Source organism: Ranitomeya imitator, chromosome 1, assembly GCF_032444005.1.
Source record: "Ranitomeya imitator isolate aRanImi1 chromosome 1, aRanImi1.pri, whole genome shotgun sequence".
Classification (NCBI taxonomy): Eukaryota; Metazoa; Chordata; class Amphibia; order Anura; family Dendrobatidae; genus Ranitomeya; species Ranitomeya imitator.
In genome coordinates, this window is record NC_091282.1 from 1,056,625,792 (window position 1) to 1,056,769,970 (window position 144,179).

General features: G+C 43.7%; 1 protein-coding gene across 2 annotated transcripts; it reads left to right on the forward strand.

Moving 5' to 3' along the window:
* Nucleotides 1-28,120: 28,120 nt before the first annotated feature.
* On the forward strand, nt 28,121-73,472 carry TMEM144 (transmembrane protein 144). Of its 2 annotated transcripts, XM_069744131.1 has the most exons (12): nt 28,121-28,232; nt 28,992-29,164; nt 31,909-32,031; nt 34,838-34,937; nt 45,262-45,342; nt 47,700-47,781; nt 51,857-51,930; nt 54,619-54,737; nt 55,749-55,868; nt 66,175-66,272; nt 69,900-69,953; nt 72,963-73,472. In XM_069744131.1, exons 2-12 carry the CDS (start codon nt 29,023-29,025, stop codon nt 73,044-73,046), a joined length of 1,077 nt encoding a protein of 358 aa, XP_069600232.1. In that variant the 5' UTR covers nt 28,121-28,232; nt 28,992-29,022; the 3' UTR covers nt 73,047-73,472. The 2 variants fall into 2 exon arrangements, with proteins under 2 accessions (XP_069600232.1, XP_069600233.1); XM_069744132.1 differs by lacking the exon at nt 31,909-32,031.
* Nucleotides 73,473-144,179: the final 70,707 nt, after the last annotated feature.

Below are 144,179 nucleotides of genomic sequence, written 5' to 3' on the forward strand. Positions count from 1 at the left end.
TGGCACCTCTTGCCTCTGGAATGTTATGCCTAGCTCTGCAACTTTCCAGAATCTCAGTTCAATTTTCATCTATGAATCCCCATTCACTTTCCCCTTAGGGGACGAAAGCAAGGCAGGCTCCTCCACACTTTTCTCATGCAGTAGGCCTCGGACTTTACAGGACAAACCACTGAAATGCGTTGCTGCCATCCTCATGCTGCTCACTTTCCATTCAAGTCCTATGGCCCCAAACTCCTGCTGCTATGACTCTTATTTACTTTAATCAACACTATCTCCAGCTCTATCTAAAACCAACAAATACTCTCCCTTATATTTTCATTTGCCCCTCCTTAATTGGGGCTGCTCCTATCTGTAATAACTATTACCTTACTATACATGACTAATTCCTGATTCTACTGTACCCTCCACTGCACTTCCTAATCCTAACTACAGTATATCTAACGCTTAACTTGAGTCCTATTCCTTATACTGTGTCTATGTTTCATGCAATTCAGTATTATAATATAATTAAAACCAGTAGCATAGCTACCGGGGGGGCAGAGGGGGCCATCGCCTCAGGCCCCATGCTCTGTGGGGGCCCACCCGGAGCTATGCTTCTGTAACTGTATCGGCATGTGCAACACGCCGATACAGTTACACTCTGCAGCAGAGCAGGGAGAATCGATCTCTCTGCCCTACCGCTCCGACCGCTATGGGGCCCCTGAGCAGGTCGGTGGGCCCGGTGCCAGCAGTGGGCCCCCGACCTGTCATCGCAGGTTCACCTGTATCGTCTACATGCCGATACAGATGACCACATTGATGCGAGAAGGAGCACTACGCTCCTTCTCCCATCATCCCCCTGTCAGCGTCTGACGTCACCGATGCCGACACTGACAGGGGTCGCGATGACGTCTTTACCCGGCGCCCGCAGTCTGGAGATGTGCTTGCACTCAGAGCAGCGGAGGAACCAGGAAGAAGAGAGGTGGGTATTTATTTTTTATGGTGACTGCCTTATACTACAGAGTCTGCCTATGGGGAGCTGCCTTATACTACAGGGTCTGCCAATAGGATGCTGCCTTATACCAGAGGGTCTGCCTATGGGGGGCTTCCTTATATTACAGAGTCTTCCATACAGAGTCGGACATAAGCGACCAAGAAGGCGGAGCAGGAGGGGGAGACACAGGTGCCCCCAGTCTAAGACCAAGGAGGGGACCTCTTCAGGATTGGACAGTGGGCCGCAAGAGAACTACGAGGAAGAACAATCGGAGGTTCTAATGCAGGATAATGCACGGGGGAATGAGCAGGGTAAGTTGCAGATTGTCAACTTGTCAACATACTCTTTGTCACCGGGAGAGATTTCTTTACTCTCCAAGGGATTGTCTTTCTCCCCTACCAACTCACTTAACAAATTTGAACTGACTAAAGATCTGTACCTTTTTTGTAGGCAGCTCATGTTTAAATTGCTCTATCACAAACCATCAGTTATTGACACCATGCCAGATGAGGACAGACAAATATTCCGGGATTTGTTGGAACTCCTTGATGAGAATGAGGGGGAAGAGGGTAAGTCACGTAGATTCATGGGGCGTATTCCGTCCCAGGCCTCGCCACCGTTTTCCCTATTCCCGGTAATACAAATCTTTTTTGAAACTGTGAGCAGGGACATTTACAATCTTAAAATAAAGAAGATGGGTACTAAAAATCTTACCCGGGAGGAGGCACATTCTTTTAAGAATCTTAAAAAACAAGATTCATTCATTATCAAGGAGGCCGACAAAGGGGGCAATATTGTGATCTGGCCCAAGGATATGTATGTGACTGAGGCCAAAAGACAATTACTAAATACCTCTCATTATCAGGTCTTACCCTCGGATCCTACGGATGTCTTTAAGAAACATCTTGATGGACTTGTCTTAACTGCATATGGCTTGGGAATCATTAACAAAAGAGAGAAAGACTTTCTGAGTATTGAGATGCCCAGAATACCTACATACTACATGCTTCCCAAGGTGCACAAAAGTCTGGGGAACCCCCCAGGTTGTTCGAGAGGCCTTGCATATGTCTAGATTTTTTCCTGCAGCCCCTGGTCTTCACCTTGGGGTCGTACATCCGGGACTCTATGCATTTGATAGAGAGGATTGGTAGCTTGGATACTCCAAGGGATACTCTGATCGTCACACTTGACGTAGAGTCCCTGTACACCAGCATTGACCACAGGCTTGGACTGGAGGCCGTTGCGTACTTTTTGAATAAGAAGTCAAGTAGGGACAGGGACCATGACCGCTTTGTATTGGATTTGCTTAAAATGGTTCTGGAGAAGAATTATTTTACTTTTGATCGTGTCTTTTATAGACAGGCGTCTGGCACCGCTATGGGTGCCAGGTGCGCACCATCGTACGCAAACCTTTACATGGGGTGGTGGGAGGAGACACATGTGTATGAGCTTCAACAGTACCGGGAGCACGTGCTGGAATGGCACAGATTCATCGATGATGTTCTCTTTTTTTGGGTTGGGACCCTGGATATGTGTAATGACTTTATTGATCTGCTCAACAGGAACCCGTGGAACATCAGACTTACATCTAAGGTATCCCCCACCAGGGTGGACTTCCTGGATCTAAACATCATCATGAAGGACAACCGCATCACCACGAACCTACACAGGAAGGAGACGGCTACCAACAGCTTACTTCACTACGACAGTGCACACCCGATTCATCTTCGCAACAGTATACCCAAAGGACAGTTCCTGAGGGTCAAAAGGAACTGTTCGGCTGAGGATGACTTTCGGGTAGAATCAAAGAAACTTACAGACAGATTTCAAGCCAGGGGGTATCCACGTAAAGTGATCTCACGAGCGTTCCAACACTCTCGGCAGTGTGAGCGGGATGACATACTTAAACCAAGACAGAAGAAGAGTGCATGGACAATAGATCTGATTACTGTGTACCATAACCAATGGGGGAATGTGCATGGGATCCTTAAGAAAAACTGGAACATTTTACTAACAGAACCCAAACTCCACCCTTGGTTGGCCCCCACACCGAGAATGGTGGCCATAAGGTCGCAGAACCTCAAGGATGAGTTGGTATCCAGCCACTTTAAACGAGCACCCGCTAAGAGCAGTAGTTGTGGCCGTATTTTTGGCTCTTACCCGTGTGGGGGCTGTAACGTGTGTAGCTTCATGATATCTGACACGGGTCTAACACTCCCACATATTCCAAAAATGATTGAACCACCAGCGTATTTCAATTGCCGCACCAGGAATTTGGTGTATGCCCTGGTGTGTGGGTGCCCCAAATTATACGTGGGGTACACGACACAGGAGTTAAGACGCCGGGTGCAACAACACCTGTCTAGCATCAACACTGCTAAGAGGGACCGGGAGAAGGGAAAACAACTCTCATCGGTGGCAGGACATTTTATGCAGATACATGGTGGCTTGGTGGGGAGTTTAAGGGTTATGGGGTTGGAGGGGGTGAAGTTGGATATTCGGGGTGGTAACATTGTGTTGGATCTACTTAGGAGGGAATCCAAGTGGATTTACAACCTTAATAGCCGGGCTCCTGTAGGGATCAACGAGGAATTACTATTCACCGGTTTTTATAAGCAAGTCTAGCTCCGGTAGCACAAATTTTGGACTGGCTTTGTCCAGTCCTATGGATGTGGTATCCATTGGGATTGTCCTTATTGGACAACTACATATTGGTTGTATATCCAGTTTGATGGTTTTTTGAGTCTCCACCGCATTTTGGGCCGCTTTCCCTCCCTTCCCCCTCCTCCCTCTCTCCCTGCCCTCCCCCCTTACCCCCCCTTCCCCCTTTTTGGGGTTAGCCATCTTTATTATATTATACACACTCCCCCCCACTGGTTAGTGGGGTGTGGGTGTTAGGTGTACCATCTTCTATGCATTTTGTGTCTAACCCAGCTTTTCGAGTGGGTAATACCCTCCCTACTGTCCTATGTCTCTTTGGGGCTGTCACCTTCATACTTTCGGATCCGTGCTCAACAAATCCCCCTTTTTTTTTTTCTTTTTTTTTTTACTATTCTACAGATATGCTTCTCACGATTATTTGTAGACATATGCCTATACCCTAAGATCTGAGATTGTGTAGGTTTTATATGCATATTCCTTATAATTACTTTTTGTTTATTTGTCCGTACCTCGCGATCTGAGGTCGTGTGTGTAGAAATTCGGGTGCTTGCCCATGAGGTCTCACACATCATGGAGTCATGAGCAGCGTATGTGATATGAATGTGGTACCAGACTGTCTGTATTATGCATGACCCTGTACATTCACAGCACATATTTTCTCGTGCGCTTTTCCTACAACAATCAGTGCAACCAGTGCGAGTGCGCACATGATGGATAACCACCACATATAAAATGGGTATTGGTCCTCATCGCGGATGTTCTGACACCCCCCTCCCCCCTTTTTTTTGCTTCAATCTGGGTGCGCATATATGGGTATAGCAATGGATTTTCACTGCTTGTACTCATGGGCCCACACGTTTACCCTACGTCAAATCTTAAGTCAAGTAGGGCTAGTACTTTTGGAGGTACGTAGCACACGGGAGCTGACAGGCTGGCACACTTGTCATCAAGTATAGTTATTTACTGGCTTCCTGTGTACGGCGATCTGGGCGTAAGCACGTTAATACGACAATGGAATCTCACTTCTGGTACTTATAGATTGGTACATGGACCCTGGGTTCACTGTAAAGTAACCGGCGCCGGTGTTCCTGAATGATATGTGGTATATGGGAGCGATTAGGCTCGTGCGCGTGCGCACAAGCGTCGCTCCATACGCTTCCTCTACCGCGCATGCCTGGGCGTCCCTCTCGTGGTATCCCGAGCGCGCCCGCACTTAGACTTTAATAAACACCTATGTGTGGGACCAGTGCGCGTGCGCACCGCGGATCCCATGCTAAGTCTGGACCAATTGATGTTTTCATTCATGAATGATCTATGACACAGGGGAGCCGATAGGCTGACACCTCTGGTCGTTGGGAGGATTGTCGTGCGCAGGTCCGGAACTACTCACCCGCCATCCTGCATCTTAGAGTCACTGGAAAATCGCCAGCAGCCACACAGGTGATATGGATTTCTTTCATCATATCTCACGCATAAAAGGCTCGCTTGGGAGTCACCCTCACTACCTTCCCCTGACGAAGACGCTCTAGCAGCGTCGATACGCGTGGGGCCCCTATCCTCTCCACCCCCCCCTTTTTTTGGATTCTCCTTATCCTAGCTCCATGGTCTGGACCCTCCAGCTTTATTTGGGTGCACTTGCTACTGTATGCTGACCGCATCCATATTTGTCTTTAGGGTGCGCCTACTAATCCCTTTGACATCAATGAGGCATTGACTGATCAGTAGCGGGCTATGCTGCACCGTGCTGGGTAAAGTATTGTATGAGGTGCCGGGACTGGGGCAGGTTGTTAGCGGGCTATACCAGTGATTTGTCTGGCTATGCACCTGCTTATTTTTATTTTTTCCAGGACAAGTATTGTGTATGTGCCACAGGCCCGCTAGGTAATTAGGAGATATTTATTACATTTAGGACCTAATTGATACTTGCTCATGGGGACTTTTGCAGTAGGCAGCACAAGAGATTAAAATTACGTTGTGTCATTCTGCCGATTTGCTTATATGTCCTTTACATGATTTGTACATCTGTTATGTAACATAGTAACATAGTTAGTAAGGCCGAAAAAAGACATTTGTCCATCCAGTTCAGCCTATATTCCATCATAATAAATCCCCAGATCTACGTCCTTCTACAGAACCTAATAATTGTATGATACAATATTGTTCTGCTCCAGGAAGACATCCAGGCCTCTCTTGAACCCCTCGACTGAGTTCGCCATCACCACCTCCTCAGGCAAGCAATTCCAGATTCTCACTGCCCTAACAGTAAAGAATCCTCTTCTATGTTGGTGGAAAAACCTTCTCTCCTCCAGACGCAAAGAATGCCCCCTTGTGCCCGTCACCTTCCTTGGTATAAACAGATCCTCAGCGAGATATTTGCATTGTCCCCTTATATACTTATACATGGTTATTAGATCGCCCCTCAGTCGTCTTTTTTCTAGACTAAATAATCCTAATTTCGCTAATCTATCTGGGTATTGTAGTTCTCCCATCCCCTTTATTAATTTTGTTGCCCTCCTTTGTACTCTCTCTAGTTCCATTATATCCTTCCTGAGCACCGGTGCCCAAAACTGGACACAGTACTCCATGTGCGGTCTAACTAGGGATTTGTACAGAGGCAGTATAATGCTCTCATCATGTGTATCCAGACCTCTTTTAATGCACCCCATGATCCTGTTTGCCTTGGCAGCTGCTGCCTGGCACTGGCTGCTCCAGGTAAGTTTATCATTAACTAGGATCCCCAAGTCCTTCTCCCTGTCAGATTTACCCAGTGGTTTCCCGTTCAGTGTGTAATGGTGATATTGATTCCCTCTTCCCATGTGTATAACCTTACATTTATTATTGTTAAACCTCATCTGCCACCTTTCAGCCCAAGTTTCCAACTTATCCAGATCCATCTGTAGCAGAATACTATCTTCTCTTGTATTAACTGCTTTACATAGTTTTGTATCATCTGCAAATATCGATATTTTACTGTGTAAACCTTCTACCAGATCATTAATGAATATGTTGAAGAGAACAGGTCCCAATACTGACCCCTGCGGTACCCCACTGGTCACAGCGACCCAGTTAGAGACTATACCATTTATAACCACCCTCTGCTTTCTATCACTAAGCCAGTTACTAACCCATTTACACACATTTTCCCCCAGACCAAGCATTCTCATTTTGTGTACCAACCTCTTGTGCAGCACGGTATCAAACGCTTTGGAAAAATCGAGATATACCATGTCCAATGACTCATCGTGGTCCAGTCTATAGCTTACCTCTTCATAAAAACTGATTAGATTGGTTTGACAGGAGCGATTTCTCATAAACCCATGCTGATATGGAGTTAAACAGTTATTCTCATTGAGATAATCCAGAATAACATCCCTCAGAAACCCTTCAAATATTTTACCAACAATAGAGGTTAGACTTACTGGCCTATAATTTCCAGGTTCACTTTTAGAGCCCTTTTTGAATATTGGCACCACATTTGCTATGCGCCAGTCCTGCGGAACAGACCCTGTCGCTGTAGAGTCACTAAAAATAAGAAATAATGGTTTATCTATTACATTACTTAGTTCTCTTAGTACTCGTGGGTGTATGCCATCCGGACCCGGAGATTTATCTATTTTAATCTTATTTAGCCGGTTTCGCACCTCTTCTTGGGTTAGATTGGTGACCCTTAATATAGGGTTTTCATTGTTTCTTGGGATTTCACCTAGCATTTCATTTTCCACCGTGAATACCGTGGAGAAGAAGGTGTTTAATATGTTAGCTTTTTCCTCGTCATCTACAACCATTCTTTCCTCACTATTTTTTAAGGGGCCTACATTTTCAGTTTTTATTCTTTTACTATTGATATAGTTGAAGAACAGTTTGGGATTAGTTTTACTCTCCTTAGCAATGTGCTTCTCTGTTTCCTTTTTGGCAGCTTTAATTAGTTTTTTAGATAAAGTATTTTTCTCCCTATAGTTTTTTAGAGCTTCAATGGTGCCATCCTGCTTTAGTAGTGCAAATGCTTTCTTTTTACTGTTAATTGCCTGTCTTACTTCTTTGTTTAGCCACATTGGGTTTTTCCTATTTCTAGTCCTTTTATTCCCACAAGGTATAAACCGCTTACACTGCCTATTTAGGATGTTCTTAAACATTTCCCATTTATTATCTGTATTCTCATTTCTGAGGATATTGTCCCAGTCTACCAGATTAAGGGCATCTCTAAGCTGTTCAAACTTTGCCTTCCTAAAGTTCAATGTTTTTGTGACTCCCTGACAAGTCCCCCTAGTGAAAGACAGGTGAAACTGCACAATATTGTGGTCGCTATTTCCTAAATGCCCAACCACCTGCAGATTTGTTATTCTGTCAGGTCTATTAGATAGTATTAGGTCTAAAAGTGCTGCTCCTCTGGTTGGATTCTGCACCAATTGTGAAAGATAATTTTTCTTGGTTATTAGCAGAAACCTGTTGCCTTTATGGGTTTCACAGGTTTCTGTTTCCCAGTTAATATCCGGGTAGTTAAAGTCCCCCATAACCAGGACCTCATTATGGGTTGCAGCTTCATCTATCTGCTTTAGAAGTAGACTTTCCATGCTTTCTGTTATATTTGGGGGTTTGTAACAGACCCCAATGAGAATTTTGTTACCATTTTTCCCTCCATGAATTTCAACCCATATGGACTCGACATCCTCATTCCCTTCGCTAATATCCTCCCTTAAAGTGGACTTTAGACAAGACTTTACATAGAGACAAACCCCTCCTCCTCTCCGATTTTTACGATCCTTTCTAAACAGACTGTAACCCTGTAAGTTAACTGCCCAGTCATAGCTTTCATCTAACCATGTCTCGGTTATTCCCACTATGTCAAAGTTACCTGTAGATATTTCTGCTTCTAGTTCTTCCATCTTGTTTGTCAGGCTTCTGGCGTTTGCGAGCATGCAGTTTAGAGGATTTTGTTTTGTTCCAATCTCCTCACTGTGGATTGTTTTAGAAATGTTCTTACCTCCCTTCTGAGTATGTTTTCCTGGGTCGTCTTTGTTCGAGTCTAATGTTTTTCTTCCCGTCCCCTCTTCTTCTAGTTTAACGCCCTCCTGATGAGTGTAGCGAGTCTTCTGGCGAATGTGTGTTTCCCAGGTTTGTTGAGGTGTAGTCCGTCTCTGGCGAGGAGTCCATCATACCAGTAATTCACACCGTGGTCCAGGAATCCAAATCCTTGTTGTCTGCACCATCGTCTTAGCCAGTTGTTTGCATCAAGGATCCTGTTCCATCTCCTGGTGCCATGCCCGTCTACTGGAAGGATAGAAGAAAAAACTACCTGTGCATCCAGTTCCTTTACTTTCTTCCCCAACTCTTCAAAGTCCTTGCAGATCGTCGGTAGGTCCTTCCTTGCCGTGTCATTGGTGCCAACATGTATCAGAAGAAATGGGTGGACGTCCTTGGAGCTGAAGAGCTTTGGTATCCTATCGGTCACATCCTTGATCATCGCACCTGGAAGGCAGCATACTTCTCTTGCAGTTATGTCCGGTCTGCAGATGGCTGCTTCGGTGCCTCTCAGTAGTGAGTCTCCCACCACCACCACTCTTCGTTGCTTCTTGGCTGTACTTTTTGCTGTCACTTGTTGCTGTGTGCCCTTTTCTTTTTTGCTTGCTGGTATTGCTTCATTCTTAGGTGTGCCATCTTCATCCTCTACAAAGATTTGATATCGGTTCTTCAGTTGTGTGGTTGGTGATTTCTCCATGGTCTTCTTGCTTCTTTTGGTCACATGCTTCCACTCATCTGCTTTTGGAGGTTCTCTGACACTTTTTTCACCTTCTGTGACCAGTAGAGATGCTTCTGTTCTGTCTAGAAAGTCTTCATTCTCTTTGATGAGTTTCAAAGTTGCTATTCTTTCTTCCAGACCCCGCACCTTTTCTTCTAAAAGGGCCACTAGTCTACACTTCTGACAGGTGAAATTGGATTCTTCTTCTGGTCGATCTGTGAACATGTAGCACATGCTGCAGCTCACCATGTAGGTTGTCACATCTGCCATGTTGCTCCTAGATCCTGCTGACTTGCTGTGTGTTTTCCTTCTTGTGTAATCTACTCAGCCAAGCTCTCTTGCAATAATGTCCTACAGGCAAAAATTCGCCCGCCGTAAGGCGCGCGGTTTGGTGATGCTTTCGAAGCAGCTGGTCCCGGCTGTACCCAACGATCTTCTAGCTTAGGGAGACTTCGCTTCTCCCAGAAGGCACCTGGAATATGCAAATTAGCCTCCTGAAGCTTGAATCCCTGGTTTGGTGATGCTTTCGAAGCAGCTGGTCCCGGCTGTACCCAACGATCTTCTAGCTTAGGGAGACTTCGCTTCTCCCAGAAGGCACCTGGAATATGCAAATTAGCCTCCTGAAGCTTGAATCCCTGCTTGAATACTATTGTATGGATCCTCGTTACTGTATGGGGGGAGATGTGGGTAGGTCCGTCTAGTTTTTAAATGGTTTTAAATGTTTGTTTCTCCCTGCTTTGCCTTTGTTTATGGTGAGGTGTTATACATAATAAAATTTATTGCATTGAGTTGATCCCACTGTGTGCATATTCCTTTTTTCTTTTGTGTTCTGCTTAGTACTTTTATATGCACGTGGTTGATCTCCTGAGTATATTCTCTGTGCGGTGCCCGCCTCTCTGTGTTCTTTAAAGAGTCTGCCTATGGGGTGCAGCCTTATACTACAGGGTCTGCCTGTGGGGTGCTGCCTTATACCAGAGGGTCTGCCTATGGGGGGCTTCCTTATACTAGAGAGTCTGCCTATGGGGTGCTGTCTTACACTACAGGGTCAGCCTATGGGGGTGCATTATACTATATGGGGAGTGCATTATACTATATTGAGGACTATCTGGTGCATTATACTATATGGAGGCTATCTCGGGGGCCATCATACAGTGTGGAGATTACAGTGAAGGGGACATCATACAGTGTTGGAGATATCAGTTTGTGGGCTACTAAGGAGTCAGTGTACTGTGTGGGTGGTACTATTCAGTGAGGGGCATTATACTATGTATAAGAGAGCATCATACTGTGTATAGGGGAGCTATACAGGGGGAGACTCGAGACATTATTAAATGTAAAGTGGGCACTTATTGTTATAGGGGAACTCAGGTTACTGTGACTATCAAAGTGGCACATAGGGCATCATTACTTTCTAGGGGGCAAAATATGGGCACTGTTTTCTAGGGCACTTGCACCCGGCATTACTATATTATAGAGGGTTGCTTTAGAATTTAGAAGGCACAGAGAACCACACAATAGATGCAGTAATAGGGTCACATACGGCAGCAGCGGCTCAGGATTGGGATATCAGCAGGATGAGGAGTTTGTGCAGGTTGGGAATAGATGGTGATGGGGCTGGAATATGAGAAGTGAAATGTGTCTTTGTTGTATTCTCTGCAGCCGAGTCCTGGCTGGAAGAAGTTGTCATTCCATCAGAAAGAATGTCAGCATTAGTCACTATCTGTAACTCTGCTGTAATCTCTTATATGTTCTGTAGGGCTGGTATTTACCACTGACCATATGGCGGTAATATCCATGTTGGTCTTTGTATAGAGATTATTTTCAGCAACAGTGCGGTCATCTGCTGAGGTCCTCCTCCACTATTAGGGCGCGTCACCGAGTTGTAATCAAGGTTACCTGTTAGGGGCCCACTGAGAAGTTTCGCCCCCCTGAACCAAAACCTTAGCTACGTCTCTGATTAAAACACATTTGAGTCACCATCATCAAAATACACATGAGCCATCACAACATTAATATATTTATAGTGGCTCTAGGTGTGAATGAGGCAGGGAGCTCCAAGTGTGTGCGTCTTACCCTGCCATCAGCTATCCACGACCCCCTGATGCAAAAATTATTTGAATATCTGAATGAGAAAATATTTGACAGGTCATTTAACTGCTTGTGTGAAGAAAAAATGTAAATGGTCAGGATGGGAAGAATGGGGCTAAATGGTCTGATATTGCACTGGTTAAGAATGTTTTTTTTCATTTATGCAGCTGGCAAAGACATATGAAAATTTCACATCTGTATGTCTTTTGGGATGGAAGCACTGGGTTGAGACAGATAACTTGGAAGGACACTTGACCTGCTGAATACTAAGTAAAATGATTCATTCAACACCCACAATGCTAAGCAGTGCAACAAAATCCAGAGATGAGTCTGCAACTCTGTGACCTTAGGTTGCTCGGAAAGTCAGAATATACCACAGCAACACTAAATAAATAAACCTGGAAACAGCTGGACACAAATGTTATAAAAATTAAGGTACCTTCACACTGAACGATATTGCTAGCGATCCGTGACGTTGCAGCGTCCTGGATAGTGATATCGTTCAGTGTGACAGCGACCAATGATCAGGCCCCTGCTGTGATGTCGTTGGTCACTGCAGAAAGTCCAGGACTTTATTTCGTCGCTGGATCTCCCTGCAGACATCGCTGAATCGGCGTGTATGACGCTGATCCAGCGATGTCTTCACTGGTAACCAGGGTAAACATCGGGTTACTAAGTGCAGGGCCGCGCTTAGTAACCCGATGTTTACCCTGGTTACCATCGTAAAAGTAAAAAAAAAAAACACTACATACTTACCTTCCGTGTCTGTCCCCAGCGCTCTGCTTCCTGCACTGGCTGTGAGCGCCGGCCAGCCGGAAAGCAGAGCGGTGACGTCACCGCTCTACTTTCCAGCCGCTGTGCTCACAGTCAGTGCAGGAAGCAGAGCGCTGGGGACAGACACGGAAGGTAAGTATGTAGTGTTTTTTTTTTTTACTTTTACGATGGTAACCAGGGTAAACATCGGGTTACTAAGCGCGGCCCTGCACTTAGTAATCCGATGTTTACCCTGGTTACCAGGGACCTCAGGATCGTTGGTCGCTGGAGAGCTGTCTGTGTGACAGCTCTCCAGCGACCAAACAGCGATGCTGCAGCGATCGACATCGTTGTCGGTATCGCTGCAGCGTCGCTGAGTGTGAAGGTACCTTTACTTTCTCCAGGAAATAAAACTGTACAATGGTAAAGATTGCAATATACTAATAAAAGGCTGCTACAGTAACAACACGTCACATGAGCATGAGGAAAATCATTGCGATGATGTTACAATGGGCAAAACTCCCACTGGGGTCAGCTGAGGACACCACATCAGTGCATATACAAAGAGTGGTGGTGACCATGGTATATCTACACTGTGGGAACTGTCACACAAATAATAAGGTGACTATATTGCAAACAAAAACAACTATTGTTCAGTCATGGCCATTTCCCCCAAAAACAATATTGTCAAATTAAAAACTGTATATCAATATGAACGACTGGTTGTACATGAATTACCTTATTGTAACATGAAAAAGATCTAGATTTGTTCAAAAAAAATAAAGTCATCATGGGATGTGAAATGCAGATCTCACATTTACATTCTGCTGAACGAGCACACAAAGTCACAAGACCTGCCTTATGTCTCAATGACCTACTCGAAACCTAAACAAATACGGCAGCTCTTCCTTTCTTCTGCACTTCTGCAACTTTAGCCTCTAGATCCCATCCATATTTCATATTTCATTTGTTTATTATAAGATTGTCCAAGGTAAAATGGTTAATAGACAAAAAAAAATCAGAGGTATGATCACCAGCTGTAGAATAAGGCAACTACAATGCAGCATGTAGTGAGAGTACAGCATGAAATTGTGGAATGGCAATGGGGACCTCTGCTGGTCCATTGGTGGCTTAGTTTCAGATACAACGCGCATTATTGTTTTATACACAAGTTTACTAAGTACACTGAGAATATCAGGGCGTTAAATTGTAATATGCATTATACATGTAACGGCAATTTACATTAGCTCCATCAGGGGTTTTCTAACTTTAAAAATTAGGAGTTTTGATGTCAATCCTTTTAAATAATTATTTTCTTAATAAAGCATAGTATACTTCGGTAACCCCAGGGACTTTACATGCGCAACAACCTGGTAAAGCATGCAACTAACGCATTATCTGCTATCCTAGCAAACTGTGGCATCAGTGTGCTTGCAGGCTTTTTTGTTTTTTGCAGACCCATTTGCTTGGATGTGCAAGTTTAGTCCACAAGTGTGACCAAATAGATCATGTCTGATTTTTTTTATGCTGACCATTGGTCACAAAAATAGCCCCATAGTGTATAATGTGCCAATGTGCTATCAAAGAAAAACACTAACCGCTCATATATGACAAACAATGATGTCTGAATGAGCCCTAACACCAAAGCGACCGGCCTCTACTCCCCATACAGAGCATAGTCCCCACACTGAGAAGAGGAAGGATCATCTCATCTGACTGAGCCCCTAGTAGCAACACAGGATTTTTATATCTAATATATAATTGCCTAGAATACTACTTCCTGCAATTTGTGCCAACTTCCTGTCTGGAGCTAATGTCCGGAGCTAATGTCCGGAGCTAATGTCCGGAGCTAATGTCCGGAGCTAATGTCCGGAGATAAGTGACGTCAACAGTGTCCAGTGTCTGATTGGTTGCCGCCTGCTGCGAGCGACCAATCAGAAACGTGCCGTACTGTGACACACTCCGCCCGCCATTGTGGTGTGATTTTTGAATTTTTACCTCACAGCAAGTTTCTACTGCGTGGAGGCGGGCCCAGTGACGTTGCTCTTCAAGCTCCTGCCGAATTTCGTCAAAAAAATGATAATACCATTTACCAAAACTATATATATTTAGTTGTGAAGTGGTTCAGTGACATTTTCACACCAATTTTGAACTTTTGTTTGGTGTTTTCTCCATATACTGCCTATTATTCACTGACTGTTATACTGAGAGACTGCCGTTTATTAACCTCTTCTTTGCCACATTGGGTATATTGCTCTATTATTTGCCACATAAGGACATTGTCCATTATTGCCCAGCAATTTCTTAAATAACAAGAATTGTCAAGAGCTGGTAAGTGCAGCCATTTTTTGTTCTTTGTTACTATTATTTATTAACTAGATGGCAGCCCGATTCTAAAGAATCGGGAGTCTAGAATCCATATATACTTTATTTATTCAAATGTAAGAATAATACAATTAATAAATAATAGTAAGAAAGAACAAAAAATGGCTGCACTCACCAGCTCTTGACAATTCTTGTTATTTAAGGTACAGTTACACAGGATCCATGTACATGCTTATGAGGGGAGGGATGAAAGACATCAGACGACAACTTTGCGTGTTGTGGCAAATGCCACAACAACGGTTCTTTGCTTAAGAACAATAATGTAAATAATAAATAATATGTATCAATAACTATGTATATTGGTATGTTCTATGACATTTTAAAATATTTCATTATTATGTGGAAAGGCTCTTAGTACCCATACTGGTGCATACTTGTGTGCCCATCAGGTATTAAATAGGCAGTTTATATTGCAGAGAAATTGCTGGGCAATAATGGACAATGTCCTTATGTGGCAAATAATAGAGCAATATACCAATGTGGCAAAGAAGAGGTTAATAAACGGCAGTCTCTCAGTATAACAGTCAGTGAATAATAGGCAGTATATGGAGAAAACACCAAACAAAAGTTCAAAATTGGTGTGAAAATGTCACTGAACCACTTCATAACTAAATATATATAGTTTTGGTAAATGGCATTATCATTTTTTTGACGAAATTCGGCAGGAGCTTAAAGAGCAACGTCACTGGGCCCGCCTCCACGCAGTAGAAACTTGCTGTGAGGTAAAAATTCAAAAATCACACCAAAATGGCGGGCGGAGTGTGTCACAGTACGGCACGTTTCTGATTGGTCGCTCGCAGCAGGCGGCAACCAATCAGACACTGGACACTGTTGACGTCACTTATCTCCGGACATTAGCTCCGGACATTAGCTCCGGACATTAGCTCCGGACAGGAAGTTGGCACAAATTGCAGGAAGTAGTATTCTAGGCAATTATATATTAGACTAGATGGCAGCCCGATTCTAAAGAATCGGGAGTCTAGAATCCATATATATTTTATTTATTCAAATGTAAGAATAATACAATTAATAAATAATAGTAAGAAAGAACAAAAATAATAGGCAGTATATGGAGAAAACACCAAACAAAAGTTAAAAATTGGTGTGAAAATGTCACTGAACCACTTCACAACTAAATATATATAGTTTTGGTAAATGGTATTATCATTTTTTTGACTAAATTCGGCAGGAGCTTGAAGAGCAACGTCACTGGGCCCGCCTCCACGCAGTAGAAACTTGCTGTGAGGTAAAAATTCAAAAATCACACCAAAATGGCGGGCGGAGTGTGTCACAGTACGGCACGTTTCTGATTGGTCGCTCGCAGCAGGCGGCAACCAATCAGACACTGGACACTGTTAACGTCACTTATCTCCGGACATTAGCTCCGGACATTAGCTCCGGACAAAGCCACGGAAGTTGGCACAAATTGCAGGAAGTAGTATTCTAGGCAATTATATATTAGATTGTATTATTCTTACATTTGAATAAATAAAGTATATATGGATTCTAGACTCCCGATTCTTTAGAATCGGGCTGCCATCTAGTTATATATAAGCCTTTAACCCTTTAACGACCGCTGATACGCATTAAATCAGCAGCCATTAAGGGTCCTTATTCTCTCATTGCTGTTTTAAAATGGCAATCAGGAATAAGGCTGTAGCGACCGCCAGATTCGTAAAATCTCTGAAATCTCGGCTACCCAGGGGAACCCTGGAGAACATGATCAAGGCCAGGTTTTCCGGTCCCCGATCACGTGATCGCCGTTATTCAGAAAATAACGGTGATCACGAAAAAAAGTGTGCCTGCTGTTACAATGATTTCTCTCTCTTCTGACATGACATACATGTCTGAGGAGAGAGAAATAGTGCCCCCCCCTGATACCTCGGTCATGCCTGGGCACTCCTGATCCGTCCCCTGGCCCTCCACGTTATCTTCCTGAGAACAAATGGCAGGCATATGCGCAGTGCGCCCTCCGAGATCTGCTGTCCAGTACCCGGCAACAATAGGGAATTTTTCACCCTATCATAGTGATCGAAAGAAAAAAAATGGTAAAGCAAATCCTCCTTTGTCATCACCTTAGTTAGATAAAAATTATAAAATAAAAAAAGTAATTTTTTCCATTCAATGCAGTTGGGGTTGGAGTTAGAATTGGGTTTTTTCAAAAGTAAATAAAAAAATATGATGACGATGTGACAGCTAGTGTTGAGCACAAGTGCTCGCTACTCGAATTTGCATCAGGTGCTGGGGCATGTACAGTGTATCGTGGATCCCCATATGCTTTTTTGGGGTGTTTAACAGTTGCAAAATATACAGGGTGGGACTCAAGCATGTCTCTCGAGCACCCGCGATACTCGGTGCATACTCGAGCACCCGATACAATCTGTAGTAGCGAGCACTTGCGCTCAAGACTAGTGACAACATATTCAGTATGACGACCTAATGTTATCAAATTACGTGTCGTACCTGTGGGTTCAAAATTCTCACTATACCCCTAGATAAAATCATTGAGGGATGGTGTTTCCAAAATGACATCACCTGTGAGAAGTTTCCACTGTTTAGACACATCAGAAAATCTCCAAACGCAACATGGCATCTGCTAATCATTCCATCAAATTTTACATTCAAAAAGTCAAATGGCGATCCTTCCCTTCCAAGCACTGCAGTGCGCACAAACAGTAGTTTTCTCACTCATACTGTATGTGGTATCGACTTCCTTGGAAGTAATAATTGTACAACAAATTGTTGTGGTCCATGTTCTCCTGTTACCCTTGTGAAAACAAAAAAGTCTGGGTCTATAGTAAATATTTTGTGAAAAAAAAAATTAAAGGTTCATTTTTTTCCTTCCATATTGCTTCAGTTCCTGTGAAGGAACTAAAGAGTTAATAGACTTCTTGAATGTGGTTTTGAGCGTTTTTTTTTTTGATCAGTGGTTTTCGAGCGCTTTTGGGTACTTTTTCATATACGCCCCTTTTTAACCCTTCTAACTTCCTAACAGCAAAATATCGTTTCCAAAATTGTGCTGATGTACAGCAGACATTTGGGAAATGTTATTTATGAACTATTTTGTGTCTAATTTCAGGGCATAAAAATTAAAAGTTAGAAAATTGCAAAATGTTCTACATTTTTGCAAAATTTCTGTTTTTTTTCATAAATAAATGCAAGTCATTTCAAATAAATCTTACCACTATTATAAAGTACAATATGTCCTGAAAAAACAATCTCAGAATAAGTGGGATACGTTGAGGCGTTCTAGAGTTATAACCTCATAAAGTGACACTGGTCAGAATTATAAAATTTGGCTTGGTCATTAAGGGGTTACATCAGTCTGTAGTGACGGGCAAACCCGAACTGTAAAGTTTGGGGTCTGTACTGGACAGTTTGTTAAAAAAATAAAAAACAAAAAAAAGACGCGGGGTCCCCTCTATTTTTGATAACCAGCCAAGGTAAAGCAGACAGCTGGGGGCTGGTATGCTCAGGCTGGGAAGGTCCATGGATATTTGGCCCTCTCCAGCCTAAAAATTGCAGAATGTACAGTAGCTGCCCCAGAAAAGACTCACCCATTAAATGCGCTAGTTCTGGTACTTTGCCAGGCTCTTCTCACTTTCCCTAGTGCACTGGCAAGAAGGGTAATATTTCGGGATTGATGTCAGTAGTGTAATGTCTGCTAACATCAAGCCCAGTGGCTAGTAATGGAGTGGCGTCTATAAGACACCCCCATTACTAACCCCATAGTCAAAAGCAATAAACACACACAATGTCCTTTAATTATGAAAAGCACTCCTTGACCCTCTTTTACCCATTTATTACCTTTAAAAAATAAAATAATCCAAAGGGGTCTGCTGTTAATCCATCCCATGTCGATCCCCGACTCTGCTACATCTGGATGCAGTGCTGAGCGGGGACATCAGTAATGTGACTCCTCAGAGTGGCTGCCGGAACACTATGACAGTGGCATGTGAATCCGCCTGCTGCGAAAAACACTGGCGTCATTAAGCTTATTGCAAGAGAAAACAAGACCCTGGTAAATTTCTTCCACAAGTGCACTAATGAACAGGAGATACTCTCAATGCCCACTGACAAAAGCATGAACAGTCGATAATTTTGAGGGTAGGTTAATTTTAACATTGATAGAATGTCAAAAATAATATCCAGAAAATCACATCGTATAAATTATATAAACTTATTTGCATTTTGCAGTAAACCCCCCCCCCCCCCCAACGGTGGTGGTGCCAATATTCATTCTAAGGGATGCTATGCTGGAGTATCTGAAGAGGAATAACCTCATGACCCAATATCAACATGGGTTTAGAATAAAGAGAAAAAAATGCAATCGCACAGCCGCTATACGCTAGACCCTTACTGCTCCAGGGGCAGAAAAATGCACTATTAAAGCCTTTTGTCAGAAAACAAACTAAACAAAAAAACCGCTAAAAAGATTATACCTTGGTGCTGCTTAAGAAAAACAGATCCAACATGATACATAAGAAGAGACTGAAAGCGCACTCACCGGTATATGAACAATCAAAGCGGTTTATTCACATGAGATCATGCGGTGCAAGGAGGGTATGTGAATACAAAAAAGGATGACAGCTGTTTCGTGCTATGTGAGCACTTCAACAGATCCAAATGGGTTTACTAGGGACCATTCTTTTCAGACTAAACTGATCAGTTTCTAATAAGAGGTAAGTTCGGGACTGGACCAAGGACACGCAGTGGACGTGGTGTATATGGACTTTTCAAAAGCTTTTGATACGATACGACACACAAGGTTGATACATAAAATGAGAATAATGGGGATAGGGGAAAATATGTATAAGTGGGTTAAGAGCTGGCTCAGGGATAGGAAACAAAGGGTGGTTATTAATGGAGCACACTTGGACTGGGTCGCGGTTAGCAGTGGGGTACCACAGAGGTCAGTATTGGGCCTTCTTTTTAACATATTTATTAATGACCTTGTAGGGGGCATACAGAGTAGAATTTCAATATTTGCAGATGACACTAAACTCTGCAGGGTAATCAATACAGAGGAGGACAATTTTATATTACAGGATGATTTATGTAAACTAGAAGCTTGGGCTGATAAATGGCAAATGAGCTTTACTGGGATAAATGTAAGGTCATGCACTTGGGTAGAAGTAATAAGATGTATAACTATGTGCTTAATGGTAAAACTCTGGGCAAAACCGTCAATGAAAAAGACCTGGGTGTATGGGTGGATGACAAACTCCTATTCAGTGGCCAGTGTTAGGCAGCTGCTACAAAGGCAAATAAAATAATGGGATGCATTAAAAGAGGCATAGATTCTCATGATAAGAGCATCATTTTACCTCTATACAAGTCAATAGTGCGACCACACTTAGAATACTGTGCACAGTTCTGGTCTCCAGTGTACAAGAAAGTACTAGTACTAGAACTAGAGCGGGTGCAGAGAAGAGCGACCAAGGTTATTAGAGGACTGTGGGGTCTGCAATACCAAGACAGGGACTAGATTCTTTACTAGACTATTGAACTCTCTGCCGTATGATGTTGTAATGAGCGATTCATTACTAAAATTTAAGAGGGGGACTGGATGCCTTTCTTGAACAGTACAATGTTACAAGTTATATACACTAGATTCCTTGATAGGGCATTGATCCAGGGAACTAGTCTGATTGCCGTTTGTGGATTTTTTCCCCCAATGTGGAGCTTACTGTTTGCCACATATTTTTTTTTTGCCTTCCTCTGGATCAACATGTTAAGGCATTTTAGGTTAGGATTTGGGTAGAACTAGATTGACTTAAATTCTTCTTTCAACCTTAAAAACTATGTTACTATGTTACTAAGTATTTGATTTATCTGGCAAGCAAGACTTAATACTTGGTGGCAAACCCTTGTTGGCAAGCACAGCAGTCAGATGTTTTTTGTAGTTGATGATGAGGTTTGCGCACATCAGGAGAAATTTTGGTCCACTCCTCTTTGCAGATCATTTCTAAATCATTAAGAGTCTAAGGCTGTTGCTTGGCAATTCGGAGCTTCAACTCCCTCCATAAGTTTTCTATGGGATTAAAGGGAACCTGTCACCCCCAAAATCGAAGATGAGCTAAGCCCACTAGCATCAGGGGCTTATCTACAGCATTCTGTAATGCTGTAGATAAGCCCCCGATGTATCCTGAAAGATGAGAAAAAGAGGTTATATTATACTCACCTGGGGGGGGCGGTCCGATCCGATGGGTGTTGCGGTCCGGTCCGGGGCCTCCCATCTTCATAGGATGGCGTCCTCTTCTTGCCTTTACGCTGCGGCGCAGGCCTACTTTGTCTGCCCTGTTGAGGGCAGAGCAAAGTACTGCAATGTGCAGGCGCCGGGCCTCTCTGACCTTTCCCGATGCCTGCGCACTGCAGTACTTTGCTCTGCCCTCAACAGCATTGCAGAATGCTGTAGATAAGACACTTATGCCGGTGGGCTTAGCTCATCTTCGATTTTGGGGGTGACAGGTTCCCTTTAAATAGAAAAATATCTACTAACAGATTATTTTTAACTCCTTAGTAACCAAGCCATTTTTTACCTTAATGTAGATAAGCCCCCGATGTATCCTGAAAGGTGAGAAAAAGAGGTTAGATTATACACACCTGGGTGGGCGGTCCGATCCGATGGATGTCGCGGTCCGGTCCGGGGCCTCCTATCTTTATAGGATGAGGTCCTCTACTTGTCTTCACGCTGCAGCTCCGACGCAGGCATACTTTGTCTGCTCTGTTGAGGGCAGAACAAAGTACTGCAGTGCGCAAGTGTCGGGCCTCTCTGACCTTTCCCCGGCGCATGTGCACTGCAGTACTTTGCTCTGCCCTCAACAGGGCAGACAAAGTACGCCTGCGCCAGAGCCGCAGCGTGAATACAAGAAGCGGATGTCATCATAAGAAGATGGGAGGCCCCGGACCGGACCGTGACACCCATCGGACCGGACCGCAGCTCCAGAGTCACACAACCCTATCCAAACTTTCTCCAAGGATCCGCAGCTTCACTACCACTCAGACTCTCCTTCGAATAGTCCCAACCACCCAGCAACTGCCAAAAACTCCTGAGCTCCAACTTTGGCCTCTCGACGCTGCCCTCTACTGGCCAGATCATATATTACATCTATGCTAGATATCTCAGTGCACATAGACTGCCATAGTTTTCGACAGTGTATAACAGGGGTGGGGGAATCACTGAACCGTGTTACGAGGAGAACAGGGAGGGGAGTGACAGGTGAATACCTGACTTTTCGCTAGAGCCTCTGATGGTGCGGCTAGACTTAGCTCCAGATGGACACCAGGTGCTAGTCCAGGACAGACCTCGGACACATGGCAGCTGACCCCATAGGGGCAGGCAGATGGAACGGCCAAGACTGGATGTACTTGATAAGTACAGGCAAGCACGACAAATACTGGGAAAAATGGCAGGTGTAGACAGGCATGGCTGGTGTACAAACTGGCATGACAGGAGCAGGCTGGTATGGCTGATATACAGGCAGGCTGGTGCACGTGGGCACAGCTGATGTACGGGCATGGCTGATATACAGGCAGGCAGGTGCTGGTGGGCACAGCTGCAGACAGGTAAACTGGTGGGTATTGGGGATCTGACAAATAGCAAGTGTGCAAACAACTGACTTTACACGTTGCTCAGGCAACACGGGGTCACTTTAGGATGGCATGCTGTCTTTTTAAGAGGGCGGGAGAATGCTCGCTCTAAGCACCATGCTTAGGGAACTGCGAGCTATGCGCTGACCCCAGGAAGCAGCAGCAGGAGAAGGTAGTGCAAGATGGGGGCTGCGATGTTGAGTAAATCGGAGTCCCTGTCGGGGGAAGAAGGAAGCATGCAGGGATGCCAGTGCTACAGTAGCCCCCCTTTATGCCCCCCTTCTTCAGGCCTGCAAGAAATCTCTCCAAGATTACAAAGGCATGGATGTTCTCCCTGGTCTCCCACAACCTCTCCTCAGGACCAAAAGTTTATGATGGCTAGCACTCAACTGAGGTGAGGGTGACGGTGCTAGTGAAAGGAACCAAATATATGAGCTCCTACGGAAATTACATGGTAGGTCCCTATTCCCATCTATATGTTTCTTTATACCTTAACATGTATCCAGTGAACAGTTACACTTATTTCATTTTCCACCAGGACATAACCTGTCGTCAGTACCATACTTGTAAAACCCTGAACTAAAACTTAACTCTGCGTATTAGGTGGGCCACTCTTTTTTGCCTTATGTTTTCACTTAGAAATGAATGTGATCCATTTAGATGATAAGACTCTAGGGGCTACTTTCTGCCCTATATATGAATCTTTAATACATCCTTGTTTTGAGCTGCATGCACTATTCTATGTACATCCATCCGTGTCAAAGATGGAATCCCCCTTTTTTTGATCCCCTTGTTTTATGTACAACCCTTGGTAATAATTCACCACAATTTAGCACACTTCGCGACTTAGTCTCACAGAGTCATTTCTCTGTACATGATTATCATCCATACCCTTTAGTTTCCATCTTGTATATAGTGTACATAATATGTTTTCATTGTCTTTTGTAAATATTATATTGTAAATAGTTGTATCTTTATGTTTTTTGCAGCGACGTTGTGACCAAGGCTATGTATTGGCCGAAACGTCAAAATTTACCAGTCGCTTCACCTCATAACCACTATAAATAAACTTCCACTTGCAAGCATACCTTTCTCTTGTACGTGTGCAGTGATCTTTATATTGAGTCTCCTCCGGACCAAACCTCTTCCAATCAACCAGAAAAAAGTATTTCCTCTTACCTTCTTATTGGCTAGAATATTTTCTACTTTGACATCTTCCGTGCTGACAGAAGAAGGAGTGGTACCTGGGTTCTTGAAGAAGGGACTGAAGACGATAGGCTTGAGGAGAGACATGTGACATGAATTGGGGATTTGCAGAGAGGTCAGGAGATTGAGCTTATAAGCTACAGTATTAATCTGTTTGAGAACCTCAAATGGGCAAATGAAGCGAGGACCCAATTTACACGAGGGTATCTTGAGACTGACATATTTTGCGAAAAGAGAAACCTTATAATTAGGGAGAAAGGCAGGTCCAGACGTCTCTTGTCCGCATGTCTATCCGTCCATTCAGAAGATTTCATTAAAGAGATCTTGGTGTCCTCTCAGACCTTATAGAAGCCCTTTAGGAGATTTTCAGCTGCAAGAGTATTGGAGGCATGGGCGGATATATCGCCTGTTCAACCTGTGCAACCGCACAGGGGCCCAGAGCGGGAGGGGGCCCCCAACGGGCATACAAAGCAGTGAATGTGAGTGACAGCCGGCGATAGTATTACTGCTAACAGGAGAAGCAGGGGGGCCCGCTCTGCTGCACGCATGTGATATGACAGTTAAACGGGCCCCCCTCCTCACCTGCATATACTATGCTGCTGTCCAGCCGGCTGTCACTGCTGTGGTCTGCGGTGAGGTGACGGGTAGCAGACGCTGGACCAGGAAGAGAGGAGTCACTGAAGCTTGCTCAGGACCTGTGATGAGGTCACAGGAGGGGAGGAGTCAGGACTCACATCAGGGGCCTCCATTGTATTGCAGGACTCTGCTGTGCTGTCATGGTGCTAGACGGTAAGCTTATGTGTAATGTCAGGAGTTGTTTACAGTGTGGATGTTGCAGAGTCGTGTGTGTGTACGAGGTGTATAGAGAGGAGCCGTGTGTGTATCAGGTGTACAGAGTGGAGCCATGTGTGTGTATGAGGTGTACGGAGCGGAGCAGTGTGTGTGTATGAGTTGTACGGAGCAGAGCCGTGTGTGTGTATGAGGTGTACGGAGCGGACCCGTGTGTGTGTATGAGGTGTACGGAGCAGAGCCGTGTGTGTGTATGAGGTGTATGGAGCAGAGCTGTGTGTGTGTATGAGGTGTACGGAGCAGAGCCATGTGTGTGTATGAGGTGTGCGGAGCGGAACCGTGTGTGTGTATGAGGTTTACGGAGCGGAGCCGTGTGTGTGTATGAGGTTTACGGAGCGGAGCCGTGTGTGTGTGTATGAGGTGTACGGAGTGGAGCCGCGTGTGTGTATGAGGTGTGCGGAGCGGAACCGTGTGTGTGAATGAGGTGTACGGAGCAGAGCCGTGTGTGTGTATGAGGTGTACGGAGCGGAGCCGTGTGTGTGTATGAGGTGTGCGGAGCAGAGCCGTGTGTGCGTATGAGTGTACAGAGCGGAGCTGTGTGTGTGTGTATGAGGTGTACGGAGGGGAGCCGTGTGTGTGTATGAGGTGTACGGAGGGAAGCCGTGTGTGTGTATGAGTTGTACTCATTGTGGGAACTTAGTCTTTAAACTGCCGTCACACTATCAGTATTTGGTCAGTATTTTACATCAGTATTTGTAAGCCAAAACCAGGAGTGGGTGATAAATGCAGAAGTGGTGCATATGTTTCTATTATACTTTTCCTCTAATTGTTCCACTCCTGGTTTTGGCTTACAAATACTGATGTAAAATACTGACCAAATACTGATAGTGTGACGGCAGCCTTAGGCTGCATTCACACAACTGGGTGACACATATGAGTGACCAGTCTGAGTTCTGTCCAATTTTTTCCCTTTGGCAGTACTCTGTCCCATAGTGTGGAATGGATGTATTTACACATCTGTTAAACTCATGGATCCGAGAGTGAGATCCTGTGACTCAGAGCAGGTCCTATTCTCATCTGATTTGCGGACCAAACTTGGCCATTAAAGTCTATAGAGACCCGTAAGAAACAGGTGCAAATTGGAAGTCTTCATATTTTCTTCCTTTTTGCATCTGTGTCTCACTGAGTTGTTACTTAATGATAAACGTGAAGAAAAACGTCACCACCCAAAGGGTTTTTTATTGGCTTGGAAGCGAGCACGTCTTCAGTGGTAAAGAACGCAAGAGAAAAAAAAAAGCAGAAGCTACTAGGATGACACCTGAGAAAAAATTGGTCCTTTTCTCTCGAATTGCTATTATAAATAGGGGGCGTGAGCAGTTAAGGTGCCTAGGGCAGCATGAGCGCCAAATACGGCCCTGGTTGCATTTGTAACCTCTGTGGTCACCTGTCATTATTAGTTGCCCAATGACCTACATCACCACCTTATCTTTACAGCTATAAAGCTCCCCATACATATTAGACTAATGTCATCTGCATCCACTGATATCGACGGCTCGTCCCACACTCTAATGTGTATGAGAGCACCGGCCAACTGATTGTCGTGGGAGATATTGATGCTGTATGTCTGATTTCAGACTACTGATCAATATTTTCCAAGAAATAATCAGCTGGCAGAGATGTCTGTCTGCAGTTTTCTAAATAAAACACGGGAGAGCTCAGCCAAGTGAGTGCTCCAATGTATGAAATAGACGGCTGAGATGGCTGTTGTCCAAATTACCAGCCACAGCATCGTTCACCTGACAGCCATCTAATGTGTATGGCCGGCTTAAGTGATTTTCTGTTATTATACTACTGAACCGGTCTATACAGAAGCATAGAAATCATGAGGCCACATAGCAAAAATCCTAATTTTGGTATGAACCCTCCACAGTATGACATTTCCAAGGCCCTCCACATAGCATGATGCTCCCTACACCATATGGTGACCTCCCCAAAGTATAATGCCCCCATAGTTCCCCCACACACATTATAATACCCCCACAGATCCCAAATCAATACAATGCCCCTACATGACCCCCAGAGTATGATGCCACCCACAACCTCATACACACACTATGATGGCTCCCACAACTCACCCCACCACACAGTATGATTGCTCCCACAGCCCCTCACCCCATACACACAGTTATACTGACCTCCATCGTTCCCCATACTGTATGATATCTTCAGTTTCCCTTAAGTACTGACTGACAAATCATTGCGCCAGCTGTGCTGGTAATCACATACAAGCTAAATGGAGGAGCAGGGAGAGATGCAATGCAATCTACATTCCTCAGGATGCAGACACCATTGGAATCAAGATGCTGGGAGAGTGGGGAGGATGCATAAAGAGGTCACATGGGAGGGTAGGGAGGATGGCCAAAGAGGTCACATGGGAGGGTGGGGAGGATGGCCAAAGAGGTCACATGGGAGGGTGGGGAGGATGGCCAAAGAGGTCACATGGGAGGGTAGGGAGGATGCCTGAAAAGGTGACATGGGAGGGTGGGGAGGATGCATAAAGAGGTCACATGGGAGGGTGGAGAGGATGGCCAAAGAGGTCACATGGGAGGGTGGGGAGGATGGCCAAAGAGGTCACATGGGAGGGTAGGGAGGATGCCTGAAAAGGTGACATGGGAGGGTGGAGAGGATGCCTGAAAAGGTGACATGGGAGGGTGGGGAGGATGGCCAAAGAGGTCACATGGGAGGGTAGGGAGGATGCCTGAAAAGGTGACATGGGAGGGTGGAGAGGATGGCCAAAGAGGTCACATGGGAGGGTGGGGAGGATGCATAAAGAGGTCACATGGGAGGGTGGAGAGGATGGCCAAAGAGGTCACATGGGAGGGTGGGGAGGATGCCTGAAGAGGTCACATGGGAGGGTGGGGAGGATGCCTGAAGAGATCACATGGGAGGGTGGGGAGGATGCCCAAAGAGGTCACATGGGAGGGTGGGGAGGATGCCTGAAGAGGTCACATGGGAGGGTAGTAAGGATGCCCGAAAAGGTCACATGGGAGGGTGGAGAGAATGGCCAAAGAGATCACATGGGAGGGTGGGGAGGATGCACAAAGAGGTCACATGGGAGGATGGGGAGGATGCCTGAATAGATCACATGGGAGGGTGGGGAAGATGCCTGAAGAGATCACATGGGAGGATGGGGAGGATGCCCAAAGAGGTCACATGGGAGGATGGGGAGGATGCCTGAAGAGATCACATGGGAGGATGGGGAGGATGCCCAAAGAGGTCACATGGGAGGATGGGGAGGATGCACAAAGAGGTCACATGGGAGGGTGGGGAAGATGCCCAAAAAGGTCACATGGGAGGGTAGTAAGGATGCCCGAAAAGGTCACATGGGAGGGTGGAGAGAATGCCCATAGATGTCACATGGGAGGGTAGAGTGGATGCCCAAAGATGGAGGGTGTGTTATATGGTATTCGATGGGAATGTAAACGTGTGATTGGTGATGATGTGGAGTCTTTCCAAGAGTAGGTGATGGGACTGTGCAAGGTTGGAGGGTTGCAGGCAGAGCTGGGGTGGAGCCAGTATGGGGCCCTGAAATTCCTGGTGGCAGCCCCGTCTGCTGCTAATAGATGTACACCGCTACATCCTTTATAACACACCGAGAGGATTATCTCCAGTTCCATCATATACTGTAGTTTGAGTTTTAAAAAACCAAATACCGAAGGCAAAATACATTTCTCCAATGTTTAAAGAATTGATCTTATTACTTAAATTGTGACCTACGTGCAATTATGTGTTCTTTACTTCTGAGCTATTTACATTGGTAGAAGCTTTATGTAGAAAGAGATTAGTAAATAAAGCAGAGCAGCCCCCTCCTGTGTGCCGCCCACCAGCACTGGCTCACAGACCACGCCCACACACCACGCCCACCCGCGCTGCTCCCCGGCTTGGAGGTGAGCGGACACAATACAGAGCCGGACTTCTCGATCACGTGATCAGGAAGAAAGTCACCTGACACGTTTCAGCGCCGTCCGGGAGTGCGCGGCGGAGCTGGTGAGTGGGCGGCTGTGTTATTTCTCTGCACGGTGCGGGGCGCTGCTATGTGCGGTGACATTAGGTGCGGGTCAGTGCGAGTGCCCAGACAGTGAGCGCTCATATACCTGCAATACAGCGTTATTCGTATAACTACAACTCCCATGGTTCTTGCACATCCGGCAGTTCTACTGTTAACACTGCTAACTTGATAAATGAAATGTGACTGTTGTTAAGCTCTCCTATTCCCTTAAAGGGGTCCTCCTCTGAAGCAATGATCACAGTATAGGTTATACCTTTATGGTGTGGCGGGGGGCAGACCGCTGGGACAAGCACTGCCTGCCAGAACTGGACACGTTCTTCCCTGTTAGAATGGACCGTCCGTGCACCAGTTCAGTGCCGCTACCACCGCGCCATTCATTCCATATGGCGGAGTGGTATGTATAACATGTATCCCGGGCATCTATACATGAGGACCTCTTCAGTAACTAGTCACAACATACATGTAGGTAATGGATAGTGATCCGATGCCATACGTCACCCATCGGCTGTAGTAGCTGCTGAAAAGCTCATGATGGATGTTAGATGCCATTATAGTCTATGCGTTACCGATGGCGCTGTTGTGTTTTCCTGGCACATGTGGTAAGTGTAACTAGAACACCGGACGTTTTAGGGTTGATATCTGCGTAACCATCACCTAATCGTGATTATGAAGATTGGCAGCGTAACTTTTTTTTAGACTTTCTATTGAAAGGTAATTTTTATTATTTTATTTTGTAGGTTGAGAGAGAGATCCTGTAACAACGGAGTCATGGAGGACTGGCTACCGGACAGTAACCATACTGACAGCAGTAACCGTTCTCATTTAGCCCTCGGCTTCACATCCTCCGTCATATCTGTTGTTTTATATGGGTCTAACTTTGTCCCTGTAAAGAAGTTTGACACTGGCGATGGTAAGGAATCCTGGTGTACGCTTCACCATGTTTTATGTGTATTTTGGGTGAATGTTGTGTTACATGTCCCGTGTACTGACATACACTGCACAAAAAAATAAAGGGAACGCTAAAATCCCACATTCTAGTATCACTGAATGAAATATTCCAGTGGCAAATCTTTATTCATTACATAGTGGAATGCGTTGAGAACAATAAAACCTAAAAATTATCAACGTAAATCACAACTAATATCCCATGGAGATCTCAATTTGTAATGATGCTCAAAATCAAAGTGGAAAATCAAATTACAGGCTGGTCCAGATTTTAGACACAGCTGACTGTGAACAACCAACATCTTTTGTAACATTGCGTGATGATCTACCCTCTTATAAGAGTTTGATGATCCTCTCCTTTGTTTCAATTGACATCTCTGGTCTTGGAGCCATGATTCATGTCAGTCCACTTGGTCCAACAGCTCTCCCAGGTGTGATCGCTCCTTTTTAGATGCAGACTAACGAGCAGATCTAATTTGATGCAGGTGTTGTTTTTGGGTATGAAAATTTACAGGGTGATTCCATAATTTTTTCCTCAGAATTGAGAGACTCCATAATTTTTCCCCTATTCTTGGTTAAAAAAAAATAACCATTACTGACCACCACATTTTTCGTCCTTGATTTTTTTTTTTTTTTAAGTGTTTCTTAAAGCCAGAAAGTTGCCATTTGAAATGACATTAGTTTTGTGCCATGTCTGTGATCTGCTTTTTTTTCTACAAAATTAAACAACTGAATGAACGTCCTCCAAGGCCAGTGATTCCATAATTGTTTCCAGGGGTTGTATATTCAGCAATCTATGTAACTCAGTCTGAGAGAACATTGTCTGCAGCCTTGGAAACGCTCCTCTCATACAGTTCATTGTTTCCATAGCCTTTTATTCGTTTCCCTAGAGGACAGCTGTCATGTTGTGACTGGAATTGCAAATGGTCTCCTATACTGTTCCTCAGGCTAGGGGTCCCTAGCAATCCCTATATTACCCCTGATGTTGGGGAGCATCACTAATCTGTTATATGTATGGGGAGAACACAAACAAGACAGACAGGGCAAAACAGAAGCACAGTCACACAGCACTTTCACAGGGAAAGACACTAAGGCACAAAAGTGTAGAGCCCGTGAGGCAACAAAGTAACGTAAAGATACCAAGGAAAAAGGAAAGGCTTCACCAAACACCACTCACAACAGCTTTGGAATAACCACCTGTTAACCAGGATGTGTCCACCTCTCCAAACCAGACTAGACTATAGCTGGCGTTACCTGCATAGCAAAGCCAGCATATTTAGGTGAGCAGACATGACTTGTTTTCCCACAGCTTGTGGCTAAAGGAGAATAACAACCTTAGCCCAGCAAAGATTTAACTCTTGCCAACCTTTCCAGGAGCTGCAGCTCTGAGTCGTTGCCGGACTCACCCTGCTTTGAGCATAGGCATCAATGCAGTTAGAAGGAAGAGTGTAAGAATCTGTGGGTTGCACAGACACTGATGCCGCCATGACAGGTGGTGATACTTGCTACAACCTCCTTGTGACACCAGCATAGCGGTCTTTCACCTGCATTTGGCTGGTATGCTCTTTCCTGTACAGGGGGCCACCATAAGAAATGTATAACTTGCGGTATAGGATTTATTTCTTTGGAGCCCTGTTATGGACGGATGCCATCACTTTTACTCATATACCTGAAGAGTCTAGTAACATAGTAACATAGTTAGTAAGGCCGAAAAAAGACATTTGTCCATCCAGTTCAGCCTATATTCCATCATAATAAATCCCCAGATCTACGTCCTTCTACAGAACCTAATAATTGTATGATACAATATTGTTCTGCTCCAGGAAGACATCCAGGCCTCTCTTGAACCCCTCGACTGAGTTCGCCATCACCACCTCCTCAGGCAAGCAATTCCAGATTCTCACTGCCCTAACAGTAAAGAATCCTCTTCTATGTTGGTGGAAAAACCTTCTCTCCTCCAGACGCAAAGAATGCCCCCTTGTGCCCGTCACCTTCCTTGGTATAAACGGATCCTCAGCTAGATATTTGTATTGTCCCCTTATATACTTATACATGGTTATTAGATCGCCCCTCAGTCGTCTTTTTTCTAGACTAAATAATCCTAATTTCGCTAATCTATCTGGGTATTGTAGTTCTCCCATCCCCTTTATTAATTTTGTTGCCCTCCTTTGTACTCTCTCTAGTTCCATTATATCCTTCCTGAGCACCGGTGCCCAAAACTGGACACAGTACTCCATGTGCGGTCTAACTAGGGATTTGTACAGAGGCAGTATAATGCTCTCATCATGTGTATCCAGACCTCTTTTAATGCACCCCATGATCCTGTTTGCCTTGGCAGCTGCTGCCTGGCACTGGCTGCTCCAGGTAAGTTTATCATTAACTAGGATCCCCAAGTCCTTCTCCCTGTCAGATTTACCCAGTGGTTTCCCGTTCAGTGTGTAATGGTGATATTGATTCCTTCTTCCCATGTGTATAACCTTATATTTATCATTGTTAAACCTCATCTGCCACCTTTCAGCCCAAGTTTCCAACTTATCCAGATCCACCTGTAGCAGAATACTATCTTCTCTTGTAGTAGAATACTATCTTCTAGTAGTAGAAACCGCAGTGTGCGCTGAGCCTAAATTGTGCGGAAATCTTACAGAAGCATGCACACTTTTCAGATGATGGCTTTCACTTACTGTCAGTGAATCTGTTTTCTGTCTTCAGGCATGTTCTTCCAGTGGATTCTCTGCGCGTCAATATGGATAGTGGCTTTAGTGGTCAATTTAATTCTTCATTGCCCCAGGTTCTGGCCTCTCGCTATGGTTGGAGGCTGTGTTTGGGCTACAGGTAAAAAAAAAAAAAAAAGCGCATTTTGTTTTCATTCCAGTTTTGCTGTTTTTGCTACTTTTTGACCCAAATATTCATTACCTGCCACACGTTGTCCGTGTGCAGTCCGTGTGCCGTGCAGGAGACAGCGCTACTGTAAGCGCTGTCCCCCCCACTGGTGCTGAAGCCGCGATTCATATCTTCCCTGCAGCAGCGTTTGCTGTAGAGAAGATATGAATAATCGTGTTTAAAATAAATATCCATGTGTAAACCCCCCTCCCACCCCTTGTGCGCCCCCCCGCTGTTATTAAAATACTCACCCGGCTCCCTCGCTGGCTGGCGCTGCTTCCTGTCCTGGCCGCACCTTCTACTGTATGAGCAGTCACGTGGGGCCGCCCATTACAATCATGAATATGCTGCTCCACCTCCCATAGGGGTGGAGCCGCATATTCATTACTGTAAATGAGCGGCCCCACGTGACCGCTCATACAGTAGAAGGTGCGGCCAGGACAGGAAGCAGCGCCAGCCAGCGAGGGAGCCAGGTGAGTATTTTAATGACAGCGGGGGGCGCACAGGGGGTGGGAGGGGTCTCGGGCACATGGATATTTATTTTAATCACAATTATTCATATCTTCTCTACAGCAAACGCTGCTGCAGGGAAGATATGAATCGCGGCTTCAGCACCAGATGCAGGGGACAGCGCTAAACTTTAGCGCTGTCTCCTGCACGGTGCGTGTGGTACCCAGTGGGCACATGGGCGGCACACGTGTGCCACACTGATGTGCCACAGAAATGCACCGGCACACGGACACGGATAATTTCGGTACCGATTTTTCCGGTACCGGAATTATCTGGACGTGTGAGACTGCCCTTACATACGGCTTCAGAGTCTTATTTTGTCAAAGGGAATCTGTCAGCCGGTTTTGTAATCTGAGAGCAGAAAGATGCAGGAGCTGAGACCCTGATTCCTGCAATGTACCATTTACTGGTCTTTATGCTGTTTTCTCTGCTTCAGTTCTCAGTTTGCTGAGTTCTGTGTGACTCCACCCACATAACTGATTGGCAGCTTTCTGGTTACACTGCATAGGCAGAAAACTGCTAAACAGTGTAGGGGGCAGGGTTACACAGATTAGGAGGACTACATGTCACAAGAAACCTAGTCCTGTAGTGATGATTTCCTGCTGATTGTGTGTAAATGACACATCACTGGAATCAGACTCTCTGCCCCTACGTCATGCTGTTTTCAGATTACATAGCAAAAACCTGATGACAGATTCCCTCTATATGTGTCTTTAGCCTTTACATTTTCTTCATGCGAGCACGGAGAAAACATATAGTCACCACCTGAGACACCAGAAAGCTTTTGTATGTTAGTCTAGTGTTCGAGCAATTGTTCTTACTAAAGTACAATGATCTCGCAACGTTCCATAATGTTACTCAAGGAAACGAGACAAAACCACTCCTGTCTGTCTGTGTTGTCACCGCTGAGTGAGGCAGATGACACTGTACATTGTGGCCTCAGGACGCACCCAGGACATTCAGTATTGTGTTGTGTGCTCTGAATAAGAGGCCGCATCTCTGCTGTGTCTTCAAGGCCATTCTAGAGACAGAATAATAACTGTTTTATATACTTTTATTAAAAGCCCATGTTGGAAATGCTGATCATATGAGGGGCGTACTTCAGGGACAATCATGGGGACACAGAAACAATAGGGGGTCCCTGTAATGGCAGTACGATGCTCTCCGCCTGCCTGGGGAGCCCTGTATAAGGGATTAGTGCACCCGTCATTTATCGTTTTAACAAAAATAAACTTTACATTTTTGTGTTAAATGTATTTTTTAAATTGATTTTATTACAAAAGAAAAAAAAAAAAAAAATCTTGTGATTTTTCACACCGGCCACTGAGGCTAAATTAGACTCGTGATAGAGGTACCATTCCTATATGGTGCCTTATCAGTGTGTAATTGAAATGCTAAACAGCCATCTGTCTCATGAACACATGTAAAATGCTAATGAAAGGCCAATTTTCCCAAATAGTTTTGTGGTGTTTTTTGTGTCTTTCTGGGAACTGACTGAATAGCCTTTATCTAGTAATACATTACAGATAATACATACAGAGATTGTCAGGTCGTTGTGTGATGCACGCCGAGGGTGTGGCGGTCTGACTGATGTAATAGTGTAGGCGTGATAGTATGTTAGCCAGCATGGCGCACTACAAGTAACCATGTGACTGCCCCCATCATGGATGATGGGTGTGTGACTGCTCATCAGGATGTTGCTTCCTTGCCATTGCAATCATCTACGCAGCATTATGGCTCTGAGGTTCCTGCTAGGCCTGACCTTGCATAATGAGTTTCTAAGCTGTGGATCAGGGGTGGGGAACCTCAGGGCCATTTACGGCCCTTTGATGACCTTTTATCAGACCCCCCAGCAGATTCTCAGGGACCACATTCTTGGGCAGGCAGCTGTATTTTGATTGCCACCAGCTCATTAATTTCTTCTTGCTCTGTTAGCACACACACAGGGTTCACTACTGAACACTGAAGGGCATGCAATGAAAGATTACGTCCTGACACCAGTGCCAGAGTCAGGATGCACTTTGTGGGCGGAGTTTGTACAGCCCCCGAAGGATGGTATAAATATCCAAATGGCCCTTGGTAGAAAAAATATCCCCCACCCCTGCTGTAGATGGATGATAGATTAGGTCCCGCAGGGGGCACCATCACTGACTTTCACTAGGCACACTTATGAGAGGGCTATTGGTTGTAGAAAACCATCTAAAATCAGATATTTGTGCCACTCTGTAATTTAGTTTTTTCGTTCCAGGTAATATTACTGTCGTTCCAATTGTAAAGACAATAGGACTTGGATTAGGACTTCTTCTTTGGGCTTCTACAAACCTTCTTACTGGCTGGGCAAGCTCAAGGTACTGAGTGCATATATATACAATATATTATTGCTCATATTGACGAGTCTGAGATCTTTATTGCCTAAAAAAGATGTGTTCTTGTATGGAATCTTTTTTTCTTTATTCAAAATCTATTGTAAAAATCAACTTTAAAAGCTCAAAAATGGAAATATATGTGGACTGAACACATCAATAGTTCTGAGTTTGTTAATAACTGTTAGAACTAATGCCCAACAAGTGCCTCCTTTTCTGCAATCGGTTTGGCACTTTAGTGCAGTTTAGTGGGTAAGCGGTTACCCACCAAAATTGCAAATAGGGGATATTCGAGATGTAGGTAACACAGTGGCGCTTATATCTGAGGTTCTAACTAGCAGCAAATAAAGGCAAATACCACAATTTGTCTAGTTGGGGATATAAAGAATCTGTATAATTCACTCTTCACAAGAGCTGATAAGGGGGCAGTTAGGGATCGTAGCAATAATATAGACAACGTGCAGTTTAATATAAAACTAGGCAAAGGACACACAGAACGGTACAACTACAGACTATACCACAAAAAATCTGACCGCATATAACTACTAGGGATTAGCACTTAGCGGACTAATATATAAAGTGCATAGTGATTAGCAGCAAGGAAAGTAAAAGTCCAGCATCAGGAGGCAATATTCGTCTGCAATTGATATATAAGTGGCAGTGTACCTTGTAGGGTCAGCCCAGATCTTGAAGCAATGGCTTTCCTGTGTGTAGAAAGCTGTATCCTCGTGGTGTCAGTCCAGATTCCGAGGCAATGATAAACCTGCATGCTAAAAGCGTAGTTAGGCTAGTTTCACATTGCGTTAGGGTGATCCGTTTAACGGATCCGTTACTTAGCGGCACTAACGCAATGTAGACTTACATTATCGTAACGCATCCTAACTTTGTGATGATGCATTACTTTGTGACGCACCCTCGGACGCGGTTTACAGCGTTTTCGGGTACGTTAGGTCTAATGCACAGCAAACCGACACGTTCGCTGTGCATAGACCTCTATTGCTAACGCATGCCAACGCAATGGTACCATGCGTTAGCGCGATTGTAGCAAAAAAGCGATTTTGGGCATCAGCCTTAGTGCATCCGTTAAACGGATGGCACTAACGCGATGTGAACCTAGCCTTAATGAGCCGTGCCACGGCCGGTGGCACACGCTCTGTGCTAGTCTTCCGAGGGAACAGCTGATAGACGCTGAAGGCAGAGGAGAGCACTCGTGATGTCACACTGTCGTGCTGGTGTGAATTGCTTCATGGATCAGGCGTCATCCTACGCTTTTTGGAAAATGACAGGTGATTTTGACCCCTAATTACATATATTTACGTTAGAAACCATTGTCATCAAAAGTGGACAACTTCTTTAACCCCTTAGCGACCGCCGATACGCCTTTTAACGGCGGCCGCTAAGGGTACTTAAACCACAGCGCCGTTAATTAACGGCGCTATGGAAAAAGTAAATAGCGCCCCCCCAGAGTCGGATTTTCTCCGGGGTCTCGGCTGCCGGGGGTAGCCGAGACCCCAGAGAACATGATTCGGGGGGTTTTGTACCGACCCCGCTTTTGCGATCGCCGGTAATTAACCGTTTACTGGCGATCGCAAAAAAAAAAAAAGCGATTTCTTTTTAATCTCTCTGTCCTCCGATGTGATCGCACATCAGAGGACAGAGAAAAGGGGTCCCTGATCGCCCCCCCGATACTCACCTATCTCCCCCGGTGCTCCTCGTGGCTCCCGGTGGGCGCCGCCATCTTCAAAATGGCGGGCGCATGCGTAGTGCGCCCAACGGCCGGCCCCGGGTGAATCTTTGGGGTCTCGGCTACCTGGGGTAGCCGAGACCCCAAAGAGCATGATCGGGGTCGGTTTTACCGACCCCTATTTTGCGATCGCCGGTAATTAACTGTTTACCGGCGACCGCAAAAAAAAAAAAAAAGGAAAGTGTAATTCTCTGTCCTCTGATGTGATCGCACATCAGAGGACAGAGAAATAGGGGGATTCGGGGACCCTATCATACTTACCGGTGTCCCTGGGTCCTCCTGCGGCTCCTCCTGGCCGCTGGCGTCTTCTGGGGAAAAGAAAACGGCGGGCGCATGCGCAGTGCGCCCGCCATCTGTCTCCATCTGCCGGCCGGCAGGAGAAGAGCGGCTAGGGTTAGGGCTAGGGTTAGGGCTAGGGTTAGGGCTAAATTTAGGGTTAGGGTTGGGGCTAAATTTAGGGTTAGGGTTGGCGCTAAATTTAGGGTTAGGCTTCTTTCACACTTACGTCGGTACAGGGCCGTCGCAATGCATCGGCCCAACATACCGATGCACGTTGTGAAAATTGTGCACAACGTGGGCAGCGGATGTAGTTTTTCAATGCATCCGCTGCCCAATCTATGTCCTGGGGAGGAGGGGCGGAGTTACGGCCACGCATGCACGGTCAGAAATGGCGGATTGGACGTACAAAAAAACGTTACATTGAACGTTTTTTTGTGCTGACGGTCCGCCAAAACACTGATCCAGTGCACGACGGACGCGACGTGTGGCCATCCGTCACGATCCGTCGGCAATACAAGTCTATGGGCAAAAAACGCATCCTGCGGGCACATTTGCAGGATCCGTTTCTTGTCCAAAACGACGGATTGCGACGGATGCCAAACGACGCAAGTGTGAAAGTAGCCTTCGGGTTGGGGCTAAAGTTAGGGTTAGGGTTGGGGCTAAAGTTAGGGCTAGGGTTGGGGCTAAAGTTAGGGTTAGAGTTGGGATTAGGGTTGGTATTTGGATTAGGGTTGGCATTAGGGTTACGCTTGGGATTAGGGTTAGGTTTGAGATTAGGGTTGAGATTAGGATTAGGGGTGTGTTGGATTTAGGGTTTTGATTAGGGTTATGGTTAGGGTTGACATTAGGGTTGTTTTGGGGTAAGGGTTGTGATTATCGTTAGGGTTAGTGATTAGGATTATGGATCGGGTTGGGATTAGGGTTAGCGGTGTGTTGGGGTTAGGATTGGAGCTAGAATTGGGGGGTTTCCACTGTTTAATTACATCAGGGGGTCTCCAAACACGACAGCCAATTTTGCGCTCAAAAAGTCAAATGGTGCTCCCTCCCTTCTGACCTCTGCCATGCGCCCAAACAGTGGGTTACCCCCACATATGGGGCATCAGCGTACTCAGGATAAATTAAACAACAACTTTAGTGGTCCAATTTCTCCTGTTACCCTTGTGAAAATAAAAACTTGGGGGCTACAATATCTTTTTTTTTTCACGACTCTGCATTCTAAACTTCTGTGAAGCACTTGGGCATTCAAAGTTCTCACCACACATCTAGATAAGTTCCTTGGGGGGTCTAGTTTCCAAAATGGGGTCACTTGTGGGGGGTTACTACTGTTTAGGTACATCAGGGGCTCTGCAATCGCAACATAATGCCCACAGACCATTCTATCAAAGTCTGCATTCCAAAACGGCGCTCCTTCCCTTCCGAGCTCTGCCGTACGCCCAAACAGTGGTTTACCCCCACATATTGGGTATCGACGTACTCAGGAGAAATTGCACAACAACTTTTGTGGTCTAATTTCTCCTGTTACCCTTGTGAAAATAAAAATTTGGGGGCAAAAAGATCATTTTTGTAGAAAAAATTCAATTTTTTTTTATTTTTTTTATTTTCACGGCTCTACGTTATTAACTTCTGTGAAGCACATGGGGGTTCAAAGTGCTCACCACACATTTAGATAAGTTCCTTAGGGGTCTAGTTTCCAAAATGGTGTCACTTGTGGGGAGTTTCCACTGTTTAGGCACATCAGGGGCTCTCTAAACGTGACATGGCGTCCGATCTCAATTCCCGCCAATTCTGCATTGAAAAAGTCAAACGGCGCTCCTTCACTTCCAAGTTCTGCGGTGCGCCCAAAAAGTGGTTTACCCCCACACATGGGGTATTGGCGTGTTCAGGAGAAATTGCATAACAAAATTTATGATTACTTTTCTGTTTTTACACATGTGAAAATAAAAAAAAATGGTTCTGAATTAAGATGTTTGCAAAAAAAAGTTAAATGTTCATTTTTTCCTTCCACATTGTTTCAGTTCCTGTGAAGCACGTAAAGGGTTAATAAACTTCTTGAATGTGGTTTTGAGAACCTTGAGGGGTGTAGTTTTTAGAATGGTGTCACACTTCATTATTTTCTATCATATAGACCCCTCAAAATGACTTCAAATGTGATGTGGTCCCTAAAAAAAAAATGGTGTTGTAAAAATGAGAAATTGCTGGTCAACTTTTAACCCTTATAACTCCCTAACAAAAAAAAAATTTGTTTCCAAAATTGTGCTGATGTAAAGTAGACATGTGGGAAATGTTATTTATTAACTATTTTTCGTGACATATCTCTCTGATTTAAGGGCATAAAAATACAAAGTTTGAAAATTGCAAAATGTAAAAAATTTTCGCCATATTTCCGTTTTTTTTTCATAAATAATCGCAAGTAGTATCGAAGAAATGTTACCACTAACATGAAGTACAATATGTCACGAAAAAACAATCTCAGAATCAGCGGAATCCGTTGAAGCGTTCCTGAGTTATAACCTCATAAAGTGACAGTGGTCAGAATTGTAAAAATTGGCCCGGTCATTAAGTACCAAATTGGCTCTGTCACTAAGGGGTTAAACAATAGTAAATGCCAAAATCGCTGTTCATGTGCATTCTGCCTCCCAACACCCCCCACAAAAAAATTAAAACCATCAACAGTAACCAAAAAGTAGGGCTGTGGAGACGATAAGCCATAACCTCCTGACTCCTCAATTTCCACAATTCCGACTCCACACCACTGCCTCATTACTGAGCATGTGCATAAAGTGCAGCACAGATTCATCTCTTCTAAAAGCCCAGATCCTTAGATCAGGAACAGAACAGACATTTCATAACTTTCCCAAATTCTTATGAAAAAAATTCTAGCACATCCTGCACTGAACTCTTGTACCCAGATTATTATACATTTTAGGAGTCGGTCCATTATATACTGTTTGCACCAAAATGGACTCCGAATCAGCAAGTCCGACTCCACTTCACTGTCAAAAAGTCACATGGAAATTGTCTCTACTTTGCAAAAAAACAAGACGTTATGCAGCCTCGTCAGAAGAAAAAAAAAATATATAGAAGGCTAAAAGCTCTTAGAAGACAGTGATACAAAAAAAATAAATAAGAGAAAAAGATAATTCAACTCCATGGAAATTCTTCTCTTTATTGGTGCAGATTGGAAACACAGTAATCAGCTGGACTTTGCTTTTCCCATTTTTTTCCCCAAAGTTCCTGTATTCTGCAAAAGCAGTAAAACAAAGAAAATAAAGATTACAATAATCATTCCATGACCACAAAATAAGGATAAAAGTTTTTTCTTCAAGGTGAACCTCACAATATTTACTCCTATCAAAGTTTGTATTCTCTAAAAATATATTGCAATCATCATATTTTAGAGCACTGTGTACTTACAATTTTTAATTTTACCCTTTCTACCCAGATACTACTTTGCTTTTCTCTGCTCTATGTAGAAACAGGAAGTCTCTCTTTCCTGCATGAGTCATCCTCCTCTCCAACTCCTGACCCAGCTGCTCTGCTCCTCCCCCTGGCAGACACTTTTACAGTTACTCATGACTCATGCAGGAAAAATGGACCTCCTGTTTCTACATGGCACTTAGGATTCAGCTAGTATGTTTTAATCACGTTCTGTCATAGGACTAATGGAAAAGAAAATAATTAACTGGGTAGAAAGGCAAAAAGAGCAATTGCAAGTACATAGTGCTATGTAATATGGTGACTGCAGTATATTAAGACTGTAAATTAAATGTTAAAAATCATGTCATTGAAAGGACTTGTTACCATGAAAATGTATTTTCATCTATTAGCACCATGTTATAGAGCAGTAAGAGCTGAGCAGTCTGAATTACAGGTTTGAGAAACAATATTCAGTATAACCTGTGTTTTCCTCATTTAATCCTGTGCTCTTTCTCAGTTTATTGGTCCAGTGGGCGGTCCTATGAGTGACTGAGAGATTTCTTTGTATAAGTGTACCTAGAGAGGGAGCTGTCAGTCACTGATAGGACCGCCCACTGGACCGAAAATCCCAGAAAGAGCAAAGATTAAATGAGGAAACCGCAGATTATACTAAATCTTTTCTCTCAAAACTATATATCAATGCACTCAGCTCCGCCTGCTCGATAACATGCTGCCTGCAGATTGGACAGCATTTTCAGTGTGACATGTTCTCTTTAACCCCTTTCTGACATGGGACGTACTATCCCGTCGAGGTGGGGTGGGCCCCCATGACCACGGACGGGATAGTACGTCCAGCGCGATCGGCGGCGCTCACGGGGGGAGCGCCACCGATCGCGGCCGGGTGTCAGCTGTTTATCGCAGCTGACATCCGGCACTATGTGCCAGGAGCGGTCACGGACCGCCCCCGGCACATTAACCCCTGGCACACCGCGATCAAAGATGATCGCGATGTGCCGGCGGTGCAGGGAAGCTTCCCGCAGGGAGGGGGCTCCCTGCGGGCTTCCCTGAGCCCCCCGCAGCAACGCGATGTGATCGCGTTGCTGCGAGGGTCTCACCTCCCTCCCTGCTTCCTCCAGCCCCGGATCCAAGATGGCCGCGGATCCGGGTCCTGCAGGGAGGGAGGTGGCTTCACAGAGCCTGCTCAGAGCAGGCACTGTGAAGGCTGCAGCGCTGCATGTCAGATCAGTGACATGTACAGTGCAGTGCAGATGTACAGTGGGACAATGTAAAAAAGTAAAAAAAAAAATTTCAAAATGTGTAAAAAAAAAAATAAAAAAAAATATTCCTAAATAATGAAAAAAAAAAAAAAATATTATTCCCCTAAATACATTTCTTTATCTAAATAAAAAAAAAAAAAAAACAATAAAAGTACACATATTTAGTATCGCCGCGTCCGTAACGGCCCAACCTATAAAACTGTCCCACTAGTTAACCCCTTCAGTAAACACCGTAAGAAAGAAAAAAAAAAAAAAAAAAACGAGGCAAAAAACAACGCTTTATTATCATACCGCCGAACAAAAAGTGGAATAACACGCGATCAAAAAGACAGATATAAATAACCATGATACCGCTGAAAGCGTCATCTTGTCCCGCAAAAAACGAGCCGCGATACAGCATAATCAGCAAAAAAAAAAAAAAGTTATAGTCCTGAGACTAAAGCGATGCAAAAATAATTATTTTTTCTATAAAATAGTTTTTATCGTATAAAAGCGCCAAAACATAAAAAAATGATATAAATGAGGTGTCGCTGTAATCGTACTGACCCGAAGAATAAAACTGCTTTATCAATTTTACCAAATGCGGAACGGTATAAACGCCTCCCCCAAAAGAAATTCATGAATAGCTGGTTTTTGGTCATTCTGCCTCGCAAAAATCGGAATAAAAAGTGATCAAAAAATGTAACGTGCCCGAAAATGTTACCAATAAAAACGTCAACTCGTCCCGCAAAAAACAAGACCTCACATGACTCTGTGAACCAAAATATGGAAAAATTATAGCTCTCAAAATGTGGTAACGCAAAAAATATTTTTTGCAATAAAAAGCGTCTTTCAGTGTGTGACGGCTGCCAATCATAAAAATCCGCTAAAAAACCCGCTATAAAAGTAAATCAAACCCCCCCTTCATCACCCCCTTAGTTAGGGAAAAATTAAAAAAATGTATTTATTTCCATTTTTCCATTAGGGTTTGGGCTAGGGTTTGGGCTAGGGTTTGGGCTAGGGTTAGGGCTAGGGTTAGGGCTAGGGTTAGGGCTATGGTTAGGGCTAGGGTTAAGGCTACAGTTAGGGTTGGGGCTAAAGTTAGGGCTAGGGTTAGGGCTACAGTTTGGGTTGGGGCTAAAGTTTGGGTTGGGGCTAGGGTTAAGGCTACAGTTAGGGTTGGGGCTAAAGTTACGGTTAGGGTTTAGATTACATTTACAGTTGGGAATAGGGTTGGGATTAGGGTTAGGTGTGTGTCAGGGTTAGAGGTGTGGTTAGGGTTACTGTTGGGATTAGGGTTAGGAGTGTGTTTGGATTAGGGTTTCAGTTATAGTTTAGGCACATCAGGGGCTCTCCAAACGCGACATGGCGTCCGATCTCAATTCCAGCCAATTCTGCGTTGAAAAAGTAAAACAGTGCTCCTTCCCTTCCGAGCTCTCCCGTGTGCCCAAACAGGGGTTTACCCCAACATATGGGGTATCAGCGTACTCAGGACAAATAGGACAACAACTTTTGGGGTCCAATTTCTCCTGTTACCCTTGGGAAAATACAAAACTGGGGGCTAAAAAATAATTTTTGTGGGAAAAAAAAAAGATTTTTTTATTTTCACGGCTCTGCGTTATAAACTGTAGTGAAACACTTGGGGGTTCAAAGTTCTCACAACATATCTAGATAAGTTCCATGGGGGTCTAGTTTCCAATATGGGGTCACTTGTGGGGGATTTCTACCGTTTAGGTACATTAGGGGTTCTGCAAACGCAATGTGACGCCTGCAGACCATTCCATCTAAGTCTGCATTCCAAATGGCACTCCTTCCCTTCCAAGCCCTCCCATGCGCCCAAACGGTGGTTCACCCCAACATATGGGGTATCAGCGTACTCAGGACAAATTGGACAACAACTTTTGGGGTCCAATTTCTCCTGTTACCCTTGGGAAAATACAAAACTGGGGGCTAAAAAATAATTTTTGTGGGAAAAAATTTTTGTTTTATTTTTACGGCTCTCCATTATAAACTTCTGTGAAGCCCTTGGTGGGTCAAAGTGCTCACCACACATCCAGATAAGTTCCTTAGGGGGTCTACTTTCCAAAATGGTGTCACTTGTGGGGGGTTTCAATGTTTAGGCACATCAGTGGCTCTCCAAAGGCAACATGGCGTCCCATCTCAATTCCTGTCAATTTTGCATTGAAAAGTCAAACGGCGCTCCTTCCCTTCCGAGCTCTCCCATGCGCCCAAACAGTGGTTTACCTCCACATATGGGGTATCAGCGTACTCAGGACAAATTGTACAACAACTTTTGGGGTCCAATTTCTTCTCTTACCGTTGGGAAAATAAAAAATTGGGGGCGGAAAGTTAATTTTTGTGAAAAAATATGATTTTTTTATTTTTACGGTTCTACATTATAAACTTCTGTGAAGCACTTGGTGGGTCAAAGTGCTCACCACACATCTAGATAAGTTCCTTAAGGGGTCTACTTTCCAAAATGGTGTCACTTGTGGGGGGTTTCAATGTTTAGGCACATCAGGGGCTCTCCAAACGAAACATGGCGTCCCATCTCAATTCCAGTCAATTTTGCATTGAAAAGTCAAATGGCGCTCCTTCGCTTCCGAGCTCTGCCATGCGCCCAAACAGTGGTTTACCCCCACGTGTGGGGTATTGTCGTGCTCAGGACAAATTGTACAACAATGTTTGGGGTCTATTTTCTCCTGTTACCCTTGGTAAAATTAAACAAATTGGAGCTGAATTAAATTTTTTGTGAAAAAAAGTTAAATGTTCATTTTTATTTAAACATTCAAAAAATTCCTGTGAAGCACCAGAAGGGTTAATAAACTTCTTGAATATGGTTTTGAGCACCTTGAGGGGTGCAGTTTTTAGAATGGTGTCACACTTGGGTATTTTCTATCATATAGACCCCTCAAAATGACTTCAAATGAGATGTGGTCCCTAAAATAAAATGGTGTTGTAGAAATGAGAAATTGCTGGTCAACTTTTAACCCTTATAACTCCCTAACAAAAAAAAATTTTGGTTCCAAAATTGTGCTGATGTAAAGTAGACATGTGGGAAATGTTACTTATTAAGTATTTTGTGTGACATATCTCTGTGATTTAATTGCATAAAAATTCAAAGTTGGAAAATTGCGAAATTTTCATAATTTTCACCAAATTTCCATTTTTTTCACAAATAAACGCAGGTACTATCAAAGAATTTTTACCATTGTCATGAAGTACAATATGTCACGAGAAAACAGTGTCAGAATCTCTGGGATCCGTTGAAGCATTCCAGAGTTATAACCTCACAAAGGGACAGTGGTCAGAATTGTAAAAATTGGCCCGGTCATTAACGTGCAAACCATCCTTGGGGGTAAAGGGGTTAAGGCTAATAGAAAGTAAATAGGAGACAATAAGCTTGTACTCGCATCCACAACAACTCAGCCGTTCTCCTGAGGCGCAGGCAGACAGGTGCTTTAAGGCCATAAAACCGTGTGTAGACCACAATTCCCAGGATGCACGTCTCCCGAGACATTGACACTGTCCTGACACTGGGCCAGTTAGGAACTGCTTCATGCTGCTGGAGCCTTACAATGCCGGTGCTAATGACAGGACTTTATATTCACAGGTTTGGACTGTTTGGAATAAATCCAGAAGAGGTGGAAAGGCCGTACTTGAATTATGCAGGAGCCGGTCTCTCGGCATTGAGGTATCGTCTGTTGTTTTTGTCTTTATGTTGGTGATTTATTTGTGTGTGTGCAATGTGACTGTGATTCTCTCTGGGTATTGGTAAGTAAAAATGCCACAATGGCTATGTTACGTTAACGTGAATGTTTCACTTGAATACAATTTTATACATTTCTTTTATATTGTTTTTCCCATTCAGTGCATTGTTTAATATATCTATTTAAATTGATTTATAGCTTCATCTCTGTTTTGTTTTTAATGGTGATCTCCAAAACCCTGGAGCCATCACTAGAAAAACTGAAATCAACACGAAATTTGGGCTTAAAATTAAGATGATACAAAGTGACCTGTGTGATCTATGCTATTGCCAATAAGTATTTACAAGGGAATATCACGCATGCCTAAGAGTGCTATGTATGACGTCAGGATATTTTCCAGCCCATTATTAAATCTGCCTCTGATGATGATAAGCTATTCATTTTACCATGCATCAGTGGCGTAATACCCAAGTGCATAGGCCCCAATTCATTACGACTGATGTACACCCAATCTCAATGAAGGGGCGTGATGGAGTAAGAAGCACACACCACTTCATGATTCAAGCATCAAAATGATGTGACTTTTTAAGGTGCAGTCAGACTGTCTTATAAATCGGACCAAGATCCTAACACCATGCATGGACTGGCCATCGGCTCTCCCTAGAGTGTGACAGCTGCATAGCAATACATCAACCTGCCATGCTTGAGTCGGTAGAGCTCTGCTGTGCACTGTCCGTGCACTGCGTTCTGATCTTGTTCCCATTTATACGGCTGTTTGCCTGCCAACTTAAGGTGATTTACAACACCTTAATGAATCGAGGCAGTAAAGTTTAGAAATAAATTCTTCAGGTAGCATCTGCCATGCCAATGATATCCTCTACCCCTCTGTAAAGATCTAGATCTAGGCTAACCAGCCTGCTGCACTCTACCTGTTGTCAATTTTTCTATCTGTGTATATTTCACGAGCCAACAACCTACTTCATGCCAGTTGTTGTAAAACTACAACTCTCAGCAGCTGTAAGGTCATCCCCTGGAATTGTAGTTTCACAGGATAGTACCATATACATATAGAGGGAGAAATGTGTTTGTCATGGCAAGAAGTATAAAGGATGCTGTGCCTTAGGCTGCAAGTCTGCAGTCATTGTATGTGACTGCAGATTTGTGAATCCTCACATCACGTGCACTGCATCTTGTGATGATTCTCCGCTGCCTTTAGTTGTGACTTTAGTCATTTGACCCCACGTATGTGATTTGTGTACTGCTGACCACATTCCAACAAGACGTGTCCTGCATCAGTCATTACACTTGCGTTGAGCAAGGCCCCACACGTCTAGTTGGCACGTGACCGCTTGTGTGTAAATCGCCTACTTGCGGTCATGCGCCCTCTGGCACTGCAGAATCCTGCCATGTATGGATTCACAATGCTGCAGTCACATGGAATGAATGCAGATTTATAGCCTGAGGTCGGACAACCCCTTTAAAGCGATCCATTGCTATGGTATATGAACCTAGATTCCTTTTATCTGATGTGCCATCCAGTGCTCCAATTTTTGCCGAATATGCTTGTATTCCACAGAATTGCACGTGCTAACGAGGCAGAAGTAATCCTCCTGTGTCTCTCCCACACATTTATCCTGTGGCCATGATTGACAGCCTGTAAACAACACATGGACCGTAATGTCCATACACGCCCAGAGAGGACTAGTCTGGGGTAACATACGCCTGCTGGGCTAGTCCTGCCTCATTAGCTTTGGGATGCTGGGGCTCAAGACAACTCCAGTTCTCAAGCAAGTCACACGCTTAAAAATATTTGTTCTACTTGGCTGCGACTTGCTGTAATCTCGCTGTATTGACCTCTATAGCAAGTGTGTCTCAGGCAATGGTAAATCCAGCTTTATTTGGAATCATTTGTAACTCTGTGTCACAGTCGCTGGAGGTTACAGGTCGCAATATAGGAAATCATTAGAGGTGATCTCGCAATTCCATCTCAAATGGCGCATGACACACCATGTAGCCCTGTCCTAAAAGTGCAGTCTTCAAAGTCTGCGGCATTCATACCTAAAAAGCCTTACACATCCATACCACTACAGTAGTGCAGGGGGGGATTCACTTTAATATTAGATGGACAGATGATGTGGGCAAAATATCTATCCATGACTTCACAATTCTACTGATCTGATGTGCCAGGAGCGCCATGGGTTAAAGAGGTGTGCACACATTATACCTTAAATTCTAGGAAGTCGGTAAAATAATGATCCCTCTACAGATACAAATTGTGGCTATTTAGAAGTGTGAAACGTGTTTGACTGTTTTAATTGCAACATTTGTATTTGCTTTTTAGTGCAATTATTTTTCTGTTTGTGAAAACTGAAGTAAAAAGTGTTACCCCAGAATCAGAAACCACCCCACTTCTAAGGATTAGCGTACGTATTCTATAACCACTCTCCTGTTACAGCCCTTTGTCGTAGAATCGTTTTAGCAAAAAATGGAGATCTTTATAATATTTCTTTATCACTTTCTAGGAAAGTTTACAGCTGCTGAGAACTTTGGTCTTTTCTAGTGCCCATAGACATTATTTGTATGAAGTGATGATGGGCACATGCACTATCGCTCCATTCACTGTCTGTTGGACTGACACTGAAAGCCTGATGACGCGCTCCAGTGTCTTTGGTGGCACGTGCCAGTGTCTCTGGTGGCGCGCTTCAGTGTCTCTAGTGGCGCCCTCCAGTGTCTCTGGTGGCGCCCTCCAGTGTCTCTGGTGGCGCCCTCCAGTGTCTCTGGTGGCGCCCTCCAGTGTCTCTGGTGGCGCCCTCCAGTGTCTCTGGCGGCGCCCTCCAGTGTCTCTGGTGGCGCCCTCCAGTGTCTCTGGTGGAGCGCTCCAGTGTCTCTGGCGGCGCCCTCCAGTGTCTCTGGCGGAGCGCTCCAGTGTCTCTGGCGGCGCCCTCCAGTGTCTCTGGCGGCGCCCTCCAGTGTCTCTGGCGGCGCCCTCCAGTGTCTCTGGCGGCGCCCTCCAGTGTCTCTGGCGGCGCGCTCCGCTGTTTCTGTCAGTTAAAGATCAGTAGTGCATATGTACTACCACTGCTTTATTCACATGGGGGTCACAGGGCCCTCATGGATCATGGGATACTTGATGAGTTTTGATGCTGCATATTTTCTCTGTACCAAAAATTTAGTGTTTTACAGTTCCATCAAAGTGGATGAGCTTTCTAGTAGTCATATAACCATTTTTTAACGAAATATAAACTGACCTGCGATGCGTGTTTGAAATGCCCAACATGTCTGTTTCTCTTTTGGGCACTTTGAGTTTTATGTGTGGATTTTCCCCATAGAATTGCATTAGATGCAGAAAATCTGCAAGTAGTTTCCGCATGTAATCAGCAAACGTCTGTATCGATAACGTTTTGTCAAATCCCAATAACAGAAAGTATCAAAACCAAAGTAATTTTATTTAAAACATGACTTGCCTAAAAGGGGCAAAAATTGCAGTGATAAAAACGTTTGTAAAATCCGCAGGTAAACTAATTTACGAAATTAGTTCAGAGATGCTGAAGAAAAGCTGCAACATCAAATGCTCATCGTAGGAACAAAGGCTTGGTGACTTTTATCACCTATTCTGCAGATCAATATCCGATTTGTGGGGATCCAACTTTTGCCTTCTACGTAGATCAGAAAGTTGCTGTACTTTGGCAAGTGCTGTAGCCTCTTCATTCTTTGTCTTATGCCATCCACTTGCACACAGTTTACTTAGCAGCGGTGCTACAGGGTATTGCAGCATTCTCCCCTTAAAGTGAATGCGTCAGTACCCTGCACCATCGAACACACTGTAGATATGGAAGTGGCTGCGGTGACTACAGGTTGCTGACCAGTAGGGATGTTGGGAGTCCGATCCCAACCAAACGATATTGACGGCATATCCTAATGATATGCCATCAGCGTTCTACATCTGGAAATTGACTTTAATGTACTTTTGGGTTTCAGTTTTCCAAGTCTCTGACACTGAAATAAACATTCTTGCTCAAACCTAGAGTCTTTAAAACCTCCTACTCCACAACTGGGGGTTTGCTACAATGTACTAGCGCTATCATTGGGGTGACCACCAGAGACCCGATCTATGCTGCTGTGAATACTGTGCAGAAAATTGCCAAATTGTGAGGAATTTAAATAGAAAATTAAATAGAACATATTGTAGAAAGTTCCCTACAATATACTATTTCATATAGTAACATAGTAACATAGTTAGTAAGGCCGAAAAAAGACATTTGTCCATCCAGTTCAGCCTATATTCCATCATAATAAATCCCCAGATCTACGTCCTTCTACAGAACCTAATTGTATGATACAATATTGTTCTGCTCCAGGAAGACATCCAGGCCTCTCTTGAACCCCTCGACTGAGTTCGCCATCACCACCTCCTCAGGCAAGCAATTCCAGATTCTCACTGCCCTAACAGTAAAGAATCCTCTTCTATGTTGGTGGAAAAACTTTCTCTCCTCCAGACGCAAAGAATGCCCCCTTGTGCCCGTCACCTTCCTTGGTATAAACAGATCCTCAGCGAGATATTTGTATTGTCCCCTTATATACTTATACATGGTTATTAGATCGCCCCTCAGTCGTCTTTTTTCTAGACTAAATAATCCTAATTTCGCTAATCTATCTGGGTATTGTAGTTCTCCCATCCCCTTTATTAATTTTGTTGCCCTCCTTTGTACTCTCTCTAGTTCCATTATATCCTTCCTGAGCACCGGTGCCCAAAACTGGACACAGTACTCCATGTGCGGTCTAACTAGGGATTTGTACAGAGGCAGTATAATGCTCTCATCATGTGCATCCAGACCTCTTTTAATGCACCCCATGATCCTGTTTGCCTTGGCAGCTGCTGCCTGGCACTGGCTGCTCCAGGTAAGTTTATCATTAACTAGGATCCCCAAGTCCTTCTCACTGTCAGATTTACCCAGTGGTTTCCCGTTCAGTGTGTAATGGTGACATTGATTCCTTCTTCCCATGTGTATAACCTTACATTTATCATTGTTAAACCTCATCTGCCACCTTTCAGCCCAAGTTTCCAACTTATCCAGATCCATCTGTAGCAGAATACTATCTTCTCTTGTATTAACTGCTTTACATAGTTTTGTATCATCTGCAAATATCGATATTTTACTGTGTAAACCTTCTACCAGATCATTAATGAATATGTTGAAGAGAACAGGTCCCAATACTGACCCCTGCGGTACCCCACTGGTCACAGCGACCCAGTTAGAGACTATACCATTTATAACCACCCTCTGCTTTCTATCACTAAGCCAGTTACTAACCCATTTACACACATTTTCCCCCAGACCAAGCATTCTCATTTTGTGTACCAACCTCTTGTGCGGCACGGTATCGAACGCTTTGGAAAAATCGAGATATACCACGTCCAATGACTCACCGTGGTCCAGCCTATAGCTTACCTCTTCATAAAAACTGATTAGATTGGTTTGACAGGAGCGATTTCTCATAAACCCATGCTGATATGGAGTTAAACAGTTATTCTCATTGAGATAATCCAGAATAACATCCCTCAGAAACCCTTCAAATATTTTACCAACAATAGAGGTTAGACTTACTGGCCTATAATTTCCAGGTTCACTTTTAGAGCCCTTTTTGAATATTGGCACCACATTTGCTATGCGCCAATCCTGCGGAACAGACCCTGTCGCTATAGAGTCACTAAATATCAGAAATAATGGTTTATCTATTACATTACTTAGTTCTCTTAGTACTCGTGGGTGTATGCCATCCGGACCCGGAGATTTATCTATTTTAATCTTTTTTTAGCCGGTTTCGCACCTCTTCTTGGGTTAGATTGGTGACCCTTAATATAGGGTTTTCATTGTTTCTTGGGATTTCACCTAGCATTTCATTTTCCACCGTGAATACCGTGGAGAAGAAGGTGTTTAATATGTTAGCTTTTTCCTCGTCATCTACAACCATTCTTTCCTCACTATTTTTTAAGGGGCCTACATTTTCAGTTTTTATTCTTTTACTATTGATATAGTTGAAGAACAGTTTGGGATTAGTTTTACTCTCCTTAGCAATGTGCTTCTCTGTTTCCTTTTTGGCAGCTTTAACCCTGCTGTTCTGTTCGGTCTGGGGAGACCTATTTTGAACTTTGGTATTTTTTGGGGTGTTCAAGATGCGGTTCTGAAACTTGTGGTTGATTGACTTAAATGAGGATGGGTCGGTCGGCCACGGGTTTCAGAGCCGCATCTTGAATATTTTAAAGAATATTGAAGTTCAAAGTCGGTCATTTTTGACCAACAGAACAGCAGGGTTAATTAGTTTTTTAGATAAAGTATTTTTCTCCCTATAGTTTTTTAGAGCTTCAATGGTGCCATTTTTATAAGACTAATCTAGTGTATGTATGTATTGATGATGCTATAAACATTCATTTTGTAAATCATCAAGAAATATATATTTCCCTTTTTTTTCTTATCTTTTTTTTTTCTAATTCTGCAGATTAACACTCAGGAAGACGCTGTTACAGATTCATCATGGGTGGACCAATTATCACCTTTACAAAGGCGAATAATGTAAGCAGAGCGTGTTCATTAAAAAAGCAAATCAGCAGCATATTCAGATGTACAATAGCTGAGCTGTGAAGAGATGGCCGCCTCCGATCGTTGTCTGTCTGACCCCACATTTTAATCATCCAGTTATCTGCTCCCAATGACTGCTCGGCATATTGTTACTGACAGTCCCAATATCAGATGGTACACATCCCGCGTCTCAGAAATATAAAGCGTACTGATCAGCAGGTCGCCGGGGTTGATTACACATGCAGTTTTTGCGGTAGTTTTTCTTTTTTTGGTTATAATAATAATAATTTTATTTATATAGCGCCAACATATTCCGCAGCACTTTACAAATGGTTCTATATTGCTTTTAAAGTTGATGCCATTTTTCAGAACAATTTTTCTTATAAGTGCCCTTAGCAGTAAAAATTCTCTTACCCTGTCCAGGTCCTGGGCTTCATCTCGATGGCTGCTCCCGGTGTCTGTTCTTGTCTGCAGCGCTGAGTTCACATCAACAAAGTCTGAGTGTCTTGTGCCGTCTACATTGGCAGAGTAATTAAATGACGTTTTCTGCAGCACTGCAGGCAACATCAGGCACCGGGAGCAGCCACGGAGACTCAGCGCTAGACCCAGGCAGGGGAAGTAAAGCGCAATTTATTTATTTACAGTATTTTTTTTTTATCTACTAAAGAAACCGTATAGGACAAAAAGAAAAACAAACCAACCAAAAGTCCAAAATAGAAAATTAATGCTTTATTGAATAATGCTAACAGAATTAAAAACAATAATGGGAGCCAAAAGGACAATGTATGTAATGACAATTTCAATTGTAAGGCCGCACATCCGTTTAAAAACTGAATGTATACGTAGATTAGATAAAAATGCGATTCTTAATGTACAATGCCTACAAGTAGTATTCAACCCCCTGCAGATTTAGCAGGTTTAATAAGATGCAAATAAGTTAGAGCCTTCAAACTTCAAACAAGAGCAGGATTTATTAACAGATGCATAAATCTTACAAACCAAAAAGTTTTGTTGCTCAGTTAAATTTTTATAAATTTTAAACATAAAAGTGTGGGTCAATTATTATTCAACCGCTAGGTTTAATATTTTGTGGAATAACCTTTGTTTGCAGTTACAGCTAATAATCGTCTTTTATAAGACCTGATCAGGCCGGCACAGGTCTCTGGAGTTATCTTGGCCCACTCCTCCATGCAGATCTTCTCCAAGTTATCTAGGTTCTTTGGGTGTCTCATGTGGACTTTAATCTTGAGCTCCTTCCACAAGTTTTCCATTGGTTAAGGTCAGGAGACTGACTAGGCCACTGCAACACCTTGATTTTTTGCCTCTTGAACCAGGCCTTGGTTTTCTTGGCTGTGTGCTTTGGGTCGTTGTCTTGTTGGAAGATGAAATGACGACCCATCTTAAGATCCTTGATGGAGGAGCGGAGGTTCTTGGCCAAAATCTCCAGGTAGGCCGTGCTATCCATCTTCCCATGGATGCGGACCAGATGGCCAGGCCCCTTGGCTGAGAAACAGCCCCACAGCATGATGCTGCCACCACCATGCTTGACTGTAGGGATGGTATTCTTGGGGTCGTATGCAGTGCCATCCAGTCTCCAAACGTCACGTGTGTGGTTGGCACCAAAGATCTCGATCTTGGTCTTATCAGACCAGAGAACCTTGAACCAGTCAGTCTCCGAGTCCTCCAAGTGATCATGAGCAAACTGTAGACGAGCCTTGACATGACGCTTTGAAAGTAAAGGTACCTTACGGGCTCGTCTGGAACGGAGACCATTGCGGTGGAGTACGTTACTTATGGTATTGATTGAAACCAATGTCCCCACTGCCATGAGATCTTCCCGGAGCTCCTTCCTTGTTGTCCTTGGGTTAGCCTTGACTCTTCGGACAAGCCTGGCCTCGGCACGGGAGGAAACTTTCAAAGGCTGTCCAGGCCGTGGAAGGCTAACAGTAGTTCCATAAGCCTTCCACTTCCGGATGATGCTCCCAACAGTGGAGACAGGTAGGCCCAACTCCTTGGAAAGGGTTTTGTACCCCTTGCCAGCCCTGTGACCCTCCACGATCTTGTCTCTGATGGCCTTGGAATGCTCCTTTGTCTTTCCCATGTTGACCATGTATGAGTGCTGTTCACAAGTTTGGGGAGGGTCTTAAATAGTCAGAAAGGGCTGGAAAAAGAGATAATTAATCCAAACATGTGAAGGTCATTGTTCTTTGTGCCTGAACTGCTTCTTAATACTTTAGGGGAACCAAACAGAATTCTGGTGGGTTGAGGGGTTGAATAATAAATGACCCTCTGAAAAGACTTTTCACAATTTAAAAAAAAAATAAACAAATAACATTCTTTTTTGCTGCAGTGCATTTCACACTTCCAGGCTGATCTACAGTCCAAATGTCACAATGCCAAGTTAATTCCAAATGTGTAAACCTGCTAAATCTGCAGGGGGTTGAATACTACTTGTAGGCACTGTATATAAAACAAGTGCAAAATAAAAAAATACATTAGTGAAAATCATGTAGTGTTTGTACATAGTGTACTGTTACATAGGTAGTGCAAAAAATATTTACAGGAGTAGTGCAGTCCCTCTCACGCCAGGATGGCATGTTGCTTTTATGGGGGGGTGGGCTCCAAGTATTTTTTACTTTAACAGAGGACTATTTTTCCTTTTGTCCTTTCTGCCTATAACAGAGGATCATTAATGGCGGTAGGAGCGGGAGTTCTCTATGGATCCAGCTTTGTTCCAGTTCTTTACATCAAAGACCACAGTAAGAACAATGAAAGCATATATGCTGGATCAAGTCAGTTTGGTAAGAGAAATGTAAATCAGAATTTCTATATGTTTAGAGTAAGCCAATTTGCCATGCCACTGTAGGGGGATTTTCCTGGTGGTTTTTAATAAATCCCTCTACCTGAAAGAAGTAAAAAAAAAGAAATAAAATAATGAACTTAGTAACTTCCATATATTTTTCTGTGGTTTTGCTGTAAAAAAAAAACAGTGACCCCATAATTCACATATATTTAGGGTTGTACAACATTTAAGTATGGCACATGCCCCTCCATTAGTTTCCCCCTTTTGATGAACAGAGCATTGTGCAGACAGGGAATGGACTGTACAAAATAAACGAGCTGTAGTTCCCAGAGCAGGTCGTCTGTGCCCAGCTTGTAATGTTTAGTGGCCAGTGCTAAGACTTTTGTCTATGCTGAACTTTGCTTAATGGCCAGTGTGAACAAGCCCCTACACGTTGCATGTATGCCAACCTATGCTCCAGTTCATTTCTTTTGGTTTTGCTCTATATTCTTGCACTCAGTGCTCGTAAGGGCATGGCCTCCCTTTCTTTGACCTGGGCATAACCTTTATATAGCTTCCTATTGCTAGCTCTCCATAGTTGGGGCCCTGGTCTTGCTTGGCCCTTATTCACATAAAGGTAATTTTTGGCACATGGTGAGGTTTTAATACTAAAGGTTAGGACCGTCCCGATTGAGAACACCTTGTCCATGATGTGATGGTATTTAGGCTTTTTTTTTTAAATCAAAAACAGTGTTTACTAAGTATGCTTATTATTTATATGCACTATTGTTTTTTACTTATTTACAGCAGAGTATATGTTCATTCTGTTTCTATCTTAGGTTTCATCATTTTATGGGTGGTAGTAAATTGCTGTGGACCTTTTACTTGTTAACGGCTTCCATACTTGATGACCGTTGCACTTGCTTCTTGAGAAACATTAACACTAGTTTTGCTTTCATTTGTTGAATTTAAAATGGAAATATTGGGAAGTGGCTAAAGTAAGCTGTAAAGTAAGGGTTCTTTCTTTCAGATCTTGATTATGTGTTTGCCCACTTCAGTGGGATATTCCTCACCAGCACTGTATACTTCCTTATTTACTGTGCTGTAATGAAGAACCATCCCAAAGTCTATCCAGAAGCGATACTGCCTGGTAAGTTTGCTCAAGGACACAAGTCTGCATGTAGTCCATTAGTCATTATTCTCAAGGACCATTACTACCCAGCATGTACTTTGAATAAATATTAGTCTTTTGTGCTAATTAAAAATTCAAATTATTAATGACCACCCATCTCGTTAAACATTGGGCTTGATGCGCAAGTAAGAGACAAAGAATGTGAATCAGTAATAGGGGGTGAACTGATACCTGGACCCCCCAGGCAGAAGTCAGGGAAGGCTTATTGCAGTCACTGCTTTCATGATTGTTTTCTACACATAGTTCTATGGCATATCGCATGATCGCTATGTACTGACTAGAGAATGAGCTTCTTGTGTGTTAGGTTCCCTAGGGTGACATCACGGAGACTTCATTCCCTTACAACTGGGGCTAACATGTAATAAGCAACTAGAAGGGAGCAATATAAAAAATGCATTAAAAAATTAACAAAATATGAAGGTAGACTGTTATGAAAGGTAATTCAGTACCACAATGGACATAGAGGTCAGTGCACATACAGTGACCTGGCAATAACCCAAAAAACAAGAACGAGGTTTGAGACGTGGGAACTCTGTTGACCGCAATCCCTAATCCTAACCAACCACACTAGAGGCAGCCGTGGATTGCGCCTAACGCTGCCTATGCAACTCGGTACGGCCTGAGAAACTGGCTAGCCTGAAGATAGAAAATAAGCCTACCTTGCCTCAGAGAAATACCCCAAAGGAAAAGGCAGCCCCCACATATAATGACTGTGAGTTAAGATGAAAAGACAAACGTAGAGATGAAATAGACTTAGCAAAGTGAGGCCCAACTTTCTGAACAGAGCGAGGATAGGAAAGGTAACTTTGCGGTCAACACAAAACCCTACAAAAACCACGCAAAGGGGGCAAAAAGACCCTCCGTACCGAACTAACGGCACGGAGGTACACCCTCTGCGTCCCAGAGCTTCCAGCAAGCAGAAAAAACAAATAGACAAGCTGGAGAGAAAAAAAACAGCAAACAAATAGCAAAGAGGAACTTAGCTATGCAGAGCAGCAGGCCACAGGAACGATCCAGGAGGACACAGGTCCAATACTAGAACATTGACTGGAAGCCAGGATCAAAGCACTAGGTGGAGTTAAATAGGGTAGCACCTAACGACTTCACCATATCACCTGAGGAAGGAAACTCAGAAGCCGCAGTACCACTTTCCTCCACCAACGGAAGCTCACAGAGAGAATCAGCCGAAGTACCACCTGTGACCACAAGAGGGAGCTCTGCCACAGAATTCACAACAGTACCCCCCCCCCTTGAGGAGGGGTCACCGAACCCTCACCAGAGCTCCCAGGACGACCAGGATGAGCCATATGAAAGGCACGAACAAGATCGGGAGCATGGACATCAGAGGCAAAGACCCAGGAATTATCTTCCTGAGCATAACCCTTCCACTTAACCAGATACTGGAGTTTCCGTCTAGAAACACGAGAATCCAAAATCTTCTCCACAATATACTCCAACTCCCCCTCCACCAAAACTGGGGCAGGAGGATCAACAGATGGAATCACGGGTGCCACGTATCTCCGCAACAATGACCTATGGAATACGTTATGTATGGAAAAAGAATCTGGAAGGGTCAGACGAAAAGACACAGGATTAAGAACCTCAGAAATCCTATACGGACCAATAAAACGAGGTTTAAACTTAGGAGAGGAAACCTTCATAGGAATATGACGAGAAGATAACCAAACCAAGTCCCCAACCCGAAGTCGGGGGCCCACACAGCGTCTGCGATTAGCGAAACGTTGAGCCTTCTCCTGGGACAAGGTCAAATTGTCCACCACATGAGTCCAAATCTGCTGCAACCTGTCCACCACAGTATCCACAACAGGACAGTCCGAAGACTCAACCTGCCCTGAAGAGAAACGAGGATGGAACCCAGAGTTGCAGAAAAATGGTGAAACCAAGGTAGCCGAGCTGGCCCGATTATTAAGGGCGAACTCAGCCAAAGGCAAAAAGGACACCCAGTCATCCTGATCAGCAGAAACAAAGCATCTCAGATATGTTTCCAAGGTCTGATTGGTTCGTTCGGTCTGGCCATTAGTCTGAGGATGGAAAGCCGAGGAAAAAGACAAGTCAATGCCCATCCTACCACAAAAGGCTCGCCAAAACCTCGAAACAAACTGGGAACCTCTGTCAGAAACGATATTCTCTGGAATGCCATGTAAACAAACCACATGCTGGAAAAACAATGGCACCAAATCAGAGGAGGAAGGCAATTTAGACAAGGGTACCAAATGGACCATCTTAGAGAAGCGATCACAGACCACCCAAATGACTGACATCTTTTGAGAGACGGGAAGATCTGAAATAAAATCCATAGAGATATGTGTCCAAGGTCTCTTCGGGACCGGCAAGGGCAAAAGCAACCCACTGGCACGAGAACAGCAGGGCTTAGCCCGAGCACAAATCCCACAGGACTGCACAAAAGTACGCACATCCCGCGACAGAGATGGCCACCAAAAGGATCTAGCCACTAACTCTCTGGTACCAAAGATTCCAGGATGACCAGCCAACACCGAACAATGAACCTCAGAGATAACTTTATTCGTCCACCTATCAGGGACAAACAGTTTCTCCACTGGGCAACGATCAGGTTTATCAGCCTGAAATTTTTGCAGCACCCGCCGCAAATCAGGGGAGATAGCAGACACAATTACTCCCTCTTTGAGGATACCCACCGGCTCAGATACACCCGGAGAGTCGGGCACAAAACTCCTAGACAGAGCATCCGCCTTCACATTTTTAGAGCCCGGAAGATATGAAATCACAAAGTCAAAACGGGCAAAAAACAACGACCAACGAGCTTGTCTAGGATTCAAGCGCTTGGCGGATTCGAGAGAAGTCAAGTTCTTATGATCAGTCAAGACCACCACGCGATGCTTAGCTCCTTCAAGCCAATGACGCCACTCCTCGAATGCCCACTTCATGGCCAGCAACTCTCGATTGCCCACATCATAATTTCGCTCAGCAGGCGAAAACTTCCTGGAAAAGAAGGCGCATGGTTTCATCACCGAGCAATCAGAACTTCTCTGCGACAAAACGGCCCCTGCTCCAATCTCAGAAGCATCAACCTCGACCTGGAACGGAAGCGAAACATCTGGTTGACACAACACAGGGGCAGAAGAAAAACGACGCTTCAAGTCTTGAAAAGCTTCCACAGCAGCAGAAGACCAATTGACCACATCAGCACCTTTCTTGGTCAAATCGGTCAATGGTTTAGCAATACTAGAAAAATTACAGATGAAGCGACGATAAAAATTAGCAAAGCCCAGGAACTTTTGCAGACTTTTCAGAGATGTCGGCTGAGTCCAATTATGGATGGCTTGGACCTTAACAGGGTCCATCTCGATAGTAGAAGGGGAAAAGATGAACCCCAAAAATGAAACCTTCTGGACACCAAAGAGACTTTGATCCCTTCACAAACAAAGAATTAGCACGCAGGACCTGAAACACCGTTCTGACCTGCTTCACATGAGACTCCCAATCATCCGAGAAGATCAAAATGTCATCCAAGTACACAATCAAGAATTTATCCAGGTACTCTCGGAAGATGTCATGCATAAAGGACTGAAACACTGATGGAGCATTGGCAAGTCCGAATGGCATTACTAGATGCTCAAAATGGCCCTCGGGCGTATTAAATGCAGTTTTCCACTCATCGCCTCGCTTAATACGCACAAGATTATACGCACCACGAAGATCTATCTTGGTGAACCAACTAGCCCCCTTAATGCGAGCAAACAAATCAGATAATAATGGCAAAGGGTACTGAAATTTAACAGTAATCTTATTTAGAAGGCGATAATCTATACAAGGTCTCAGTGAACCATCCTTCTTGGCTACAAAAAAGAACCCTGCTCCTAATGGCGACGATGACGGGCGAATATGCCCCTTCTCCAAAGACTCCTTCACATAACTCCGCATAGCGGCATGCTCAGGCACAGATAAATTAAACAGTCGAACTTTTGGGAATTTACTACCAGGAATCAAATCGATAGCACAATCACAATCCCTATGCGGAGGTAGGGTATCGGACTTGGGCTCATCAAATATATCCCGGTAATCAGAAGAGAACTCAGGAACCTCAGAAGGGGTGGATGACAAAATAGTCAGAAATGGGACATCACCATGTACCCCCTGACAACCCCAGCTGGACACAGACATGGATTTCCAATCTAATACTGGATTATGGACTTGTAGCCATGGCAACCCCAACACGACCACATCATGCAAATTATGCCACACCAGAAAGCGAATAACCTCCTGATGTGCAGGAGCCATGCACATGGTCAGCTGGGTCCAGTACTGAGGCTTATTCTTGGCCAAAGGTGTAGCATCAATTCCTCTCAATGGAATAGGACACTGCAAGGGCTCCAAGAAAAACCCACAACGCCTAGCATACTCCAAGTCCATCAAATTCAGAGCAGCACCTGAGTCCACAAATGCCATGACAGAATACGATGACAAAGAGCAGATCAAGGTAACGGACAGAAGAAATTTTGACTGTACCATACCAATGGTGGCAGACCTAGCGAACCGCTTAGTGCGCTTAGGACAATCAGAGATAGCATGAGTGGAATCACCACAGTAGAAACACAGCCCATTCAGACGTCTATGTTCTTGCCGTGCAACTCTGGTCCAAGTCCTATCGCACTGCATAGGCTCAGATTTAAGCTCAGGTAATACCGCCAAATGGTGCACAGATTTACGCTCGCGCAAGCGTCGACCGATCTGAATGGCCAAAGACATAGACTCATTCAGACCAGCAGGCATAGGAAATCCCACCATGACATCCTTAAGGGCTTCAGAGAGACCTCTTCTGAAAATAGCTGCGAGCGCACCTTCATTCCACTGAGTGAGTACAGACCACTTTCTAAATTTCTGACAATATACCTCTATCTCATCCTGACCCTGACACAGAGCCAGCAAATTCTTCTCTGCCTGATCCACTGAATTAGGCTCATCGTACAGTAATCCGAGCGCCAGAAAAAACGCATCAACATTACTCAATGCAGGATCCCCTGGCGCAAGGGAAAATGCCCAGTCCTGAGGATCGCCACGCAAAAAAGAAATAACAATTCTCACTTGTTGAACTGGATCACCAGAGGAGCGAGGTTTCAAGGCCAGAAACAGTTTGCAATTATTTTTGAAATTCACAAACTTCGCTCTATCACCATAAAACAAATCAGGAATAGGAATTCTTGGTTCTAACATAGGCTTCTGAACCACCAAATCTTGAATCTTTTGTACATTTATAACGAGATTATCCAATGAAGATCACAGACCCTGAATATCCATGTCCACACCTGTGTCCTGAACTACCCAAATGTCTAGGGGAAAAAAAAGGCAAAACACAGTGCAAAGAAAAAAAAATGGTCTCAGAACTTCTTTTTTCCCTCTATTGAGAATCATTAGTACTTTAGGGCTTCCAGTACTGTTATGAAAGGTAATTCAGTACCACAATGGACATAGAGGTCAGTGCACATACAGTGACCTGGCAATAACCCAAAAAACAAGAACGAGCTCTGAGACGTGGGAACTCTGTTGACTGCAATCCCTAATCCTAACCAACCACACTAGAGGCAGCCGTGGGTTGCGCCTAACGCTGCCTATGCAACTCGGCACGGCCTGAGAAACTGGCTAGCCTGAAGATAGAAAATAAGCCTACCTTGCCTCAGAGAAATACCCCAAAGGAAAAGGCAGCCCCCACATATAATGACTGTGAGTTAAGATGAAAAGACAAACGTAGAGATGAAATAGACTTAGCAAAGTGAGGCCCAACTTTCTGAACAGAGCGAGGATAGGAAAGGTAACTTTGCGGTCAACACAAAACCCTACAAAAACCACGCAAAGGGGGCAAAAAGACCCTCCGTACCGAACTAACGGCACGGAGGTACACCCTCTGCGTCCCAGAGCTTCCAGCAAGCAGAAAAAACAAATAGACAAGCTGGAGAGAAAAAAAACAGCAAACAAATAGCAAAGAGGAACTTAGCTATGCAGAGCAGCAGGCCACAGGAACGATCCAGGAGGACACAGGTCCAATACTAGAACATTGACTGGAAGCCAGGATCAAAGCACTAGGTGGAGTTAAATAGGGTAGCACCTAACGACTTCACCATATCACCTGAGGAAGGAAACTCAGAAGCCGCAGTACCACTTTCCTCCACCAACGGAAGCTCACAGAGAGAATCAGCCGAAGTACCACCTGTGACCACAAGAGGGAGCTCTGCCACAGAATTCACAACAGTAGACATTCCAGCTCCTAAAACAATGTCTTTATTCTTCCAAAAGTTACAACCTAACAGACGGCAGTGTCTTCTTTACATGTGGATAGGCACACCAGGCACTGGCGGCCAAGCTGCGACAAAGCTGTGACAAAGATCCACACTAGGATCGAAACGTGTCGCTTGGCCGCCAGTGCCTGGTGTGCCTATCCACATATAAAGAGGACACTGCCGTCTGTTAGGTTTTAACTTTTGGAAGAATAAAGACATTGTTTTAGGAGCTGGAATGTCTACCTTCATATTTTGCTGATCCACGTCAGATCCTGATGGAGTTCTGTGCACCTGGGGCAGTCGGTGAGCTGGCTAGGGCGTCAAGCCCAAATTCTTTTTTTTATACATTAAAAATGTTACATTTTCCCTAAAATTCTGAAAATTGGGGCATATCATTATCTGAAAAGGCAACATACCCCTTACTGGGCCGTATGTTCCCAGTTTCCCCAGCACCTTGACACCAAACACTGTTATGAATGTGAGGTCTCCTATTTCTAAGAGAAGTGTGCATGTGTCTGTGTACTTATATTATACAATGGGTGAAACAAGTATTGAACACATCACCAATTTTTTAAGTGAATATATTTCTAAAGGTCCTATTGACATGAAATTCTCACCAGATGTCAGTAACAACCCATCCAATCCTCAGAAGCAAAGAAATCAAAGCATAGATGGCCATAAATTAATTTATGTTTAATAAGGAGACGTGACACAGGGAAAAAGTATTGGAACACATGAAGAAAGAGAGGTGTATGAACCATGGAAAGTCATGGCACCAGCTAAAATCTATCAGTAAGTAGAAAGCAATCCTGCCACTTGGTGAAAAATATCAGCTGGTTTAACTGATGGCCTATAAAAAGGTATCTTTTTACCAATGTGCTACACAACAAACATCTCATGTTGGATAAAACCAATGAGCTGTCTCAAGACCTTTGCAACATTCTTGATACAGAACATACTGATGGCATTAGTTACAGAAGAATTCTAAACTACTGATGGTTCCAGTGAGCACTGTTGGGGCCATAGACTGGCACCATAAACTGGCATGACCTGATGCTCCCAGCAAGAAACTACACAGAGGAGTAAATGATTATCAGAAGAGTTATCCAATATCCAAGGAACACCTGTGGAGAGCTACACAAAGACCTGGAATAAGTAGATACAATTGTTTCAAAGAAAACTATAAGTAACTAGATGGTGGCCCGATTCTAACACATCGGGTATTCTAGAATATGCATGTCCACGTAGTATATTGCCCAGTCACGTGGTATATTGCCCAGCCACGTGGTATATTGCCCAGCCACGTGGTATATTGCCCAGCCACGTAGTATATTGCCCAGCCACGTAGTATTTTGCCCAGTCACGTAGTACGTATATTGCCCAGCCACGTAGTATATTGCCCAGCCCGCATAGTATATTGCCAAGTCACGTAGTATATTGCCGAGTCACGTAGTATATTGCCGAGTCACGTAGTATATTGCCCAGCCACGTAGTATATTGCCCAGTCACATAGTATATAGCAGAGCCACGTAGAATATTGCCCAAGCACGTAGTATATTGCCCAGCAGAGAGCCACGTAGTATAGAGACTTAAAAAAAAATAAACATACTCACCTTCCGAAGGGCCGTTGGAAGTCCTGCTATACTTACCATCCGCCGCCTTTCCCGCTACTCGCCACGCTCCCTGGACCGCTCCATTGCAAGTGGCAGCTTCCGGTGGTCCCAGGGCTGGTGTGAGCAGGACCTATGATGACGTCGCGGTCACATGATCGTGACATCACGGCAGGTCCTTGTCGCACACCAACCCTGGGACGGGACCGGAAGCTGCCGCTTGCAATGGAGCGGTCCCGGGAGCGTGGCGAGGAGCAGGAAAGGCGGCGGAGGGCGAGTATAGCAGGTTTTTTTTTTTTATTATTATTTTTAACATGACCTATTTTTACTATTGATGCTGCCTATGCAGCATCAATAGTAAATAGTTGGGGACACACAGGGTTAATAGCAGCGGTAACGGCTCACCGCTGCCATTAACCCTGTGTGAGCGGTGAGTGGAGGGGATTACGGAGCGGGCGCCGGGCAGTGAGTGCAGAGGAGTAGGGGAGGGACTAATCGGACTGTGCCCGTCGCTGATTGGTCGCGGCAGCCATGACAGGCAGCTGCCGAGACAAATCAGCGAACGAATAACCGTGACAGAAGGACAGACAGACGGAAGTGACCCTTAGACAATTATATATATACTAGATTGTGGCCCGATTCTAACGCATCGGGTATTCTAGAATATGCATGTCACCGTAGTATATGGACAATGATGATTCCAGAATTCGCGGCAGACTGTGCCCGTCGCTGATTGGTCGAGGCAACCTTTATGACATCATCGTCGCCATGGCAACCATTATGACATCTACGTGGATACTGTGCCCGTCGCTGATTGGTCGAGGCGAATTCGCAGCAGACTGTGCCCGTCGCTGATTGGTCGAGGCAACCTTTATGACATCATCGTCGCCATGCTGTGCCCGTCGCTGAATGGTCGAGGCCTGGCGGCCTCGACCAATCAGAGACGCGGGATTTCCAGGACAGACAGACAGACAGAAAAACCCTTAGACAATTATATATATAGATAGATGCGCTCAACTTTTATGGCCTGTATTCACACTCGCCACGCTAGACTCCATTGCTGGAAAAAAGCATGTTCAAGTGCATTTATAGTTTGCTCAACAACATTTAGATAAGACTGTGAAATAGTGGGAGAATATGGCCTGGACAGATGAGACCAAAATTGAACTCTTTGGATGCCATAATGCATACCATGTTTGGAGGCCAAAAGGGACTGCATATCATCCCAAAAACACCATACCAACAGTGAAGTTTGGAGGTGAGAACACCATGGTGTGTGGCTGTTTTTCCGGATACAGAACAGTCAAACTTCATATAATTAAAGGAAGGATGAATGGTCAAATGTATTGAGACATTCATGATAAAAATTTGCTGCCACCTGCCAAGATGATGGAAATGAAATGAGGGTGGACAATAATCTCAAACACACAGCCAAGGAAACTCCAGTTGGTTTCAGAAAAAGAAAATAAAGCTGCTGGAATGGTCCAGCCAATCACCTGACCTGAATCCAGTAGAAAATTTATTGCAGGAACTAAAGCTCGCAGTTCATAAAAGAAGCCTACGGAACTGTCAGGATTTGAAGAGTGTTTGTATGGAAGATTGGGCCAAAGTCACACCTGAGCAATGCATGTGGCTAGTTTCTCCATGCAGGAGGTGTCTGGAAGCTGTCATCACCAACAGAGGCATTTGTACAAAGAGTGAATTACATTTCCGTACACATGTTCAATACTTTTTCCCTGTGTTATTTCTCATTATTGCACAACTTAGTTTTTGATTTCTATAGTTTGATTTATTTGCCTGTGTATATTGGATGGATTGCTAAAACATCTGGTGAGAATTTCATATCAATAGCACCTTTAGAAATATTTTTCCTTAGAAAATTGTTAACATGTTCAACACTTATTTCACCCATTAAATGTGGATGCATTATAGATTCAGTATAGTTACATATATATCTTTATAATATATCTAGTGTAAATATTTTTGGGGAGTGTGTGAGGGGCCTTTGGTTTTTCAGATAAAAATATGCTTAGCAGGCTGATAACTGCTCTTTTAAAAACTTATTTTCAAGTAAGTTTAAACTGTTAAAATAAAGCACGATGTAACATAAACGAAGACATAAAACATTATTTAGATTATGTCAATTGTAATTTCCAAGCCCAAAATGCTTGCCTTTCCTTGCCTATTGGGAGTGGACTGCTCTTCTTATGAACTGGTTACAATTCAAATGGAAAATTGTATTTATATCTTCTTTTATATAGTTTATACTTATATATTTTTAATGTCATATGCAATGCAAGATATCATTTTGAGCATTGCGTGAAAATCCTTTACGTATTGCACCTGTGTATGAACTTAATTAGATTCTTTATATTAAAGGATTTATTTCTGGCATCCTCTGGGCAATCGCCACATGCTCCTGGTTCCTGGCTAATAACTATCTAAGTGCTGTGGTCAGCTTCCCCATAATAACAGCGGTCAGTAGTTTCTCGATAAATATAAAGATATTGGGTAAATCACAATGTAGAAGTGTATGTCTGGTAAATGTCATCCGCCAATTACACAGCAAGATCTGACCTTTATGTCTTATTGGCAGGGTATTTGAGTTATATTTAGTTACCTTTATGAAATTGCAGTATTTTTTTTCATGAGGAGAAGTAATTTATTTGTCACTACTTTTAATGATGCAAGTTTTATCAAAGCTTTTCCAGTAGATCTTAAAATTTCATTAGATTAAAGGCTGCAATGGCCAGGTTGTAGATTATTGCGTTCTTGGCTGTCTAAAGGTACCATTACACTAAACGATTTACCAACGATCACGACCAGCGATACGACCTGGTCGTGATCGTTGGTAAGTCGTTGTATGGTCGCTGGGGAGCTGTCACACAGACAGCTCTCCCAGCGACCAACGATGCCGAAGTTCCCGGGTAACAAGGGTAACCAGGGTAAACATCGGGTTACTAAGTGCAGGGTCGCTCTTAGTAACCCGATATTTACCCTGGTTACCATTGTAAAAGTTTAAAAAAAAAACAGACATCGGAATGTGAGTATGTACTGTTTTTTTTTTTAACTTTTACAATGGTAACCAGGCTAAATATCGGGTTACTAAGTGCGGCCCTGCGCTTAGTAACCCGATATTTACCCTGGTTGCCAGTGAACACATCGCTGGATCGGCGTGACACACGCCAATTCAGCAATGACAGCGGGTGATCAGCAACCAAAAAAAGGTCCTGATCATTCCCAGCGACCAACGATCTCCCAGCAGGGGCCTGATCGTTGGTCGCTGTCACGCATAACGATTTCGTTAACGATATCGTTGCTACGTCACAAAAAGCAATGATATCGATAACGAAATCGTTATGTGTGAAGGTACCTTAACCCCTTATATCCCACCATGGAACGCAGCTGTGTCATCTAAACAGTTAGACTTGTGTATTATGCACGAGAATAGCAGGAGTGCTGTTGTACACTACTTCTGGGACTAATAGGTGTTGAGAAAGAAGACTACCTATTGCCAATCCAGAATTCCACTTTTTATTTAGCAAAACAATACGCAGCCCCAGATTGGTGATTTTTCTAAATATACAGTAGTTTAGTAACAAACAAAACCTCTCAGAAGTTACCCTAATGTCCCTCTGAAAGGGCCTGACTTTTTTAGCAAAGTTGGGCCTGAGATTCCAGCTTGTTAGATTCTTCTATGACCCCTCCAGCAACATCTCACTCTTTGAATTAACCAAGCACTGTTGTATACTTTTCTTAAAGTTGTTCACTACTTGGACAACTTCTTGTCATACTCCTCACTTGGTACAATTAAATAATATAACTTATACTCCCCTCCCATACTGGCACTGTTCCCGCAGTGTCGGCACTCGCTCTCCCCTGGTGTCCTGTGCAGTGTTGTGACATGTGATGTCGGTGCCCAATCAGCGCTGGTGTCAGTCTCCGCCTTCGGACAAATCGAACATGAAGAGGAAGTCCCCAGGATCAGCTGCAGCCCAGACTTCCTCTTCATGATCAGCTTATCTGAAGGCGGGGCAGTGACGCCAGCGCTGATTGAGTGCCGGTGTGACTTGTCACTACACCGCACGAGAGCCACGGGGAGAGCGAGTGACAGCACAGGAGGCGAGTATAGACTTTATCATTTTATCGAGGCCAAACATTTTGATCAAGAAGGGGTTGTCCTAGTTAAGTGGACAATCCCTTTAATATGTTACTGTATGGTAACATCTTTACAGCAGTTACTCCTCCGTAACGGCTTAAAGGGGCTGTCCACTACCTGGGCAACCCTTTTATAAATCAAGGCAACAAGCTTCCCAGGGCTCACGTGACATTGTTAGGTTAGCCCTGGAACTAATCAGCCGCTACTATTAGGCTTCTGCACTCTCAATACTTCCATTTGTCTGAGGTTCGGACAAAGAAAGTGAGCGCATAGCAGTCTAATAGTAGCAGCAGATTGACTGCAAGGCTCAAGTGACATAACAATGTCATTCAAGCATGGGAGACCCAGTTCCAACCTTACTGGAACTTCTCCAGTACAGGAGGTGAGTGTACTATTTTATTTAATTATGAGTTGTCCAGGTAATGGTCACCCTCTTTAATAAAGTATGTGGCTAGGCTGGGTTAGCGTGATCTCCTTCTTTGACTGCAGGAGCGGCTGTGAAGGGTTGGGGGATCCCGCTCTGCATGCTAGGATCCCACAGCCCGGATGTTGGGAGGACATTCATTTCTGAGCTATTTTATTAATAGATTACCATATATACTCGAGTATAAGCTGACCTGAGTATAAGCCGAGACCCCTAATTTTGCCACAAAAAACTGGGAAAACTTAATGACTCGAGTATAAGTCTAGAGTGGAATATGCAGCAGCTACCGGTAAATGTCCAAAAATAAAAATAGATACCAATAAAAGTAATATTGAGACATCAGTAGGTTAAGTGTTTTTGAATATCCATATTGAATCAGGAGCCCCATACTCCATACAGTGCATGATGGACCCCATATAATGCTCCATACAAACTACGCCACATATAATGCTCCATACAGTTTATGATGGGCCCCATAAGATGCTCCATATTAAAATACGCCTGATATAATGCTGCACAAATGCTGATTATAGCCCCAAAAGATGCTCCATAGACACATTTGCCCCCATATAATGCTGCACAAATGCTGATTATGGCCCCATAAGATGCTCCATAGAGATATTTGCCCCCATATAATGTTGCACATGGCCCCATAAGATGCTCCATAGAGATATTTGCCCCATATGCTGTTGATGCGATAAAAAAATAAAAAAAATCACATACTCACCTCTCGTCGCGCAGGCCCCCGGCACTTGCTATATTTATCTGTCCCATGTTCCACCATCAGCGCCGCTGTGTCTTCCGCATTCTCTGCACTGACTGTTTAAGCAGAGGGCGGTGCACACACTAATCGCGTCATTGCGCTCTGTGACCTGAGCGTCACTGCAGAGGACGTGGAAGATGGAGCGGCACCAATGGTGGAACGTGGGACGGGTGAATATGCCCCCGTTATACTCACCTGCTCCTGGCGCGGTCCCTGCAGGTCCCTGGTTCTCGGTGCGCCGTCAGCTTCTTCCTGTATTGAGCGGTCACATGGTACCGCTCATTACAGTAATGAATATGCGGCTCCACCCCGATGGGAGTGGAGTTGGGTCCATATTCATTACTGTAATGAGCGGTACCATGTGACCACTCAATATAGGAAGAAGCTTCCAGCGCCCCGAGAACCAGGGACCGTGCCAGGAGCAGGTGAGTATTATTAGACAGCTGCCGCACCCCCTCCCCTGCCTACCCCTGGTAATGACTCAAGTATAAGCCGAGAGGGGCAATTTCAGCCTAAAAAATGGGCTGAAATTCTCGGCTTATACTCGAGTATATACGGTACTTATTTGCATGAATCTAATCTGGGTCTGCCGACTGTTTTATTAAATAAAAGGGGTATTCCCAGACTGGTGATGGGTCCTATTTAAGACCACTATTCGGGGGGGGAAATGACATGAGGACTTTGCATATTTTGTTTTTCTGAGTGATTTAGCATTTGTCTGAGCAGCTTTTATGATTTCTTCTATGATGTTACCACAGGGCCCTGGGATGATTGCTGCACTTTGGGGAGTTCTAGCGTTTAAAGAAATTAGGGTAAGTCCATTAGTTTTAACTCCTTCACTATTTTTACTATAGATCAAGATGTGCAGTTTTGCATATAAAGGATGTTCTTTGTACAGTATAGGCTGGACATTTTCTGTACATTTCTAGGTCAGGTCATCACTTTGCAGGACATCTTCAGTCATTGATTTGGAACATCCATTGTTGCCTTACATGTGATGCAGGCGCTGTTTACAGGAACGGGTTCTCAGGCTAGATTAGTCCTATGGCACATGCCGTAGAAGACTGTGCCCGCGAGGTGGGGTTAATGAGTGGAAATATTTACCTGTAATTCCGCAACGTATAGTAAGCCCCTACATGCGGGCGTGAAAGTGATCACAGCCTGGACAAACCTGCAACAGAATGCCCAAAGTGCAGATTTAAATGATTGCAGTACATGAATCTCACCAACTTGTTTGCTTCTGTAATTGCTTCTGCCGGTGAAATCCACAGCAATTCTATCCGACTTTACACCTGGGGAACGTTCACATGTACAATTATTCCCAAGAAGATTCACATCAAAATTTGCATGTGTTACAGTTGCATTTGCAGCAAGTTTTGCTGTGGATTTTTCCTTATGGGTTGCAAAAAGTGAAATCTATGTTTAAAATCTTCAACATAATTTGACATGTTGCTGATTTTAGTCTGAACCCTGGGGTCAATTTCCCTGCAGATTTCTTTAGATGACATTTGTAGTGGATATGCCACGGGACATCTGTGCTGTATCTTTCACTCATGAACATTCCCTGAGAGTTGTTATTTTATAAAAGGAGGACCTGAGTTATTACACATAACAATATACAATTTTATTCATGCAAAAAATATTTTTGTATTCACAATATGCCTGAATTCTATAAAAATTTTATATGGGTACATAAGGTTTTTGATCCACAAAGGTGAAGAAGCGACATCCACACGAAACGCGCCGTGGGGTACGTGGCCGCAGTCTTGGCAGGATACCTTACACAATGGGTAATTAACCACATTATTTTCTAATGTTCTCTTTATGCACAGCGCACACCAGAAATCTATATATGTCTTGTGATAATAGATGGACAGTTTATGTGCCATATTTGAACACAGAATATTATACTGTATACAGTAATTAGAATTATCAATCTATCATGTTATCTGATAAATAATGCTTTCACTAGAATAAGCTGGTATGTTGCAACGTAATTATGGAATCCATAGCCTCCGGCCACTGCTTTCCTTTTACCTTTGTGGATCAAAGACCTTATGTACCCTTATAAAATGTTATAGAATTTATGCGTATTGTGAATACAAAAATATTTTTTGCATTAATAAAATTGTATATTGTTACGCATAATGACTCAGGTCCTTCTTTTGTAAAAAATTCAGTATGTGTCAACATTTTGATGGGTACATTGACAATTTTGGAACTGGTACTTTATATCTCATGTCCTGGAAGTTACAGTACAGTTTTCAGAGCTCCTATCATGCACCTGTGGGGTCCCCATTATCAGAGCTCCTATCATGCACCTGTGGGGTCCCCATTATCAGAGCTCCTATCATGCACCTGTGGGGTCCCCATTATCAGAGCTCCTATCGTGCACCTGTGGGGTCCCCATTATCAGAGCTCCTATCATGCACCTGTGGGGTCCCCATTATCAGAGCTCCTATCGTGCACCTATGGGGTCCCCATTATCAGAGCTCCTATCGTGCACCTGTGGGGTCCCCATTATCAGAGCTCCTATCGTGCACCTGTGGGGTCCCCATTATCAGAGCTCCTATCGTGCACCTGTGGGGTCCTCATTATCAGAGCTCCTATCTTGCACCTGTGGGGTCCCCATTATCAGAGCTTCTATCGTGCACCTGTGGGGTCCCCATTATCAGAGCTCCTATCGTGCACCTGTGGGGTCCCCATTATCAGAGCTCCTATCGTGCACCTGTGGGGTCCCCATTATCAGAGCTCCTATCGTGCACCTGTGGGGTCCCCATTATCAGAGCTCCTATCGTGCACCTGTGGGGTCCCCATTATCAGAGCTCCTATCGTGCACCTGTGGGGTCCCCATTATCAGAGCTCCTATCGTGCACCTGTGGGGTCCCCATTATCAGAGCTCCTATCGTGCACCTGTGGGGTCCCCATTATCAGAGCTCCTATCGTGCACCTGTGGGGTCCCCATTATCAGAGCTCCTATCGTGCACCTGTGGGGTTCCCATTATCAGAGCTCCTATCGTGCACCTGTGGGGTCCTCATTATCAGAGCTCCTATCTTGCACCTGTGGGGTCCCCATTATCAGAGCTTCTATCGTGCACCTGTGGGGTTCCCATTATCAGAGCTCCTATCGTGCACCTGTGGGGTCCCCATTATCAGAGCTCCTATCGTGCACCTGTGGGGTCCCCATTATCAGAGCTCCTATCGTGCACCTGTGGGGTCCCCATTATCAGAGCTCCTATCGTGCACCTGTGGGGTCCTCATTATCAGAGCTCCTATCGTGCACCTGTGGGGTCCTCATTATCAGAGCTCCTATCGTGCACCTGTGGGGTCCCCATTATCAGAGCTCCTATCATGCACCTGTGGGGTCCCCATGATCAAAGATCCTATCGTGCACCTGTGGGGTCCCCATTATCAGAGCTCCTATCATGCACCTGTGGGGTCCCCATTATCAGAGCTTCTATCATGCACCTGTGGGGTCCCCATTATTAGAGCTCCTATCATGCACCTGTGGGGTCCCCATTATCAGAGCTCCTATCATGCACCTGTGGGGTCCCCATTATCAGGACTGATTCTTATCCAATTAACCCCGCTATTTCATGTTGGCAAGCAGAGATCTTGAAAATCGTTGAGAACCGATATAGATCGATGTTGCAACATACTTCTATATTTTAATTATGCTGGAAATGAGCAATACTCTTACATTGAGGACCTATAATTAGTCCTTTAATACTGCTTAAACCTCATCTAACAAGTTTTATGTAATATATTTATAGATTAAATGAAAGTTACTTTTGTCATTAATTTTTGTTTTTTATTTGTAGGGAATGAAAAACTATTTGTTGCTGATACTGGCATTCTGTATTGTATTATCAGGGTCTCTCCTGACAGCTTTTTCTAAGACCTGATTTGGCCACTAGGTGGTGCTGCTCGAGTGTCTTTGTCATATCTACACTCCGTCCTTACAGAATCGTGATTTGGGGAACACTGCAACATGTCTATTTTTATGTCAGTTTTTTTTCTATGATGTTACAATTTAGATGATACTGTTCTTATTTTTACTACTGTATATTACATGTAATCATTTCATGGAATTCCTATGAAATTTTTGTGCTGCTTTATTTCCCTAGTATGTGGAGTCAAAACATGTCTGCGTTTACAGGACTTTTATATGGGTCACATTCACACACACATCTGAAAATGCAATTATTAAAATCAATGGGGGATCACGTCCACTTAGAAATGACATTGCTCCACTGAACCCTTTTTTATGGTTTTACTTGGATGCAGTCAATGGCTGATGATTAAATACCTCTGTAAATTATTATTAGCAATACTGACTTCGAGTCATTTCTTATCACACTGGAAATCTTGAATAGTGGAATCTGATAAAAGTATTGACTGTCTCGCCTGCTGCTTAGAATATCTCCTTACAGAGAACCTACAAATGTATCTTTATGATTAGTTAATTTGTTTTGTATCAAAATGCATTCTAAGAGATGGGATCTGGGGGCCCTCGTAATACCCGGAGGGAGTACGATGTATGTGCCATTGTCCTTATTACCTCCGAACATTCATGAAAAAAAGGGACAACTACTGCGGTGCAATGTGCTATTCACGATAAGCTGTTATTTATTTGTCCGGTTTGTATGTTGGACAATCCAAAATAATATTGTGGTACCGTCTTAGCCAGAAAAATCGATGTAAATACTTATGTCCCAAAAAATTGAGAAAAGTATTCAAGGAGTAATACCTTTATTGGCTAACCAGAGAAATTACATTTGCAAGCTTTCAGATCTCAAAAGACCCCTTCATCAGGCTTTATTACAAGTGAATTACTGAGAAAAGATGGCAACATTTAACTAGGAATTACACAAGGACATGAGGTGATGGTTGCTAGAGATAGGCCAAGGAGATCAAATTAAGGTTTTTGTTATACATGCAGATGAGGTGGAAGTGTTCTATTAGGGTATGTTCCCACGGTCAGGAATGGCTCAGTATTTGCTTAGGATTTGACGCAGGTGAAATCTGCATCTAAGGTCCCTGGCAGGCCACTTTTGTTTTTTACATGCGTTTTTTCTGCATGCGTTTTTTCATTGCACGTGGTTTATTTTTTTGATCACTTGAAATAAAGCTAATTGAAAGTTGGCTTCTGGGAAGGAAAATAAAAAAGTGATTTCCTGATTGCAGGGTATGTTCCCACGGTCAGTAAACACTGCAGTTTGGACGCTGCGTACATCCGCAGCGTCCAGCACGCAGCGGGCAGATGTTACAGCATAGTGGATGGGATTTCAAGATATCCCATGCCCACTATGTGTGCACCAATGCCCATGGCTCACCCGCAGAGACGGACATGCGGTGTGTTTTTCCAGACAGCAGGATGTCAATTTATGTAGTGGAGACGCTCAGTCTCCGCTGCGTAAATTACCCTATGCTATACAAACAAAGAAACGGGTATCACTCCAATGATGCACACCACATATAAAAATAAGAAACAAGATATTGAAAAAACACAAGATTTTATTGAAACACCACATAAAACATAATTAAATACAACAAGCACAAAGCCCTGTCCATAACAATAAATGCAAGGTACAATAATATGTATAAAGCACAATAAATGTACAAACCTGCAATGCTGTAACCCTGCCTATACCCCAGATAAAGTAAGGACTATATATGGTCAGCTGAAAATACCAAGCTGGCCAGGGAATGTACACCCTGCACCACCCTATACGTAGCCCTACTTGGGAGGGCGATACGCGTGGGGCTGCTTTGTCCCTAGTCCTGCTGGCGTGCCGGTTTACCCCTGGACTGTTCCTGGCCAACCTTCTGCCTTGGGTAATCTTTATCCCAGCATTTGCTGGGGACGCTATTTGGCGGTCCTTTCTCTGCTGTTAACATGTTATTTTGGGACTATTTTCATAGCCCAGTGAGTCTGGGTAAGACACCTATAAGTGTCCCATGAGCCGCATAGGTTACTGTTTATATTCAGGCACCTTTTTGGGTCAGGTACCCATCGCTACGTATAGGGTGGTGCAGGGTGTACATTCTCTGGCCAGCTTGGTATTTTCAGCTGACCATATATAGTCCTTACTTTATCTGGGGTATAGGCAGGGTTACAGCATTGCAGGTTTGTACATTTATTGTGCTTTATACATATTATTGTACCTTGCATTTATTGTTATGGACAGGGCTTTGTGCTTGTTGTTTTTAATTATGTTTTATGTGGTATTTCAATAAAATCTTGTGTTTTTTCAATATCTTGTTTCTTATTTTTTATATGTGGTGTGCATCATTGGAGTGATACCTGTTTCTTTGGTTGTATTACATAGTTGTTTATCACTCACTTGCGCCCCGTATCATATTTTCATATTGTTGGTATACCATATGTACATCTGTGTGGTGCGCCTTGGTTTTTGCTCAATTACCCATATGCTTTCATTAGATGCGGTAAAACCGCATTATCTTCCTAGTCACATGCGTATTAAGTGCGGGAACGCAGCTCTTTCTACCCATGTGTACTAATTTACATAATGGAGAATCTTGTGACACAGCTGGACGTACCCAACGTAGAAAGTAGAGGAAAGCAGAGAGAGGTCTCTTTAAAAAAAAAAAATGGCGTTTGGTCCATATATATATATATACGGCTCTGTCAAAAATTAAGAGACCACTGCAAAATGTTCAGTTTGTCTAATTTTCTCTTTCCCCCATGATGGCACCACGGAGAGAGAGAGAGAGGGATCCACCCTCAGGGACAGGAAACCTACATGTGAAAAAGGTGGTACCTCTCTCCCACATCAGTTCGGTTTCCTGTCCCTGACGGGAAACCTGCAGCATACCTGATCGTCGTGGGATGCCAGGGGTCCATCTGGCCGATCTAGCAACTGGTCCGATCTGGCCCTGCCTCAGACCCTGGTGGTTTCTTCCCTCCCCGAAGGCCACGATTCTGAGGTCGGCGGGGTCCGTGCGTGGGCAGAGGGAAAGGCAGTGAAGCATGATCCAGTCTGCCTCTCCCTTAGAGACTACTATGGCCGGTAATGGGTGGCGGCGGTCACCTGGCACTATGCCGCCGGTCCACCTGTGGCCAGGAGAGGATGGTGGCGGCGTCTACCTACAAGGAAGCACCGCGACTAACGGGGCATCAGCGGCTGCTCCCGGCGCTTCCGACGCTCCCTCCTGAAAGCCGGACGCCACGAAAGTGAGCCACGCACACGCGCGCATCGGCTGCAAAGCATCTCTGGGAAATCCAGAGTGCTCAGGCGCGGGGGGTGTTTCCGGGGTAGCACGCTGCATTACTGGGTAATTGGTGTTGCAGCGCGCCGCCCGCATGGAGGCGATTAACGGTGAAACCAGCCATAGCCGCTACGTGCACTGCTAGAGCCCTGATGGTGTGGCTAGACCACCTAGAGTCACAATAAAAGGAGGAATGGGAGGACAAAAGATTTAAGGGGAAAGACTTCATGTTCAACAAACCCGACAACAAAAAAACAACCCCAATGAAGGTGTTCCCCAGGTGGGAGGGAGGTTAACCTACTTTCTTCCAGCCTGGGAAAAAATATCGGGGAGCGTATGGATATTAAACATAATAAGAACAGGGCTAAAGCTGAAATTCCACACTGTCCCATCCCATCACTTTGTAATATCCCCGCAAAGGAAAGTAGAGGCCGAACAGCTAGCCCTCCAGAAAGAAATAGTCTTTTAACAAAGAATGTCCTGCAGGAAGTCCCACGTGGAGAAAGGCACGGGGTTTTAGGCTATGTGCACACGTTGCGGATTCTCTGCGGAGCCGGAGCGTTTTTTGAGGTGCAGAAACGCTGCAGATCCGCAATTGATTTACAGTACAATGTAAATCAATGAGAAAAAAAAATGATGTCCACACTTTGCGGAAAATCCGCTGCGGAAACGCTGCGGTTTAAAAGAAGTAGCATGTCACTTCTTTTTTGTGAATCTGCAGCGTTTTTCTGCCCATTCCATTATATAAAACCGCAGGGGTAAAAAACGGAGCAAATCCACAAGAAAACCGCAGCAAAAACGCACAATAAATGCTGCGGAACCGCACAAAAAGCGCGACAAATCCGCAGGCAAGTTTTCTGCTAGGAGAGGCAGAATCCGCACCAGAAATTCCTAAGCCTAATCCGCAACGTGTGCTCATAGCCTTACTCCCCTCTGTTTCTCCGGACAAAACCGGATGGAACTTACAGGACAATCATAAATTTGAAAAAACTGAACAAATTCTTGGTGACGGAAAGTTTCAAAATGGAGACAATAAAAACGTGTGAGAACACTTTATCCGTCTTGTTTTATGACTGTCATTGATTTAAAGGACACATATTACCATGTGCCCATCCATTTACATCACCAGAGATTCCTCAGGGTGGCGGTAATGATGCAAGGGGAGGTAAAACTTTACCAATTCAGAGCCCTCCCCTTTGGCCTAGCCATAGCCCCGAGGGTTTTTACGAAACTAATGGCAGAGGTCATGGCTCATATAAGAGAGCAAAATATACTAATAGTTCCATATCTGAACAACCTCCTGGTAATTGGCGAGTCCTCTCTCCATTGCAGTCAACAGTTGGACAAAGTGATGACATCCCTGACAAATCTAGGTTGGATGTTGAACCTAGCAAAGTCCATAATCACCCTAACCCAAGTACAATGGTACTTTTTGGATAACTAGAGACTCAATCAGCACAACTGAGGGGATCCTTGGTCATCACCTTGCGCAAAGCAATGTCCATACTAGGATCAATGACAGCCTTTATTCCAATGGTCCAATTGGCCCAAAGTCATACCAGGGATCTTCAATGGGAGATACTAGAAGCAGAGTCTCGCTTAAAGGGAGATATAGAAAAACACTTAAAAATCTCAAAAACGATACATTCCCTAGCTTAGTAGGTGGATCCGGGCAACCTAGCAAGGGGCGTCCCTTGGGTATGGCCAATATCTATAACACTGACCACAGACGCGAGTCCCTGGGGCTGGGGGGCTCATCTAGACAATCCGATTGCTCAAGGTCCTTGGTCGGAAGAGCAAAAACTCGTCTCCTCAAATATGAAAGAACTCCTGGTGGTGAAATGTGCTGTCAACCACTTTCTAGACTCCCTCCAATCCCATCACGTAAGAGTGCTCTCAGACAACAAGGTGGTGGTAGCATATTTGAATCACCAGGGGGTCAGCAGGTCTCGAGCATTGATGGAAGTAACGAGATCCATCCTGCTGTCAGCAGAGTCCAATCTAGCCTCATTATCGGCTGTTCATATCAGGGGCACGGAAAATCTAAGATTTTCTAAGCCGAACACAGCTGAGGCAAGGGGAGAGGGAATTGAACCAGGGGGTTTTCAACCATATAGTACAGCTTTGGGGCCTCCCGGGGATAGACTTGTTCTCACACAGTCTAAACCGGAAAACTCGCACCTTCTGTTCAATCGACCCGTGGGGGAGCCCAGTGACTCTAGACGCCTTTTCAATTCCCTGGGATTTTCATCTAGCCTATGCCTTTCCCCCAATAGCGTTAATTCCCTTAGTGTTGAGGAAGATTTGGGAGGACAGAGCAAGGGTAATTATGATAGCCCCTTTTTGGAAGAAAAAGCATGGTTTTCGTGGCTACGGATAATGCCCATAACAGACCCTTGGGTTCTTCCAGACATTCCGAACCTTCTGTCTCAGGGGCCGGTGAATCATCCGCAAGTAAAAAACTTACATATGACGGCCTGGAATTTGAAAGGGAGCTTTTGATTAAGAAGGGATTCTCTTCAAACCTAGTTTCTACTCTTCTTTCAAGTAGGAAACCTGTGACTACTAGACGTAAGGGAAGGTTTGGAGGAGATTTTTGTCAGTCTCGGGTGCAAGTTTAGCCAGGGAGATTCCAATCAAAGAAGTGCTAGAGTTCCTTCAGAAAGGGTTGGAAAAGAGGTTAACAACAAGTACACTTAAAGTTCAAGTAGCAGCATTAGGTGCCCTTTACAACTGCGTCTTAGCGGGAAATCGCTGGGAAATGAGGTTTATTAAAGCCTCAAGTAGATCTAGACCCATTTTCCACCGCACTACACCCCCTGGGATCTAAACTTGGTACACTGCATTGACCAAAGCACCCTTCGAGCCTTTGTCACAAGCCTCTCTAAAAATCGTATCCCTCAAAACCTCTCTTCTCGTAGCACTAACATCAGCTCGCAGAATTAGTGTTATACAGGCTTTATCAGCATACCTGCCTCTAACCCAGATCCTAGATGACAGATTGGTCCCTAAGACCAACCCATCCTATCTTCCTAAAGTGGCGTCACGTTTCCATAGATCACAGGAAATCTCTTTGCCCTCTTTCTGTCCCAACCCCAGAAATAAAAAGGAAGAACTCCTACACACACTAGATGTTAAAAGATGCTTAACTCAATACCTGCCAGCCACGAGGAAGTGTAGGAGGGATAGGTCACTGTGTGCTTTTAGGGTCCAAAGAAGGGACATAAAGCATCAAAAGCCATACTGGCGAGATGGATAAGAGACGCTATCCTCCTTTCGTATTCCTCGTGTAACAAAGCCATTCCAGAAGGGTTTAAGCTCATTCGACCAGATCGGTGGTGACCTCCTGGGCAGAGAGAGCTGGAGCCTCAATTGAACAGATATGTAGAGCAGCTACTTGGTCGTCTCCCTCTACATTCTTTAATCATTAGCGGCTAGACTTGACCTCTTCTTCAGACCTCAACTTTGGCAGAAGGGTTCTGGAGGCAGTGGTCCCCCCATAATGTACATTTTATGAAATTCTCTCCGTGGTGCCGTCATGGGGCGAGAAAATTGTAGTTACTTACCGATAACGGTATTTCTCTGATCCCATGACTGCACCTGTACATTCCCTCCCTTCACGTGTGGGTGTGCACACTAGGATTAATTATTAATATTTAGTCACGTGGTGCCTCTTATAAGCTTTAAAATTTAAAATATTTTTGTTTCGTTTAACCATTTAAGTTACATCTGAAGTTCTGTTAAGGCTCTGTAAACCAACTGATGTGGGAGAGAGGTACCGCCTTTTTCACCTGTAGGTTTCCTGTCCCTGAGGGCGGATCACTCGCTCTCCGTGGTGCCGTCATGGGATCAGAGAAATACCGTTATTGGTAAGTAACTACGATTTTCTCTTTATAGGTATATTTTTGAGTAAAATGTAAATTGTTCTTTTATTCTATAAACTGACAACATGTCTCCGAAGTTCCAAACAATACATTTTGTATCTATTTTCTGAAAATGAGAAATGGTCAAAATAACAAAAAAAAAATGCATTTCTTGCAGACCTCAAATAATGCAACAAAAAAAAGTTAATAATCATTTATAAACAACGGTACTAATGTTTTAACTCGGGAAGAATTCAGAAATCAATATTTTGTGGAATAGCCATGGTTTTTAATCACATTTTTCATGCATCTCGGCATGCTTTCCACCAGTCTTTCACACTGCTTTTGGGTGACCTTATGCCACTCCTGGTACAAAAATGTAAGCAGTTCTTCTTTGTTTGATGGCTTGTGACTGTCTATCATCCTCTTACTTACATTCCAGAGGTTTTCAATGGGGTTCAGGTCTGGAGATTGGGCTGGCCATGACAGAAATTTGATGCGGTGGTCCTTCATCTACACCTTGATTGACCTAGCTGTGTGGCATGACGCTTTGTCCTGCTGGAAACAAAAACAGTCCTTAGAGTTGGGGAACATTGCCTGAGCAGAAGGAATCACCTGTTTATCCAGGATAACATTGTATGCGACTTGATTCATACGTCCTTCACAAAGAACAACCTACCCAATTCCAGCCTTGCTGAAGCATCCCCATCAACACCTTGTTGTCTGTTGGTTAGACGGGCACCTGGAGAGGCGTACAAGCCACAGTGTCTTGCACCCACTGTGAAATTTTGTGGAGGATCGGTGATGATCCTTCCCTGAACTTTCATTTACTGGCACACTGCCTTTGCATCCCCTTATAGAAACTAAGCCACTCCCCAACTTGGAAAGTTCTGCCTCTCATCTGTTAAGTTTCTCCGTGCCTAAAACCCACTTTTAAGGTGCTATGTGTAGAAATAATCGCGTGTTATGCACATCCTTTGTGATTAGCAATATTGTTTCACTGTGTAATCAATAGGCAATAAAAAAAGAGCAATGCCACATACAGAAAATACATGAAAACATAAATTACAAGCTTCAGAGGGTGTTCACTAGAGAAAGACATGGACCTCACATCCAAAAATCATACCTCCTTTAGGCATTAGAAAAAAATCCCATGCAGGACTGACGTAGTCCAGCAAGTCTGACGTCCACTGAATCCAGGGGCGAATTATAATGAGGTCAATCTGGTCAAGCCCAGTGGTGTGGGGGGGCCCTGGGCTAGCTCTCAGATTGACCGCTGCCATCATGGCATTACTGCCCTGACTGGCGTATTGGCCCGGTGGGCAGAGGGGGCCCGCATCGGGCCCCGTCTCATCTGCTCATCAGGCCCCTACTTGCGCTGCGGCAGTTTAACGCTATTGACGTGCGGGCCCGCGCCTGCACGTCAATAGTTAAGTCGCCAGCCAATCGGAGGCTGGCAGCTGATGTCAGCCGCAGCGCGCACGTCGCCGGCGTCTGATGTCATTGTCAGTTGCTTGCGAGTGCGCGCTTTAGCTGCGAGGAGGGAGCTTCGCCGAAGGAGTCTGGTTAGGTGAGAAGAACTCGTTTTTTTTTTTTTCTATTGAGAGCGGCAATCCGGGGGACCTGGGCCAGAATGCTGGAAACTGGGGGCAGAGATGCTGGACACATTGGGGGCAGAGATGCTGGACACATTGGACACTGGGGGCAGAGATGTTGAACACAGATGGGGCAAATATGCTGGACACAGATGGGGCAGAGATGCTGGGCATTGGGGGCAGAGATGCTGGACATTGGGGGCAGAGATGCTGGACACTGGGGGCAGAGATGCTGGACACTGGGGGCAGGACTTGAGACAGATAGGGCAGGATTGGAGACATGGGCAGAATGTAGATAAGGGGCATGATTGGAGACACGGGGCAGAATGAAAGACATGGGGCAGGATTGGAGACATCGTGCAGGATCATGGGGCAGGATGGATACGATGGAGACCTATGGGGCAGAATAGGGAGATCATATGGGGCAGGATCGATACTCATGAGGGCAGGATGCCAGAACATATGGCTGGAGCCAGGAATGAGATACACGGGGCCTGGATGGGGGGTATTATTATTACCATAGGGGCTAATTAAGGGATATTATTACTGCAGTGATGTATTTTATTTTTTGAGTATACTGTTTTATATGGGGGGCGGTCCTGTTACTGTGCAGAGTGACACTATGTCGCCTTTTTTTCTTCATGTGGTGTAATGTAGAAGTTGTGAAAAATTAAGTAATGTGTTCTGTGAGCGGAGCTCAAGATAACTGAGTTATTTCCTGCAGAGACGAGTCCTGGCTGGATGAAGTGATGGTGGTATGCGCTGGTTGTATGATGAAGGATTTTACCTAGAGACGTCACTGGTGAGTCAGTGTGTTACATATACACTGACACTATACTCTGTATACTATATACAGAGGTCCTGTGTATAATGTCACCGGTGATCACTGTATTACCTCTACACAGATACTGCATGCTAAGTACAGATCTCCTGTGTATAATGGCACTTATTTTTTTATTACTGATCAGTATTATAGTATTCAGTCACTATATGGTGGTAATATGTGGTCTGGTCATGGTGTTGCGGTATTTGTCTCTTGTATGTGCTATTTGGTCACTTTGTGGTGGTAATATATGGTCTGGTCATGGTGCGGTGGTATCTGTTCTTTGTATGTGATATTATTCGGTCAATATGTGGTCTGGTCATGGTGTTGGATTTGTTCCTTGTATGTGATATTATTGATTGATCATTTAAAAAATTTAAAAATATACCTAAATTGTATTGCATAATTTAACAAATATTTAATAGGTTACAATAAAGTAGGGCCCGGCCAAAAGTGTCTACCGTGTTATGGTGGCAGCTTGAAAAATCTTTTGGCCAAACCAAAAGCTGCCGGTTATATGTGTGATCTGGTGATGGGAACTGTTAATGTGTGATAGGTGAGAAGTGGAGTTTAACTCGGCAACTATTTTTCTGGTATATTCTAGTTCAGGTATATATGATGACCCCGTCACATGACCGGGGGCCCAGAGTCTGAACAGGCCAGTACCCTGGCTACCCTTAATCCACCCCAGACTGAATCCGACATACGAAGCCTATGGAGCCTCATTCTGACGTTTCATAGGCTTTAGCAACAGCCACTTCTGGGTCATGCTGCACTGTATGAGACCGGTGACTCTACCACATTGCCGCTTGTCAAACGTACCAGGTGTCACTGCGCTGTGTACTGCTACTGTGGCGGTGGATGGCGCACGGCACCTCACCTTTAGGCTGCCGTCACACTAGCAGTATTTGGTCAGTATTTTACATCAGTACTTGTAAGCCAAAACCAGGAGTGGGTGATAAATGCAGAAGTTGTGCATATGTTTCTATTATACTTTTCCTCTAATTGTTCCACTCCTGGTTTTGGCTTACAAATACTGATGTAAAATACTGACCAAATACTGCTAGTGTGACGGCAACCTTAGACTGAAGTTAGGGACCCACTGAGTGGATCGCTTTGACATTGTAGTGTGCGTCATACAGTCTATCAGAAGGTTAAACTTAAGAACCTTTTTTTTTAAACATTTTTGACTAGTGGCATTATATTAACATGATTTTTGAATGTCCATGTCTTTCGCTACAGCTACACTGTGCAGAATTATTAGACAAGTTGTGTTTTGATCACATGATACTTTTTATACATGTTGTCCTACTCCAAGCTGTTCAGGCTTGAGAGCCAATTACCAATTACATAAATCAGGTGATGCGCATCTCTGTAATGAGGAGGGGTGTTGTCTAAAGACATCAAGACCCTATATACGGTGTGCTTAATAATTAGGTAACTTCCTTTCATTTGGCAAAATGGGTCAGAAGAGAGATTTGATGGGCTCTGAAAAGTCCAAAATTGTGAGATGTCTTGCAGAGGGATGCAGCAGTCTTGGAATTGCCAAATGTTTGAAGCATGATCACCAAACAATCAAGCATTTCATGGCAAATAGCCAACAGGGTCTCAAGAAGCGTGTTGGGCAAAAAAGGCGCAAAATAACTGCCTATGAATTGAGGTAAATCAAGCGTGAAACTGCCAAGATGCTATTTGCCACCAGTTTTGCCATATTTCAGAGCTGCAACGTTACTGGAGTAACAAAAAGCACAAGATGTGTGATACTCAGGGACATGGCCAAGGTAAGGAATGCTGAAAAAACGACCACCTTTGAACAAGAAACATAAGATAAAATGTCAAGACTGGGCCAAGAAATATCTTAAGACTGACTTTTCAAAGGTTTTATGGACTGATGAAATGAGAGTGACTCTTGATGGGCCAGATGGATGGGCCACAGACTGGATCAGTAAAGGGCAGAGATCCACACCGACTCAGACACCAGCAAGGTGGAGGTGGGGTACTGGTATGGGCTGGCATCATCAAAGATGAACTTTTGGGACCTTTCGGGTTGAGGATGGAGTAAAGCTCAACTCCCAGACCTACTGCCAGTTTCTGGAAGACAACTTGTTAAAGCAGTGGTACAGGAGGAAGTTGGTATCGTTCAAGAAAAACATGATTTTCATGCAGGACAATGGTCCATCACATGCCTCCAACTACTCCACAGCATGGCTGGCCAGTAAAGGTCTCAAAGAAGGAAAAATAATGACATGGCCCCATTTTTCACTTGATCTGAACCCCATAGAGAACCTGTGGTCCCTCATAAAATGTGAGATCTACAGGGAGGGAAAAGAGTCCACCTCTCGGAACAGTGTCTGGGAGGCTGTGGTGGCTGCTCCACGCAATGTTGATCGTAAACAGATCAAACTACTGAAAGAATCTATGGATGGAAGGCTGTTGAGTGTCATAAAGAAAGTTAATTTTGGGGGTTTTATTTTTGCATATCAGAAATGTTTATTTCTAAATTTTGTGCAGTGATATTGGTTTACCTGGTGAAAATAAACAAGTGAGATGGGAATATATTTGGTTTTAATTAAGTTGCCTAATAATTCTGCACAGTAAGGCTGCCGTCACACTAGCAGTATTTGGTCAGTGTTTTACATCAGTATTTGTAAGCCAAAACCAGGAGTGGAACAATTAGAGGAAAAGTATAATAGAAACATATGCACCACTTCTGCATTTATCACCCACTCCTGGTTTTGGCTGAGAAATACTGATGTAAAATACTGACCAAATACTGCTAGTGTGACGGCAGACTAATAGTTACCTGCACAAACAGATATCCTCCTAAGATGGCCAAATCTAAAAAAAAAAAAAAACACTCCAACTTCCAAAAATATTAAGCTTTGATATTTATGAGTCTTTTGGGTTGATTGAGAACATAGTTGTTGATCAATAATAAAAATAATCCTCTAAAGTACAACTTGCCTAATAATTCTGCACACAGTGTATATCATTGTCCAAATGATTAACCCCTTAATCCCATATGACGTACTATCCCGTCCAGGTGACCTGGGACTTAATTCCCATGGACGGGATAGTACGTCATATGCGATCGGCCGCGCTCACGGGGGGAGCGCGGCCGATCGCGGCCGGGTGTCAGCTGCCTATCGCAGCTGACATCCGGCACTATGTGCCAGGAGCGGTCACGGACCGCTCCCGGCACATTAACCCCCGGCACACCGCGATCAAAGATGATCGCGGTGTGCCGGCGGTGCAGGGAAGCATCGCGCAGGGAGAGGGCTCCCTGCGGGCTTTCCTGAGACGATCGGTACACGGTGATGTGCTCACCGTGTACCGAGCGTCTTCTCCCTGCAGTCCCTGGATCCAAAATGGCCGCCGGGCTGCATCCGGGTCCTGCAGGGAGCACTTCCGGGTCAGGATCAGGCTGCAGCTGCAGCTCTAATCCTGCCCGGCTGTATGTCAGATCACCGATCTAACAGAGTGCTGTGCACACTGTCAGATCGGTGATCTGTGATGTCCCCCCCTGGGACAAAGTGAAAAAGTAAAAAAAAAAATTTCCACACTTGTAAAAAAAAAAATAAAAAAAAAATTCCTAAATAAAGCAGAAAAAAAAAAATATTATTCCCATAAATACATTTCTTTACATAAAAAAAAACAAAAAAACAATAAAAGTACACATATTTAGTATCGCCGCGTCCGTAACGACCCGACCTATAAAACTGGCCCACTAGTTAACCCCTTCAGTGAACACCGTAAGAAAAAAAAAAAAAAAACGAGCCAAAAAACAACGCTTTATTATCATAACGCTGAACAAAGAGTGGAATAACACGCGATCAAAAAGACGGATATAAATAACCATGTTACCTCTGAAAACGTCATCTTGTCCCGCAAAAAACGAGCCGCCATATAGCATCATAACCAAAAAAATAAAAAAGTTATAGTCCTCTGAATAAAGCGATGCCAAAATAATTATTTTTTCTATAAAATAGCTTTTATCGTATAAAAGCGCCAAAACATAAAAAAAATGATATAAATGAGGTGTCGCTGTAATCGTACTGACCCGAAGAATAAAACTGCTTCATCAATTTTACCAAACGCGGAACGGTATAAACGCCTCCCCCAAAAGAAATTCATGAATAGCTGGTTTTTGGTCATTCTGCCTCACAAAAAAATCGGAATAAAAAGCGATCAAAAACTGTCACGTGTCCGAAAATGTAACCGATAAAAACGTCAACTCGTCCCGCAAAAAACAAGACCTCACATGACTCTGTGGACCAAAATATGGAAAAATTATAGGTCTCAAAATGTGGAGACGCAAAAACTTTTTTGCTATAAAAAGCGTCTTTTAGTGTGTGACGGCTGCCAATCATAAAAATCCGCTAAAAAACTCGCTATAAAAGTAAATCAAACCCCCCTTCATCACCCCCTTAGTTAGGCTAGGTTCACATTGCGTTAATGGGTTAACGCTAACGGACAGCGTTGCACGGCGAAAATGTCACAATTAACGCCGTGCAACGGGTCCGTTAGCACAACCATTGACAGCAATGTGATTTTCAGGTGTAGCGCATCGCTAGAGCGTGCCATTTTCGGCTCGCGCTAGCAAGGTGCCATTCTTTTGTGGCGCGCCTCAGACGCTGCTTGCAGCGTCCGCGGCGCGCCCGAGGTCCGATCCCCGATCTTCCAGAGCGGGGACGTTAACGCGACCACTAAACACGACACCTAAAAAGACATTGTGTTAGCGCAATCCGCTAGTGCTAAACGGATTTCCCTAACGCAATGTGAACCTAGCCTTAGGGAAAAATAATAAAATTAAAAAAAATGTATTTATTTCCATTTTCCGGTTAGGGTTAGGGTTAGGGCTAGGGTTGGGGCTAGGGTTAGGGTTTGGATTACATTTACGGTTGGGATTAGGGTTGGGATTAGAATTAGGGGTGTGTCTGGGTTAGGTGTGTGGTTAGGGTTACAGTTGGGATTAGGGTTAGTGGTGCGTTTGGATTAGGGTTTCATTTATAATTGGGGGGTTTCCACTGTTTAGACACATCAGGGGCTCTCCAAACGCGACATGGCGTCCGATCTCAATTCCAGCCAATTCTGCATTGAAAAAGTAAAACAGTGCTCCTTCACTTCCGAGCTCTCCCGTGCGCCCAAACAGGGGTTTACCCCAACATATGGGGTATCAGCGTACTCGAGACAAATTGGACAACAACTTTTTGGGTCCAAGTTCTCTTGTTATCCTTGGGAAAATAAAAATTTGGGGGGCTAAAAATCATTTTTGTGGGAAAAAAAAGGATTTTTATTTTCACGGCTCTGCGTTGTAAACTGTAGTGAAACACTTGGGGGTTCAAAGTTTTCACAACACATCTAGATAAGTTCCATGGGAGGTCTAGTTTCCAATATGGGGTCACTTGTGGGTGGTTTCTACTGTTTGGGTACATCAGGGGCTCTGCAAATGCAACGTGACGCCTGCAGACCAATCCATCTAAGTCTGCATTCCAAATGGCGCTCCTTCCCTTCCGAGCTCTGCCATGAGCCCAAACAGTGGTTCCCCCCCACATATGGGGTATCAGCGTACTCAGGACAAATTGAACAACAACTTTTGGGGTCCAATTTATTCTGTTACCCTTGTAAAAATACAAAGCTGGGGGCTAAAAAATCATTTTTGTGAAAAAAAAAAGAATTTTTATTTTCACGGGTCTGCGTTATAAACTGTAGTGAAACACTTAGGGGTTCAAAGTTCTCACAACACATCTAGATAAGTTCCATGGGAGGTCTAGTTTCTAATATGGGGTCACTTGTGGGGGGTTTGTACTGTTTGGGTACATCAGGGGCTCTGCAAATGCAACGTGACTCCTGCAGACCAATCCATCTAAGTCTGCATTCCAAATGGCGCTCCTTCCCTTCCGAGCTCTGCCATGCGCCCAAACAGTGGTTCCCCCCCACATATGGGGTATCAGCGTACTCAGGACAAATTGGACAACAACTTTTGGGGTCCAATTTATTATGTTACCCTTGTGAAAATACAAAACTGGGGGCTAAAAAATTTTTGCGAAAAAAAAATAAATTTATTTTAACAGCTCTGCGTTATAAACTGTAGTGAAACACTTGGGGGTTCAAAGCTCTCAAAACACATCTAGATAAGTTCCTTAGAGGGTCTAGTTTCCAAAATGGTGTCACTTGTGGGGGTTTTTAATGTTTAGGCACATCAGGGGCTCTCCAAACCAACATGGCGTCCCATCTTAATTCCAGTCAATTTTGCATTGAAAAGTCAAATGGCGCTCCTTCCCTTCCGAGCTCTGCTATGCACCCAAAAAGTGGTTTACCCCCACATATGGGGTATCGTCGCACTCAGGACAAATTGCACAACAATTTTTGTGGTCTAATTTCTTCTCTTACCCTTGGGAAAATAAAAAATTGGGGGCGAAAAGATCATTTTTGTGAAAAAATAAGATTTTTTATTTTTACGGCTCTGCATTATAAACTTCTGTGAAGCACTTGTTGGGTCAAAGTGCTCACCACACATCTAGATAAGTTCCTTAAGGGGTCTACTTTTCAAAATGGTGTCACTTGTGAGGGGTTCCAATGTTTAGGCACATCAGGGGCTCTCCAAACGCAACATGGCGTCCCATCTCAATTCCAGTCAATTTTGCATTGAAAAGTCAAATGGCGCTCCTTTCCTTCCGAGCTCTGCCATGCGCCCAAACAGTGGTTTACCCCCACATATGGGGTATCGTCGCACTCAGGACAAATTGCACAACAACTTTTGTGGTCTAATTTCTTCTCTTACCCTTGGGAAAATAAAAAATTGGTGGCGAAAAGATTATTTTTGTGAAAAAATATGATTTTTTATTTTTACGGCTCTGCATTATAAACTTCTGTGAAGCACTTGTTGGGTCAAAGTGCTCACCACACCTCTAGATAAGTTCCTTAAGGGGTCTACTTTCCAAAATGGTGTCACTTGTGGGGATTTCAATGTTTAGGCACATCAGGGGCTCTCCAAACGCAACATGGCATCCCATCTCAATTCCAGTCAATTTTGCATTGAAAAGTAAAATGGCGCTCCTTCCCTTCCGAGCTCTGCCATACGCCCAAACAATGGTTTACACCCATATACGGGGTATCAGCGTACTCAGGACAAATTGGCCAACAATTTTTGAGGTTCAATTTCTTCTCTTACTCTTGGGAAAATAAAAAATTGGGGGCGAAAAGATCATTTTTGTGAAAAAATATGATTTTTTATTTTTACGGCTCTGCATTATAAACTTCTGTGAAGCAATTGGTGGGTCAAAGTGGTCACCACACATCTAGATAAGTTCCTTAGGGTGTCTACTTTCCAAAATGGTGTCACTTGTGGGGGGTTTCAATGTTTAGGCACATCAGTGGCTCTCCAAACGCAACATGGTGTCCCATCTCAATTCCTGTCAATTTTGCATTTAAAAGTCAAATGGCGCTCCTTCCCTTCCGAGCTCTGCCATGCGCCCAAACAGTGGTTTACCCCCACATATGGGGTATCAGCGTACTCAGTACAGATTGTACAACAATGTTTGGCATCCATTTTATCCTGTTACCCTTGGTAAAATAAAACAAATTGGAGCTGAAATAAATTTTGTGTGAAAAAAAGTTAAATATTCATTTTTATTTAAACATTCCAAAAATTCCTGTGAAACCCCTGAAGGGTTAATAAACTTCTTGAATGTGGTTTTGAGCACCTTGAGGGGTGCAGTTTTTAGAATGGTGTCACACTTGGGTATTTTCTATCATATAGACCCCTCAAAATGACATCAAATGAGATGTGGTCCCTAAAAAAAAATGGTGTTGTAAAAATGAGAAATTGCTGGTCAACTTTGAACCCTTATAACTCCCTAACAAAAAAAAATTTTGGTTCCAAAATTGTGCTGATGTAAAGGAGACATGTGGGAAATGTTACTTATTAAGTATTTTGCGTGACATATCTCTGTGATTTAAGGGCATAAAAATTTAAAGTTGGAAAATTGCGAAATTTTCAAAATTTTCGCCAAATTTCCGTTTTTTTCACAAATAAACGCAAGTTATATCGAATAAATGTTACTACTAAAATGAAGTACAATATGTCACGAGAAAACAATGTCAGAATCGCCAAGATCCGTTGAAGCGTTCCAGAGTTATAACCTCATAAAGGGACAGTGGTCAGAATTGTAAAAATTGGCCCGGTCATTAACGTGCAAACCACCCTCGGGGCTTAAGGGGTTAATTCATGCTGTGCCTAACTCCCATTTTATCATACGTGTTTAGATAAATATCTGTGAAATGCATCTTGTAAATTGATGACTAACTCGTCATTTACTGGGGAGGCGGATACATGTAATTATAATTGCTATGTCTATACCTTGTCTAATCCCTACTCCACACCCTCCTCTCGGAGATGGATGTCACTTAGTAGCACAACATAACTATCAAAACTAAACATAAAATGCAAATAAAAGTGTCTCTGCCAATTTAAACTGAAGCTTCAATAGCAACAAATATTAACCCCTTTACCCCCAAGGGTGGTTTGCACGTCAATGACCAGGCCAATTTTTACAATTCTGACCACTGTCCCTTTATGAGGTTATAACTCCGAAACGCTTCAACGGATCCTGGTGATTCTGACATTGTTTTCTCGTGACATATTGTACTTCATGATAGTGGTAAAATTTCTTTGATAGTACCTGCGTTTATTTGTGAAAAAAACGGAAATTTGGCGAAAATTATGAAAATTTCGCAATTTTCAAACTTTGAATTTTTATGCAATTAAATCACAGAGATATGTCACACAAAATACTTAATAAGTAACATTTCCCACATGTCTCCTTTACATCAGCATAATTTTGGAACCAAATTTTTTTTTTGTTAGGGAGTTATAAGGGTTAAAAGTTGACCAGCAATTTCTCATTTTTACACCATTTTTTTTTTTAGGGACCACGTCTCATTTGAAGTCATTTTGAGGGGTCTATATGATAGAAAATTCCCAAGTGTGACACCATTCTAAAAACTGCACCCCTCAAGGTGCTCAAAACCACATTCAAGAAGTTTATTAACCCTTCAGGTGTTTAATAGGAATTTTTGGAATGTTTAAATAAAAATGAACATTTAACTTTTTTACACAAAAAATTTACTTCAGCTCCAATTTGTTTTATTTTACCAAGGGTAACAGGAGAAAATGGACCCCAAAAGTTGTTGTCCAATTTGTCCTGAGTACGCTGATACCCCATATGTGGCAGTAAACCACTGTTTGGGCGCATGGGAGAGCTCGGAAGGGAAGGAGCGCCGTTTGACTTTTCAATGCAAAATTGACAGGAATTGAGATGGGACGCCATGTTGCGTTTGGAGAGCCCCTGATGTGCCTAAACATTGAAACCCCCCAAAAGTGACACCATTTTGGAAAGTAGACCCCCTAAGGAACTTATCTGGATGTGTGGTGAGCACTTTGACCCACCAAGTGCTTCACAGAAGTTTATAATGCAGAACCGTAAAAATAAAAAATCATATTTTTTCACAAAAATTATATTTTTGCCCCCAATTTTTTATTTTTCCAAGGGTAAGAGAAGAAATTGGACCTCAAAAGTTGTTGTCCAATTTGTCCTGAGTACACTGATACCCCATATGTGGCAGTAAACCACTGTTTGGGCGCATGGGAGAGCTCGGAAGGGAAGGAGCGCCGTTTGACTTTTCAATGCAAAATTGACAGAAATTGAGATGGGATGCCATGTTGCGTTTGGAGAGCCACTGATGTGCCTAAACATTGAAATCCAATACAAGTGACACCATTTTGGAAAGTAGACCCCCTAAGGAACTTATCTATTAAACAGAAGTTTATAATGCAGAGCCATAAAAATAAAACAAAATTTTTTTCCCACAAAAATTATTTTTTAGCCCCCAGATTTGTATTTTCCCTAGGGTAACAGGAGAAATTGGACCCCAAAAGTTGTTGTCCAATTTGTCCTGAGTCGCTGATACCCCATATGTGGGGGGGAACCACCGTTTGGGCGCATGGGAGGGCTCGGAAGGGAAGGAGCGCCATTTGGAATGCAGACTTAGATGGAATGGTCTGCACGCGTCACATTGCGTTTGCAGAGCCCCTAATGTACCTAAACAGTAGAAACCCCCCACAAGTGACACCATTTTGGAAAGTAGACCCCCTAAGGAACTCATCTTGATGTGTTGTGAGAGCTTTGAACCCCCAAGTATTTCACTACAGTTTATAACGCAGAGCCGTGCAAATAAAAAATATTTTTTTTTCCACAAAAATTATATTTTAGCCCCCAGTTTTGTATTTTTCCAAGGTTAGCAGGAGAAATTGGACCCTAAATGTTGTTGTCCAATTTGTCCTGAGTACGCTGATACCCGATATGTGGGGTGGGAACCACCGTTTGGGCGCATGGGAGGGCTCGGAAGGGAAGGAGCATCATTTGGAATGCAGACTTAGATGGATTGGTCTGTAGGCGTCACATTGCGTTTGCAGAGCCCCTAATGTACCTAAACAGTAGAAACCCCCCACAAGTGACCCCATATTGGAAACTAGACCCCTCAATGAACTTATCTAGATGTGTTGTGAGAACTTTGAACCCCCAAGTGTTTCACTACAGTTTATAACGCAGAGCCGTGAAAATAAAAAATCTTTTTGTTTTCCCACAAAAATTATTTTTTAGCCCCCAGTTTTGTATTTTCCCAAGGGTAACAGGAGAAATTGGTCCACAAAAGTTGTTGTCCAATTTGTCCTGAGTACGCTGATACCCCATATGTGAGGGTAAACCCCTGTTTGGGCACACAGGAGAGCTCGGAAGGGAAGGAGCACTGTTTTACTTTTTCAACGCAGAATTGGCTGGAATTGAGATCGGACGCCATGTCGTGTTTGGAGAGACCCTGATGTGCCGAAACAGTGGAAACCCCCCAATTATAACTGAAACCCTAATCTAAACACACCCCTAACCCTAATTCCAACGGTAACCCTAACCACACCTCTAACCCTGACACACCCCTAACCCTAATCCCAACCCTATTCCCAACTGTAAATGTAATCTAAACCCTAACCCTAACTTTAGCCCCAACCCTAACTGTAGCCCCAACCCTAACCCTAGCCCTAACCCTAGCCCTAACTCTAACCCTAGCCCTAACCCTAGCCCTAATGGGAAAATGGAAATAAATACATTTTTTTTTATTTTTCCCTAACTAAGGGGGTGATGAAGGGGGGTTTGATTTACTTTTATAGCGAGTTTTTTAGCGGATTTTTATGATTGGCAGCCGTCACACACTGAAAGACCCTTTTTATTGCAAAAAATATTTTTTGCAATACCACATTTTGAGAGCTATAATTTTTCCATATTTTGGTCCACAGAGTCATGTGAGGTATTGTTTTTTGTGGGACGAGTTTACGTTTTTATTGAAAACATTTTCGGGCACGTGACATTTTTTGATCGCTTTTTATTCCGATTTTTGTGAGGAAGAATGACCAAAAACCAGCTATTCATGAATTTCTATTGGGGGAGGCGTTTATACCGTTCCGCGTTTGGTAAAATTGATAAATCAGTTTTATTCTTCGGGTCAGTACGATTACAGCGATACCTCATTTATATCATTTTTTTATGGTTTGGCGCTTTTATACGATAAAAACTATTTTACAGAAAAAATAATTATTTTTGCATCGCTTTATTCTCAGGACTATAACTTTTTTATTTCTTTGCTGATGATGCTGTATGGCAGCTCGATTTTTTTGCGGGACAATATGACGCTTTCAGCGGTACCATGGTTATTTATATCTGTCCTTTTGATCGCGTGTTATTCCACTTTTTGTTCAGCGGTATGATAATAAAGCGTTGTTTTTTGCCTCGTTTTTTTTTTTTTTCTTACGGTGTTTACTGAAGGGGTTAACTAGTGGGACAGTTTTATAGGTCGGGTCGTTACGGACGCGGCGATACTAAATATGTGTACTTTTATTGGGTTTTTTTTTATTTAGATGAAGAAATGTATTTATGGGAATAATATTTTTTTTTTTTTCATTATTTTGGAATATTTTTTTTTATTTTTTTTTACACATTTGGAAATTTTTTTTTTAACTTTTTTACTTTGTCCCAGGGGGGGACATCACAGATCAGTGATCTGACAGTTTGCACAGCACTCTGTCAGATCACTGATCTGACATGCAGCGCTGCAGCCTTCACAGTGCCTGCTCTGAGCAGGCTCTGTGAAGCCACCTCCCTCCCTGCAGGACCCGGATCCGCGGCCATCTTGGATACGGGGCTGGAGGAAGCAGGGAGGGAGGTGAGACCCTCGCAGCAACGCGATCACATCACGTTGCTCCGGGGGTCTCAGGGAAGCCCGCAGGGAGCCCCCTCCCTGCGCGGTGCTTCCCTGCACCGCCGGCACATCGCGATCATCTTTGATCGCGGTGTGCCAGGGGTTAATGTGCCGGGGGCGGTCCGTGACCGCTCCTGGCACATAGTGCCGGATGTCAGCTGCGATAAGCAGCTGACACCCGGCCGCGATCGGCCGCGCTCCCCCCGTGAGCGCGGCCGATCGGCTATGACGTACTATCCCATCCAGGGTCAGATAAGCCCAGGGCACCTCGACGGGATAGTACGTCTAAGGTCACAGAGGGGTTAATTGTCACAATTCAGCAATCACTGTGTGCTATGGACGCTGTGAATGACAGAGGTGTGAGTATTGTGAATGACAGCTCAGCCATCCTGTGTGGCTGGGTCTGTGGGATCCACAAATGTCATCCGTTCTGGGTAATTACAGGGCTATTTAGTACATTGACAATAGTCAGACCATTGCCAATTGTAGTTTTGCTCCAGTGATGTGTGTTTGCTTTGTGTTCTGAGTTGTATTATGAGCTCCTTTGCTGACATTGGATTTACCTTTAACCATTTGTTTTGACTTACCGCTTTATCTCGATCCGCCAACTTTCCAATACTCTAACCTGTGACTGTGATCTGACTGCACTGTTGTCTTCTTGCTTTGTCTATGAGCCCTCTCGATTTTGACCCTGGACCTCTTGATTATCCTGCCTCACGGCAAGTCCATGAGTAGTGACTAACATCACCAATGCTAATCACACTCTGATCAGAGTGTGATCACAGTGTGATACGATTTTCTCAGATGAGGAGAAGATGGGTAAAAAAAGATTTATCCATCTTCTCCATTCTGTCAGTCTACTTAAATCAGACTCCACTCAGATGTCATCTGAGTGCATTCTGATTTTGTTTCCACGAACTCATTGACGTGCATGGCAAAGTGCGACCCTGTAATCCAACTCGGGCATTTAGCAAATAAATAACCCATAGAATAACATTGGTCAGAGCGCAATCCAATGTTTTGTCGGAACACATTCAGACCAAAAATACAGTCATGTGCACGAGAGCTAAGAAGTGGTTAAGTAGTGGACGTAGCAGTAAATTTGCCGCCCTTCAGAAAGTCATCAGAATAATCCAGCAATACAGATCTTCATGTAAGGCCATAGTCACACTAGCGTATCACATCCAGTGCAAGAGCATCAGATGTGATATGTTAATGACCCTCGGCTTCTGTTCTGCTGAGCGTGTGTGCTGAATGTCAGTGCTTTGTGCGCCGAGCCTCTCGCATAACAGGACCGGAGCACAGCTGTGGAGGAGATGAAGAAAGTAATTTCTCCATCTCCTCTGCTGCCAACGTCAACGGGAATCACTCTGCACTCGGGTGATATCCTAGTGCAGTGTGATGTTGCACACACACCCATAGACTTATATGTGCAGTGTGATGTTCCACACACACCCATAGACTTGTATGTGCAGTGCGATGTTCCACACGCAACCATAGACTTACAGTGCCTACAAGTAGTATTCAACCCCCTGCAGATTTAGCAGGTTTACACATTTGGAATTAACTTGGCATTGTGACATTTGGACTGTAGATCAGCCTGGAAGTGTGAAATGCACTGCAGCAAAAAAGAATGTTATTTCTTTGTTTATTTTTTTTTTAAAGTGTGAAAAGTCTTTTCAGAGGGTCATTTATTATTCAACCCCTCAACCCACCAGAATTCTGTTTGGTTCCCCTAAAGTATTAAGAAGTAGTTCAGGCACAAAGAACAATGAGCTTCACATGTTTGGATTGGACTATTTAAGACCCTCCCCAAACTTGTGAACAGCACTCATACATGGTCAACATGGGAAAGACAAAGTCGCGACGTCATTCTCAGGCCCTAAACTCCTCATTCTAGGAATTTAGGACCTGAGAATGACGTCGTGGCTTGTGATTGGTCGCGTGGCGGTCACATGAGCGGCACGCGACCAATCAGAAGCCGTGATGTCATGGAAGGCCCTAAACGCGCTCATTTTAAGCAAAGAAGGCTGCCGGTTACCAGCGGTGATGTCCAGGGGCCTCCGGAGAGGTAAGTATATCAATATTTTTTATTTTAATTCTTTATTTTACACATTATTATGGATCCCAGGGCCTGAAGGAGAGTTTCCTCTCCTTCAGACCCTGGGAACCATCAGGATACCTTCCGATACTTGGTGTCCCATTGACTTGTATTGGTATCGGGTATCGGTATCGGCGATATCCGATACTTTTTGGGTATCGGCCGATACTATCCGATACCGATACTTTCAAGTATCGGACGGTATCGCTCAACACTAGCAGTGTGATGTTCCACACGCACCCATAGACATATATGTGCAGTGTGATGTTTCACACTCACCCATAGACATATATGTGCAGTGTGATGTTCCACACGCACCAATAGACTTATATGTGCAGTGTGATGTTTCACACTCACCCATAGACATATATGTGCAGTGTGATGTTTCACATGCACTCATAGACTTATATGTGCAGTGCGATGTTCCACACGCACCCATAGACTTATATGTGCAGTGTGATGTTTCACACGCACCCATAGACTTATATGTGCAGTGTGATGTTTCACATGCACCCATAGACTTATATGTACAGTGCGATGTTTCACACTCACCCTTAGACTAATATATGCAATGCGATGTTCCACACGCACCCATAGACTTATATGTGCAGTGTGATGTTTCACATGCACCCATAGACTTATATGTGCAGTGCGATGTTCCACACGCACCCATAGACTTATATGTGCAGTGTGATGTTTCACATGCACCCATAGACTTATATGTGCAGTGCGATGTTCCACATGCACCCATAGACTTATATGTGCAGTGCGATGTTCCACACGCACCCATAGACTTATATGTGCAGTGTGATGTTCCACACGCACCCTTAGACTAATATGTGCAGTGTGATTTTTCACATGCACCCATAGACTTATATGTGCAGTGTGATGTTCCACACACACCCATAGACTTATATGTGCAGTGTGATGTTCCACACGCACCCATAGACTTATATGTGCAGTGTGATGTTCCACACGCACCCATAGACTTATATGTGCAGTGTGATGTTTCACACGCATCCATAGACTTATATGGGTGTGTGCGATCCAAATTTGGCATGACATCTCAGCATGCTGCATTTTCTCCCTGTCCGATCTCGATTCGATCAGAGCAGGGGAAAAAAACACCATTAAAAACAAAACCATAGGATTAAATTGGTACGAATGCCATCTGATATTTGCTTGGATTGCATTCATCTGATTTAATCGCCAGTGGGAGCGAGCCCTAAGGCTGGAGTCACACTCAGCGTAAGACAATACGGTCCGTATATTACGGCCGTAATACGCTGAAAAGTCCCCAAAATAGTGGTCCATAGCTCCTCCGTAGGCAGGGTGTTTCAGCGTTTTTTGCGCATGGCATCCTCCGTATGTAATCCGTATGGCATCCGTACTGCGTGTTTTTCTCGCAGGCTTGCAAAACCGACATACGGCTATACAAGGGATCCATGTGTAAAAGAAAAAAAAACATATATACTGTGTGTATATATATATATATATATATATATATATATATATACATATATTGTCAGTAGACACATATATGTATATATATTATTACTTCATACAGCGCTAGATAGCTTTAAAGCCGGTAATTCAATTGCCGGCTTTTGCTATTTCCTTCCTAAACCCGACATGATATGAGACATGGTTTACATACAGTAAACCATGTCATATCCCCATTTTTTTTGCATATTGCACACTACTAATGTTAGTAGTGTGTATATGCAAAATTTGGCCGTTCTAGCTATTAAAATAAAGGGTTAAATGGCGGAAAAAATTGGCGTGGGCTCCCGCGCAATTCCTGGAGGGCGCCCTCTGCTGGTTGTTCTCATATGAACTCGAGCCTGGGAGCTTTCTAGGAAAGTTCCCACGCTCCAGGAACAACCAGCAGAGGGTGCCTCACCGCAAATGAAGGTAAATATAGGTCATTGACCTACTTTACCTTCATTCCCCGGGGTTTTGCAGCTAGGAGCAGCGCTGCATTAGCAGAGCTCCTGGCTGCAAAATGTTTTAACCCCTTCAGATGGATTTACATCGTGGGACCTTACAGATCTTCAGAAGGTATGTATATTGTTGGTTTATTATTTCTTCTTTGTTACAGAGCGAGGGTCTTCAGAAGGATTGAGCGTAGAATAAATTATTACAACAACCTTTGTTTTTATTTCAATAAAATAATTTTTAATAATGTGTGTGTTTTTTTTGTAACCCTTTACTAGTATTGGATTAATAATGGATAGGTGTCAAAATTGACGCCTCTCCATTATTAACCCCTTTACCCCCAAGGGTGGTTTGCATGTTAATGACCAGGCCAATTTTTACAATTCTGACCACTGTCCCTTTATGAGGTTATAACTCCGAAACGCTTCAACGGATCCTGGTGATTCTGACATTGTTTTCTCGTGACATATTGTACTTCATGATAGTGGTAAAATTTCTTTGATAGTACCTGCGTTTATTTGTGAAAAAAACGGAAATTTGGCGAAAATTTTGAAAATTTCGCAATTTTCAAACTTTGAATTTTTATGCAATTAAATCACAGAGATATGTCACACAAAATACTTAATAAGTAACATTTCCCACATGTCTCCTTTACATCAGCATAATTTTGGAACCAATTTTTTTTTTTGTTAGGGAGTTATAAGGGTTAAAAGTTGACCAGCAATTTCTCATTTTTACAACACCATTTTTTTTTAGGGACCACGTCTCATTTGAAGTCATTTTGAGGGGTCTATATGATAGAAAGTGCCCAAGTGTGACACCATTCTAAAAACTGCACCCCTCAAGGTGCTCAAAACCACATTCAAGAAGTTTATTAACCATTCAGGTGTTTAATAGGAATTTTTGGAATGTTTAAATAAAAATGAACATTTAACCTTTTTACACAAAAAATTTACTTCAGCTCCAATTTGTTTTATTTTACCAAGGGTAACAGGAGAAAGTGGACCCAAAAAGTTGTTGTCCAATTTGTCCTGAGTACGCTGATACCCCATATGTGGCAGTAAACCACTGTTTGGGCGCATGGGAGAGCTCGGAAGGGAAGGAGCGCTATTTGACTTTTCAATGCAAAATTGACAGGAATTGAGATGGGACGCCATGTTGCGTTTGGAGAGCCACTGATGTGCCTAAACATTGAAACCCCCCACAAGTGACACCATTTTGGAAAGTAGACCCCCTAAGGAACTTATCTGGATGTGTGGTGAGCACTTTGACCCACCAAGTGCTTCACAGAAGTTTATAATGCAGAACCGTAAAAATAAAAAATCATATTTTTTCACAAAAATTATATTTTTGCCCCCAATTTTTTATTTTTCCAAGGGTAAGAGAAGAAATTGGACCTCAAAAGTTGTTGTCCAATTTGTCCTGAGTACGCTGATACCACATATGTGGCAGTAAACCACTGTTTGGGCGCATGGGAGAGCTCGGAAGGGAAGGAGCGCAGTTTGACTTTTCAATGCAAAATTGACAGAAATTGAGATGGGACGCCATGTTGCGTTTGGAGAGCCACTGATGTGCCTAAACATTGAAACCCCCCACAAGTGACACCATTTTGGAAAGTAGACCCCCTAAGGAACTTATCTAGAGGTGTGGTGAGCACTTTGACCCACCAAGTGCTTCACAGAAGTTTATAATGCAGAACCGTAAAAATAAAAAATCATATTTTTTCACAAAAATTATATTTTTGCCCCCAATTGTTTATTTTTCCAAGGGCAAGAGAAGAAATTGGACCTCAAAAGTTGTTGTCCAATTTTTCCCGAGTACGCTGATACCCCATATGTGGCAGTAAACCACTGTTTGGGCGCATGGGAGAGCTCGGAAGGGAAGGAGCGCCGTTTGACTTTTCAATGCAAAATTGACAGGAATTGAGATGGGACGCCATGTTGCGTTTGGAGAGCCACTGATGTGCCTAAACATTGAAACCCCCCACAAGTGACACCATTTTGGAAAGTAGACCCCCTAAGGAACTTATCTGGATGTGTGGTGAGCACTTTGACCCACCAAGGGCTTCACAGAAGTTTATAATGCAGAGCCATAAAAATAAAACAAAATTTTTTTCCCACAAAAATTATTTTTTAGCCCCCAGTTTTGTATTTTCCCTAGGGTAACAGGAGAAATTGGACCCCAAAAGTTGTTGTCCAATTTGTCCTGAGTACGCCGATACCCCATATGTGGGGGGGAACCACCGTTTGGGCGCATGGGAGGGTTCGGAAGGGAAGGAGTGCCATTTGGAATGCAGACTTAGATGGAATGGTCTGCAGGCGTCACATTGCGTTTGCAGAGCCCCTAATGTACCTAAACAGTAGAAACCCCCCACAAGTGACACCATTTTGGAAAGTAGACCCCCTAAGGAACTCATCTTGATGTGTTGTGAGAGCTTTGAACCCCCAAGTATTTCACTACAGTTTATAACGCAGAGCCATGCAAATAAAAAATATTTTTTTTTCCACAAAAATTATATTTTAGCCCCCAGTTTTGTATTTTTCCAAGGTTAGCAGGAGAAATTGGACCCTAAATGTTGTTGTCCAATTTGTCCTGAGTACGCTGATACCCGATATGTGGGGGGGAACCACCGTTTGGGCGCATGGGAGGGCTCGGAAGGGAAGGAGCATCATTTGGAATGCAGACTTAGATGGATTGGTCTGCAGGCGTCACATTGCGTTTGCAGAGCCCCTAATGTACCTAAACAGTAGAAACCCCCCACAAGTGACCCCATATTGGAAACTAGACCCCTCAATGAACTTATCTAGATGTGTTGTGAGAACTTTGAACCCCCAAGTGTTTCACTACAGTTTATAACGCAGAGCCGTGAAAATAAAAAATCTTTTTGTTTTCCCACAAAAATTATTTTTTAGCCCCCAGTTTTGTATTTTCCCAAGGGTAACAGGAGAAATTGGTCCACAAAAGTTGTTGTCCAATTTGTCCTGAGTACGCTGATACCCCATATGTTGGGGTAAACCCCTGTTTGGGCACACAGGAGAGCCCGGAAGGGAAGGAGCACTGTTTTACTTTTTCAACGCAGAATTGGCTGGAATTGAGATCGGACGCCATGTCGTGTTTGGAGAGCCCCTGATGTGCCGAAACAGTGGAAACCCCCCAATTATAACTGAAACCCTAATCTAAACACACCCCTAACCCTAATTCCAACGGTAACCCTAACCACACCTCTAACCCTGACACACCCCTAACCCTAATCCCAACCCTATTCCCAACTGTAAATGTAATCTAAACCCTAACCCTAACTTTAGCCCCAACCCTAACTGTAGCCCCAACCCTAACCCTAGCCCTAACCCTAGCCCTAACCCTAGCCCTAACCCTAGCCCTAACCCTAACCCTAGCCCTAACCCTAGCCCTAGCCCTAACCCTAGCCCTAACCCTAGCCCTAACCCTAGCCCTAACCCTAATCCTAGCCCTAACCCTAGCCCTAATGGGAAAATGGAAATAAATACATTTTTTTTTATTTTTCCCTAACTAAGGGGGTGATGAAGGGGGGTTTGATTTACTTTTATAGCGGGTTTTTTAGCGGATTTTTATGATTGGCAGCCGTCACACACTGAAAGACCCTTTTTATAGCAAAAAATATTTTTTGCAATACCACATTTTGAGAGCTATAATTTTTCCATATTTTGGTCCACAGAGTCATGTGAGGTCTTGTTTTTTGCGGGACGAGTTGACGTTTTTATTGAAAACATTTTTGGGCACGTGACTTTTTTTATCGCTTTTTATTCCGACTTTTGTGAGGAAGAATGACCAAAAGCCAGCTATTCATGAATTTCTATTGGGGGAGGCGTTTATACCGTTCCGCGTTTGGTAAAATTGATAAATCAGTTTTATTCTTCGGGTCAGTACGATTACAGCGATACCTCATTTATATCATTTTTTTATGGTTTGGTGCTTTTATACGATAAAAACTATTTTACAGAAAAAATAATTATTTTTGCATCGCTTTATTCTCAGGACTATAACTTTTTTATTTTTTTGCTGATGATGCTGTATGGCGGCTCTTTTTTTGCGGGACAATATGACGCTTTCAGCGGTACCATGGTTATTTATATCTGTCCTTTTGATCGCGTGTTATTCCACTTTTGGTTCGGCGGTATGATAATAAAGCGTTGTTTTTTGCCTCGTTTTTTTTTTTTTTTTCTTACGGTGTTTACTGAAGGGGTTAACTAGTGGGACAGTTTTATAGGTCGGGTCGTTACGGACGCGGCGATACTAAATATGTGTACTTTTATTGGTTTTTTTTTTTTATTTAGATGAAGAAATGTATTTATGGGAATAATATTTTTTTTTTTTTCATTATTTTGGAATATTTTTTTTTATTTTTTTTACACATTTGGAAAATTTTTTTTTTTTACTTTTTTACTTTGTCCCAGGGGGGGACATCACAGATCAGTGATCTGACAGTTTGCACAGCACTCTGTCAGATCACTGATCTGACATGCAGCGCTGCAGCCTTCACAGTGCCTGCTCTAAGCAGGCTCTGTGAAGCCACCTCCCTCCCTGCAGGACCCGGATCCGCGGCCATCTTGGATCCGGGGCTCGAGCAGGGAGGGAGGTGAGGAGACCCTCGCAGCAACGCGATCACATCGCGTTGCTGCGGGGGGCTCAGGGAAGCCCGCAGGGAGCCCCCTCCCTGCGCGGTGCTTCCCTGCACCGCCGGCACATCGCGATCATCTTTGATCGCGGTGTGCCAGGGGTTAATGTGCCGGGGGCGGTCCGTGACCGCTCCTGGCACATAGTGCCGGATGTCAGCTGCGATAAGCAGCTGACACCCGGCCGCGATCGGCCGCGCTCCCCCCGTGAGCGCGGCTGATTGGCTATGACGTACTATCCCGTCCAGGGTCAGATAAGCCCAGGGCACCTCGACGGGATAGTACGTCTAAGGTCACAGAGGGGTTAATTTGGCTTAATGTCACCTTACAATAGCAAGGTGGCATTAACCCTTCATTACCCCATATCCCACCGCTATACGGGAATGGGAAGAGAGTGGCCAAGTGCCAGAATAGGCGCATCTTCCAGATGTGCCTTTTCTGGGGTGGCTCGGGGCAGATGTTTTTAGCCGGGGGGGGGAGGGGGGCAATAACCATGGACCCTCTCCAGGCTATTAATATCTGCCCTCAGTCACTGGCTTTACTACTCTAATTTTTTCCACCATTTAACCCTTTATTTTAATAGCTAGAACGGCCAAATTTTGGATATACACACTAATAACATTAGTAGTGTGGAATATGCAAAAAAAATGGAGATATGAGATGGTTTACTGTATGTAAACCATGTCTCATATCATGTCGGGTTTAGGAAGGAGATAGGAAAAGCCGGTAATTGAATTACCGGCTTTAACGCCATCTAGCGCTGTATGAAATAATATATATACATATGTGTCTCACTGACATATATATATATATACCTATTCTATGTGTACACATTTATTCTACCTATTCTACTGTAAGCTGTCAGTGTGATTTTACTGTACAACGCACTGAATTGCCGGCTTTTCTCTCTAACACCGCTGCGTATTTCTCGCAAGTCACACTGCTGGTCCGTGTGTAATCTGTATTTCTGGGGCTTCCATAGACTTTCATTGCCATTTTTTTTGCGCAATACGGTGACAAACGCAGCATGCTGCGATTTTCTACGGCCGTAGCAAGCCGTATAATACAGATCAGTAAAATACGGCAGATAGGAGTAGGGGCATAGAGAAGCATTGGGCCGTGTGTAATGCGTGTTTTACGGACATATTTTATGCGCTCATACGTCCGTAAAACTCGCTAGTGTGACGCCGGCCTAAGGGTATGATCTGGAATAAAAACTGGTGTGCATGCAGCGTGTAAGCGCACGTTCACACTAGCCACTAAAAAAAAAAAAAGGGCAGAAACATAATAATGAAATACCCTACTTGCCAAGGAGAAACAGTCAAAGTATACTAAAGTATGAAAGTTTTTATTAATACATAGAATTGCATTTAAAAAATACATAAACAATGTAGTATTTATGATTACAATGTGACTTGATCCTAGGGTGAAAAAGGAGTCGGAGACTAGGTCAGGACATGGTAACAAAATGCGAACAGCTGAGCAGTTTTACCCAATATTGGAAATTCATTGGAGACATATGAGTAAACCGGTGCCCCAAAATTTAGTTAGTACTGTACAATAAATAATAGTGGGACAGAAGTCAAATAGGGGGGCAGTAGTCCAGTGTCTGTCCAGAAAGACCAGCGGATTTATGTTGAAGGCAATATATATAAGAAGTGTGACAAGTAGGAGGAGTATGGTATTTACCCATTGTATCTGTCAGTCCTGTCTGAACTGCGGCCACAATCTTCTTTTCGCAGTCTGTTTGCATCATGTGCATATAAAGATGTGGCCTGTCTTTCTTTTGAGCTGGACATTATATTGATGTGGTCTCCCATGGCTGTGTCTCCACTAGTTAGACCCAGTCTTTCTCAGCCCTTATCTACATGCATGTCACTTGACAAACAGTAAAGGTTAGAGTTATTAGAGTTAGGACTAACCCAATTATGGTTGCCGTGATGAGGCGGGATGGCTTTTGCATTTTTTTGTTAAAAAACATATTAACTAAGTACGGTATATTATTTTCATGCACTATGCTATGCATTTATCTACTGCAGGGTATTTAATCATTATGTTTCTGTCTTTGCTGCAATCAGCAAGATAATTAACATAAGCAATGATTAATACAATTTCACATTTAAAGGGAAGGTGCCATCAAAAAAAAATTTTTTTCAGAAATTGTAAAAATGTAAAGAATTAATGATTACATTTTCTTAAAAAATATTATCATTTGTTTATAATTTAGTAAAATATGAAAAATAATTTGAAAAGTTTTGGAATTTCCACTTTTCAACACTAGGGGGAGCAGCTGCTGAAATTTCAGAAAAACCTAGTGTAGAACTAGCTCACATTACTGCACTGCAGTAATTATGGGCGGAGTCTGCTGACGTGTGTGATGTCTCCTCTCCTCCCCTTCTGGGTGTTTGCTAAGGGATTAGAGAGGATGATATTCAGGAACCCAGTGAGCAGCCATTTTGTTGGTGACTGCAGAGTATGGCTGCCGTCACACTATCAGTATTTGGTCAGTATTTTACCTCAGTATTTGTAAGCCAAAACCAGGAGTGGAACAAATAGAGGAAAAGTATAATAGAAACATATGCACCACTTCTGCATTTATCACCCACTCCTGGTTTTGGCTACAAATACTGAGGTAAAATACTGACCAAATACTGAGCGTGGACGGCGGCCTTAGGCTACTTTCACACTAGCGTTGTTGGCTGTACGTTGCAATGCGTCATTCAGAAGAAAAAACACATCCTGCAAAGTTGTCTGCAAGATGCGTTTTTTCCCCATAGACTAACATTACCGACGCATTGCGACGTATTGCCACACGTCACAACTGTCGTGCGGCGGTTGCGTCATGTTTTGGTGGACCGCCGCCACAAAAAAAGTTACATGTAACGTTTGTGCGTCGAGTCCACCATTTTCGACCGCGTATGCACGGCCGAAACTCCGCCCCCTCATGCCCAGACCTAACAATGGGGCAGCGGAAGCGTCGTAAGACTGCTTCTGCTGCCCACATCGGACATTTCTTTCACAGCATACGTCGGTACGACGCACTGCGAAAGGCTCGTACCGACGCTAGTGTGAAAGCAGCCTTATACTGACAAGTAGACAGTCACCGAGGATGGCGGGCAGCAAGGATTCTGGGAGATATGTGGTGGAGGGAGCAGGGTGACAGCAGCACAGAGTATTTCAGGAGAGCAGTGTGCTGGTCTATAGGGGCCCCCTGTTTGGTGCGCGGAGCAGCCAGGGATTGTACATAGAGCGCTGTCTTTTATACACATGGATGGACCGTCTGCTCCACAGAAATCCAGGAAACATTTCTGCGGATTGATGGCCTGGTCTGATCCAGACTTTGCATGCAGACCCCATTCCCCTCCTCAGATCCTGTCTTCTCTATCCTGTCCTGGCGATGTGTGAAAGCGAGGCGACAGGCGAAGTACGGGGTGATGCTGGGAAGGAAATGTAGCCATATAGTAACAATAAAAATGAGACCCCTCTCTTCAGCTGCCTCACCAGCCCTGACTGCACCTAACTGGAGGTCACGCTGTCCCCTCTATTACCCCAGACCCGCGTGCAGGTGTTCAGCCAGAACCACCATAGAATGGGTCCGCTTTCTGAAGATAATACTGCCATAGTGTTCTCACATAATACCGCCATATAGATCACACACAATACTATCAAATAGATCACACAATACTGTCATACAGTTCTCACATAATACCACCATATAGATCACACGTAATACCGCCAGTGTTCTCACATACCGCCATATAGATCACACATAATACTGCCATAGTGTTCTCACATAATACCGCCATATAGATCACACACAATACTATCAAATAGATCACACAATACTGTCATACAGTTCTCACATAATACCACCATATAGATCACACATAATACCGCCAGTGTTCTCACATACCGCCATATAGATCACACATAATACTGCCATAGTGTTCTCACATAATACCGCCATATAGATCACACACAATACTATCAAATAGATCACACAATACTGTCATACAGTTCTCACATAATACCACCATATAGATCACACATAATACCGCCAGTGTTCTCACATACCGCCATATAGATCACACATAATACCGCCAGTGTTCTCACATACCGCCATATAGATCACACATAATACTGCCATAGTGTTCTCACATAATACCGCCATATAGATCACACACAATACTATCAAATAGATCACACAATACTGTCATACAGTTCTCACATAATACCACCATATAGATCACACATAATACCGCCAGTGTTCTCACATACCGCCATATAGATCACACATAATACCGCCAGTGTTCTCACATACCGCCATATAGATCACACATAATACTGCCATAGTGTTCTCACATAATACCGCCATATAGATCACACATACCGCCAGTGTTCTCACATACCACCATATAGATCACAATACTGCCAGTGTTCTCACATACCACCATATAGATCACACATAATACTGCCATAGTGTTCTCACATAATACCACCATATAGATCACACATAATGCTGCCAGTGTTCTCACATAATACCGCCATATAGATCACACACAATACCACCATATAATTCTCACAATACTGATCAAGCATAATACCACCATACAGATCACATAATACCGTCATATAGATCTCACATAATGCCATAATACAGCATGACGCTCGCAGCTCCTGTTATCGTACACATTGAGTTGCGTGTGCAATGGGGAAAGATATGCAGGGGGAGAGGAGTGCATAGAAGTGGATTAGATACACGGTTCACCAGACAGTATCACACAGGAGAGGATTAGATACACGGCTCAGCAGTCAGTATTTCACAGGATTAGGCTATGTGCACACGTCAGGATTTTTTCCTGACATAATCCTGAGAATTCTGCCAGAAATCCGCGTGCTTTTTTTGCGCGGATTTCTTGCGGAATTTGCGCGTTTTTTGCGCGGATTTTTTGCGTTTTTTTTGCTTTTTTTTTTATTTTCCGGAATGTCCTTTTTGATAGGAAATCCGCAAAAAGATAGAGCATGTCCGGATTTTTTGCGGTATGCGTTTTTTTTGCGGAAAAAAACGCTAACATCTGCACAAAAATGCGGAATGCATTCTAAATGATAGGATGCATAATGTTAGCGTTTTTTTAGTGGATTTATAGCGTTTTTATGGCGAAATTCCGCAAAAAAAAAAACGCTAAAAATCCGGACGTGTGCACATAGCCTTAGATACACAGGTCAGCACAGGATAGGATTAGATACACGGCTCAGCAGACAGTATCACACAGGAGATGATTAGATACACGGCTCAGCAGTCAGTATCACACAGGAGAGGATTAGATACACAGGTCAGCACAGGATAGGATTAGATACACGGCTCAGCAGACAGTATTACACAGGAGATGATTAGATACACGGCTCAGCAGACAGTATCACACAGGATAGGATTAGATACACGGCTCAGCAGACAGTATCACACAGGAGAGGATTAGATACACGGCTCAACAGTCAGTATTCCACAGGATTAGATACACAGGTCAGCACAGGATAGGATTAGATACACGGTTCACCAGACAGTATCACACAGGAGAGGGTTAGATACACGGTTCACCAGATAGTATCACACAGGAGAGGATTAGATACACGGCTCAGCAGACACTATCACAGGAGAGGATTAGATACACGGCTCAGCACACAGTATAGGATTAGATACACGGCTCAGCAGACCGTATCACACAGGAGAGGATTAGATACACGGCTCAGCAGACAGTATAGGATTAGATACACGGCTCAGCAGACAGTATCACACAGGAGAGGATTAGATACACGGCTCAGCAGACAGTATCACACAGGAGAGGATTAGATACACGGCTCAGCACACAGTATTACACAGGAGAGGATTAGATACACGGCTCAGCAGACAGTATCACACAGGAGAGGATTAGATACACGGCTCAGCAGACAGTATCACACAGGAGAGGATTAGATACATGACTCAGCACACAGTATAGGATTAGATACACGGCTCAGCAGACCCTATCACACAGGAGAGGATTAGATACACGGCTCAGCAGACAGTATAGGATTAGATACACGGCTCAGCAGACAGTATCACACAGGAGAGGATTAGATACACGGCTCAGCACACAGTATTACACAGGAGAGGATTAGATACACGGCTCAGCAGACAGTATCACACAGGAGAGGATTAGATACACGGCTCAGCAGACAGTATCACACAGGAGAGGATTAGATACATGGCTCAGCACACAGTATAGGATTAGATACACGGCTCAACAGACCGTATCACACAGGAGAGGATTAGATACATGGCTCAGCAGACAGTATAGGATTAGATACACGGCTCAGCAGACCGTATCACACAGGAGAGGATTAGATACACGGCTCAGCAGACAGTATAGGATTAGATACACGGCTCAGCAGACAGTATCACACAGGAGAGGATTAGATACACGGCTCAGCAGACAGTATAGGATTAGATACACGGCTCAGCAGACAGTATCACACAGGAGAGGATTAGATACACAGCTCAGCAGACAGTATCACACAGGAGAGGATTAGATACACGGCTCAGCACACAGTATTACACAGGAGAGGATTAGATACACGGCTCAGCAGACAGTATCACACAGGATAGGATTAGATACACGGCTCAGCACACAGTATCACACAGGATAGGATTAGATACACGGCTCAGCACACAGTATCACACAGGATAGGATTAGATACACGGCTCAGCAGACAGTATCACACAGGAGAGGATTAGATACACAGGTCAGCACAGGAGAGGATTAGATACTTGGCTCAGCACAGTATAGTGATAGATGCAGGGTCTGATGTCCTGTGAGGAGCTGCAGTGAGGTCGGAGCAGCACAGAGATTCTCCCCCATCCCCCTCTGTTACTTCTCTGCAGCTCCTGATAAGAGGACATCAGACCACAGCACTTCACCCTCTCTAGCGATTCTAGAGATTACAGGCAGCAGAGGACAGGGAATGGCCGCTGAGTGTGAGAGGAGACAGATGGAGCTGCCCCTCCAACAGCACGGCTCTACAGTGGAGCTCACAGGTACACTCCACTGTGGGCTAAAGCAAGATGGCGCCGACCTCCTGCCTCTGCTGTGATGTGGAGACCGCCCAGGGGGCGTGGCCACATCAGAGCAGAGAAGCTTATAATGGTAGCTATGGGGTCGGATGCCGACTGCTGAGTCCTATGCCCAGGGCAGCCGTATGTGAAGACTGTAAGTGTCGTGCAGCTACACTTACAGTCCTGAAAATCAAAATGGCGGCGCCAAGTGGCAGAAAAAAAATGAATAAAAAAAAAACAATAAATACTATGCACTTGAAAATAACTTATGAAAATAAGGAATTAAAGAGGTTTTTTTTTTTTTTTACAATATTAAAACGCGGCACCTTCCCTTTAACCTCTAGATTTAATGTAATTTAATGCAATCTATACTTATCCTGTTCTGATTCTGAGATACATGCTGTAAGTCATTCTATAAAACAAACTTCAATTTCAACTTGGTTCCTTTAATCAGAAAGGCTCCGATGACATCTATCTGACAGAAGCGAAATATGAAACTACTCTAGTTTCTGAGGTCATCTAGCATCCCGCTGTGAAATGATATAAAAAAATAAATACACAATACACAGTGACATTTAAAAAAGATAAGACATTAATGTTATTCGGTTTTCCCACTTAAAGAGTTGTTCTCATTAAAGATGAGAAAATAAATTTCAGTGGAATTTTTTACAAAACTTTTCATTCGCCAAAATGCAGATGCTTTGTATTTCGTTTTCACTACATCTTCTGATCCACGCTACTCACGCTAAAATCCCTGGTCCTGCAGAACACTTCTTGGCCTCATCAGAGCATTGCATCCCTGATCACTGTGAGAGGCCATGGGATTTCAGGCAAAGATCAGAAGACACGATAAGGACCAGATAAGTGATAGTGAGGAGTGGAGGTGACGGAGAAGGGAGTGGTGAGTACAAAGATTTATTTTATTTTTTTACATGTTACAATTATTATGCTGTGAGTACTTCAAAGATCCTAAAGCATATAATAAGGGGCATTAAAAATGTGGAGAATAACTTCTTTGCAAATCAAATTTCCTCGGAAAACAAATTTGTATTTTGCATCATCTGCCCATTTCTAGTTTTCATGTTTTATCTTCAGGAGTGAATGGCTTTCTAATCTGACAGCTTCCTGCTTGGAGTGGTGTTCTCCTAAAGGTTGACAGCTTGGGCCAGCAACATGGTTGTACCACTAGCCTGAACTATGCAATGCTCTGATGCTACAAGAAGGAGTAGCTATGTCACTGCAGCATCGGAGGACCACAAGGGCACTAACGTTGGCTGTATGGTGGTCGCAATCCATGTTTGGATCTGTGGCGGATCTGTGGCAGATCTGGCCTCTCAGATTAAAACTTTTTTCATGTCATCGGGGGTTAATGCAGTTCCCCCCGGTAGCCGCTGGAGTAATTACATTGCTGCCTAGTCTGCTGATGTGGTTGGTTACCACTCCCTCCATCCTTCAAAAGGTCACCTGATGCATCAGCTGACTGTTGGTTTTACAGGTCCTTCTGGAGACCAACCTAGCTGGAGAAGGAGCTTACTGAGTGCTGGGGTTCTTCAGCTGAATACTGATATCTGGTGCCTAACTCTGCTGTGTGGTGCAATGCAGCAGAGAAAGCTAAGTGTGTTGTTTATTGTTCCTTTGTCCCTTTGTTGTCTGTAACATTCCCGTGTTCCCTTTCTTAAGGGGGATCCCCAATCCTGGACTTTCTCCCTGCCGGCTGGTTCTCCATCTTTACAGTCAGTGGATGAGTTTTTTTGTGGCATTGTCAATTTTGCATGGGGATCCTGTTGGCGTCTCCCTGGTGGAATCCTGACTGCGTAAAATCAAGCAGGGGGGTTGGCCGGCTGTGGAGTACTGCTCGGAGTTCAGGAGGTGGGCCACTGACACACAGTGGAATGACCGAGCCCTTAGGAGCCATTTTAGGCAGGGTCTGTCTCCAAGGCTGTAGGATACTCTTGTGCAGTACACCGCCCCCAGGTCATTGGAGGCAACCATTTCCCTTGCCATCTGGGTAGGTAGAGACTTGAGATAGACATACACCAAATGTGCCCCCGGTAGTCCTTGCTAGGGAGGGGGACACCTGAGCAGGCGTATGAACCCATGCAGGTGCGAGGAGTTTGTTCCTTCCGAGCATTGTGGGGGGGTGAGTGTGGCTACACAGGGGGATGCCTCTGTTGTCAATTCCTCAAAGAATTCATTGTCTTGTGGCAAACTTATGCATGGAAATAAACGTTCAGGTCCGGACCTGTGTGTGAGTGTGTACGTATGGGTATCCACCAAAAACATCAGGTGGAAGTGTGCAACTGGGACCTCGAGTTCTAGGGTGATTGGGCCATATCAAGTGTTGGTCATTCTCAGCCCATGGACTTTTCAGTTGGAGTTACCCCCAGTTATGCATGTACACAACTCATTCCCCAAGTTGGCCCTCTGGAGATTTGTGGCACCTCCGGAGCCTATGTTGTTGGCATTTCCATCCCGCCGCGTTTGCCATAAACCTGAGGTTCAGGTGACTTCCAAGGTCAACTCTGGTGGATTGAGCCATCCTCACCATAAGTTGCTGTCTGGTGAGGTCCAGTGTTGAGGTTCCAGAGGCCCCTCATTGAAAGGGGGGTACTGTCACAATCCATGTTTGGATCTGTGGCAGATCTGGCCTCTCAGATTAAAACGTTTTTCCTTTCAGGTCACCAGGGGTTAATGAAGTTCCCCTGCCTGTGGCCACTGGTGTAATTACATTGCTGCCTAGTCTGCTGATGTGGTTGTGGCCACTCCCTTTATCCTTCAAAAGGTCACCTGATGCATCAGCTGACTGTTGGTTTTACAGGTCCTTCCGGAGACCAACCTAGCTGGAGAAGGAACTTGCTGAGTGCTGGGGTTCTTCAGCTGAATACTGATATCTGATGCCTAAGTCTGGTGTGCGGTGCATTGCAGCAGAGAAATCTAAGCGTGGTGTTTATTGTTGCTTTGTCCCTTTGTTGTCTGTAACTTTCTTCTGTGTTGTATTAGTGCAGCAGTGGGTCCAGTGCTCTCACATTCCAGTTCTCGAAGTAGGGATTAGGCTTGAGCAAAACGGATCGTACAAATTCAAAAGTCGCCGACTTTTGGCAAAGTCGGGTTTCATGAAACCCGACCCGATCCTAGTGTGGGATCGGCCATGTGGTCGGCAATCTTCGCGCCAAAGTCGCGTTTCGTATGACGTGTTTGGCGCCATTTTTTCAGCCAATGAAGGAGCGTGGGCAGAGTGATGACATAGGTCTTAGGGGCTTGGACGCCTATCGCCATCTTGCCGCTTGTGCGCTGTAGCGATTTGCAATGTGTAACACCAGCTTTTCTGTTCAGGGACGGAGGAGAGAGAGAGAGGGAAAAAAAAAAATTTCCCATTGACTTTGCATTGGGTTTCGTGTTTCGGTCGATCCCCGACTTTTCGCCATAATCGGCTGCTTTCACTCGACTCGACTTTTGAGATAGTCGGGTTTCGCGAAACCCGACTCGACCCTAAAAAACTAAAAGTTGCTCAACCCTAGTAGGGATAGGAGCAGGGCAAGTGAGGGATTAGACATCCTGCTCAGCGACGGGGTAAAAGAACCCATATAGGGACAATAGTAAGAGCAGGGCACATCCTCAGGTGAGTGCAGGAGGTGTCCATTCCCCATTCCCTACCGACAGGGCCCACCATTGTAAAAGTGTCCCCCAGTGTACCCTTGTGTGTTTCACCGTTTTGTGACCGTCCCCTCGTTGGGTCATTTCACACTGGGACACTCACTCTTGCGACCTGGCTTGCTTTAGATCAGCACTTACAAGCTCTACTAAAAAGAGCTTGCAAGCACTGCACACGTTCGGCCACTCCTAGAATGTAAGTATTAAACAACAAAACTAAAACCCCTCAGTTCTTTAAAAAAAAGAGAGGATTTTTAATAACAATTAAATGCCAAAATTGTTTGTTTTTACAAGTACTTTAAAATTTAAACATTAGTGATATTGAGACAACCCTCTAAGACTTTTAAAACAGATTGCATACCTCCTATTTTCTTAATTTCCTCCTATAGAAAGAAGTAGGTCTACCTGAACCCTATTTTGCAAGCAGATTCAGATCTCTCCGGTCTATGGGTGTTATGAAGTAAGCAATTTAAACAATCTTCTGATAGGATTTGTTAGTAGTAAAACCTACCAGCTATTTGATAGTTGTGGTATTTCCTGTGGTTTACGCGTGGTTGGTGTTGGTTTACGATAACGCAGACTTATTTTGTATGTTTTTGTGTGCTTTTAATTATTTCTGAATGGGCTGTAGATTTCCCCTTGAGATCATGTAAACCTATATAATATATGCATTGTTTATTTGTTTTTCTATTTAAGTTCTTCAATACATACAGAGTTTGTGTGATTTCTATGGATCGTCAAGACATGGAGGATTAGCATAAAGATGGCTCCACGTCATTTGAGAAATTGCTTTGAGTACTTTTAATAGTTGACTTCTTCCCCTGAGAATGAAACTCTTATGAGAAATATTCAGCGATCAAATGTAACGCCTTTTATTTTCGGCTTTAAACTAACTGTAGCGAGTTTCCTGTTTCCTTAGAGAAAAGAATTTCAATCTACAGGTCTAGTGTTCTTGGCATTTAATAACATTCACAGTTCATGTCAGATGTGAAAGGAAAATAGAAATGCCCTCATTTCAAAATACCAAGGTCTTACAACTGGCCAAAATGCCCGTGGCCACGGATAAGAGAGAATTTTCCTTTAGTGATGTCATTATATGTACTTATTAGTGAAGTAAAACCATTTTTATTATTTCCTCTTCTCTGAACAGTAATAAAAATGGAAAGCAGGCAAGTAGCATAATTGACACATTACTTCGGGCAACATTTTATTTGGAGAGATTGCAAATGGCAATTTTACAACTTTCTGTCTACATACGTGTGTATGTCTGCACAAGACTTGAATTTCACTAATAAAAGCTAGCAAAAGCTGTAAATTCACATACTGTAAATCCGAAAACGTGTGTAATATGTAGGTGCATATTCACACTGTGACCATTAACAGAGAAATATCACCTAGAATTAAAATAATAGTAAGTAATTAGATAGTAGTAATACATGTAAAATACATAAGGTACTACTTAGACATTTTTTTTTCAAAACACAAAAGCTATCCCACCGCAAAAAGTATTTTAGATCAGGATTGTGCCTAACTCTATTAATTAACCTCTGTACATGCCAGCAGGCCTCAAAAAAGATGGGGGCAGAGAAGGACCTGGGTCTGACTGTTTTACACCTATCTGTGGAAAGCTGGATATATAAGGTGCACAGCCCAAGGGGGTGGCCATACCCCCAAATGTACAAAGAACTAAAGCAAAACTGAAAACATGGGCCAGCACTCTTGTTGGTTTAAATATAATGTGTAGGTTGATTGGGCATGTTGAATTTTTAAAGAAGTCCAATTAACGTGTCTGCATAAGAATAGTCATGTCGGGGTAGAGTACACTACATTGTCAGCCAATCTTGCTGATGTCGACAGGTTTGGCCAACTTTTATGTGTATGAGGGTCTTAACTTTCATTTAGTTAAGCTGCCATAAAGCACATACACCCTGTTGTACTGTCTATAGTGTGTATCTCCAATGTGAACACCCTAGAAAAGATTTTAAAGACTAAAAATAAATAGATGCATATATATGTATAGATAAAACAAAATGAAATACCTTAAACATAAACCCTAAGCATAAGTTTTCTTTGTTTTGTGTTGCAATCTCTGTTAACCCCTTAACAACCGCCAATACGCCTTTTAGCAGCGGCAGTTAAGGGTACTTATTCCTCAGCGCTGCTTTTTAATGGCGCTGAGAAATAAGTTTATAGCTCTCCCTAGCATCTGAAAATCTCCGGGGTCTCGGTTACTGGGGGTAGCTAAGACTCAAGAGAACATGATTCAGGTCAGTAGTGTAACTTACATATCACTTGTCAAACTTAATTTGACAGGGGGTCCCGCCCCTATCAAAGTGTATCTAAAGTGTGTAACCCCTCCCCTCCCTGTCTGGCTGGTTTCCCCTTTTGATAGCCTCCCTGTCTGGCTGGTTTCCCCTTTTGATAGTGTTTGATATTGTTATCACAGTATTTGATACAGTGATTATTATCACAGAATTTGATACGTTGTTTTTATATCATATTAGATTTTCATTTTATATGTAGTTGTTTGTGGGATTGCTTCTGTAACCAGAGCAGTGTATTCTAGAACCAGTGTTTCTGTCGGTAATACTGCAGCCTGTTATGTGAAAGGTATTCTCTTTTTATATGTGTTTTATAACACACCATGCTGTTTATATAATTTTATATCCAAGTTGTGTATTTATTTGATACTGGGATTCTCATTTTTACACGTGGTTTATAACACCAGTCTCATTACAGTATATGGGCATATTATGTATATGACCATGTTACAACACCAGCAAGTATGAAGCGGTGTGTTTTAAACGTTTATAAAAAAGCAAAGACACAATATTGTAAAAGTTTAAAAGATTTTATTGTTGTAAAATAAATACATCTCAAAGACATTTCAATAATATAAAAATTCTTACAGAATATAAAAAAGAAAACATTAAATAGTACAATGAACATACATCAACACACTTCTTACAAAATAAATAAGTAAATAGTATCCCAAGTACAATTAACATACATCATTACACTTCTTACAAAATAAATAACAGTGTTACAAGCCAAGTACGGCATTTATCCAGTACATTCTTTACATCGTGAGCCACATGGTTTGTAGTATTGGTAGAGACCTTTTTTTTAGGCAACAGAGTTCCGCATGTGGTGCCTAATGACGGGGAATGTAAAGATTGAATTGTACGGGGCGGTGGGGAAAGCTTCTGTGGTGTAGATACCGCGCGTGTCTCACTGCTGGAAATTTTTAATTCATCTAAAAGTTTCCTAGTAGTGGGATTACCCACAACTGTAGATGGTATATTTAGCTCGGCCATAGCCTGCATAAATGAATCCCAACCCGGAGGTAAATTTCTGCTGATCAGAGCATGACTCTGTGTTGTACTACGTACCAAAATCCAGTAAGTTAGACCCGGGTATTACGGATCCTTTGAAAATAAATTCTGCTTTATTATTCCAGGCTGTAACATTTTTATTCTGCAGTAACCTGTTTAGTAAAAATTCAGCATTCTTTTTATATCTCTGGTTTATATGGCTGACAATTTCAGTGACCTCTTGATTTTTATTAGAGTCAGTATTTGACAATTGTTGCTGATCAGGATCAGGAGTGCTATCGAGATTTAAAGCCGTTACTTCTTTTGCACGGAGCTATACATTTTAATTTTCACATCATCGGGAATGTCACGATGTTGTAAAATGGCGCTAATTTCACCATCAAAGCGCCGAATAACACTTTCGCGTATGTTATCTGTAGTACTGGATCTTAGTTTGTCTAGCTCCTGTTTGGGGACTAGATACATTTTCTCTGTATGCTCCATTATTTTCCTGTGAGCAGACTTGTTATAATTGGAATTGCAAAAGCTAAAAGAGGGCCGATAAACCCGCCGGCCTGCTTTAGTAGACGCTTCTTTTTCTTTATGGGCTGAGATCTGTCGCTCAGGGTTCTTATAGCTTTACGCCACTTCTTTAATATGCCTTTTTGACGCTCTTTCAGTGGAATCCTACCTTTTAAAATGTTTAAAGCAATCTCGCCTATGGCTGTAATTAAATCATTGGTTGCATTGCGCAAAATAAACTTTCTGACAGCGGGGGTTGCTTTCACCAGAGTTTTTAAGAGAGCCCAGTTACGCCGGAGTCTCTCAGACATCTTTACATCACAACGCACACAGCGTAGAATGTCTGATTCCGGGTAAAATTCACTTTTTAGAAGTGTTTTTCTTTTGACCATAGACAGCGGGCAACGCTGGTGGAAACAATCCAGTCCTTAAGCGAAGATCCTCAGGGGTATTAGCTCTCAAATCTACAAGCAAATACCCATAAGGCTCCCGCATCCTCAAAAGCTTCTAGGAAAAAACGTGTTTTTCCAGGATACATCTGACGAGCTAGAGTTAAAATTTGTAATTTATCTCGGGAGTTATTAAAAAGCACCATGTACTTAGTGTTTAAATTTACCATGCGGCTTTTCTTACCCTGACAAAATATGTTTTGTACCAGGTAGAAAATGCTGAGATTTCTGTGGTGCACATACTTGGTAAAGGCTTTTTCTTTCTCACAATTTTCACTAGCACTCTCCATGAGATCATCAACAATAGCCAAATTCACCTTCTGCGGTGGGAATCTACGAATGTATTCGGCAGACCCTCCACAAATCTAGTGTTGGGAAAAGAGAGCGAGATTTCATCATATAGTTTTTGCCAACACGAATAAAACCAAACAGTATTATCAGGTTTCTGAGAAAAATTAGTTTCAATATTATATAGCAGTTGTTTTACAAAATAGCTCTTTCCAGAATTAGACGGTCCTGCTAGAATGCATGAGAATGGGTGTTGCAGGCGTGTATCCATCCCAGTACTCGGCTAATAGCCAAACGGCAAGGTTATGAAATTGTCTAATAGTCACCGCTTTGTGTAAATGCACTTTTGTGTTTTGCGTAATGGCCTTGTGAAACAAGGATCTCCCAGTACTTTTTATTTCTCACAATGGACGTATGCTGTATGACAATACGTTTCTGAGTTTCTTTGTCAGAATTGCGCGGGTAGTCCAGAACTAAATCTTTTAGACTGTTGAAATTAATAGATTGAGAGTTACCGACATTTAGTGTTATTCCCTTAACTTTTAAGACAGTTTTACCGGTGTTGAGTTTGTATCCGTAAGTTTTGGGGCCCGCGGATACAAATTCTGTGATGTGTGTACCATCAGGTATTTCACTGGTCAGCTCCCCCAGGTAATCGCCTAAAGGCAGTTGCCACTCACCATCTCTCTGTACAAAAATAACTGAATCTGTGTCGTGATAAAGGCACCTCTCCTGCAGCCGGTCCAGCAGCGAATAGAGCTCTAACCTAGCATACGCTGTTGTAAAACACGCTATAAAAATGTTTGTGTTTTTGTTGAGTGTGTGGTGGCCTTTTGCATATTGCCAGTTAATGGTTGCGGTGTCATCATCAAGGAAATGTAACATCGAAATGTCATGGTAAGGCAGGAACAAATACTTAAAAAGCTCATCTGGATCCCTAACAATGCTGGTACATGATAGATTAGATCTCTGAGCAAACTTTCCCCATAAAGAATTTAAGAAATGCTTGGAGATGTGTCTCTTAGCAGGATTGACAGCTATATTTTCAGGCCGTAATTGGACACCTTCTTTTTCAAGAAAGGAGTCAATTTACTGCCTTTTCTTGTCGTCATCAGTGCACCAGCTAGGATAACCAGAGGCTTCCTGCTTGTCCTTAAGATGTAATTTAATGTAGGGGGCAAACAGGTCATCAGTGGTGTTAGGAAAATCCCATATTTCATAGATGTGTGCGATCCGATACCCTTTTTCTATCGCTATTTCGAGCTCTATAGTGCACCAGGTGCCTGTCAGGGCACATACTTCATCACTGCCGGCACAAATATCTGCCTTGGAGTTTACAGCGCATGTGTAGCAAAGGGGAAACATTAATTTTTTGTTGAGTTTTACCGGTAGAACGGGGAAAAATAAATATCTCGGCGGGTAGACCTTGACTTTAGCAATGCCAAAGTATTTTTTAATGAATCCAAAATTGTCATAGATGATGTCTGGGTGGCCTACAGGGTATGTTTTAGTTTTGTTTACAAAGGGGTACAGGCTGGTGAAATCGTAGTAATGTTAAGTCTCCCCTTCTTCCAGATGGTGATAGAGCTTAATGGCGTTAGTTCGGCCACCATAAAGCGCATCACGGTGGTCTAAAGGAACAGGAATTCCATCTGGTGGAGAAATGTTTGAAGGTTAGAATCATTTTCAACCATTTCATTCCACGCTTGCTCCCACATCACTCTTACTGTGTACCCGCAGCACTGTAACGCTTTTTAGCTAAAAAGGTATAATATAACTGACCGTAGGACATGTTTGTGACCTTATTCGTGTCATTTTCATTATAGCACACGGGACACCCGTGGTAAAAACACGCCTGAAATTCAAAGGCTATGTGCTGGCCGCTAACATAGGCATAACCATCTAGAAAATATTTCCCGACTTGTTTTTCACCACCTCTCAAAGTGTGTCGGATGTCTGTGTTCTCGGAGTGCGCTACATACATGAGCCATTGTATAGTGGGTGACGAGTAGCGTTTTTTTACCTTGTGATAATTATCACCAGGTAAAATGGCGATGGTCTTTTATTGGAAGAAATTTAAATCTGTACATTGCCATACACACAGATGCCAGGGTAACAAGCTGAAAAGGATCAACACATCTGCTCACTACAATCGTTTGCTTTTGACGCTTACAGTATTTTTTAACATTTTTCTGTGTCATCTGCATAATACGCTCTATATAGATCTCGCAGGCGTGTCTTTCTGAAGTGGGTATATTTCTTAAAGAAATGCTGCACATTTAATTCAGGAGTTTTGTTATGCAGGGAGCATTAATTACTTCACCTAAATGTAAGGAAGCCTTTTTTTTTTCGGTATTCTCGCTCATGACAATTCCAAACTGCTGTTGATCGTAGGCCATGAAGTGTGAGATTTGCCCTTTGGATCTATGGTGTGTTTTGTGGCCATTAGGATAGAACTTTTTGTTGAAATATATGTCAAAGTAAATGAAGAGGTTAAAAGTAGCATGCTATTTATACACACAATAGACGCTGTAAAAAAAAAAACAATGCTTGAATTGTATTTTTTATTCCACAACCCCAAAAAATAGAATGGAAAGCAATCAAAATATTATATGTACCACAGAATAGGACAAATGGAATCACAAGTTTTTCCACAAAAACCCAGCCCCATAGTGGAAAAGTAAATATATGAAGAGAATTGAAATGTAATAACGCAAACATTTTGTAAGAGTGATTTTATTATGAAAAAGGAATGAAAATAAGAAACTATATGTATTTCATACTTACCCATAATCTTACTGGCACATAGAATATAACATGACATCTCTAACGTTTAGTGAAGGCCCTAAAGGAACATTTTTCATTTTCCCCTCAATTTAGCAAATGGTATTGTGTGGGCATAGATTACATTGCAATACTCACCTGTCGCTGTCTTCTGCCGTTATCAGTGGTGCTTTGACATTGCGTGACCACTTTTGTAACCGGTCTAATTGCAAAGTATTTCCTATTTGGAGCTGAGGTCACTTAATAAAATGTTTAAATTTAAGTCTATGAGACACAGAACAAGGCTTATGAGCATGGTAGACTTGCTTTGAGAAAGTAACCCCAGCTCTACACAGAAGACACTGTGTGATCCAGCTGGTTAACAAATTCAGTTATGTGATGCAGCAGTGGACCAAGATCACGACCGGTGAGTATTGCAATAGACTCTCTGCATGTTCATTACTATTTGCTAATATGTGGGATAATATAAAAAAAAAATCATTGGAGTGCTCCTTTAAACTTGAATTCCTAATGAAGTTAATTATACAATACATATTCTTTAAAATTGGATACAAAAAGAGATACAAAAAAATCCTGTGAAAAAAACAAGCCATTTATTTGACAATGTTGATAGAAAAATGAAAAAGGTGCAGCTTTTAGAATGCGAAGATGATAAAAAATTGATTTTTAAATTTCAAAAGTTAAGCTAGAAGTGAGCAGTATTCTTCCAAAATAATTTTCTATTCTTTGTATCAAAAGAAGAACACTTATGTAACACTTTGCTTCATACTCCAATTAACATCTTTTTCTTGGCATGAAATATCTAATTCCACCGTGTTTCAACTGTGCGTTATTCAATGAATAATATGACAATCTGGACCCAAATTATTCATGAAGATAATGAGGAAACTGATAATGGCATCAAAAAGACAAAGGGTTTGGGACCAGTCAGTCATAAACAAACTAAACCCGTTCAAAGTTCAGGGAGAAGAACTATTTATTTATAAAAATAATACATCATTTACTATGAAAGGACAGAATGCAACTGGATTGTTACTTAATAATGGATGGGATGGTGAAAATGATGTTTATTGATCCATTTCCAATTTGTAAAAAAGCAAAGATAAGATATCAATAATAATGAAAAGAATATAAAAGGAAATAGTAAGACCTCAATATTTAGTATCATAGCCAACTAATATGTGTAAAGAAAATATATTGTATATGCCCTCATAATAGGTAACTTAGAAAGGTTCATATGCATTTGATGCTGTGAAGAAACACAAGTGACCGGCACAGCTGCACTTCTCCGAGATAATCTATTGGCTCCGACTCCTGGGAATCACGGGTGCCGTGCCATGAAACTGAAGGCAGAATCCAATCCAAATGTGCAAAGAGAAGAGGCCAGGCACTCACCGTCCCAATAAACATCCTTTATTGTGGATTACATGAAAATAGCAACAGAAGAGCCCCGAGTGGAGCTGCACAAGACGACGCCCGTTTCGCGTGAAATAGTCTATTTTCATGTAATCCACAATAAAGGATGTGTAATGGGACAGTGAGTGCCTGGCCTCTTCTCTTTGCCCATATAGAATTATTGAGCCTCTACATCAGTGTTCCCCAAGTTCGGTCCTCAAGAGCCACCAACAGGTCATGTTTTCAGGATTTCCTTAGTATTGCCCAGGTGAGAATTCCATCATCTAGACAGGCAACAATTCCATCACCTGGGCCATACTAAGGAAATCCTGAAAACACGACCTGTTGGTGGCTCTTGAGGACTGGAGTTGGGGAACACTGCTCTACATGGTTCAGATTTTATATACAGAATGTGGATCAGAGAGAAAAAAGTGTCATGCCCATTTAGACAGCTAAATGTACAAAGGTATTCTGTGCACCCTTTGACTTCATAGTGTTAAATCACATGAGACTTAATGATTTTTGGTAAAGCCCCAGCACATGGTAATGCTGTGCTAATGTACATTGTGTAATATACAACATGTGGGCTGTACCATTGGTCTAGTTAGGCTGGGGTCACACTAAACATATGGAAAATCGATCCGAATCTCCCTGCTGAGAGTCGCACAAGTATTCTCCATATGGTCATCCGTGTGTAATGCGTTTGCAATGCGATTATGCAATTTTCTTGCACCTATGCATCTGTATTACATGCGTATGGCTTTAGATTTCTCGCTTATTTTCCTGATTTAATGGCTCAATGGGCTGAAATGAGGAAAATGTGTGCGTATTTCTCGCAAGTCACACGGATGGTCCGTGTGGTGCCCGATTTTTCGTATGCTGCGATTTCACTCCAAAAATATGGAGGAAAATGGGGGGTGCGTGTTATAATCTGGATATATCGGCTCTGGTAGGGGAGCAGCAGGGGGTCACAGGAGGCAGGAGACTGCAGCTGCGGCTAACTCCTGTGCCCACTGCTAAAGAGAAATTAATATTCACTGCATTCCACGCCCATGGGCGTGGAGGGCAATGTATATTAATTTCTCTTTAATAGCATCCTGGTATGATTGGCCCCCATCCCCATCCTGGTATGCAGGGCCCCATCCTTTTTCATTAAAAATAGAGGCAGGAGAGTTCTGAGTGGAGACGCTGAGGACCACGGCCGTTTCGCGCTGAATGAGCTCTTCTATGGGTCCACCCACAGAAGCACTTATTCAGCGCGAAATGGCCATCGTCCACAGCATCTCCACTCAGAACTCTCTTGCCTCTGTTTTTTAATGAAAAATCTGAAATAAAGGACATTTTATTGGGACGGTGAGTACCACCTTTTCTTTTTTTCTATTGCACATAAACACTATTTATTTAACTAACACAAAAAGGAAAATCTATTTTTAAGTATATGTAGACATGTTTGTCCATTTATTTGTAGGCTGATAGTTCAAAAGAAGTATGTACAGTAGAATATGACCCATCAGATGCACTAAGAACCTTCATTTTTGTAAGTACATCTTACTGATTAATAACACAGTTTAGATTCAATATCTTCAGTGTTTGCATATATATTGGCTCATATAGAATTCTGCTGTTTTCTTATTCTGTTTATAAGTATATGTATATACAACTAAGCACTATATTGCAAATAAAATGAACAAGGTCAATACAGTATATTGTGATACAGCAATATGACTAAATACAATATCTATGCAACCTTCTATTACATACACCGTTCTTGTTTTCTAGCAGTTAAATGACTGTTAATTCCCTTATGTCTCATCAATGGGCATCAATGTAGATGCTTTCCTTCTCTTGAGTCTGTGAATCTTTGGAGTAGACCTCTGATGCCCATGGAATAGAATGTGTGAACAGCTCTGCAGACTCACCCATCTGTGGTTCCCCACAGTCATTTGGGTGTTGGAGAGCTGATGCGCGGGGGGAAGCAAGGGTAATTTGGGTGCCACCTCTGAGGACTGTGCTATGTGTGATGTTAAGGTGGAGGAAGGAGAGGAGAGACCACTTGACACAGCGCTTATTATCTACTGGAGCACATAGATGAAGGCATCCTGTAAGTTCGCTGCCTCATGGTATCCCTGGACTCTATCTCCTTCAAAACACATATCCATGCCCTTTGCCCTTTCCACTTCCTGCCAACTCAAAAATATTTCCCGGATTTACACATTCCTTAATCAGGAATCTGTAAAAACCCTAGTCCATGCACTCATCATCTCCCACCAAGACTACTGTAACCTCCTGCTTTGTGGCCTCCCTTCTAACAGTCTTGCACCCCTCCAACCTTTCCTAAACTCTGCTGCCTGACTAATACACCTACTGCCCCACTATTCCCTAGCCTCTATTCTCTGTCTATCCTGTTGTGGATTCTGTTTTCAGGCTCCCTCCTGTGGTCGTGAATGGTACTTCGGCTGGTTCTGTCCATGGACTTTCTCTGATGCCTGTGGGTGTTTCTGAGTTTCCTTCCACAGGTGACGAGGCTAATTCGTTAGTGGGCTGCTCTATTTAACTCCACTTGGATCCTTGTCCGATGCCAGCTGTCAATGTTGTAGCATTGGTCTAGTTCGCTCCTGGATCTTCCTGGTTTCCTGTTTTCTCCAGCAGAAGCTAAGTTTCGCTTTGCTTTTTTCTTGTTTGCTATTTTTTCTGTCCAGCATGCTTATGTGAATTTTGCCTTGCTTGCTGGAAGCTCTGGGACGCAGAGGGGCGCCTCCGCTCCGTTAGTCGGTGTGGATGGTATTTTTCCCTGCACTCTCTGTGTGGCTTTTGTAGGGTTTTGTGCTGACTGCAAAGTGACCTTTCCTATCCTCTGTCTGTTTAGTAAGTCGGGCCTCTCTTTGCTAAATCTATTTCATCTCTGTGTTTGTGATTTCATCTTACTCACAGTCAATATATGTGGGGGGCTGCCTTTTCCTTTGGGGAATTTTCTCTGAGGCAAGATAGGCTTATTTTTCCTATCTCTAGGGCTAGCTAGTTCTGAGGCTGTGACGAGGCGCCTAGGTCATGATAGGAGCGCTCCACGGCTATTTCTAGTGTACGTGATAGGATTAGGGATTGCGGTCAGCAGAGGTTCCACTTCCCAGAGCTGGTCCTGTATTAATGTGCTATCAGGTCTTTTCTGGTGCTCTAACTACCAGGTCCACTATTAGTTCTAACCACCAGATCATAACACTATCCCTTCATTGGCTCCCCATTACCCAGAGAATCCAGTTCAAAACCCTAACCATGGCATACAAAGCCATCCACAAACTGTCTCCTCTATACATCTGTGACCTAGCCTCCCAGTACTTAACTGCATGCAGCCTCTGATCCTCACAAGATCTCCTTCTCTACTCCCATCTAATTTCCTCTTCCTACAATTTCATACAAGATTTCTCCCGTGCCTCCCTTGTATTCTGGAACCCTCTACCCCAACAGATCAGTCTCTTGCCTACCATGGAAACGTTCAAAAGGAACCTGAAGAATCACGTCTTCTAACAAGTCTACAAACTACAGTAACCATTGTTCCACCATACCACTGCACAACCAGCTCTAGCCCTCACCTACTGTATCCTCACCCATTCCTTGCAAACTGTGAGCCCTCACGGGCAGGATCCTCTCTCCTCCTGTACCAGTCAGTGACTTGTATTGTTTTAGGTAATAAACGGCGCTCTAGCAATTAAAAATAATAATGCCTCTGTGCAGCTGCCAAAGAAAGGAAATCCAGTAGTCTCCTCTGTAACAAAAGTTGTCAAAATTCTGCTCAATTATACTATTTTTAATCAGTGAAAATTGATGCCACTTTAGTGGTGTGTGGCAATAATTTTTGGAAATCTGGAGACTCCAAGTTGCATCTCCATCTGGTAGGTTGCCTGTAGTGGAAGAGGATTCAGAGCCCCATTATACTATTTCTACTCTGGGGAAATTGATACCACTTTAGTGGTGTGTGCCACTCATTTATTGCATGCCTACATCAGTCCCTCTTAATTTAATTTGAACTTAAATTCAAAGCTCTAAATGCTGGCACAGACCCCGTCTCATGCATGGCCCATGGCTTACTGCTGCTGTGCCATTATAAAATTTCTACTGTGGGTCAATTAATGCCACTTTTCCTGATGTTTGCCCCTAATTTTTGGAAATGTTTGGATTCCAAGTTGGGTCTCCTTCATGTGCGTTTCCTGTAGCAGTAAGGCTCCTAGACGGCCAGGCCTGCACTTACTTTCAGTCAACTACCTGTTTTGCTACCTTTAAATTTTTCTACCAATTGAAGTCTAAGAAACTGATATTTGTGCCACCTGAGTGTGGCTGAGCAGAGAAGCAGTTTAAGCTGTTGAATGAGGTATCAGTTCTCCCAGCAGAGCAGTCTTACACTGATCCCTCACCCACCACATCTTAATTTAAACTTAAATTGAAAGCTGTAAATGCTGGCACAGACCCTGATACCTCATGAATGGGCCATGGATGACTGCTGCTGCTGTGCAAATTTGCATTGTGGGTGAATTGATCAGTCAACTACCTGTGTTACTATCCTTGAATATTTCTGCCAATAGTAGTCTGTGAAACTGATGTTTGTAGCACCTGAGTGTGGTTGAGCAGAAAAGCAGTTTGAGTTTGTATCAGGGCTCCCAACACAGCAGGCCTACACCGGTCCCTCACCCACCTCTTAATTTGAACTTAAATTCAAAGCTGTATGCTGGACCAGATCCTGACTCATAAATGGCCAATCCCCGACTGCTGCTGGGCCATTATCAAAATTTCTACTCTAGGTCAATTGTTGACAATTTTCCTGTTGTCTGCCTCTAATTTTTGGAAATGTTTGGACTCCAAATTGGGTCTCCTTCATGTGTGTTGCCTGAATTTGACAGGGCTCTCAGAGCACCAGGCCTACACCTGTCATTCATCCACCCGTTACTGATCAATATTAAAGCTACAAATGCTGGTCACAGCCCTGCTCCATGCATCCGTGCTGAGCATTTATACTATTTGTACACTGAGTTATTTGATGCCACATTTCCTGGTGTCTACCCCTAATTTGGCTGTTTTGGCAACTTTTTGACACCCCTTAAGGTGTTGCCTATTGTTAGAGTGCATGCGGTGCCGCACTGACGAACGCCACTAACCACCCAGGCTTGGGTAAGGAAAGCACAGAGGAAGTGCACGGCGCCGTACTGGCGGTCACAGCAACTGGACGCTGTAATGTGTGATTCGTGCTGTAGGCTAAGTCGGGCGCTAGATAGCAACCATACACCTTCCGCGAACAGACATTCAATAGGGTAGGGCTATCCAAGGACGACTTGCACTCACAACATACACACATTAACAATTGTACACTAGTGCATGGCCGTGCGGTCATGCGCAGTTTATATAGTTGCAGCACAGGAAGTGGCCACAGAAACTTTGCCCTTTCAAGACCTGCCAAGAGGACCAATGGAATGTGCTGCAGAGCCTGAGCATATGACCCTCGATCTCCAACGGGAGATCTTGCCCTGGGCATGCTCAGTGTGTGCAGACAAGGACTTAGTCCCAGAGAAGTCCGCTCGCTGCTGACCAGCACTGACTTTAATGGCAGAAGCTGAAGAAGCAGCAGTAACTCTCTGTACAGCGTGAGACTGAGCAAGACGCTGGGACCGACGTCCCTGCTGAGCAGACTCCACTGCGGCTGGATAAGAATGGGAGACCGCAGCGGAGATGGCTCGAGATTCCCCCTGTGCAGAAGTGGGAACTTGAGACCTAACATTACCCCCCCTCCTAGGGCCCCCCCCTCCTTGGGCCTCGCTACGCTCGAAGGCAGCAATGAGCTGTGGGGCCCGAATGTTTTCAGCAGGCTCCCATGACCTGTCCTCTGGGCCATAACCCTTCCAATCCACCAGATAGAACTTTTTGCCGCGTACCACCTTGCACCCCAAAATAGCGTTCACCTCGTAATCGTCTGTAGACGAACCCGATGTCCCGGCAGATGACTCGGAAAACCGGGACATGTATACGGGTTTCAAGAGGGACACATGAAAGGTGTCGGTGATACCCAAGCGTGGAGGAAGAGCCAAACGGTAGACCACAGGATTAACCTGTTCGAGAACCTTGAAGGGACCCAAGTAGCGAGGAGCAAACTTAGTGGACTCAACTCGCAGCCTGATGTTACGGGCGGAGAGCCACACCAAGTCGCCAGGAGCAAAGGTCGGAGCGGGACGCCGATGAACATCGGCGGAGGACCTCATTCTCTCCTTGGAGGCCCGAATGGCATCCTGCGTGCGGTCCCAAATGTCCCGTGCCTCCACAGCCCAGTCTGCCACCCTGGAGTCAGCAGAAGACACAGGCATGGGCACAGGAACACGCGGATGCTGGCCGTAATTTAGGAGGAATGGAGTCTGACCGGTAGAGTCGGCTACGGCATTGTTAAGTGCAAACTCTGCCCACGGTAGCAAGGATGCCCAGTCATCCTGCCTGGCAGAAACAAAATGTCGTAAATATGTGACCAAGGTCTGGTTGGCCCTCTCTACCAACCCATTCGTCTCGGGATGATATGCCGAAGAGAGATTCAACTCAATACTGAGTAGACGACAAAGCTCTCTCCAGAATCGAGACGCAAACTGGGGACCCCGGTCACTAACAATTTTGTCTGGCATACCGAGTAGGCGAAAGATATGCTTGACGAACAAGACAGCCAACGCCCGTGCAGAAGGTAGCCGTGGAAGAGGCACCAAGTGCACCATTTTGGAAAAATGGTCGGTGATCACCCAGATAATGGTGCAGTTACGAGACTTGGGTAAGCCCACCACAAAGTCCATCCCGACCATCTCCCAGGGCCTGTCCGCCACCGGCAGAGGATAAAGCAAACCAGCTGGCCATTGCCGAGGAGTCTTGTTCTTGGCGCAAGAGACACACGCCCGAACATACTCTGCGACATCACGAGCCATATGCGGCCACCAGTACGTCCTCGCCAGTAACTCAGATGTCCTTTTGGTACCAAAATGTCCACCCACCCTGGACGAGTGTGCCCAAGAGAGAACCTCCGGTCGCAAATTGGATGGAACAAAAGTCTTGCCCGGGGGCACAGACTCTAGCGAAACCGGGGCCACAGTTCTCAAGCTCTTGGTGGGGACAATAAGCCGAGGCTCCTCCTCCTCCTCCGCAGATGACACAACGGAGCGAGAGAGAGCGTCGGCCCGAATGTTCTTCTCCCCAGAAAGAAAATGGAGGGTGAAATGAAACCGGGAGAAGAATAAGGACCATCTGGCCTGGCGAGAATTCAACCGCTGGGCTGTCTGCAGGTACACCAAATTTTTATGGTCTGAAGACTTGGAAGGGAAAACGTGCACCCTCCAAGAGATGTCTCCACTCCGAGAAAGCCAACTTCATGGCTAGCAACTCCCTGTCCCCGATGGAATAATTCCTCTCTGCTGGTGAGAAGGTCTTGGAGAAAAAGAAGCAAGGATGCTTCCGACCTTGAGCATCCTTTTGGAAGAGGACTGCTCCAGCACCAACAGAAGAGGCTTCCACCTCCATGATAAATGGCTTATCAACATCGGGGCGATGTAAGATGGGAGCACTAGTGAAGTGTGACTTTATAGAGTTAAAGGCCTTGGAGACCTCCTCAGACCACAATTTGGGATCCGCCCCCTTCTTGGTGAGGGCAACCAAGGGAGCTACCAAAGTTGAGAAGTGCGGAATGAACTGGCGATAATAATTAATGAACCCCATAAAGCGCTGCACCGCTTTAAGAGAATGGGGTTCCTGCCAGTCCATCACAGCCTGTAGTTTGGCAGGATCCATAGCCAATCCCTGGGCAGAGATGATGTAGCCTAGGAAAGGTAAGGACTCCTGCTCAAACATACACTTCTCCAACTTGGCATAGAGGGAGTTTGCCCGTAGGAGGTCGAAGACTTTGCAAACATCTCTCCGGTGGGAGTCAATATCTGGAGAGTAGATGAGAATATCATCCAGATAGACTACGACCGAGGTGGAAAGCATATCCTGGAAGATATCGTTCACAAAGTCTTGGAAAACGGCTGGGGCATTACAGAGCCCGAAGGGCATCACCAGATATTCATAGTGCCCATCCCTGGTGTTAAAAGCCGTCTTCCATTCGTCCCCCTCACGGATGCGAATCAGGTTGTAAGCACCCCGCAGATCTAGTTTAGTAAATACCCTTGCTCCCCGAAGCCTATCGAAGAGCTCAGATATCAAGGGCAAAGGATACTTGTTCTTAACGGTGATGGCGTTAAGACCCCTGTAGTCTATGCATGGACGCAATTCTCCATTCTTCTTCTGCACGAAGAAGAACCCTGCCCCAGCAGGTGACACTGACTTCCTAATGAATCCTCTTGCCAGATTTTCCTGGATGTACTGTGACATTGCCTCCGTCTCCGGGAGAGATAGCGGATAGACTCGACCCCGGGGAGGCTCAGCACCAGGCAAGAGATCAATAGGACAGTCATAGGGGCGATGGGGCGGAAGGATCTCCGCCGCCTTTTTGGAGAACACGTCTGCATAAGACCAATACTGCTTGGGGAGAGAGGAAAGATCTGCGGGTACCTCTGTAGTAGCAACCTTAACGCACTCCCTCTGACACCTACCCCCACAAGATTTGCCCCATCCCAGGATTCTGCCAGAGGACCACTCGATATGAGGAGAGTGGTACCGTAGCCAAGGTATTCCCAACAGGACCTCATCACTTCCCTCAGGAATGACGAGCAGAGATATAATCTCCTGATGAGATGGCGACATGGACAGAGTAAAAGGGATGGTCTGGTGTGTTATCTGTGAGGGCAGTGCCGACCCATTCACCACTCATACCGTTACTGGTTGAGCTAGCATAACCAGGGGTATTGCGTGACGTTGGGCGAAGGCAGAAGACATAAAATTGCCCTCCGCCCCAGAATCCACGCAGATCTCTACCGAGTGGGAGAGTGAGCCTATAGTAATTGTCCCCTTAAAGGACAATTTAGAGGCAAACGTCGCCGTGTTTAGTGTACCTCCACCTACTACCACTAAACGCTGACGTTTCCTCGATCGCTGAGAACATCTGGTGGCTAGATGTCCTGACTGCTGGCAAACATGACAGACCTTGAGTGCACAAGCGGTCCGGGACTTAGATCCCGCTTGTGACACTTCCCTGGCCTCATGTGACTCAGGAACCAGGACCGGAGATTCCAGAGGTTTGGCGAAGGTAGGAGCCAGCCGAAACCTCTGCCTACACTGGGCTCGCTCTAACCTCCGCTCGTTAAAACGGAGGTCAATTTGAGTGGAGACAGTTATTAACTCCTCCAGTGTGGCAGGAATCTCCCTAGTGGCCAGAGCATCCTTAACGTGGTCAGCCAGACCCCTCCAAAATATAGGGATAAGAGCTTTATCCGACCAATCCAGCTCAGAAGCTAAAGTGCGGAATTGGACGGCGAATTGACTGACCAAGGACTCACCCTGAGTTAATGCCAGCAGTTGGAGCGCCATATCACGGGTGACTTGAGGTCCTAAAAAGACCTGTTTCAGAGTGCTCAGAAACAGCGGAGCACTCTGCACCACATGATCGCCACGCTCCCACAGCGGCGTAGCCCATTCCAACGCCCTGTCCGACAAAAGAGACACTATAAATCCCACCTTAGCCCGCTCTGTGGGAAAACATGCAGCCAGGAGCTCGAGGTGAATAGAGCACTGACTCACAAATCCCCTACAAAACTTGCTATCACCAGAAAATTTTTCTGGCAGCGGGAGGCGAGAAAATGTCGGAGCAGGGGTGGCAATGGACAGGGTTGCTGCAGCCACGCTAGCAGCCTGTACAGCAACCGCGGTAACATCCACAGCTGAAGTTGCGCTCTCAAGAGCCGCCAACCTACCCTCCAGCTGCTGGATATACCGCAAGGATTGCTGTTTGTCCGTCATTACTAGCCAGACCGTGGCGCTAGTGTAATGTTAGGGCTAGCGGAACGCACCAAATATTAAGACAGAGTATGGTGCGTTCGCAGCCCGGGGTCCACCGTGCAGAGATGGAACCTGCTGCCAAGTAACGACGGACTATATGGCGGTACTCATAAGTATACACACGTGGGTTAAACTTCACCCAACGTGAAGGACGCGATCCTGTTGCGTCACAGGACCGCGGTACCGCACATAGAGCGCGAGCAAGTAGTCAGCGAACTCAACCCCAACTAGGATTGAAGTCCGATTAGACCCTTGCTGGCATAACACCGCAACTGGGTGTGTAAGGAAACTAAATAACGATTTTAAGGCACAAGAGTGCATGCGGTGCCGCACTGACGAACGCCACTAACCACCCAGGCTTGGGTAAGGAAAGCACAGAGGAAGTGCACGGCGCCGTACTGGCGGTCACAGCAACTGGACGCTGTAATGTGTGATTCGTGCTGTAGGCTAAGTCGGGCGCTAGATAGCAACCATACACCTTCCGCGAACAGACATTCAATAGGGTAGGGCTATCCAAGGACGACTTGCACTCACAACATACACACATTAACAATTGTACACTAGCGCATGGCCGTGCGGTCATGCGCAGTTTATATAGTTGCAGCACAGGAAGTGGCCACAGAAACTTTGCCCTTTCAAGACCTGCCAAGAGGACCAATGGAATGTGCTGCAGAGCCTGAGCACATGACCCTCGATCTCCAACGGGAGATCTTGCCCTGGGCATGCTCAGTGTGTGCAGACAAGGACTTAGTCCCAGAGAAGTCCGCTCGCTGCTGACCAGCACTGACTTTAATGGCAGAAGCTGAAGAAGCAGCAGTAACTCTCTGTACAGCGTGAGACTGAGCAAGACGCTGGGACCGACGTCCCTGCTGAGCAGACTCCACTGCGGCTGGATAAGAATGGGAGACTGCAGCGGAGATGGCTCGAGATTCCCCCTGTGCAGAAGCGGGAACTCGAGACCTAACACCTATGCATTTGGTTTTGTCTCCCAGTGAATTGAATGGAGTTTAAATATGTTCGCCGAACATCGGGATATTCGCCAATTCAAACCAAACCTTGAAAGGTTAGCTCATTTCTAGTATGAAGTACATTTCGTTGGTATATAACCCTCAAAAAACTTGTTCCAAAAATTATCGGTATTAATGCATGTGTTCATTGAACAAATGCGGATTCACCGCATCTTATACATAGAACGGTGCTGTTTATTTTGCGGAGACTGTGCGTCTCCGCAAGATAAATAAACTTGTTGCGGTCTATAAAGACGCGCTGCATGTGCGTAAACGCATGTTTGCCACCTGTGTTTTTGTACGCATAGTGGATTCGGGATTTCATAAATCCCATCCACTATGCTGTGACATCTGGACGCTGCAGCTGTATGCATCGTTCAATCCGCAACAAATATGCCACATGGAAACATACCCTTATATTGCTCATTCATAGACTTTTACATATTCTTGGGTAGATTTCGGTGGTGTACAAGCCTAAATAAAACTTGTTGAAAAATTTATCGTTATAATATTGTGCTCAATCACAGACTTTTACATATTCTTGGGTAAATTTTGTTGCTATATAAATCCTCAAAGAAATTGTTAAAAAATGGATCAGTATTATATTGCTCACCCATAGACTATTCCGTGGTCTAGAGTACATTTCCTTAGTATATACCCAACAAAAGTCCGTCACCTTTATCTGCCTAGGAGTACCAATACGCGACAATTTTAACAGAACGTGTTTGAGGCCCTACTTTATGTCTAAGGCCGGCGCCACACTCGGCGTAAGACAATACGGTCCGTAATTTACGGCCGTAATACGCTGAAAAGTCCCCAAAATAGTGGTCCATATCTCCTCCGTAGGCAGGGTGTGTCAGCGTATTTTGCGCATGGCATCCTCCGTATGTAATCCGTATGGCATCCGTACTGCGAGATTTTCTCGCAGGCTTGCAAAACCGACATACGGATATACAAGGGATCCATGTGCTCAAAAAATAATAAAGACATATATACTGTTGTATATATATATATATGTATATATATATATATATATATATATATATATATATATATATATATATATATATATATATATATATATATACAGTTATGGCCAAAAGTATTGACACCCCTGCAATTCTGTCAGATAATACTCATTTTCTTCCTGAAAATGATTGCAAACACAAATTATTTGGTATTATTATCTTCATTTAATTTGTCTTAAATGAAAAAACACCAAAGAGAATGAAGCAAAAAGCAAAACATTGATCATTTCACACAAAACTCCAAAAATGGGCCAGACAAAAGTATTGGCACCCTCAGCCTAATACTTGGTTGCACAACCTTTAGCCAAAATAACTGCGACCAACCGCTTCCGGTAACCATCAATGAGTTTCTTACAATGCTCTGCTGGAATTTCAGACCATTCTTCTTTGGCAAACTGCTCCAGTTCCTTGATATTTGAAGGGTGCCTTCTCCAAACTGCCATTTTTAGATCTCTCCACAGGTGTTCTATAGGATTCAGGTCTGGACTCATTGCAGGCCACCTTAGAAGTCTCCAGTGCTTTCTCTCAAACCATTTTCTAGTGCTTTTTGAAGTGTGTTTTGGGTCATTGTCCTTCTGGAAGACCCATGACCTCTGAGGGAGACCCAGCTTTCTCACACTGGGCCCTACATTATGCTGCCAAATTTGTTGGTAGTCTTCAGACTTCATAATGCCATGCACACGGTCAAGCAGTCCAGTGCCAGAGGCAGCAAAGCAACCCCAAAACATCAGGGAACCTCCGCCATGTTTGACTGTAGGGACCATGTTCTTTTCTTTGAATGCCTCTTTTTTTCTCCTGTAAACTCTATGTTGATGCCTTTGCCCAAAAAGCTCTACTTTTGTCTCATCTGACCAGAGAACATTCTTCCAAAACGTTTTAGGCTTTTTCAGGTAAGTTTTGGCAAACTCCAGCCTGGCTTTTTTATGTCTCGGGGTAAGAAGTGGGGTCTTCCTGGGTCTCCTACCATACAGTCCCTTTTCATTCAGACGCCGACGGATAGTACGGGTTGACACTGTTGTACCATCGGACTGCAGGGCAGCTTGAACTTGTTTGGATGTTAGTCGAGGTTCTTTATCCAACATCCGCACAATCTTGCGTTGAAATCTCTTGTCAATTTTTCTTTTTCGTCCACATCTAGGGAGGTTAGCCACAGTGCCATGGGCTTTACACTTCTTGATGACACTGCGCACGGTAGACACAGGAACATTCAGGTCTTTGGAGATGGACTTGTAGCCTTGAGATTGCTCGTGCTTCCTCACAATTTGGTTTCTCAAGTCCTCAGACAGTTCTTTGGTCTTCTTTCTTTTCTCCATGCTCAATGTGGTACACACAAGGACATAGGACAGCGGTTGAGTCAACTTTAATCCATGTCAACTGGCTGCAAGTGTGATTTAGTTATTGCCAACACCTGTTAGGTGCCACAGGTAAGTTACAGGTGCTGTTAATTGCACAAATTAGAGAAGCATCACATGATTTTTTTGAACAGTGCCAATACTTTTGTCCACCCCCTTTTTTATGTTTGGTGTGGAATTATATCCAATTTGGCTTTAGGACAATGCATTTTGTGTTTTTTCATTTAAGACAAATTAAATGAAGATAATAATACCAAATAATTTGTGTTTGCAATCATTTTCAGGAAGAAAATGAGTATTATCGGACAGAATCGTAGGGGTGTCAATACTTTTGGCCATGACTGTATATATATACAGTTAGGGCCAGAAATATTTGGACAGTGACACAAGTTTTGTTATTTTAGCTGTTTACAAAAACATGTTCAGAAATAAAATTATATATGTAATATGGGCTGAAAGTGCACACTCCCAGCTGCAATATGATAGTTTCCACATCCAAATCGGAGAAAGGGTTTAGGAATCATAGCTCTGTAATGCATAGCGTCCTCTTTTTCAAGGGACCAAAAGTAATTGGACAATGGACTCTAAGGGCTGCAATTAACTCTGAAGGCGTCTCCCTCGTTAACCTGTAATCAATGAAGTAGTTAAAAGGTCAGGGGTGGATTCCAGGTGTGTGGTTTTGCATTTGGAAGCTGTTGCTGTGAGCAGACAACATGCGGTCAAAGGAACTCTCAATTGAGGTGAAGCAGAACATCCTGAGGCTGAAAAAAAAGAAAAAATCCATCAGAGAGATAGCAGACATGCTTGGAGTAGCAAAATCAACAGTTGGGTACATTCTGAGAAAAAAGGAATTGACTGGTGAGCTTGGGAACTCAAAAAGGCCTGGGCGTCCACGGATGACAACAGTGGTGGATGATCGCCGCATACTTAATTTGGTGAAGAAGAACCCGTTCACAACATCAACTGAAGTCCAGAACACTCTCAGTGAAGTAGGTGTATCTGTCTCTAAGTCAACAGTAAAGAGAAGACTCCATGACAGTAAATACAAAGGGTTCACATCTAGATGCAAACCATTCATCAATAACAAAAATAGACAGGCCAGAGTTAAATTTGCAGAAAAACACCTCAAGAAGCCAGCTCAGTTCTGGAAAAGTATTCTATGGACAGATGAGACAAAGATCAACCTGTACCAGAATGATGGGAAGAAAAAAGTTTGGAGAAGAAAGGGAACGGCACATGATCCAAGGCACACCACATCCTCTGTAAAACATGGTGGAGGCAACGTGATGGCATGGGCATGCATGGCTTTCAATGGCACTGGGTCACTTGTGTTTATTGAAGACATAAGAGCAGACAAGAGTAGCCGGATGAATTCTGAAGTGTACCGGGATATACTTTCAGCCCAGATTCAGCCAAATGCTGCAAAGTTGATTGGACGGCGCTTCATAGTACAGATGGACAATGACCCCAAGCATACAGCCAAAGCTACCCAGGAGTTCATGAGTGCCAAAAAGTGGAACATTCTGCAATGGCCAAGTCAATCTCCAGATCTAAACCCAATTGAGCATGCATTTCACTTGCTCAAATCCAGACTTAAGACGGAAAGACCCACAAACAAGCAAGACCTGAAGGCTGCGGCTGTAAAGGCCTGGCAAAGCATTAAGAAGGAGGAAACCCAGCGTTTGGTGATGTCCATGGGTTCCAGACTTAAGGCAGTGATTGCCTCCAAAGGATTTGCAACAAAATATTGAAAATAAAAATATTTTGTTTGGGTTATGTTTATTTGTCCAATTACTTTTGACCTCCTAAAATGTGGAGTGTTTGTAAAGAAATGTGTACAATTCCTACATTTTCTATCAGATATTTTTGTTCAACCCTTCAAATTAAACGTTACAATCTGCACTTGAATTCTGTTGTAGAGGTTTCATTTCAAATCCAATGTGGTGGCATGCAGAGCCCAACTCGCGAAAATTGTGTCACTGTCCAAATATTTCTGGCCCTAACTGTATATATATATGTTAGTGAGACACATATATACGTATATATTAATATTTCATCCAGCGCGAGATAACTTAAAAGCCGATAATTCAATTGCCAGCTTTTGCTATCTCCTTCAAAAACCCGACATGATTTGAGACATGGTTTACATACAGTAAACCATGTCATATCCCCCTTTTTTTGCATATTCCACACTACTAATGTTAGTAGTGTGTATGTGCAAAATTTGGCCATTCTAGCTATTAAATTAAAGGGTTAAATGGTGGAAAAAATTGGCGTGGGCTCCCGCGCAATTTTCTCCGCCAGAGTAGTAAAGCCAGTGACTGAGGGCAGATATTAATAGCCTGGAGAGGGTCCATGGTTATTGCCCCCCCCCTGGCTAAAAACATCTGCCCCCAGCCACCCCAGAAAAGGCACATCTGGAAGATGCGCCTATTCTGGCACTTGGCCGCTCTCTTCCCACTCTCGTGTAGCGGTGGGATATGGGGTAATGAAGGGTTAATGCCACCTTGCTATTGTAAGGTGACATTAAGCCAGATTAATAATGGAGAGGCATCAATTATGACACCTATCCATTATTAATCCAATTGTATGAAAGAGTTAAAAAAAAACACACACATTATTAAAAAGTAATTTAATGAAATAAACACACCGTTTGTTGTAATATTTTATTGTACGCTCAATCCACTGGCTGAAGACCCTCGCTCTGTGACAAAGAAAAAATAATAAACCAACAATATACATATCTTCCGAGGATCTGTAACGTCCCACGTTGTAAATCCATCTGAAGGGGTTCATTTTTTTTACAGCCAGGAGCTCTGCTATAATGCAGCTATGCTCCTGGCTGTAAAACCCCAGCGAATGAATGGAAACTAGGTCAATGACCTGTAGTTACCTTCATTCGCGGTGAGGCGCCCTCTGCTGGTTGTCCTCATATGAAATCGAGCCTGGGAACTTTTCTGAATTTTTCCCACAATTAACTCCACATATGTCTGAAACACCTTGAGAGAGGGCACTTCACAGTACTATATATCAAATAATCCCACACCAGTACTGGTGGGAAGAAAGAAGAGATCCCAATAATAAAAAAACAATGTTTATTAGTACAATTAAAAACACAATAAAAAGCAAAATAACCGTAGGGGACACCAGCAAACAAGGAAAAAATTGAAATACACTCAGATCATGCCAGAAGCTATATAAATAACGCTCCAAACTACAGGAATAAAGACATATTTACACATAAGTGCAGTACATACAATGTAGATACCGCCAACAGATTACCATAGATCCACCATAAACCAAAATCACAGTTCTATGCACAGTGGCTTTGTTATGGCGAAAAAACAGTGGCACCGTTGTAGGATTTCTGTGATAATAGAGATTCCTGGGCTGGCTGCACTGAAGCGACTACGCTTACACATAAGTGCAGTACATACAATGTAGATACCGCCAACAGATTACCATAGATCCACCATAAACAAGAATCACAATCCTATGCACAGTGGCGTTGTTACGGCGAAAAGACAGTGGCACCGTTGTAGGATTTCTGTGATAATAGAGATTCCTGGGCTGGCTGCACTGAAGCGACTACGCTAGCTAAAAGTATCCAAAGAAGTAAAGAGCGATCATATTACCTTGTCAGGTGGCGTCCCCTCACATAGAAGATAAAATACAGAAACAACATATACATATAATGAGTAATAGAACAATACAGTACGATATACCCCTCAACCCCTAAAAGATGCCAGTTACAGAAAAGCAGAGAATCCCATACTCTCATTTAGACCTCCAGGACTCAGGGCGCCCAAACGGAAAATCCAGCGGCATTCTAATTGTGCCAACATTTTGCTTGAATCCCCTCCTCTGACTCCCAGATCTAGTTGATCAATGGCTTTAAATCTGAGGCCTCGAGATTTACAGCTATGATATCTCTTGAAGTGTCGTGGTAACGACTTTAACACTGTATCATCCCTTGCATGTACCACCTTCTCGATATCCAAAATATGCTCTCTCACCCTCAGTTTAAATTCTCTGGTGGTCATACCAATATATATTTTCCCACAAGGGCATGTTGCTTGGTAAATAATAAGTTTGGACGAGCAGGTAAGATGCTTGCGAATGTCATATCTTTTTGTACCATCCGCATTACCAAAATGTTTGGATTTGTCCAGATTTAAACAGGCTTTGCACAGCCCACACGGGTAAAAGCCAGGGGACAAGGTATTGCCCACAGAGGGGCTTTTTGGATTAAAATGGCTGTGTACCAGCAAATCCTTGACATTAGATGAACGGCAGGCCACACATTGTGGGATCTGGGGTAAACACTGTTTGAGAACTGGGTCGGTTAGCAGAACCTTCCAGTGTCTGTTAATAAGATCTCTCAGGTTTTTCCATTGTCCATTGTAAGTGGAAATGAAGCATACCTGTTTATCATCCTTCTTTTCCTTGACCTCGTTGTTATAAAGAAGTTCATTTCTTGTCGTGGCTTTTGCCCTTCTATATCCCCTCCTAATCATTCGCCGACTATACCCTCTGTCCTCAAATCTTCTAGTCAGTTCCTCGCACTGTTTCTCGAACAAAGTATCATTCGAACATATCCGTCTCACGCGTAGGAACTGACCTATAGGGATGCCTCTGATCGTGTTTTCTGGATGGGACAACCTCGCGTGCAGATATGAGTTGGTGGAGAAAGGTTTCCTGAACACGTCCGTATGCACAGAACCATCACTGGCAGTTTCCACCCAGATGTAAAGGAATTCCAGACTCCTGCCAGATTTAAAGGTGAGTTTCACATTAATGTTATTGTTGTTGAGTTTCCTCATAAGTGTCTCCAACCCTTCTTGATTACCTTCCCACACAAACATCACATCAACAATATATCGCATCCAACTTTGGACCTGTCCCATTTCCACGATACTATCCCCTAAGAAGATATCTCTCTCCCAGGCTCCTAGAAATAAATTCGCGTACGAGGGGGCACAAGAGGCCCCCATAGCCGTACCTTGTAGTTGGAGGTAGATATTCTTATCAAAAATGAAGACGTTGTGTTTCAGGACAAATTCGAGTAATGTCAAAATCAGATCTGCCAGTCGACTTTCTATGTTACTGGTCCGAAGGAACCAAGCTGTAGCTGCCAACCCATCATCATGTCGAATCGACGTGTAAAGTGATTCGATGTCGGCCGTAACCAAAATTTGATTCTCCTCCAACTGTAACTGATCAATTCGTTGCAAGGCCTGGGTGGTATCCCTAACAAAGGAGGGAAGAGTAGACACAATGGGTTTGAGAAAATAATCCACCACATCCACGACAATCTCACATAAACCCCCTATACCAGCCACAATTGGTCGCCCAGGGGGGTCTAAGGCATTTTTGTGTACCTTAGGAATAAGATAGAAGGTTGCCAACTTTGGCTGATAGTCACGAACCCTGTCCAGAAAAGTTTTTGTAATCAGGCCATCATCATACGCTCTCTCTAGGATCACCACCAACTGCTGTTGAAATAAAGAGGTGGGGTTAGCAATCAAACGCTTATAACACGTCTCATTTTTAAGTAGCTTGTTGGCTTGCCTAACGTACATGTCCACCGGCCAAACCACCAGGTTACCCCCCTTATCTGCTGGTTTGTATACAACATCTTCCAAACCTTTAAGTTGATCAAGGGCCAAGCGTTCTTCCTTAGTCAAGTTATCCCTATATCTCTGAGATTTGGCCATAGTATGGATTTCATTACTAACAAGACGTGTAAAACCCTCCACTGCCGGGCATAAATTAAGAGCCGGAAAATTTTTGGATTTCACAAATAGGTTGGATGGAACTATACTTGCCTCCTGTTGTTCGGCTTCCAATGATTCCAAAATTTCCACCACCTCACTATCTTCTATGGTGGTTGAGACTGTCTGATCACACCCAGTCGGTTTAAAGTGCAGTTTTTTCAAAATGATCTTACGTGCAAATAAGTTTAGATCTTTTATCGCCTTAAAGGGGTCTAGGAGAGAGGAGGGGGAGAAAGAAAGCCCCTTTTCCAATAAACCAATCTGTGAGTCTGTCAGGACATATTTAGATAAATTAATTACCTTCATATTGTCTCTTGGTTTCTTCTGTCCTTTAGGTTTATGAAATATATCAGCGTATTTACGTCCTCCACTCCTCAGGTGGAAATCGCGGCCATAAGCGATCTCATTGGAAGACCTCCCACTCTCACTTCCGGATACACTTGAGGCGTCCGATATATCTGTTCCTGATCGTTGAGATGGAATCTCTGCTTTCCTCTGTTACATAGTTACATAGTTACATAGTTATTAAGGTTGAAGGAAGACTATATGTCCATCTAGTTCAACCCATAGCCTAACCTAACATGCCCTAACATGTTGATCCAGAGGAAGGCAAAAAACCCCATGTGCAAAGAGTAAGCTCCACATTGGGGAAAAAAAATTCCTTGCCACTTATATACTCTACACATTTCATAGTCTTTGTTATCTCGTATAAATTTCTTCACTTTACCACCGCTAACATCCTCCTCCTATTTATCCACATCTTTTCCCAGTTCCTTGAACCAGGATTCCAGAGACTCCTTGCTCATACCAGCCTCCAACAATTTATAGGTGGTTTCCAACTCCTTATCCATATCTCTAAGACTAGCAGTGTTATGCTCAATTATAATTTTAATAAAATCCAGAGAGCAGTTTGAGGCAGTGTCCATCCATTTTGTTACCAATTCTTCACTGCTTAAGTCAAAGGTCGGGTACAGCTGTACCCTGAGGCCTCGGGGAATAATCCTCTTGCTTAAATAGTTCTCTAAAGAGGCCTTGTTCCACCAGATTTTAGTTTTTTTGTGTAGAATATTCTTGTATTTGAACAGTAGTTCTCTGCATCCTGCACTGGCATCTTGCGAAACGTGAATGGTACTTTGCTTAAAAATATTATCCGCTTTTGATCGCCAAGTTAGTTCCTTAGCCTTGAAATCCATATTGGATAGACACTCTGTTATAACAAACAGTACGACAATTAACTCCACATATGTCTGAAACACCATGAGAGAGGGCACTTCACAGTACTATATATCAAATAATCCCACACCAGTACTGGTGGGAAGAAAGAAGAGATCCCAATAATAAAAAAAACAATGTTTATTAGTACAATTAAAAACACAATAAAAAAGCAAAATAACCGTAGGGGACACCAGCAAACAAGGAAAAAATTGAAATACACTCAGATCATGCCAGAAGCTATATAAATAACGCTCCAAACTACAGGAATAAAGACATATTTACACATAAGTGCAGTACATACAATGTAGATACCGCCAACAGATTACCATAGATCCACCATAAACCAGAATCACAATCCTATGCACAGTGGCGTTGTTACGGCAAAAAGACAGTGGCACCGTTGTAGGATTTCTGTGATAATAGAGATTCCTGGGCTGGCTGCACTGAAGCGACTACGCTGGCTAAAAGTATCCAAAGAAGTAAAGAGCAATCATATTACCTTGTCAGGTGGTGTCCCCCGGAAGAAGCAGGAGGCGAAACGCGCGTCTATTATCACAGAAATCCTACAACGGTGCCACTGTCTTTTCGCCGTAACAACGCCACTGTGCATAGGATTGTGATTCTGGTTTATGGTGGATCTATGGTAATCTGTTGGCGGTATCTACATTGTATGTACTGCACTTATGTGTAAGCGTAGTCGCTTCAGTGCAGCC

What these genes read in the sequence shown, in the direction of transcription:
- TMEM144 (XM_069744131.1), top strand. Translation starts at nt 29,023, where the DNA reads ATGGAGGACTGGCTACCGGACAGTAACCATACTGACAGCAGTAACCGT. An exon ending in GCCGGTCTCTCGGCATTGAG is followed by an intron (nt 45,343 to 47,699) that starts GTATCGTCTGTT and finishes TTTGCTTTTTAG; the next exon opens with TGCAATTATTTTTCTGTTTG. An exon ending in TAGCGTTTAAAGAAATTAGG is followed by an intron (nt 69,954 to 72,962) that starts GTAAGTCCATTA and finishes TTTTATTTGTAG; the next exon opens with GGAATGAAAAACTATTTGTT.